Genomic DNA, 144,179 nt, shown 5'->3' on the forward strand with positions numbered 1-144,179 from the left:
CACACACACACACACACACACACACACACACACACACACACACACACACACACACTGAAATGATGAAAATTTGCTGAGTTGAATACTTATTAGCTATTTATCAAAAAGTCTACGGTCCAGAAAAACATAATTTTGTATAAATATTCTAAAATAAACTTGTTGACGGTGGGTATTATAATTAAACACTCGATTAAGATACGTACAATATTGTTATATATAACAGCTTATGAATAATGCCAACAGAAATACTCGCCTAATGAGCTGAAGTTTCTATTTTAATGCTTTGAGCAGTACTCACGCTTACTTCACTGTCTCCTATCCTGGCTAGTCAATGCAACTTTCGAGATCTGGCAGCATATCCGGTCCATTTCTGTCAAACTATTTGCTATTTACTCAAATAAATAACAGAAGACGACATTTTAGACTAACTACTTGTACTGAATAAAATATCTCGGTTGCTGTATAAGTACTTAATAACAAATTATTATCGAAAGGTAACTCGACAACTATTTAGTGGAACTATTAAGGAAAATTTACATAGTACATGAGAAATTAACGTTAAATATCCTCTTAACTGAGTTTCAGTGAAATAGGGGCACGCAAATAAGATAAGGGTTATTCTACATCTTACCGTCTGTTCGCTAGCAGGTATGGGTAACAAAATTCTATTTACTCATCAGACTAGCCAAGATTGCATATCCACTTCTTATCAGTCAGGTTAACGTACTCTTATTCATCTGAATACATTGGAAAATTTACCACAGTCTCCTATTAAAATGGGTCACTATATGTTTCCTTGATGATCTAAATTTAACGATAATATAAAAATTTCATGTTTAAGACAAAAGCCAGTAATTTAAAATAAGCCAAGTAGCTTATTAAATACATTTAATAAGAAACTTGAAATTTTCACTGAATTTTATCTGAGTAATAGCAAAAAGTTACTTAAGATGGTATCATTAGAAAAATGTAGCAATATATAAGACTTAAATTTTTTGAATGTTGAATGAGCCTTATGTATAATCATTTCGTAGATTTAAAGTTTACAGTTAAATGTACAGTTAGGATGTTCGCAAATCTTCAACTGGTGTTCACCATCTTCTAATAGAACATAGAAATTAGTTGAAGGCCCTTTCAAATTTTACAGAGTACAGCTCGTTCGTGAATTTTGCTATCCAAGAATTTTACACTTTTTACCAATAATTGATTTGTAAATTTATTATTTTTTTTGTAGCACATATATTAAGAACGAATTTATGTCTAAAATCTCATCTGCAAATTAAACCACCATTAATTAACCACTACCATTAACTAGCAGATTCTAAATATTTACAATTTATACATTAATTTAAATACCCAGTTATTTTATTTGTCTGACCGTAATTAATCGGTAAATTTTTTTTTCGCATTCTCATATCTTTTAAAAAGTCATAGGTTAAAATAATCATCTCCTAACTTCAGTTAGAAAATTTAATTTTGAAGTAATTCTGGTTGTATTTTAATTACATCTGTTTTGTAATTTCCATTTGTTTTCTTTTTGTAACTTTGTCTACATTTAATTTTTTTAACCTTTAACTTATTAAAAAGTACGCAATAAGAAAAAGTGTTAGCTTAAAAAGGAAGTTGCAAATGGTACAAAAAATCTCATTTGATTATGGTTGCACACGAATTCTAACTAATTAGGAATTTCTCGTTTCCTACAAGCAATGGAATGCTACATTTTGTTCTTTTAATCTACTGCATTTTTTGAAATTAACTTTTGTTACAGAATTATCTACTGACTACACAAGAGGTTTACAGATGGTAATTTAGAAAATAAATGTAATTTATCGTGTTATCCGTTTGCTACCATTGACCATTCATAAACAAAAAACAAACATATCGTTTACTGCTGAATACTAAATTAGTGGATGATTCCCTGAAAAATGGGAAAGTGTATGTATGTGTGTGTGTGTGTGCGCGCGCTTGAAAACTGGTTTTGACGGTTGACAATCATCTTCTCTTTCACTTTAAAACAAGAGCTTGTGAGGGATATGTGCCTGCAGCTTTCAGCTAGACTAGCGTCTTACAATTTTTTAATTTGGGGATAATTTCTGCCTCTCGCCATTGATGCGGAACATTACTCTTCTATGACTAGGGTTTCCTTAACTTTTCCCCAAGGTGGATTAATAGTTCTGGGAATATTCCGTCAGATCCCACTGCTTTGTTTGGCTTGGTTAAGGACAGAGCATCGTACAATTCTTGAATGGTAAAATCAGCTTCGAAAAGTTTCAAGGTTTTCCTATGATGACATAAACTCTTTGGATGCTTCAGAAGTCTTTTTGCTACAAATTTTCCTCCTTTACATGGCTAATATTGGCGTAATGCTTGCATAAAGCCTTAGAAAAATCTCTGGGATCACTGTGGGATTTGTAATGGTTGTTGTACTTTCCAAATATACTTTGGCCCTCTGATGCGGACAGATTAACGTTGCGTCTGAGTCTCTCTATCTGAGTTTTGAGCTGTGGTCGCGTGTGTATCTTTTGCAGTTCTGAGGCGATGGGCGATGGAGGCATCCACCCAGGTGCGGTCTTCCCCTGTAGTAGAGGCTTTTAGGAAAGCGAAGGGCAGACCTGGCAGTTCTGCCCCGCTGGCCAATGTAGTCCAAGAGGACGTGGACTACCTCTTTGACTTCTTGATGCTTCCCGGCGGAGTCAGTGCTGGGGCGAGGAAGACTATTCTTCCTCGTCTTACAAAGATGAGGGAAGCTTTTGTGGCGATCAGTGAGGGTTTCGAGGCCTTGGCCTTTAAGCCCCAAGAGGTCAAGGCGACTAAGGTGGTTGTTCAGGCCCCAGCGCAGCCCAGGCGCTACCCTGAGGTGTTGAAAACCAAGCGAGAAGCCAGCAAAGCAGCTGAGAAGCCTGCTATTTATCAACAAGGCAGAGGACTCGAAGACCACGAGTCAAGAGTTGAAGCGTGATTTCCAGGCAGCTCTTCGCGGTGACCTGAATCAGCTTAGGATTCGTGATATCAAGGAGACCAGCAAAGGTCTGGTAGTCGTTGCGGATAACAAGGAGACGGTCCAGCTCATCAAGGACTCTCCAGCTGTGCAGAAGCTTGAGGTCAAGGTTCGAGGTCGGGTGTACGAAAGGGTTGCTCGAGTGACCGCGTCTCTCAGCCGACTTACGGCAAATATTGGGGAACCCAGGCTGGGTAAATAAAAGGCTACTCATCGGTGTCCTCGAATTTATGTTGTATGGAATAGAAGTTTGGGTGGATTCCTCGAAGCAAAGGAAACGTATATATATCGGGTCCGAATGACTCGTATTTAGCGGTAAAGGACATTGCGGATAGCGAGTCTGTATCGCACTGTCCCGACTAGAAACTATGCAAGAGTGGCAGCAGAGATGGAACACTTCTATAAAAGTGCGGTGGACCAATCGGCTAACTGGAAAATTACTACCATGGCTAAACCATGTGCACGGTGAGCTTAGCGTTTACCTCATACAATTCTTGTCTGGGCACGGGTATTTTCAGTGGTACCTTAATCGCATGAGGAAGATACGGACATTCAATTGCCTGTTCTGCAAAGATGACATCGATGATTTGGAGCATACATTCTTTATCTGCAGCTAGTTAGATGTAGATCGCAGGAATCTGGAAGATGGAGTTGGTCCTATTACTCCTGATATAGCAATAAAAGTGTTGTTACAGAGTGAGTACAACTGGATAGCTGTTAGTAGATGTGTAGAATCAACGCTACGCCGCAAAAAAGCCGAGGGGTACTTGATTAATTAGGATCCAGAAAGGAAAATGAAGAGGTAGAGAAAGCTAAATGGTTTAGACAGCACGTCCCGAACTGATGTAATGCTCACGCGGTCCCGATTCGGGAAAAACGTGAGGGATGCTGTTTGTTTTTAGTGAGTTGTCAATTAACACCTTAGGCAACCCACACTATACACAATGGAGGTTGTCACCGAGCTGTGTATACTTCGCAAGAAGTTTTTCCTCTGTTTAACGTAAAATAAAAATAAAAAAATAATGAATCTGTGACATACAAAATAGTAATTCTTCGAATGGGGGCAAGATTTGTTTAATAATAAAATTCGGAATACAGTGTAATTTATTGTAGTGTATGTAAAATCTAAAGGCGGGTATCTCCTACAAGCTGCCTCTACTTGTTTCCTCTAAAACACTCCTATAACCCAGCGTGCAGAACACATGCTACTGGTTGCGATTAAAGTAAGTCCTCAAAATGAAACAAAGTTGTATTTGTTATTATTTTTATAATCGTTTATTCTACCATATTCATTTATTTTTGCTATTATATTTATTTATTTAAATTTGTCGTTTAATTATTATTTATTTCCTTTTTTATTTAATTATTGTATTGTATTTATTTGAGCTACTATATAAACTATTACGTATGAAATCATTCTATGTTTTACGTTTATAAAGTATAGTACGAATTAATGTTTAAATTAATTAATTTTACGTTTACTGTAGTACTATCCTAATATCTATGTAGTATTCATACTTTTTTTAGTATAAATTTAATAATGATTTTAATTTTATTACTTTTACTCGTGTTTCTTTAACATTTAATGTATTTTGTTTGCACAGTTTAATATTTTTATTTTATAGTTTTGTAGGCCTACAAAGCTAAAAAGAATATTAGTTATTGGTGCGTACGTGCTATTTAGAAGTAATCTTCACAAATTACTAAGCCACTTCAAAGGAAATCATAAAATTATAGCCTATAATAAATAAACAACTCATTTCATATACTTGAAATGAGTATCAATAAAAGTTGCAACAAAAGTTTGGTAAAAGTAAAAAAATAAAAGTTTCCTATAAATAAACAGTACCAATGACTAACCACATTGTTACTGCTTATCTATAGCAAAAAATATTAGTTTAACGTACTTGAAAAAAATACATATACTTTCAAGAAATAAATAAATAAATTACTTCATATACATCTTGAAAAAAATAATAGTTTTATTTGTAATAATAAATTACCGTACATATTTCGTTACTATAATAGAGACGTCATAATTAAATACGATGTAAGTCATTGCAAATTAATTGCTGTGATTTTTGGAATACACTACTTCGGCTGTTGGTGTGAGGATAAGTCGCAGAGTTATGTTAAGAGCAATGGCGGGGACGTCGTAGCGTACTATAGAGTCGCCTTTAGATATTACGTACAATATAAGAACATTTTAATGACCGGTATTATCAATACCTAATATTAATTAACAACAAGATAAGATTATAAAAGTTCTTGCAGTCAAATAATATTATTATTAAAATATTAATAATATTTGCAAATATTATTTTATAGTTTATTTTATTGATTACAATGGAACTGCTCTACACTTTATGAATGAATATAATACTGACACATTCACTACTATTAACCAATAACTGACCAAACAACTTCTTGCATTCAACCACTGTCTACACTGGAATGCTTCTGATGTACTCTTCACTCGTCGTTACCATACGCTTACTGATATCGCTTATCGATACTGATATCGTTTTCATGGAATATTAAATATGTATCTCGTTGATTAAAGGTATTTGCAAGATAAGTAGAAGAAATTTTACATTCCTTCAGACAAGGTCAGGAAACAAAGCGACGAGGATTCGTGTGAGATTTGAGAGCCGGGACTATTGATGTTGGTTGTAGGGGTAACTGTGAGGATAACAATATCGATTTACGAAGTTTACACAGAACTGCTACTATATTGGGATATTTTTCTTTGCTGAAAAACGTAATAAATTTTCCTTCACAAACATTATGGAATTAATAAATTTACAGGTAATTATAACAATGGTTTTTTGTGCTATTTTTGGTGGCCAGGTAATGTGCGATAGAAGTTATGGAATTGAAATAATTAATTTTCTCCTTAATTACATCAACAAATAATTACTTATATAAAACGACAAAATGAAGGCGACATAAAATTATACTTTCATAATCAGTAGTGGCTAGTGTGATACGTAAACGGCCAGCAGCATGTCCTTGGACATTGGTGCTTTGTAATATTATGTAACACATTTAAAGATAACGTATATAATCTGTAGCTTTAACTTACTGTATTTGAATTTTATGTAGTAAATTTTACTTAAGGAATACAAGTACGATCTTTATTTATCCCTTTATATTTTACGTTTTATTTTACGAAGTATTTTATTTCCCTTTCTCTATGAAAAATGTTTTTAAAAATTATGTTGTAAAGAGCAACCGTCGATAAGGCCAAGGGTCATAAACAGTTGTAATACCAAACAAAGAATAATTATATTATTTATAGTTCGTAGCAATTGCTGTTCTTTAATAAAGCATTAGTCTGTTTCAAAGTAATCTCTTAGATTGATGTTTATAAGTATGTCCTGAAGTTCGAATAAACGAGTTAGTCGTATTAAATTGATGTTATTTAATTAATTGCTTGTATAAAATTAATTAATATTAACTATTGAAAATTATTTAAAACTATAGCAATTATACGTTATTTTAATTTCAATTACAAGTATATTTCAAAAGGTGTAAGGGATACTCGTATAATTTCAACGTACTACAGTAGAAGTAGTAGTAGTAGTAATAATAATAATAATAATAAATAATGTTTTTTCGTATTAAATGTAAATGATATAATGAAGTCATAGGTTTTAAAACTATACACTGTCATGTTTCTAAAAATTGTATTAAGTTTCATTTTTTGCGCAATTTTACTGATATTGAATTATTGAATTCTTAAAGGCTAATAGGGTGCAATTTATTTAATGTATTTAGTAATAATCATTGCACAATAGCAAACTTGAGCGGTACACTTTATCAAATCAGTTAACAATATGACTAGAAAAAGTAGTAGAAAACCATATGTATAAACGTTTTACAATAATTACTTGTCATTAATATATTGCACGCTTAATAAATACACTAAACTATAACTAGTTAATATAATGTATAATTAAAATTAAATTATAACATTTTATGTTAAGATATTTAAATGCTGTTGAATATCTTCCATTATTAGGCCTTAGGGGAGGTTCCGTTTCTCCTACCAAGATTCTTTCCTGTTCCGTGTGTATGTAGTTTTGACTAGACTTTAACTTAGTTCGTGCTAAGAATATGGGACCTTTTGAAATATTGGATCTTAATATTTATTTATTTGCTTTGGCAGGAATGATTCTGCTCATGGACGTGGACCTAAATTGAATTTCTTGTCTCGATATAAATTTATCTATATAAATAAATTCTTATTCGGGTAAAGCCAGTTTTCATAATCCTCCTGTTTCCCAAAGCAGTGCTTTTAATTTTTCCTACCTACTTAAACCTACGTGACACACACACACACACACACACACACACACACACACACACACACAATATTTTACTTGTATCACAGCTATTTTTTTCAACGTAAAAATAGATAAAAATAATATTTTTTTAAGATAACCGTTACTTATTATTTATAATACTCTTATATAGTAAATAAATCTAAAGGCATATATCTGTAAGATTAAATTATACGTGTTTTTTTTACATAAATAAGTACAGTAAATCATGTTTTTTTTTCTTTAAATTATAAAATATAATTACACAACCACTTTTTTATTTAATTGTACAAAAATAAAGATTTAAGTGGTAGGGCACAAATTGTTTACATTTAAAGAAATTATAATTAAATTTTTATTGTAAAAACATTTTTCTTTACTTTAAATTTTGTTTTCACTTTATATCTTAAAGAATTAAATAAGAATGAATGAAAAAGATATTCTAATTTATACGTGTTAAACAATGCATATTCAATAATGTGGTATTGTAAATAATATTTACCACTGATATTTTTGTTTTGCAATTTCTAATACTCTTATACTTAATGATAGATTCTGAAGAGAAGAGTAATAACCATGTACAGCTAAACGTGATTTCTCTCACGTATTGAGAGCTGACTTACTGTATTTGTAGCTATTTATAAAGTTTAGAATTATTTTAGACTCCAACCAATATAAAATATGTCACTCTAATACTATCATCTTGCTGTTTTACATTACACTCAACCTTTTACTTTATAATTTTAGATTTCTTTAGCAATAATAATAATAATCGATAAGAAATATTGGAGGATAAAAACCTTGAAAGGCCAAAATTAGAGATAGTTTTGAATATCAATAATCAGAGTAATATGGATAATTTAACAAGAATCCAAAGAGGATATAACATTGTAATAATTTAGCATTAAAATTCATTCTTCTGTTAAGCTTAATAATTTTATTAACATATTAGAAATTTTTCTGTGGCTTCCGAATGAAGATAAATATACGAAAAATTAAATGAAAATGAAATATATGAAAAATCACAAGTACATCTAAATTATCATCATCTAATAACTCTATTTCAAATGCATAGAATTTGTATCTCCTAATCACTACTCAGAAAATTTCAGTTACCAGTCACTTTCATTTTAAAATATCTATTATATTTAGTACTATTATTGTCAATGAGAGACTAAATTATAAAATTAATTAGTATCTTTTTATACATGTTTACAGTAATTGACTACTGAGCGAATTTTAAATATAGCATATTATATATTAAAAACAACTTATTATTTTCATTTTCTTTTTTTTTATGTTGAAACTTCAAAGTTTTAATAAACTCCTTGTATTTTTCCATATATATTATTCTTCTTTGTGAATTTATCCTTCATAACCTGTAGCATGTTATTGTTTAATTGCGCTTAAAAATTTAAAAATTTTCATAACTAATATTACTAAAAGTAAAAACTAATATTTCTAAATCTATAAAACTAAATGCTGTAGCTCTCAATGGGAGGTAATTAAGGTATCTAGAGTTAAAACCTCTTGATTGCTATTAAAGAAAGGAATCTAGTTCCAAGTAAAAAATTTGATAAAAAAATACTTTTCTGAGATTCTGGGTCTAGCAGTATCTTTCTAGCAGTAAGGTTTTTTTTAATGGTAATGTCTACTCAGACATTACCATTAAAAAAAAAACGCTTTACAACTTTGACTTTCTGTAAATAATTTGAAATTATTTTTTAAAAAGACGTATACATAAACAAGTTTATGTTAAGCAATCTACATAACAGCCGAGAACATTTCCGTAAATGAGTATGGAGTAGGCTGAAACAAGTGACACGGACTCTTAAAGTTTTACCGTGTCTTTCTTTTTTCCCTATTAATACAAGACTGACAGAACCCCAGGATCGGCCTAATGGTAAAGCTCGACATCGTAAATCAGCTGATTTTGAAGTCGAAGGTTCTTAGGTTCAAATCCAGGTACGGTAGTTAGTTGCTTTTATTCGGATTTGAGTACTAGATCGTGGATATCGCTGTTCTTTGGTGGTTGGGGTTTCAATTAACCATAAGTTTCAGAAATTGTCGGGCTGAGACTGTTCATGACTACACGTTTACCGGTACAGTTACATTTCAGTCGCTAATGAGTTTAATTGTTGATGTGACTATAAATAAAATAAAAAATAAAAAAAAGAAGACTGATAGTGCTTGATCTATTTCGTTGTGTGAAAGGGAAATAAGTTTTTCAGCCCACCTACGAGACGAAGTGGTAGCGTCTTGGCTTTTAATACGGAGGTTCCGGGTTCGAATCCCGGTAGAGGAGGTATAGGCGTGCAATTTTTTTCACGCGCTACGAAAGTTCCATCTCCATCTATCACGCACAAGCTTCAAGCTTATGTTATGAGACCATCAAGAAAAAAAAAATTTCTCAAACTCCCGAACCTCCTTTAATTACCTTTACTGCGGTAAAAACTCGAACGCCAGAAAATTTTTCTTCTGTTTCAAAGGAAATTCTTTTTCATCATAGTTGAATGCAGTTCTTATTTTAAAACTTTACTTATATGAAAAATGTATTAAAAAATTGGGTATTTGTTCTCAACAAATCTTTTTATTCCTACACCATTCGTGTTTTGTCCGTTAATTAGTTAAAAAAAGATAAGCTTTAGAACAATCCATGAGTTTAGTTTTTATTCATCTCGCAAGGAAAAAAATTAAAAACAAGTTAGCGAAATTTGAAAACTGTGATAGAATTACTTTAAACCTGTTTCAGTATAGGCTTATATATCGTTAATTTTCTTATTTAAAAATAGTTCTTATTTACTCGTCAACTTAACAAAATTATATATTGTAAAAGTTGTAACAATTCTATTAATATTATAAAAATAAACATAAATGTGATTCTCATTCACGAGTAGGATGCACATCCTAATTTTACGGAAACAATTCTATGAATACGTAAATAATATAGATAAACTGACTAGTTGAACAATTTTAATTATGTAGATAACAGTTATAAACATTTTACTGACAAGACGTATTTTTTTTAACGTTGAATCATTTTAACTTTTGTCAATAAACTGTTGTGAACATAATAATTAAAAATTTTATTTTCATTTTAATTCCAGTTTATAAAAAATTATATGCACAACTATAAAATTCATAATTAATCAGTAATCACTGTTGATGGAGGAATAATCCGAAAGCGCTTTGATAGTCAATACTCACGATTGTTGGTAAGTGGATACTCTATTTTTATATAAATTTTAATTATAACAATTTTTTTTTAAAATTAATTATTTTTATAAGAAGAATAGTTGAATTAACTTTGGTCCATATTCATTGAAAATCCTTACAGTCGTTTTTTGGAAGTACTGAAAATATTCCTAACAAGTTCTAACGTAAGAAATAGAATAATAATTTTTTTTTGATTGCTCGAAAGAGAAAATTTGTATCGTTTTCAGAACGCATGATGTCATCTTAAATCTACAAAATCATACATTAACCTTGAAGTCTGGCTCAAGAAACTGACGTTTAAAAATCAACACAACTAGACCAGGACATTTAGTTGACGAAGTCAAACTTATGCGCCCTTGTACCTGTACGGCATATCTCACATTGATAGATCGAAATATATGGGACCTGCATCGAAAAGACTGACCTGGAATCAATATGTTGCTACAATAGGTTAATCCTTTGACAAAACACTAGCGTAAACGATTCGTACTTTTATTTCCAGGTCCTCATAATTTCTACTTTAGCTAAAATTTCAGTTAAATGATTTTGTTTTCTTTAAAAACGTTCATCATACCTAAAACGGAGTACTTCTATGAAATTATTCTTAAAAAAAAAAAATTAATGTACCTTTCTATATAAAAACTGAAACATAACACCAATATTTGAGTATCACATATGTGGACGAGTAAATTCTACTTATGTACTTATATTCTATAGATAAACAAATCGAACTCCATCCAACTAATTATCGACCTATATTGTTTTCAAAGCCTAGAGAAAAACATTTACTCTTTTTTCGATCAACAGAAGTGGCAGTTATGTTGTGGTATTATTTAATTACACATAAGTAAACATAATGAATCGTAAGGTGAATGGGATCATTTATTTTTTCTGTATTGTAGTGCTGATCATTTTTCATGCACGCGCTCACGCGCACGAGCGTTATTATAACCATCGGCTGACTGATTAATACGGTGAATTACTTCTTTATGAATGAAAATTAGTCGCAACTAACAGTTACAGTTACTTTTAAAAAAACTGGAACATTTAGCAGCTAATTTTACAATTACACATACTTTGGATTATTAAAATTTTTAATGGTAAACCTGCTTTTGTTAATTACAAACTGTCAAATGTGTAGCTAGTCACTATTTTATTATGAGTGATTAGCAGTTATCCTTAATCTCAATATAACAACAGTTACATAATAAATAGAATAAGCGTAGTACCAAAATAAGCCGATTTCAAAACAGATAAGTTGAAATCTAAAAAATTGTTTCTAAAAAAAATATTCTAGATTTCGAGTTTTAGAACTCGCTGTCACGTTAAAAGGAACAATTACTAGGTTATTAACCGTCTACTTGTTGTCTACGATAGAAAGTGGAATTTAAAGAAGAATTTTTACTTTTTATTTTTCGTTAGTTAAATCAGTTTTATTATTTTTTAAATTTTATATCACATTTCTAACCGTTGTTTTTATTAACAATATGGGTAGCTTGACAAAAAACTCTGCATGTAAGAATACAAGTCGGTCTCATGAAACGCTAAAGGAGAGAAACTAGCATCTTGATAAAAATAAAAACGGAAACCAGAGAAACGAAACGAACTCTTGTGGCCGTGAGCTTATTATTATTTTCTTAAAAAAGACTACGTTTTTAATAATTAGGAGTATTCAAAAATTAAGTTTTATTTTAATTTGCTTGAATTTCCGAATGAAAACAACTTGAGTATTAGAGGATCGTAAGAGTAGATATCAGTGTCTTGTAAGATTATTATCCAATACTAAGCAGTAAAGTACAAAAAGAAGAGTCATAAGATTCTGTACAAACAGAATGTATTTTTTTTTCCTTTAAAATTATCTCTACGAAGATATGTGGGAAAGATTTACAACTGAATCACTGGAAGAATTTCTTCTTCTTCAAAAAAAAAAAAATAATTAAATTGGCTACCGGTTGGATTGAGGACCGTCTATAATTATTGTAGTTTATTAGAAAACAATATTTATTTATTATTTTTTTAAAATAAGAAATTGATAAAATTATGACTAGGTAACATGAGAAATCGTAAAGAAAGGTTTTTAAAATGTAGCTCTTTGAATGCTGCCTACATTTAGTATCGTACATACAAAAACTATAATGATAAAGTCATCAGCAAAGAAAAAAACTTAAACACCAAAAAAAAAATTATTATTATCCGGAATAAAATTAATCACTCCAATAAACACATTCATTATTCCAGATAATTATCACAAAGACCTGTTACAATTCGATTTCTAACACAACCTTACACCAAGTGTAACAAAACAACTTGTAAATAATAACAAATCGTATAACATCCATCGTCGTTTATGTTAGTATTTGTGTTCCAATGTCACGCACCACAAGCGATTATAAAACCGATTTACATTTTTGCAATGATACAGAAGATGGAACGTTTAAGAATTACAATTTGTAAGATTACAAACATAAAAAAATATTGTGAAAAGAAATAGAGTTTATAGGGAAGGGATACGATTAACAGTTTTCTACAGAATAATAATGCGGATGAAAACTGGACGATAATGAAACGATAAACTAATGAAATCTTCCATATCCTCTCTGCGAATCGAACCCCCCAACTTAATTTATCATGCTACCGGCTGAGCCACTGATGGAATGAAGGAGTAAAGACTAGATACTGGTAATTAAAAAGACAGAGCAGTTAAATTCTAGCAACTGCGGCCTTAAAATGAGCGTGTTGTATAACATAGTACGATTTACTAAGCTTTGGTCATACTGTAGACTCAACCAGATCTATCAGTTAACGCTGTATGAAAACTAAACGAAGTTAGAGTAAAGATATAAGGCTTGTCTAATTAAACATGCATTTGATTAATCAAATAAATTAACTTTAATCTCATTTGTTATATTAACTTTGGCCGATCAAAACTTTCCTTAAATTGCTGATTATCAGATTCACTTATATTTTGGGTTTACAGCTTGATTATTCGGTAAAAAAATGTATAACAGATCCCTTGTAAATAGCAGTTGAAATGTTGACCCTCAAAAAATCTTACTATTAAGTAGCCGCTGTATTGGAAAACCAATTAGTTAAGAAAAATGTTTACGGTGATTTGTAATTGGTACAAATAAATGTAATGTATTTCAAGTAAATATTGACATGAAGAAATATTTTACGATATACAAAATATCCCGGGAGGAACTAGCCAAAGTACCATTACTGGCCATAAGAAACTGATTCAGGAAATTAAAAAAGTTTATGTCGTCTAATGCTCTATCTAAATTTATTTTGCTCCTGTCCACCAATATGCATTTTTACTTTCTTGTCTAGTGATATAGCAGATCTATAGCTTTAGAAGGTAAAGTACTGTAATCGGTCCAATTTGGGAATATGCGCTTTTCACCGGATCTTGACGATTTTATACCTAAGGAACCCAAAAAACCGGATGGAAATTTTCCGGATGTTCATATGTACGTGTGTGAATTCGGTGTCTCACCACCTTATATCTCCAGAACTACTGGACCGATTTTGACGAAACATGGTCAGATTACTTCTGTATATGGGATAATAATGACATCAAATTTTCAACTTTTAAGGTCAAGGGGGATAAGGCTTTAGAGCAAGGTCCCTTTAGTATAGCGGGCGGCGTATAGCTGTGCACATTGCGTGCGAGAGAGGTAGTTGGGTAGGACGAGTGGATCAGTTAGTCATTGCTTTATGAAAACATCTCGTATAGCTGCATATACTTACATAGTATTTAACACATTATCGGAGTTGTTACCACTTGTGTCTTTTATTTATTTAAAAATACTAATTATAAATACTAGTAATAAATACTTTATTTTTACGAACAACTTTGTACGTAGTCTAAACATGTCCTGATTACTTTATACATTTGAAAACAATAAAATGAGATCATCTTACGCAAGACAATTTTACGTATTAGTTAAGTTCAATCTTGACAGAGTATTCAGCACACTTGCGCAATAATTTCATGTTCTTGTTTTGTTTAAACCACATAGTAAATGTATAGGCATAGTGAATGTGTTAAATTTGGTGTCTATCGCGAGTGTTTAGTTTAAACCTGTGTATTCTTTAAAATTAAATTACGGTATTTGTTATCATCCAGTATTCATGGAGGACGTTCATTTTGTATCAAAACTTGGAGGTAAAGTGCTTCATAGTCAGAGTAGGGAAATCGTTTGGAGAGCATATAACAAGAGGCGTCAACAAATGCCCCAAAGATCCCACTAATAAAAACTCGAGATCGGGCTGCTGAAGCCACTAGCGTTTCGATCCAACTGATTACGAAAATTAAAAATGAATTCGAAAAAATGACTTTCCAATTTCGCTTCTACGAGTTCAGACAATCAAGTATTTTATAATAATTTTTTCTCAGTAAAATATTTTCCCTAACAAGCGCCGGAAAAAATCAAGGCCAATAACTGGATTGGACGATTATGACAAATCTTTTGTTCGGAGATTGGACTTTCCTATAACAGAAAATCATCTTCCGACAGCCGAGTTATTGCACGCAGCACTAAAAGACAGAACTGACTTTAACGGTATTGAAAAGAGTATTCGAATTATATTAAAAGATCTCGATTTTAAGTGGCGAAAGACCCAAGGTACTCGTTCTGTATTGGTGGCAAGGAGTGATATACGGGACAAAAGGATAAAGTATTTGCAGGCCATAAAATATTACAGAGAATCCGGCCGTAACATTGTTTACACGTACGAAACTTATAATGATGCTTCTGACAAGTCCTGGAAAGACTGCTCAGGAAACTCTTTCGACAACCGATCTCTAAGGAAGAGCGTTTGATCATTTTCCATGCCAGAGGAGAAAGAGGATTTGTTCCTAATATTCTCACTATGTGGCAGGCTGGTCACAGTTCAGGAGATTACCACAACCAAATGAACAAGACTAATTATATGAAATGGATCAGTGAAAAATTATTACCTAACCTTCCTGAAGAACTAAAAAGTGTCCTTTTTATTGGCAATCCCTCATACCACAACGTTTTAATTGAAAAGGCACCGACATCTAACAGCACTAAAAATGGAAAGATATCTTGGCTTAAACGAAAAGAAATAGGATTTGTGAGAGTTACCTTAAATCGCAATTATATAGAAATAATAAAGTCAAACAAACAGAGATTCGCGCGTTACCTTTTGGATGATATGATAGAAAAAGAAGGCCAGAATGTATTACGTCAGCTTCCAGATCATCCATATTTAAACACAATAGATATGATAAGGGCAGAAGTAGAACAATACATTCGCAATCGAAATAGGGAATTTAATATTGAAAGAGTGAAAAGTCTGTTTGAGAAACATACCAATTTAATGGGAGCAGAAAAATGGATACTGAAATGTGATCACGTGATAGACATCGAAAATGAATATCGATCGCGAGGGCCTTTAACAGACAATGCTTTAGAATCCTTTATAATTAGATATAGTGATACTGACATTTATACGTTTAGTAGTGACGAATCATTAAGCGGTTTTGAAGAAATCTGACAGATGTTTCATACATGCGAGGTAATTAGATTATTGTAACGGTAATAAGCTATTTATGTTAGTAATTATAATTAGTAATAATAATTACATTAATAAATTGCAGAAACATCAGTTATATTGTTGTTTAAATTAAAAAAAAAACAGCAAATGTTTAAAAAACAGAAATTAAGTTAGTATAAGATATTTTCAGGATAGTTAATTGCCGTATTACCGGATGGTAAGCCAGCCGTCAGCCTATGTGAACAGCAGAACGCCGACCGCTATATCTCGAGATTTCGTCTAATTAATGTCTTACTTTTCTTAGCCTCATTTAACAATCAAAAAATAATAATTGTTGCAAAAAAATTTTAACTCGCATTCCTACCCCAAAAAATGCTCTAAACTAGTAGCTAAGTGAGTATACTATGTCAGTAGTACTCCCTGTCACCACAAGGAGTACTAGTGTAGCACTGACATACAGCTGTTGTAAAAAAATATTATTTGAATAAAATGATGAATATTTTAAATTAAGGTTTGTCTGTAAGCCGTGTATCAGAAAAAAGCCGCGTGACGGGAAAGTCTTACAACTGTGTTGTCAGGTTTTTCAGTAAAAATAATTTCTTAAGGACGGATTTAGACATTTTAATGAAATCTGGTGTACATTTACATACATCTTAAAAATAACCAAGTTTGAAAATCTTTCCTTTAAAAATTCTACAGTTCATTAAATATTTTTAATCATTAATAAATGATTACATTAACACTAAATCGTAAACATTACTTACAAGTTATGTTTTATTAAGTGAAATATTACGTTTTATTTACGAACAAAATGACATCTCATTTTATGAAATCGGTTGACAAATAACTTAGACATAGTCTCAACAAAATTGTTAAAGTAGTTACAAAAATTATGCAATCTGAGTCTTGAGCCTCTTTTACTTCCTTCACTAATTTAATTAAAAATAGCTAGTAATAATTTTTACTATTAGTAATAATAGAACATTTTGAGCTTTTGGATGAAACTTCTTACGTCGATTAAATCTTTCTGCTAGTTTATAGTCTAAGTTTTAGGAAAACCTTGAATTTACTTAGGTTAATCTATAATTGTACAAGCGATAAGATATAAAATGAAGTTTTGTATCTTATCACTTGTACAAAGTAAAGAAGAGAAGGTTCTAGAAATGGGAAATGCAAGAATAAGAAAGAGAGAGAAAATGAAGATTGCAAACGACAAATAAATTAAAAAATTTTTAAATCCAGAAACGGCATCAAAGAGCAATAATGAAAAGAATCTCTGTAGTAGTGTAAAAGGTTCGTAAATAAATAGTTTGAAATCATTACGCTAGAATGACTAAGGGGATGGATCGGCTGCTGATACGTCAGAACAAACTCTAGGCCCGAGGTATAAATAGTGAAGAGGACTAGTGAGTGGGAGATAATATTCGAAAAGCGTGAGCGATAACGTTCGAAGAGAGTGTTCGATAACAGTCGGTTGTGCGAGCGAAGCGTGTAACACGAATATATTCCGTTTTGTGACAGTGTTCTGTCTTACTGTTAATTAAGAGAATCTGTGAACTGTGGAATGGATTCATTGTGAACACTGACCAAGGTTTCATTATTTACTGTTAAAAATATGAGGTAGTTTCTTTTGTAAATAGAACAAGTATATAATTTTGTTATGAAGTTTATTACAGATGTTGTAATCGTTAAATCACTATTATAATCACTTATTAATTTTGCATTAATTTTTCATTAGTTATGGTAAATTTCATAATGAAATCAGAATTATTGTTTGTGACATATAATTTAGTTATTTTTTAAACAATAATGTACTAAAAAGTAAATAAATTTAATCTATAAGAGTTTGGACGTGTGTAATCTCTCAGTATCCTTTGTGAGATCGATAACACGCGACAATATTTTTAGTGTCATTTTGCTGTTTTATGTTATTTTGAATTGCTTACCAAATTGTGTATTTTAGCTACGTTGTTCTCGAAAACGAAATTAAAAAGTTAGTTTAAATAGTGTTATCTAGTTTGAATAACTTTAGGTGATTGGATATATCAGAATACCTCTAATATCCTTAAGATAATTTTTTTCGTATTCAAAAAACAGTATATGCTGTGTACGCGATAAATAATATATATGTGAGCATGACATGAACTGTTTGAACGAGCGTGCCAGTATGTAAATATGTTTCTGAATTTTTTATTAATTGACATGTGTCTTATTAGGAGAACAGAAAAGCTTTTATTGAAAAAAAATTCTAATAATCATAACTCATTTGAAACTTATATACATGTTGAGTGGTTGTTAAAGGTTCAACATTGTTATGCAACTCTATATTTCAAAATACTTTACATAGAAAATTTTTCCGACAAATTTAAAAAAGAATGTTTAAATTAATTTACTTCAAGAAAAATCTTTATAACGTGTGTATTTCGATAAAGACTTATCACTTACACCTTATTATGGAGGTATACTGGTCAATAAATTACCCAATAAAATTAGAAATATTCAATGGATACCAACGATTAAAAAATTCCTACTGGAATTTCTTGTAGGGGAATGTTTTTATTCCGTACAAGTATCCCTACTGGCATAACTTAGAATTTTTTTATTTATTTTTATAATACAGCACATATACGAGGTATGTCAATATGTATAACTTTACACGTTTAAAACATGTATGTACATTTATTATTTTTTTTAAAGTAGTTTAAAAATCACCGCTTTATAAATTATTTCAAAATGTTTACCCCCGAAATGTGCCACCGTAAGATATTAGGAAACTAATGTCTACTTCCTTAAAAATTAGTGTTGTAGATGGCGGTATTTTAAACATAAAATTTTGGATAATACCATCTTTCTTAAATAAAAGTATTCTATCTTTATGATGTGTTTGTACAATTTTAATATTTCATATTATACTAGTACATGTTTCCTCTGCTAAGTTACAGGAGTAAATATGATGCATTGTGGAATAGAAAGGGATAAATTAATTTGTTTTTCACTATCTGTCCCAATATTTCTCGTGATTTTGACGAAAGTAAAACGCCTTAGGTATAAGAAGCGTCATTCAGAGTTAATTTTTCTGAGAGTAATGATTCTCATTATATAGCCAGGCTCTGTGGTGAAAAGAATGAAGGTGTCTCTTGGTAGCATAAACTTTACAGTAGCAGCAAGTAACATTCATACTTCTGTATAAGTAAAGTTTTTTACGTACACTTTTTTATGAATAGAATATACTCTACGTATTAGTTTTCAAAATAGATTGGTTTGTTTTGAATAATGATGCCCTTATCAAACTGATCTGTTTACATTTTTTACTATTTACATTTATCGTTCCATCAATCATTGCACTAATACGTGATATTTATTGTACAAACAATGAAGTCACCGATACGCTATTTAGTATGTATAATTTCCTAAGAACTATGGCAACTGTAAAAGTAACAGTATTACAATATGCTTGAAGGCTCTTTAAAAATTGTGGTGAATAATAAAATAAACTAAAAAATTCTGTGAAACTAACTTAATAACATCCAATTACTAATTTAAGAAGCAAAGTAAAATTAATGCACGGTAATCAGGATCTTTTATATCATTTTAGAGATATTCAATCTGCTGGTAATTGGTGAAAAATATTTTACCTTCAGTAGGGTTTCAATTGGTAACTTCTTTACACACTACCTTATCTATACAGTTTGTCAACTGATTTTTCATTTACCTATCTCATGCCATTAAAGATTGTGGGAAGCATAACAACACTTTTATCTCAATGTCAAAAAATTATTTATATGTATAGATTAGTAGTTCCAGTTGAAAATAATTAATAATATCAATAATTTTTTTTCTATTGTAGTTATTACCATCCCTTCTCAGGAATACTTTTGAACATATTTTAACGAGATCGATTAGATGGATAAAAAAAAATCGGTGGAAAAGTGTCAAGACGCTATTTAACTTTACGTTAAATATGTTCTGAACCAATGTTATAGTATATTAAGTATTGTTTTAAATTTAAATCACTTTCTTTTCTAAGTATTTTCCCCAGTATCTTCTGATCTTGGATAATATAATCAATTTTATTATCAGATAAATGAAAAATTGAAAAAATGTGTAAAATATCTAACTCTAAAATCTTTTTACATTTAGCTGTGAAATTAATTATAAAAAAATTTCTTCATTACAAAATAGTCATCGTAAGTTGGTTATTGACAACCATAAACTACCTTGAATTTTTTTTGAAAATAATAGGAAGACAATCATTTCTCTCGTTAAAAATTTCTTTAAATAATTTTTTCTGCCCTTCTGTATCAAATCTTGCAATTAATATTAGTTTCCAATATCAAATTTATCATATATGTCCATTCCGGGTGACAAAATGTAATCAATCATTACTTAAGCCAATTAATTTGTTATTATAGAAACTGATTTAATAAGTTTTAATATGAAATACGGAGTAAAAAACAAAATTAATATTTACTATATTGGAATGATGTCATTAGAATGGGGAATGATGCATATGAAAGATATGTTTAACAAACATATGATTTATATATATTTGCTTCTATATGTGTATAAAAAATATTAACACAGTTTATAAAACTAAAAAGGAATATACAAATATTTATACAAATAAGAATTTTTTTTAAACTTTTTATTTAAAATTTATGAAAAAGTAAACATTAACTTTTTTCACAGTCATCAATGTAATGTGTTCTTCTGTGACTAAAAATAAAAGCACGGTGCCCTCATCTTTATAAATGGCCTTAATCATTCAACAAAAGTTAAAGCCTTTGTCCGAAGAGCTCCTGACTCTTTTATTTTTAGTCATATTTCAACATTACTTTGATGACTTCAAAGGTTTATTTTTTACTTTCTCTCTCTTCCTGAAAATGTGTATAAAAATTAATCAATAAATTAAAAACTTTTTTAAAACGAAATATTTTGAAATATACGTTAATGTGTAGTTCGCTCAATATACAATGCACATTTCAGTGTGTTTTAACAGCGATTGCTATGAGACGTTAAATGACGTCTCAATTAGATATTCATGATTGCTATGAGACATCATTTATATCTCGATTTCACAATCGAACACCGCTGCGAGACATCATTTTATACCTTGGTGTAGTGTTATTGTTAAATGGTAATTTTCTTCTTCTTTATTAATTTTTCTACGTCTTAATATATATTGTTTTAAAGATAAAAAATCACATTTTCTGGTTGTCTATTTAGCGCAGGGAGTTTGATTTTATAATAAAAGGTTATTACGCAAAATTATAATTTTTTATATTGTCTATAAACCATTTACAAAAATGTTTCATCTTTATTTTTTTAATATTTAGTTTATTTTTTACGGCTGTTTAGTAAAGTTAGGTTGTTATTATTTTTTTTTATTGCTTGATAATTAATTAAACAATCTTTACAAAATACTATAATTACAAAAGAATTGCAACAGGTTCACGATTTATTTGATAGTAATTTTAAACCATTGATTACGTTTCTCAAGTAGCAACAAGCACAGAAAGTTCTTGAACTATACATGAAATTGGTATTTTATTGCGTAAGATTTATTTATATCGATAAAATTATAAAATTTCAAGGTTATATTTACTTCATAGAATAACATGATATTTTAGCTAAAAAAAAAAAAAAACGAAAAAATCTACTGAGTATTTTGTTATTTTACAAGCTAATTTTATGTCACTTTTATTAATTACGATTATTAATTTATTATTATGAAAGTCGAGTATTAAAAATATTTTTCCTATGATTTATCTCTTATCTGAAAATATTGTAACCAATAAAAATTATTATCATTATCATCCACAAAGAAAGAAAAGCAAATGGAGGTATTCATAAAATAATATTCATATTAAATTATCCTTTTCATTAAAAATTTCGAAAATATTTTTCATCTTTCTTATTTAATAATAATAATAATAATAATCTTTTTTTTTTTGCCGGAGGGAGGTGGAAATGCATTTACGTGCGAAGTGTCGGGCTCCTACTGATGGTATTATCCAATCACCATCAGTAGACTACCGACTAACCCCCCCCCCCAAAACGCTTTCTACCAGACTCAACTCGGAACCGTTTAACGCATTACTTCCGGCCGAGTCCTCCTATACCAGCTTGAAAATGCTACTACCTAATTTTCAGGATTATTCAGCTCATCTTTCTTGGTCCTGAGAATGCTACCGACGAATCGGGCACACTTTCGCAGCTGCTCAGGTTACGGTGCATCATTGCAACTACGTTGTGGGGGCTCAGTGCTCTGAGATCCGTCTCTAGTGTCCCTTGATCTGCCGCTCACCGAGCACACTTGAAAAAGGTGCGCTCGTCGTCGTCCCCTACACCGGGATAATAGAGACAATTTGTGGACGGCGTTTTCCCTGTGACATGGAGGTAAGCGCAGAAGTACCCGTGATCCGTTAAAAACTGGGTTATGCAGTATTCCACCTCTCCATGCCGCCGCTCTGTCCACGGTCTGAACAGAGGGATAAGCCTTGCGGTCCGTCGCCGTCTGGTCTCATGGTCCCAGGTCTCTTACCATGCGAGAAACGTGCGAGTCCGTTCCTCGTTAGCGATGGTCTCCCGGTCTTCGCTTGTCAGTCGCCTCCTGTAGGTCGCTCTTACCAAAAGAGCAATGGGGATGACATCGGCGACCACCAGTACTGCAGGTTTAGAAACTGTCCGATACGCGGAAGCAACTCGCAACGTCGCGGTGCGTTGCACTTGCGCGAGCCGCTTCCGGTTTCTTTCGGCTCTTAATGCCTTTCTTTTTTTCCTGTTTAGCTACCGGTAAGTAACTTTCAGATAATACTTCAGAGGATGAATGAGGATGATATGTATGAGTGTAAATGAAGTGTTGTCTTGTACAGTCTCAGTTAGACCATTCCTGAGATGTGTGGTTAATTGAAAAGCAACCACCAAAGAACACTGGTTCCACTATCTAGTATTCAAATCTGTGTAAAAATAACTGAATTTACTGGGATTTGAACTCTTGACTTCTAACTCAGCTGATTTGGACGACGCGTTCACCACTAGACCAACCCGGTGGGTTTCGACTCTTAATGCCTGAACGAACACTTTAGCTCCGTATAACAGTACGGAATGCACCGTGGACATAAGCAATCACCGTCTGTTGGCCTTCGGTTCCGTCATTCGCCGTAGCCGGGTGAAAGCAGTTATGGCTCTCGCAACTTTGTCAGTGGCTCTCCAAATCTGCTCCGCAATGCTGTGTTTTCGGTTAATCATCATATAGGTTCTTTGCGGCCGGCTTGATCTCGACAACCTCGACCCTAACGCGCAGAGAGAGGGTGTAATAATAATAAAAAATACTGAAGTCGATAACACATGTATTTATCTTTCATTAAAAGAATTGCATCAACCAGTACAGTACTATTGTTTATAACGACTTGCTACTATTAGTATTGCTGAATTAACGGTGTATTAGCAAATCTAATATATTGACCAAATTTAATATATTGAAACACAAATTAGAATTTTCCAACAGTCTTTCAACATCATTCCATATCTGTTTTAAATTGCTATGTTTAAAGTTGCTGTGATTTTCTTAAAAAACAAATGCTTTTCATGATAAAATAATTGTTCTAAGAGAAAAAATAACCTTTTAGCATTTTTAAAAATAAATCATGGAAATATAGGAGTGAATTAATTAATTACTCATAATGATTAGTTTTTGAGAGTACCAAGTTTAAAAAAACGCTCACATATAAAAGCAGATATAAATTGCGTTTACTGGCCCAAAAAGGGTACTCAGCCCAAACAATACTATGCTAAGTTTTATCAGAATCCTATGTTACTATCACTCAGATGGAATTTATTTACACTAATTTAGTGGAATATTTTTAATGCAGGAGAGATTATCAATTGACTTCCCGATCCACTTTTTCAAGTCATTTTAGAGTGTGGTTTTAAAGAGGTTAAATGATTAATTCTGCAAAATGAGCTTGGAAAAATCTATAATTCAGCTTAACAACTTTGCACATTATAAGAGATCTTTCATCATTTATGAATTACCACAGAAAACTTGGCATTGACCTCACTTTCCATCCGATGAGAGAATTACAGGAAAAATAAGGTTATTTATGTTCTATGTAAAGTAGTGTACCAGTTGTCATATTGATAACAGAAAAGTAGTTTACTAATAAAAAAAAAAGAATAATAATAAACTAATAATAATAATACGATCTAACATCTTTAACGTTTATTACTTCATTTTTCTGATATTTCTCACAAATAGATTTCACCTAGTTATGTTTTCTTCCCTAAAATTGATTTTGTGAGAGGATATAAATAAATGACCGTGAAAATTAGTCGACTGATTTTTAAAAGTTTTGATTTATTAGAAATAACAACATCGCACTATACAGTGATCGTTCAATCAAACGTTTGTCACGAATTGGTTACATACAAACTGACATAAATAGAGGCGAAACAAAGAAAAAAACAATGACGTCATAACTGACTTCCAACCGCATCTTTAGGAAATAGGTTATAGAGGTGAATGAGTCCAACAGCTTAAAAAATAATTGCTAAAGCAATAATTAATTTTATTGAAAAAAACTTTTTAAAAAAAATATCAAAATGAATACCATTTTGCTAGAATTTCGTCTCTTTAGAAGTGTGAAATTAACTTATGAGATACAGTTTACCATAGAAATTTCAGAGCATATACAAAAAGAAGCCCTCGCTTGATATTTTAGAAATAACCAACCGAATAAATGGATTATTGGAAATCATAGAGGTTGTGACATTTTCCCGTAACAGTAATCAAATTTCGCCTTTGGAGGAAATTGATAAAACAAATTTTGATGGAATAGATTTTTTCTATTCCATAAAAAAGAATTTCTCCAGAAACCGAAGACTCATGCTTGGACTCTTTAATAATCTGATACTCGCCAAATGAAATGATTTCTATCCTGTGCATTTTGCAGTGAGTAAATTTCTCTTTTTACGGTTCGTTATTATTTCTCATAATTCTAAAATAAAGTATAAATTTTCCATAAGTATTACGGAAATATCGGTGGTGAATCACGAATCATTAGGAATGCAGTTTTTTTGGTCACGTGATACAGTCCGCCATCTCGGAAGGTCCCATTTTCCCTGAGAAAAAAGCAAATTTCCCGCAGGGAGTTGTCAACTTAATTATTTGTTTTATACAATAAATATTTATTCGAATATTTCAAAGGTTGGTAGTGCTGAATCACCAATCTGTTGTTGTCTGTTGTGAGAGATAGAATTAAATAAATAAATAATAATAAAAGTATAAAAATGAAACTTTGTCTGGCTAGGTTTCGAACTGGGACGCCCTGGATAGTGGGAGATCGTTAGCCTTCTTGGCCAAATCGTCTCCCAGAACTTCAATGAGAAGTTTGTTTTACATAAATCTTTAAAAAATCATAAAATTTTAATATTTAATTAACAAAATTATTTTTTTTTTTAAATTAAACAATATATTTAATTTGTGTGTGTGTGTTTTATATGGATGTAAATAAAATTCAGACATATATCGAGGACAATCCTAATTATTGTGGCCGCTACACCGGGAGGCAGCGTGGTTTTAGTCGAGGCCCGTGCACCGGAATGTGGAACGACGAGAGCACCGGCAATAATTGCTGTACGAGTTTTGGTACACAACTGAATAAGAACGTGTGTGGCTAGGATGATCGACGAACGACGTACCAGGATGATCCTGGTGGTGGTGGCATCGCACCCGTAGGCGACTTGTGCGCAGATGAGGTCATCGTCATGGCTCGTGCATCGGGAGTTTGCGGAATATTGTCTCTTCGAGTACCGGTTGGCGAATGAGCGCGGGAGACGGATGTTGCAAAACTTATGACTTAATCGACTTTGTTTATTACGTTAGTTAATTAATTGTATTACGTCAACGGTTTTTGTATTCGGCACGTGGCGGTCGAAATTGGATAAATTAGATCTAAATAATAATTGCGCATGCGTACATATTACCGTGAGAGTATGAGTTTTACGATAAATCTTATTTGTATAAATTATATTTTAATAAGTGTCTGTGTGTGTGCGCGCGCGCAAATCTGACATGTCCGCCATCAGATTATATTGCAAGTTTTAGAACCTTATTTTTAGCTTTTACGCGTACCAAGTCAATTCGATATTCGATAGTAGTCTCACTGATATTCTCTTTATCGGAGACGAAGTTGACGACTTTTTTTATTTTTCCGCAGATCCCGACCCTGTAGTAGGAAACGGTTTAAGGTACAATCTCCTTCCCCCGGTCGTAATATTTTTTTCATCATGACAAGTGAATGTATATTCTTCGTCATTCTATGTCTATTTTTTCCACACTTACCACCATCACCATCGCCGAATTTCGCTTTAGCTTTCATTGCGTTCGTAACGCTAATGCGGTAGCTTTTTTCCGATTCTCATGCTGCTGCCTTTCCCCTGTTTTCAAGTGCGATCGGGTAATTCCCATTCCGCTATGGCTTGTTTGCGATATCGTTGTGTGTACCGCATGCGATGTCGTGTAGTTCGCAGGCGGCGTCCGATTTATTTTTACCGGGATCGTCTCTCTTTAGACGATTTTTCAATTTCGTACTCGCTCCGCAGTACTTATGTACCAGAATATGAAATTTGATTAGCAATAGGTCACTGCCTTTTAACACTTTACCCGCTACTTTTATGGCACCTAGATTGTTTTCTATCCAATATAAGATACTACTCTTCCAGCGATTAGACCTGTTAACTGTCCTTGTCCTTGTTCGAGTACTTTTTCCCGATATAAGCTCCTATGGTTCCGCTGGCTAAACTGGCTAAACTCAACGGCTAGTATATTTAAATACTTCATTATTTCTAGTTCACCGTGGTTCTCCCTATTGTGATTTAGTAACTCCATAAACGTTTTTCTGCCAATGATATGGTTAGTTATGACCGACTACTGAGGAAATCCCTGATAAAAGCGAAGAGATTATCTTTTATACCCAATTCATGAAGAATATTTAGCATTCCCCTCATCTATGCTGTGTCGTGCGCCTTTTGCAAATCGAAAAATACAGCAACCAGGTGTTGACGAAATAAAAAGACGTTTTGAATTGCAGCTTCCAGTAGCAACTACTATGTGATCAATAGGTGATCTACCGTGGTGAAACTGTAATTTTCTGGGGCAATTAGGGCATTTCTCTCAAGGTACCACAGTAGACGACGGTTTACCATTCGTTCCATCACTATGCATAAGGAATTGGCGAAGGAGATAGGACGATAATTTGAGGGGCATGCTTTATTTTTGCCAGATTTCAGTTTGCGGATAACCATTGTCTCTGTCCAAGAGTCTGGAAACACCTAGTAAGAGAATATTCTACTGTAAATAGACAAAAGATGTCGTAATCCACTATTCGGGAGGTCAGGTAACATAATGTATTCTTGTATCCGGCCGAGTCCGCTTTCTTAACTACCCACCACCGTGGATGACTATAAGATAACCTGAGATAATAACCTGTCTGTGATCGATTGCAAACAAGTTTTTGGAAACATGCCACGTAAGACATGGCATGTTTCCAAAAGAGAGAGTAGGGTTGCTGAACATAAGGACAGATCGATGCACGAAGATGTACCTGATGAAGATGATACAAATGTGCACGATCCATTGTTCAATACGCAGAGATCTAAATTCTGCCTCAGTCGATCAACTATAGTGGCTTGGGAAGAAAAATGAACGGTGAGCCACAAAGTTGGTGATGCGTGTTGAAATCTCCAATTATTAGGCAGATTATAGGAATTTGGCAAAACACCCTGGACCGATTATTGTTATCGTTGTTATTGATATCAGAATTTGGAGGAAAATATAAGTTGCAGATATTATTTTCAATGGCACCAATACCTTAGCTAATACTGCAGGAGTATTTGTCGATAGCGGAATACGGGCGGCTATCACGATTTCGTTCAGGTTAACAGCCACACCTTCACGTCCTCACTCCTCAGTTTGATGATCGAAATTTTTCCAGACGTATTCGGAAAAGAGCACATCATCCTGAGGACTTAGACGAGTATCCTGCTGATACATTATTAAAGGATTTTGTTCCTTTATTAGGATTTCAATATCCTCGCAGCGAGTATTTACCGTCTAGAGGAAGGATTACGGGCTGTCATTTGTACATGTAATACTGAAGTGTCTTCGAAAGTATGACCACTTCCGTTTGGGCGCATAGGATGGAGAGAAATCCAGCACTTATTCAAAATTTAAGCCCATCGCAGAGCCTTAATCGTATGTAATGATGTGTTTAAAACAACCTATTACGAGGCTACCACCGTATTGGGAAAGGCACTCCGAATCGATTTAGTGGTGAAAGTTCGGGCGGCCATGGGGAAATTGCGAAGATGTAAGAAGGCCGAGGTATTTGGAAGTCGGTTGCGAGCCGGTCCTGTACCGCAGCGGAACGGTGATCGCACCGGTTCTAAATTTCGAACAGTTGTTCATCTTCCGCCTGAGGAGGAGGCTTTACAGCCTCGCGATGGAAGCAAGGCAGCAGAAATGGCACGCCGCGACAAAGAGTAGGTCCTTTTATAGATTTGTACAGAATTGTTCTTGTAGATTTGGGGGATGGTATGCCTCTAGTTCGTTTTTAAGGGCAACGGAAGCCCAAGTGCTCTCTAACCACGCGAATTTGAACAATATTTGTTTCGGTTCCACGTGGCAGCTGAGTAGCTGTGCGTCTGCGGGGAGGTCCCGCAGAACGAGAAAGAGTTGAACATTCGAACATCACGTGTTCGTTCGACTGTTCAGCTTTTGGGGGGCCAAACTCAGGCCACCCTAGGACTTAGAGATCAAGGGGAAAATTGGCTAATCATAAGCGGCGAGTCAATGTGGCGTGACCCACATTATCGGACCGTGTGGGAGTTCCTTGATGCGGTTGCTTTGTTCAACCGGTATCACTAGTTTAAGGGATGTAAGACTCCTTCCGCATGCTGTAGGAAACTACCCTGGAGAAGTGGCTGGCCATCTGTCAAATATAGCTCTCAAGCGCTATAATATGGTGGACAGTTACTTGCTGGCATTCAGCGTCCTAGACGTGGCAGCGAATTGCTGTCCTTGACGAAATAAATTTTAATTTATTGTGAAGTCATATACTTTAGTATGTAGACGGGGTATGCCTATCCATTTTAGTAATATATGACACGTGAACGGTGGAACACGCAAGCGAATGGTGTAGGGCACCACGCTTATTCCCGCTCACGCAGTTAGGTAAGCTCTGGGAGCTAATTTGGATATTGGTCACTAAACCGTTTTGAGGCACAGTAGCCGTTTGTGGCAATTTAGGGCGTTATGCTTTAGGGCGATCGATTGGGGTGGTGGTAAGAGAAATTTCAGACAAACAAAATCCTCGCGGCGAGAACGGAGACCACAAAAATTTCATTGAATAATATTTTTAGCCATAAGTAATACTTTTTCCTGTAATACTGAAAAATTCTGCGTGCATATTACTTATCAAATGCTATCATGTGTTTCTTTTTGGATTTTATTACTTTTAAGAAGTGTTCTGCTTCTTCGGGAACTTCCTCCATCACTATGTTCTCGCAGAAATCTCGAGATGTTGGAGGGGACTTGGAAGCCTAGGAGAACGAAGATGCCTTTCCAGGCGGCGATGTTTTAATTGATCCCTTCAGAGGGATCTTGGTTGTTTGCTGCTTAATTGGTGGAGCAGGAACTTTAGTTGTCGATGTAACGGATGATGTGGATTTAGATAAACCACCATCGGTTTTTCTGGCAGAAGTTACCATTTTCCCAGTACTCAATGCTGTAATAGTAGCCGTGAGGAATTTTATTTGTTTTGAGAAAGTCTCTACCAGTTTGGTGAGCTCTTTTTATGATGCGCATTTCTTCTTGTTTTGTACGTTGTTTGAGACAGCCTGTAAAATACTAATTCAGGTTATGCAGGATTCCTCATGCTGAGTGATTTTTTGTTCAGGGTCAAAGGTCATTTTCTGCTCACTACTGATTTTCAAAATATCTTTTTCTTCTATGAATGTGTCATTCTCATGATCTTGCTGAGTTTGAGCCTTTTAAATTTGTAAATTTTTCTGCCTCAGGCATGTAATGTCATTGTGTCCAGTATAGTCACAACGGACACAAACCTGTTCCTTTATGCAACCAATTTTGGTGTAACCTAAACCTTGACACTGGAAACAGCGTCTGGGATTTTGTATATATGGTCGCACGCGGACCGAAAACCAACTTACCAACTTTTATATGGTCAGTAACGGTAGGACTAGAAAAGGTAAGAACTAGCGTAGATGTTGGCACATCAACACCAATTCTCTCTTCTCATAATCCTCTGCAGAGATGTGATCGACTGTGGTGACAATTCTTCTGTAATTTCAGGCAACTCAACGTTGGCCAAGTCCAAGTCCAAAGTCATGACAAAAGAAATGGCCCTTGCTGAAATTAAGGGTCCTATGTGGTTCCACTGACACTCCAGCCTTCTCCATACACTTAAGGGCTACGAGTTTTCTACATTATTCTTCATTATAAACTTCAATCAGGAGAGCACAATTTCTAAGTTTTTTTATAGATTTTGGAGAACCATAAACTGGGATGACGCACTTATTAATGAGAAAGGGAGAAACCTTAGCAAAGGATTTACCTTCCTCTTTATACCTCAACACCAAGAACCCGATACAGGAGAATTTAACCCCCTCAGTAACATTACTCGTTTTATTGTCTTGGCTAGGTCTTCGGCTGGCAACGTCGGTCAAAGTTTCTTCAAACTTCACGGTTGGTTGGTTTTTTCAAGTGGACCGACAACTACCGAAAGATTAATGTTTGGGATTTACGTACGGTTTCTCTTCGAGTACCGATGATTTAACGGACCACTCCAGCAGAGCGCGCCAGTACTGGTGCTAGGATTTCATACAACTGGGTTCACCCAGTTGCCCAGAGGACATCGTACAAGACTCACTACGTAGTATCCATTAATAGTTTCCACCTTGTGTTATGGTTACGTTTCGTAAGGTGCCGCAACATCGCTGAGTGTAAGTTTAAGAAGAAATAGTGTATGATGTTATTGTGTTGCTGTTAAAGGATATATGTTGCAGTTTGTGCAGTTTTTGTGGTGTAGTGTGTGTGTGTGTGTGTGTGTGTGTGTGTGTGTGTGTGTGTGTGTGTGTGTGAGTGTGTGTGTGTATGTGTGTGTGGGTGGTGTAAAAGATTCAGGAGCTCTGTGTGTAGCGGGATGAAAAGCTAGGGCCGTGTGGACGCTAACCCCTAAAGTCTTACAGTGAAGACTCGCCATCGGGGAGTTTTTGATGGGAACATTTCTTTGTACTAATTTTCGTTTCACACGTTTTGTGCGCTTTCCGTATAAATTATTTTTAATTTATTAGATTTGCCTGTTTCTTTTTATAAATAATATATTTATAATTTTATTTTTTTCGTGGGTGGTTACCACTTAACCACAAACAGAGAAGTGAACATTTTGCCCTAATTCAACCCGATAAAAATCGCATCCATTCGGTCATAGCAAAATTGATTAGGACAGAAATTGATGTAAACCTTATACGTATCGCACAATAATTCTTCACAGGTAAAAAAGCTTCGTTTCTATGAGGGCTAATTGGCCGCTGGCCGTAAAATTACTGTCCGCTATGACATTACGGTTTCTGTGACATTACGGGCTTAACTTTAGTCTACTTCGTTTGTATAGATTCGATTGCTTCCAAGATGTATCTCCATTTTTTGTCATAATTTTGCTCTTACATTCATATTACTCATATTCCTTGTAATAATATGCATCGATAACTCGGTGTAAGTTATTAATACTTGAAAAAAACAATCTTTAGTAACACGGTTTATTATCTATTTTTTTTCTATTTGATATACAGAGTGTTTTGCAAGAGGTAGCTTTTTTTATCGTAAGTTCCTCTATTATATTTTGTAATTTCTAATTTTATGTTCTGGAATATATACTATTTTTTGTTTACTTCTTCCTTTTACCACATGCACCCATTATTATATTCTTACATCTTAAAATTTACGATTAATCAGCCAACTCTTATTATTTTTTACCTATTATTATTTATGTACAATTATCACTAATAACCCTTCTTCAAAGTTGTTATTTGTATCGCTTATGCAATGTTTTTTCTTTTTTTAGGTAAAAAGGGCAAAATATTATTTTTAGACAAAATATTATTGATAAGACAGTTAAATTTAATACCTCCATTATTTTCAGAATTTAAATCTATTTTAAATTCTTACATTTTGCATATGTTTTCATTAGTTATTCTAATACCCTACTGAGAGGTAACAGTATATTTAATATAATTTTCTCTACAAAAGAGTTGATTAATTTTTTTATTTTATATTTTTTTAGATCATCTTTCTTGTGCTTATTTCGTCTGTAAAGAATCTGAAGTACAAAAAGGGCTAGTCAGAATTTATTTTTCTGATATAATTATATTCACTATACAGCATATCCTTTGGTTGAACAGCGAGTCAGTCAGTCAGTGCGACTTTTGACGTTGAATATAACCTGTATAACGTAATCAGTATTTTTTTATGTTTTCATTACCGCTAGTTTTTGTTAAGATTATAAGTAAATGTTTTTTGTTTTATGTCACTATTGCATTAATTATGAATATTTTATTATTGTACACATTTTAGTTATTTTCTAAATCTTGTGTAAAATATTCTTAAAATTTTAAAGGGGATATCGAACCAAACAGTTTTTAAAATGTTATGTTAAGTAATTTTTTGTTTGTTGAGATTGTCTTCTTACGTTCTCTACAGATAATGAAAGCGGGAGAAATGGATTACCCAAGGGTAAATCTATTTTTCATTTATAAATATACACGTATAGTAGAAAATTTCTTAAAGACCAATAATTGTAGTCATAGTTTAATATGACAATATTTCACAGAAGTTGACAATTTTTCTGTAATATTTCAGTAAAAGAACTTTTCATTGTTTCCTTTTCAGATCTTTCATTTTTATTACTGAAATCGAGATTTTTAAAAATAAGTAACGGCTGATGTTCTATGTTACAAAAAATTTTATGTGGACATCACACGACTTCCTCGTACGTCTATTAAATTACATATACACATTTTTTTTAAATGTACATAAAATTTTACTTCATTAAAACTTCTGATATTTTTTCATACTTTTTTTTATTGTTTTTATTGAATAATTATCGCAATTTTTTTTTATATCAGAGGTTAATAATTAATAATAAATCAATATATTTAAATAAAAAAAAGTTAAAAAAAAGGAGATGAAGTCTGATTCGAACTAACGTGCCTTCCCCTTGTAAGATCAATATATTAAATTAATTAAAATTTTATTTGGCTGTAGCTCTGGAATCAATGAAAATAACTACCACTTATGATATATCGCTATAAAGCTCTCAATGAGGGTTTATTATTGCAGTTAAGAAAATGTCCAAAATCCAACATTTTTTGGATTTGGGCTTTATTGGTCACTTTGGTTGAGTCGATTGCAATCAAAACGGGAGGTGCACAACTGGATGTTACAACAGTACTAAATCCAAAATTTCAACATCCTACGGCTAATCTTTTTTGAGTTATGCGAGATATACATACGCCGAAATTAATCAAAATGGATTTAGGGATGGTCAAAATGGATATTTTCGTTGAAACCTGAAAACCGAAATTTTTCGCGACCACAATACTTTCACTATATAAAAATATCGTGCAATAAAAAACAGAAGTTATAAACATTAAACAATTATTAATTCAACAATCTTACATGAAATATTAGGGTAGAGTAAAAGTCCCGTTATTACTCTTTAAATAAAGTTAAGTATTATATCTATCTAATATTACGTTTTTTAAAATATTATTTTATAACAAAATGAAAACAAAAACGAATAATCAGATGCTACATCAAATCTGATGTTGACACTACGTGACATACTTGTACGCCTATTAAATTACATATACACATCTTTTTAAAACGAAAAGGACATAAAATTTTATTTCATTAATAACTTAATATTTTTCCATATTATTTTTTTATTGTTATTATTGAATTATTATTTATTGTAAACATTTTTTACAATCAGAGGTTAATAATTAATTATTAATAAATCAATATATTTAAATTTAAAAAAAGTTAGAAAAAGAGGAGATGAAATCTGATTAGAACCAATGTGCCATCCCATTATTAGATCCATATATTTCATTAAACAAAATTTCATTTTGCTATAACTCTGGAACCAGTGAAAATAAGTACTATTTTTGATATATCGTTGAAAAGCTCTCAATGAGGGTTTATTACTGCAATTACGAAAAAGTCCAATATCCAAATCTTTTTGAATTTGGGCTTTTTGGACACTTTTAGTTCAGTTGATTGCAATCAAATAGGAAGGTGCACAACGAGATGTTACAACAGTCCTAAATCCAAAATTTCAACATACTACGGCTAATCGTTTTTGAGTTACGCAAGATAGTGTACGTACATACATACGACGTACAGACGTCACACTGAAACTGGTAAAAATGGATTGAGGGATGGTCAAAATGGATATTTCTGTTGAAACCTGAAAACCGAAATTTTTCGCAATACGTCACACATCACAATACTTCCTTTACTTTGTACAAGGAAGTAAAAATTCAGTTTTGTTCTCGGTTACTAATTTGATTCTTTTTATAGATTGAAAACTCTTACACTTGCTTTATGTAAACGAAAACCACGGAAAGAGTATGGATGTCTTGCTAATTAAAGGTTATGTCTGAATTATTACAAAACCGATTAGTTTGCAGTTTAGAAAAGGCTATAATTTTTTTATAAGTTAAATTAAATTTTTGTCAAAATTTTAAATGTTTATTCTTTAAATTTATTATAGACAAGACTGTTTAATTTTTCTTGATGGTGAATTTACATGAAGACTTTATGCTAAATTACATGTACTTAAGCGAGGGCAGATTCGCTCCCGCATAAAGTGTGTATGTGTTTTGAAATGACCGTATATCCTGATTTTTCATAATTTTAAATGTTAAATTTTTTTCTGATTGACCACCGACGTATTCGATATTTATTTTAATGTTAAATAAGACAAATCATATGTCAAATACTTATTCGTCGTACAAAAACCGTTTTGAAATTAATAATCACCTATCAAAACCGACTCATATTTAAAAAAATAAGGAGTTGAACGAGTTTTTATAAATTACAGTGTTCAGTATTTATTATTTGATTACGAAAACTTGACAGTAGCTTTAATACATAATACTAAAAACTTATAATTATCGTGATACTTATAACTTTTACCTTGTAAGCAAGGTCATCAAGTCGCCAATAAAAATTTTAATTCTTCCTCAAATATGAAAAACAAATTTATGGCTAAAAGTAAGTCTAATAAATTTAAAAAAATTACAATGGAAGGGAATGAATGATAGCATGGTGGTTATTCTTTTTCAGAAAGTTTCAGAGAATTAGAATCCAATACCGGTTGAAATACAGAAATGGTGAAATATTAAGACAATTTAGTTTTAATATTTCACCCATTATGTGTATTGTATCGAAATTTTATACAACTATATTAGGTAAAATTAACAATTTTAGGTAATCATTTTTTAATACACGTTTTCTAGGCAAAATAATAAAATCTGTAAACCGTATATGTACCGTGTTGATTACTCCATCATCTATTAAGGCATACCTACAACAATATGTTGTGTGATATTTGCAGTAATGCATTAAATACATTATTATACAGTTAAATTGGTATGTAACTGTAAAAAATTGCCAACGAATGAAAATGTCTATCACAGAACCTTTACTTATATTAAAAAATCAGTTAAGACCTTCACACTAGTACACTTTTTTGAAAATTAATTATAAAACAACTGCGATTTAGATTCCGTCATTATTTTAACTCGATCAAAAATGATGATAGAGGTAATGTTCAATTACTTAGTTAGATCAATCTAAAAAATATACGAATACTAATTGCCTAACATGGCTAGCACAAGAAAAAAATTGACAATATTGACATTTTTAATTGATTTACCCTAGAGAGAGATTTACTTTTAGCTTGCCGTGAAAAAATATGTACAATTATTACAATACAATACAATTAATTAACAAACAGTTGTTGGGGTGCTGAAAAGTAATAAACAATTTTTTCTACTATTATAAGAATATTTAAAAAGTATCAGAATATTTAAAATAAACATTAAAACTAATAATGATAAAAGTATTGCTGCTATTTCCATGTATTTACAAGTTCAGGGAGTAAAACGTTTTAGATATTACATAGCTTAATTTTCATACATAATGCAACAGCTCTTGCAGTGTTCGGCCGACACTTCAATGAGAATGGTGCTTCAAGGTCAATATGTTTAGTCTTTATTAGATGTTAAGCTAAAATATGTTATCACAAGTAAGCTACACCAACCAACACTGTTTATTTTTTTCAAAGCAGTACTTCTACGATTCATTCTACTTACGAAAATCATTTTAAAATTCCTCGTCTGTCAACAACCTTGTTTTTGGTTAAGCTATTAAATTCTCATTTATAACTGTCAATTACTATTACTACTACCCCATTTGTTTTAGGATGTTAAGTATTATTTTATATTCTATTTTTTTCAAGCATTTCGAAACAATCAGACATCCAATTCTCAAATGATTTGTGTGTTTCACGATAACATACAAATAATTAGTAAGGTATATTAGGAAGAGTAGGAAATGCGATGGAATTAGTTAAGTGGAACAATTATATAGCAAAAGTAGTCTCTAACGACAAAAACTCTGTATTTTTACTAGAAGTAATTTAAAAGGAACCCATTGTAAGCGGCAGACAATTCGTCGCCAGTGTGGTGTGATGTAGATTACAAGGTAGAGATTATGTATCATTATTTCAAAATATGAATGAGGATTGAGTAAAAACTCTAACTCTATCAAGTATTAAGGGTTGCGATGGCGGAAGAAACAGACACAAATCTAGGAGAAACAACCATGAATGCACTTTAAGGAATTTCAATATTTATTAGTCACTTAAACAGCTTTTCAACTGAATTTTTCAGTGAGGTATAGTTGCGCTACGGCTGATAAATTGTAAGATATGTGAAATATTTATCAAAAATTGAAAAAATTACAATTAAATACCAACCAGTAAAGAAGGCTGCATAAAATTAAGTAAATGACTGCGGAAGGTTAATACTAGTGTTTTAGGACGTAGCTGAAGTAGCTTTGTCTATCTCGAGTTGGTATACAGCAATTATGAAGAGTGAAATTTTCCAAGAGTAACATGTTCTAAATATTAAATAATTTCATTTACAAATGTTCAAGATTAAACACACTTTCATTAGATGAATTTAATTCTTACAGCAGATTATTGTAATTATTACTTTTCTTGTAAAATACTTTGACGCATTTTATAATTGGTTACGGAGTTTCCTGGTTGTTTCATTGTTTTAAACTATACTCAGAGCTATACTCAGTTATAAGGAGATGGACTTTTACCGATAAAGAAACTAAATTGGTAATTTGTTTAAACGTTAAATGTATTCAATCTATTTTACATAAAATTATTTCCTGTAATATGTAATAGCGTTGTAATTTTTTTATGTTTGGTCTTTGTTTCTGATTATACAATAGATAGTAGAAATTAAATAATAACAAACAGTAAAATAACATTTATTAGATGTCTGTGAAATAAAGTATCATACATAAAAATATTGAAATAACATCTAAAGTTAATTCCAATACCTTGTAATATGTTAGGATTGATATTACAAGTCATTAGTCAGTTTATCTAGCCTTCTAATTGTATTTTGGATGTGCCTCTTTTAAAGTCATTAATATCTTGGAGTAGGACTCGAAATATATTTCCTAGTCGTTTCCACGGACTTTTGAGGTGAGAATGTTAAGTACCTTGGAAAATTTTATTTCATGCTTTATTGAATAGGCTGTTTTTTCTTGAATTCCACATACTCTTTGACACGATGTTAAATCATCGTGTACTTCAAAGTAGGGCCAAAAAAGTTTACTAAAATCAGGGAATCTTCAAAAAAAGGTAAAAAAGATTTGAAAAAAGTAAATTCAACCTTATTCAGCATGCGTGTTAAATACTACTCGTATTTCAAATCTGATGTTTAGTCTAGGAGCTAGTACATATATTTGAAATTACATATTGTAACCGAATCATGAAAAAGGAAAACTAATTAAATGTTCTTGAAATGAAATCTCTGAAGTAAAGTCCGTTTTGTGTTCTTACTTTTCTACGTCACACTTTTTGCTACAAAACTTTTTTTGTTACAGAGAGAAAATTTTAACTTGAGGGTTATCGAATAATAACTGGAAAAGGTGAGTTAAATAAATCGTTCCCTAGATTGCATAAATTAGTATAAAATGCAAAATTTATAAAAATCTCACAATATTGTTGATTTTATTCAATAAACTCTATCACAGATATTAAGTGAAATGAAAGAATCTATCAACCGATGGTTACCGCGTCAGTCACTACATTACAATAATTATAAGTGTGGTAATGCTCAGCTATATCATCCTAGTTTTATTTTCAGGAATTTTAGCAGCCAATTTAGGAAAGTCAATTCAGCTGTTTAATCTGTATGTGAGAAATGAACGTCTGAAAAACATTTTAATGAAGGTGTATTTCTACGCTGGTGGAGTACAAATTAATTTACACTTATAGGATGCTTAAATTGGCAGATGCGTACATAAAATACTGCTCATCTACTTTTGCGTGTTGCAGATATCTAGAATAAACTGCATCAAAATCGGTTCTAAGTTTTGGTACGTAAGGTATTGAGACAGTGGACTGATAGGGATGATTTCTTTAAGAGTCTGCACTAACTTAAAACATCCCCGTATTTCAGCGGTACTTCAACTTTTAATCCGAGAATCACTGCAAACGTGATGTTATATATATGTGCATTTAAATGAGGGGAAATAAAATCTTATTATAAAATTATTGAAGCGTAAAATCTATCTTCTTTTTATAGAAAGTTAGATATACGCTACCATTATTAATATAGATAAACTTACTGAAAATAAATTTTAACTGGATTAATTTATTACTACAGTCCGTAAACTAGAGAGTACCAACGTTAAACATTTTTGTTTATATATTTTGTATATTTTATAATCGTAATTCGTAACTGAATTGTATTTATTTGCACGATATACCTAATAGCTGATTCTTAACTGGGGATAATTTAATTTTCAAATGATAAGTAATTTACCTTATAAAATTTTGATGAGATTTTAAAGTTAATTTTGAAATACTGAACTGAAAATTCTAATTTTTTTTACGTACTTAAGGTCCCTGTAGAGTGTACACTTCATTGATTATATAAGTTATGTTTGTAAGGTATATTACTTTATAAGGAGAAAGTTTGTTTCTCACAACATTACTAATTACTTAAATTAATATCTGAGCGTGAACTATATATATATATATATATATATATATAGTTCACTTAGTCCTAATTTATATGTACATTTTTCTTTAAATAATAAGTAAATAAGATTACATTTTCTTAATTTTGTCAATAAACGGTATTTTGCCAGATTAGTAAAAAAAAAAAAAAACTAAATTGACAACTACTGGAATGATATTAATTTGTCGAAAAGCAAATTAAAAAAAAATACACTTAAAATAAGTAATTTCAGGTAAACTTGTTTTTCAAATATTAATAGTATTAAAAGCTGATTCTAAAACTTGACGGAGTATTTTAAGAAAACAAAACAAAATTCTGAAGTATAGAATTTTGTAGACAAGGATTTTGTTTTACTCACTTATGGTTATTATTTGTTTTTTGTTTTTTTAAATTTTTTGTTAATAGTATGTACAAAATTACGTACGGTGTAATCAGTTTATAAAGAAAAAAAAACTGTTAACTGATATAAATAAGTTTAATGAAATTCATCCGATAGGACATTCTAGATTTTAGCTAAATCTGTGTAATTGCTCAAATTTTCTATGTTTATATTACCTGAAGAGCGAACTAATTTCTTGCAATAAATTATTTTAACCTTGGCCCAGTCTACGACGGTTAACTACTACTGCTCGTCCGTTCTATCAATGACATAATTAAGCAATTACACTATAACGATATGACTTCCCTCTCCTTATTGTTTATTTATTCTGTTGGAAATATAACTACTAAGAGAAATGGCGACACCTAAAAAATGTACCAATATCTTTAAAATTTTCTTATTCCCTGATTATTTAGTCCTTTAATTTGCTTGAAAACATATTTCATTGGTAACATTACATTGGGTCTTGTTATTTTACGAGTTGTATTATTTTTCTAAATAAAAGTTATAGTGATGTGTGAAGGTACATATCAACATTTCAAATTGGCGGCCATGAAAGTTCCATTTTCAAGAAATTAAATAATCAGTAAAAATATAAATACTATGGTTAACGTATAATTTTTAAATTAATTGTTACTTTGTGCCTTCAGTTAACTCTGATATCGCCTACACTCTTCTGGAGGAAGAGTTAACAAGTTCGGTAATTATTAACTTACACAACTCTTCGATAAAAAATACAATGCGCCTCAGGAGTAAAAAAACCTTGAAATTTGGGTTGTAAATTTTTAAGAACCGCTGTGTAATAAAAAGGATTAACTTTAAGATAATAGATGCGAATACATTTTTTATAATAAGTTTATTTTTCATTAAACAATTAACATTATTCTGAGCTTTAAAAATCCACCAAGGAGTTTAGTATGAATTTACTTATTACGATGGCGCTCGGTGACAGAGAAAATATATTACAATCAGTAGATACATCACTACTATTAACCTAGCTTGAGGGTTCATTTTATGTTTTAGAAATTTAAACCGATGTCAAAAATAATCTTATGTTGTATTAACAAAACCTTAATCACCGTTTCCAGGAAAATAACTGGATTGATAATTGTCGAGAAATTATTTCATCGTACTCTAATTTTTTATTTGTAATTGAAATGTATAAAGAAAATGATAAAAAGTAAGTTTTTCGAAAATTTATATATGGTTCAGTACTTAATTTAGCATTTAATATAATGATAAAGGCTCACTTCACAAACTTACGAATTTAGGTATCAGAAACAAACATTAACTTAAAGATTGAATAAAACGTAAAGAGATTTTTCTAATGCATAGCCATTCAGGAACAAACTGAAATTATGGGTGACATCAGGGGTAGGTGGTGAGGAGACTAACTTGGTAGCTTTAGGTGGAAACCTTCACTTTCCCCCGACGTGATATCATCTGATTACTTAAAAAAGAACCGCGATTTTGGAACAGAACATTTTATGGAAAGTTGTTACGAGTCGTTCCGTTTAGGAAGTAAATTTCCAGCAAAATTTCTTAAAAATCATAAAAATGTGTTTGATTGTAATTGGACAAATTTGGCAAATGGTAAAGATAGAACAAAATTACGATTCATTCAACCAACGGATAATGTAGTGTGTAATGTAGTGTTCATTCTATCAGCACGTTATCGAAATATCCAGCAGCAGCCCTTGTTCGCAAATTAATGTGAGTAATTACAGACTATTTCTAAGAACTCTTTATTTTCTTATACCTAAAAACGTACTAAATATCCCTGAAGGCTATTATAGTTTGTGTTTGTTTACCTTATACTTCCTGCGTTTTGTAAACTCGGTTTGAATTAAAATTATATTCAATTAACTCAGGCAAAAAATTAATTTTTTGAAATTCAAACTTTGATAGAACATTTTCTTAGGGGAGATATGAGGAATCCCTCTCTCTATCCGCCAACAGTTTAAAACGAATAGGAATAAATTAATAAAACTGTCAAAATCAAACACAAAATGTAAGAAATATTAAATGTTTTTTTAAAATTGGTGCCGTATTAAAAACTTCAATAAACTCTTAATCTGATGCAGACATAAAAACGTAGAAATCAAAGAAGATTATAAAAAGTTTTATATTTAATTTTACATGCCTTAAATTTTTTATTTGTTCAAAATATAGATATAACTACAAAAAACTCGTTTACTACTTGATAAAAAAAAGTAAAGGAATGCAGACAAATGTTATTAAGATTCTGATACAAAGTAAACTGTGGATTGAGGATCTATGAATTGCGGAGATATGTATTATTTTTTTACTCTGAGCTTTTCTACAGTGCCTTTAATTTTCTCCCAAAAATTCTTTGTACATCATAGTTGCATAAACGTAGTTATTACAAATTATTATAATTCAAAATTAGACAATGATGACTACAAAACTGGAAAATGAGACTTAAAAACATCTACGGGGGGATTTATTTTTCTTTAAAAAAATATCTTCCCCTTAAGTTATTCTAGAAAACGTTTGCAATGAACCACAGACATCGTTTTTTAACAGAATAAAACAGGATAATCCAAATCGATCCATTACGTCTAGCTTCTCGAACAAGTAATGTAATATCTCACAAATCGAATTGAGAACCTCCTTTCTTACGTCAGTTTCTTCACAAAAGTAATTATTTATTAGAGAAAATGTTATAGTGTCCATGTCTAACAATGTTGAATGTCAATTTTTCCTAATATTTAAGTGATTAGTTTTTAGTATCAACGAGGTAGAACGGGTGATTGAGTTTAATGAAATATTAGACATTAATTCCTTTTAGATGGATTCAATTATACACTGTATATATTACTAACTAAACTATGTAAATAATTAGTGTATTAGTATTTTAATCTTTACATACCTTTTATTAAAAAGATCTTCAGCTTGTTGTGCAGTGTGATCTAGAAGCAAAAATAAGTAGCTAATAATGTCCAGCAAAGACCTTGTTTGATGTGTTAGAACGAAATACAGTAAGTACTTAATACATTTAAAGTAATGTTCTAATGTTGAACATCTTGAACGAACTGAGAAAATAATATGTATTATTTTAGAGTATGTATATTAAGTGTAAAAATAGGTTCTGAACTAAACAAAAGAATTATGATGTTAATCAAGATAGTGTAGAGTAAATGAAGTAAGCTTATCTTGCCTTTTATTTTAATTGTTGCCATGTGGAAAGAAAGTAGAGTTTTATAAATATAAGATTTTTTATTACGCACATTAATTTATTATCAATCAATTAATGATTTTTATAACTTCTGATTAAATTAGGCTGTAATCTAAAAAAAGGTAAATTAACAACGTATTATAATCTTAGGTTATTGTGTTTAAAAATATTTTTATTAGTAAATTTTTTTTATTATTAGAAGTATTTTATTTTATAGTATTTACAATTACATATCATTGAATCTGATTAGTTTCATCAACACATTATGTTTGTTAAGTATAATCTGCTCTACAAACACACACATTCAATACAATCTCAGTTATTCAACTAATTTGCTTTTAACGTAGTACGTAACTTGAATTTTGCTAATAAATCATAATAAAATAATAGTGTTTACCATATAAAATTGTCCTTGAAATTTTTTTTTAATAAACACACTTTTTATAAATTTTTACTTTTTATATAAAAGCCACTTTTTATAAAGAAAAGTTGACTGAATCTTGCCCCAATTTTATCCTGTTTTTCAGTAGATTACTTGTAATGATTACCAAACCAGTTCATATTAATCATGAAATACCTTTGTTTTGTTACTTAATTACTCGCTTCATATTTAAGAAAATATCGAAATGATACACTTCGGTAATGATAAAGATGAAATAACTAAAATTATTACCAATACAAGAATTAATTGAAAAATTAGTCGGCTGGCCAACCAACGAATTTTCATATGCTATATTTGATGATTTTAAGCTAATTATCTACATAAATACGGGTTGTTTTAATGCAACAAAATTATGTAAAGATGGTGGGAAAGAGTTTAAAAAATAGGTTTCGTAAAGAAACAAAGGAATTAATTGATTATTATTCACAAAAATTAGTCGGGCCAAATTTGGCCTAACAAAATATCCTATATAAGTGACTTCAAAGGGTACAAATCCATTAGATTTATTAATTATTGGTACTTATTTAAGGGAAGAATTAATTTTGAATTTAGCATGTTGTATATCAAAAGATTTTTACAAAAAATGTTTTAAAAACCATAAAAGAGTATTTTATTAAAGATTTCAAGTCGTATAATATTTAAAATTAACATTTCAAACAACGATAAAGCGATTCCTCATATACGAGGAATCGCCTATATGGGAAACGATTTAGAAATTGGATTCAAAATAAAGAATCTAAAGAATTAGCCGATGGGGCAAACACTATTTATGCAGAAACTTTGGCTCCTCGGAATTCCGATGGGTCAAACACTATATATGTAGTTAATAAAAATCAATTAGATTTCGTAATTTCTGGTTAGATTTAAACTTTTCAATTAGTCGGGGCGAATGTGGCCCAACAAAATAACCTATATAACGACTGTGAATCCAAAGATAATCAATATAACGAAAGTGAATCCAAAGGGTACAAATCCATTATTTCTGGTTTGTAGATGAAAATAATGGAATATTATTACAATAATTTAAACTTTTCAATTTATAGAAAATATTAGACATTTTTGCAAATTATTTTTTAGAATTGATAGAATCATTTGGTCCCCCAAAATAATTTATATAAAATCGTTTCAAAGGGTACGAATCCACTAGTACTTAAAGAATCTAAAAAATTAATACAGTATTTTGGTCCCGCAGATTTGCGGGAGCAAAATAATTCATATAAACCCGTTTTCAAACGGTATAAAATCCATCAGATTTAATAATTTATGGTTTGTAAATGAATAATTTAAACTTTTCAATTATCGAAAATAGTAGACATTTTTGCAAATATATTTTAGAATTGGTAGAATAATTTGGTAGGCCGAATTCGGTCCCCCAAAATAATTTATATAAAATCGTTTCATAGGGTACAAATCCACTAGATTTAGTAATTTCTGGTTAGATTTAAACATTTCAATTTGACATTTTTAAAGATTTGAAGACGGTCCAAGACATGCTAGTCAAAGAATGTTTGCTGAAGTCTCTATGATGAATTAAAATGAAAATGTGTTTTTTACTAACTCGGTTAACAGTTTTGATCACTTTTAAATTAATTTTAAAAAATCGGCATCATTACTTTCAGCGAAAACGGGATGATAGGTGATGGAGGTTGTAGATTGTTTATTTTGTTTATTTTTGAGATGGTTAATGATTGTCTGGTTAATTTTGTCTTGTTTACCACCAGTTGGTCAATTTCATCGTTGTCTAGACGATCGGCGAACCGCTTTGGTAGAAAAACTCTACGTTGTTCATTATCACCCTCACGTTGAAGGGTGCACATAATACAAGCACCGAATTTAGTAGTCCATTGATTCATCTAGGTCCACTCGTTTGGGTCGTTGAGTTCGACTCTCTCATGCGATTGCGGATGCCTAGCGGCTGTCGCATCGTGGCTTATGCCGACGATGGGCTGCTGCTGGTCGAGGGCAATTCGCGTGCCGAGATCGAGCTCAGAGCGACACAAGCATGTAGGGTATTGCGGTTGTGGAGTCTTCAGCATAAGATGGTTTTCAACGCGGAGAAAACCACTATGATGTTTTTGAAGGGCCGGCTAGCCGCAACCCGCCATCCGCGGGTTGTGATGGACGGCCTTCCAATTAGGTATGTCCCGTTCAGAAGTATCTGGGTGTTATTGTTGATGAGAGGCTTCTCTTCAAGGAGCACCTCCTTGAAGACCCGCATCCCGCATCCCGATTCAACCCGCATCCCGATTGCGGGTTGAATTACCGTACCATGCGTATTCTTTACAAAGGTGTCTGTGAAGCCATTGGTGCCATTGAAGCCAAAGGTGCTGTACGTTGCGCCCGTCTGGCCTCATCGTTTGCAATTTCAGAGTTATAAGGACATTCTGTTACAAGCCTAGAGTCTTCTGTTGTTAGCTGTGTTGGCTGTTTCGCGAGAGGCAGTTTCTGTGATCGCTGGCAGGAAGCCAGTGGATATTTTAGCTACAGAGCGTAGCCAGCGGTATATTTCTAAGATGGAAGGCCTTTTTACTTCAGGGCGTATGCAAGAAATCGACGACCAAGGTTTTGACTCTTGGTAAGCTAGGTGGGCTGAATCTTCTACTGGTCGATATACGCATGGTATTTTTTCAAATGTTAGGGAATTGCGTGCTAATAGTTGGGTTTCCCCCAATCGGTATACTACTCAATTTCTGTCGAGACATGGTGCCTTTAGAGACAGTCTAGCGAGGTTTAGGTTGGTTGATTCCGGCTTGTGTGCGGAATGTAGGATCGATGATATGGTGGACCATGTCCTATAAATTTGTCCGCGGTACGAAGCTGAGCGTACCAGAGTTGTTAGGGAATTTGAGTACACTTCTTTTTGGATCTGCGAGTCAACTGGAGGACTCGCAGTGAGTGGATGATAGTGGCTGGCTTCCTAAAATTCCTCACCCAGTGCAGGGCGGCTGAAGGGATTTAGTAGAGTAGGAACCCGGATGGCTAGGTTCGGTCTGGGCAGTTGATTGACCGAAGGTAGGTGCTTCAGCAACGAGCCACGGTTAGTATAAGAGATGTCAATTTGATTTGATAAGCCGTCGGCGGAGTTACGGCCATTGCCAATGGGCATGGAATTCCTTCTCCCGGGGGATGCGGTCGCGCTTCGACGGAGGCATTTTTATAAAAATACGATACTGTCGGCGGAACCTTGACGTCACAACCAATAGGAACACAACCGCCTTAAGTACCTCGTGTCGGTTACGAGTATCCTTGAACATTTCTGAACAGTGTAATTCTAAAAAACGACTATGCGTTCTCTCACAAGTTTAATAGCGTAAGTAAACGGAAACAGTATATCAGTATATCATGTTACACAAAGTGTTTATAGTGTAATTCTAAGAAACGACATATGTTACAAATTGCATCAAATATTACCATGTCTAATAAACTTAATTTTAATTCTTCAGTGAGACCACCACCACCATTGTCGTCTTGGTCATATTTTACTCCGTAATAAGTTAGCTTCATCGAATGACGTCGTACAACGGTCATTTCGTTTTCGGTAAATTTGTTTGTATAGCTCTTTGGTAATAATAACTGAAAACAATACCATTCGTTGTCAGAATCGGTGTCGTATAAGTTGACACAAATGCGAACCTCACCGTATGATGTATATATCTTTCTCATGTCCAATAATACATAATCAATACCGATATGAAGATCGGTCAACCTCTTCAATGGTAACCGTTTGAGAAAACAATCTTCATCGTTGAAAACGTTAATAAACAATAAGGCATCCATCATCACACTGGCAGAGCTCATGTACGAATGATCGACTGCAGTGTATATACTTGTGTCATCGACCTTTCCACCACCACTACCACTCTTTTCGGTAAATATTTTACAGCGGTTTAATTTTCATCATGTGTCCAATAACTAATTCGCAGGAGCACAGGTATTCGGGGAACCCTCGACCGCAATAGTCGAATTTATAACACTTGATTGCATGACCGACATATTTGTCACCATCACAGTGTTCGACAAACATCATAAACAATGTTTACACATGTATCGTGTAACCGATTTCAATTAGTCATAACCCAACCCCATAATCCGTCCGATAATCATTACTATAAATCCAACAACCTTTTGCACAGAATCAATACGTCTTTGTAATTGTCCAATGTACGATTCGTCTTTGCGATTCTATCGTCTAACTTGTTTAACTTTTTATCCAAAAACTTATGGATATCATACTCGCTCACAACGATCCAATCTTTTTCAAAGTCTTTTAACATATCCTATCCCCACCACCACAACCAATACGATGTCTACACATACCATCAACAGTATCTATCTTCAAACTATCGAGATATTCTTGCAATCGACTGTGAATTTCATCATAGTTCGCGTTATACGTGATCACCAGTCAAACAATATTGAAACGATCTATATCAATAGTCGTACTCATAGCGTGCGGGAACGCCGCGTTCACACTTTTAATCAGATGTCGCAACGCCCGTACCCGAGGAAATGAGAAATAACGAACTAACCACACCGATGAGGCTATATCAACATCCATCTTTAAACTGTACCTATTTACCAGTTGCATTTCTACACTACCCTGGAAGTAGAAACCGCGGCGCGTTGAGATTTTTGTTTACATGAGTTAAATCTCTCCCCTAGAGGCCTACTATAAAACACTCGAACCGGTTTTTATATAGTTTTTTACTATTTTATACTTTTTTTTCTTGCGAATGATTTTATGTGATCCACGAAGCAAGCATATATAATATTCCCGGCATTAAGCCAAGATGGAAGGCTACAACTGTAATTGAGACCACCAACCAAAGATGTGGTTTCGTCAGCAGAATGAGCTCTAAAGCGACAGCCCTCTTTGAGGTACATAAACTCTACTGACAGCGAGATGTTTTCCTTGGTGCAATTCCTACATTGTGGTAAATTGTGCGTGTTAATCGGTTCGTTGCACCAACAATATCTTATGCACAAATCGTTAAAGGAATAGTAAAGACCGTTCTTGGGCTATTCTTCTTTGTTGTTTACGTTTGTATTTTCAAACGATCCGCTTCTCTGACCAGATCCAACAGCTTTTTAAACAATTTCAACCCCTCCATATAGAAAGAAACATCCGGTTTGTAACGTGCCGGTTACGGTTGGGGCATACGAGGATCACACACGAATATCTAATGTCAGGAGGAGACCCACCCCTGTGCACACGATGCAACTGCCGCATGACTGTGCACCATATTCTCGTTGACTCCGTATGTTATGCGGCGTTGCGTCGTCAATTTAATATACCCAGCAGCATTCGTGATATCTTGGGCAATGTTGGCAGCGTTTTGGAACGAATGTTTCTCGTTTTGCATAGTACTGGGTTACTACAAAGGATTTTTTAATATACTTATATATGTTTTTCTGTAAGGAGAGTTTTTAATTAATTTTAACCTTTATCTTCGATTTGATTTTTTAGTTCTATGTGTTTAATTTTACTATCCGGGGTGGGATTTTTGCACAACCCATCAGGGTTAGGTAAATTTTATACTTTCTTTATTCTATTATTTTATCTTTAATATTTTATCAACTTTGTCTGTGATATTAGTTTTGGGTTTTATTTTGCCTTCTTAGCTTGTTTTAGTAAATTTTTATTATATGATTAATATTATGTTTACAGCTTGTATAGCTTATTATTTTGGAGTTATATTACCCTTTTAATAATAACTACCGGGCGATGATGTCGCCCAAGCGTTTTTCGCCCACAAACAACCAAAAAAAAAAAAAAAGGTTTGTAACGTACATTTCCGCTTGGATATAGTTTGTGGTACGGACAGGTGCGTCCTCTTGTATCATTCGAACATTGTTATGATATCGACACAACAATTCAGATTTCTCCAACCTCTTTGTGTATAATGTAGAAAACTGTGATCAAAATTTCTTCATAACATCATCGCTGTATACAACGTCACCGTACTCCCAATCTATTTTGTGATAGTTTCTTTCTAACCAAGCGGCCATCCGCCTGTATTTCGATTTCAATTCAGCGCGCGGGTATGGTTAACGAAAATGTATGATCATGTAGCATCCGCTGTCACTGACAACAGGGAGTCCTTTAACTATAAACTCACCTTGGTTGATGAGGAAGCCGTGATACTCAATAACTCCTTCTATGACCGTTGCTCAACTGCGAATGCGAGGTCAAAGATAACTTTCTTAGTCCCCTTTATTATATCACCGTAGACGTGGTGGGGTAATCCCCTCCACCTTTTCTTTAACAAATCCATCATAGTCATCACCATCATCATCATCATTATGTACATGTAACTTTATGTCAACGTTAACGTAGTAACATCATCATCATTATGCACATGTAACGTTATGTTAACTTTAATGTTATGTTAACGTAGTAACATCATCATCATGTAAATGTAACGTTAACATAACGTTATGTTAACATAGTGACATTAGTCATTATCATTATGTACATGTAACGTTATGTTAACGTTAACATAGTAACATCATTATCATTATGTACATGTTCGAGGTCGACCAAATGTGTTGCATTGTAGGAGGGGATACGAACGCCTTGTATCTATGTTGCGCATGCGCGACCGCTTTGAAACCGACGTTGCGATTGGTCGGTAGGGTGTCAGTATGCACACACACACACACAGCTGGTACTGCGTCACTAATTTTACTGGTGTCCGCTAGGAGCGCTAGTGTCGCAGCCGCCAGCTCATGGTCATGTTCGTCAGCTGTTCTTCAGTTGCGCGTCACACCTCGCACTGTCAACAACTTGCGTCGCTACGTCAACGCACGCACGCAAACACGCTCGCAGCTGCAGCCGTAGCCGTTTCCTGATGAACGAGCCTCGTCAGGGTGCTGGAGTAGCGGGTGTCGTCTCCCGGTGCAACTGCCACAACGACCAGGATTATACTCAAGTTACGTCCATACTTAATTAATGGTGGTGGCAGCAGTAACGGTCTACGTGTTGCGCATGCGCAACCGCTTTGAATCCGGCGCTTAGATTTGTCGGAAGGGTGTGACACTTTCACTCCTACCACTGTAACGGCTGTTCAAAATAGAACGCTCAACCTTAGGCCAAGTTCTTCAGGTGTTCTTTAGTCGCGCGCCACACCACTTACTGTCAACAACTCGCCGCCGCTACGTCAACGCACGTTCGCTAACACACATGCAGCCGCATTGGCAACACTGACGGGCTACGGCGTCACTGACGTCACAATCCAAGATGGCCGTCCACCTCCATCTTGAATTCGTGACGTCAATCCAAGATGGCGGATGCCGCAATCTTGGAATCCAAGAAGGCGGACAGTCCGCCATCTTGGAGTTTGACGCTGTACTCCTATTTTCCTACTACTCAACCATAGCCTGAGATTCCAATATGATTAGGGGTTCAGCAGAAACTCACGGTTGTGTTACGCTGAGTCATTTCAGAGATAACAGACTGTATATCACAGACAATAGTGTGTCTAGAGTACATATCACTATTCGTCTGCAAGGCACTCATGGTATTTGAACTCACAAGTACGTGTCGGAATGTTGAGCTAAGTATATCACAGGCCTTCTTAATAGTATACCGCTCCGCGACTAAACACTGGCAATGCTGGGAAGGCCAAACATCTATGTTGTATTGGCCACGACAAAAGCACAAACAACAGGATTATGTGTTTGAAGCCGTATGTATAAACTATAGTTCTGGATTCATGCTATTTATATCATAAAACCTTTCCCGTAATATAACCGAATTTGTGTTCTTTTTATGATACCGCCAAAGCAGCAATTTACGAGAGAAAGCCGCCAAGTGGGTAATAACATGGAGTAACATTGAGAACTAGAAGTAATTATATATTTAAATCTAAAAAAATCCGATGAGCACTGATGGCAAGAGGATCAATACATCTTGACCGGTCCGCATGTCGATTAAGATGCCAGTTGGAAAATACCGCATCAGAAGTAGGGATGATTTGGTTGCACTTTAATGCGAGCTACGTGGGAATATATCATTTGGCTTCATCTAGTCTAAAGAGATGACACCATTGTCTACTAGTAGACTTACCACGGGGCTTGAGCGAAAAGCACCTGTAGCAACACGGATAAATGAATGATGGACTACATCGATTATCTTGGCCCGAACAGATGAATAAGCCACGCAGCCATAGTCTAAGCTTCGAACGGACTAGATCTCGGCTCTGGAACATGCATATATGATCGGGTCCCCAACGAATATTAAGTAGAACACTCAGCATGTCCAGAATTTTTAGACATTGCACCTTCAGCTCCTTCAAATGTGTTACCCACGTCAGTCGTTGGTTCAAACCATAATCTTAAAAATGTAACAGGCATGCACAGTTCAACTTGTATACAATGTAAAAACAGTTTAGGGTCAACATGTCCCTTAAATCCGAAAATGCAAATGTATTTTGTTTCTTTTGGGAAAAACGTGAATCCAGTCGTTTTACATCACGATTTTAAATGAGTTGTTGTGTAATTAGCTACATTTTTTCATGCAACGTAAATAGAAAAATCATTCACAAACAATGAACACATAACGGGTTTTCGCGTGCAGTTTGTTACTCTACTCAAGAGTACGGCAAACAAGGAACACTTTGGACACTTTCCTTTGGTATTCCATTTTCTAGCGTGAAACTTTCATATATTGTCGTTTCAATTATAACTCGAAAGGATCGCTTAATGAGGAAACCCCTCATAAATCCAAGGAGATTCCTTTTTATACCCAATTAATCCAGTGTATTAAAATTCCTCTCCTTGAAAGCGTTTCATACGCCTTCTGCAAATCGAAAAATACAGAAACCAGGCGTTGGTGAAGTAAAAAGGTGTTTTGAATAACAGATTCCGGGGCAACTACATGATCGGTAGCCGATATACTTCGGTGGAAACTGCATAGTTCGGGGGCAATTAGAACGTCTCTCTCAACCTACCACACTAGACGACAGTTTGACATTTCATTCCATCACCTTTCGCAGGATACTTGTCATGGAGATAGGTCGATAACTTGAGAAGCATGATTTATCTTTACCAGGTTTCAGCATTGCGAATCACCGATGAAGAAATTTGTCCGAGCAATGGTATTGACATAGTTCAGTCATAATTTCCATTTAGCCCACCGAAACACCCGTCGGCATACAGCTCGTGCATTGAACTGCTCGTTCATTGCATGTCCAATTTCTGTAGCTTGTGCAACAGAAATATGCAGAGCATTTCTGTTACGGTCCTTCGCTTACGATTTCATAATGCCCAGCGACGATCTCTTAATGCACTCCTGTAAGCTTTGACTTACCAAAGAACAAACGGCTGCCTTGGTTTTCCAGATGTCAATGAGATAAATTCAGTAGTACTATCGAGAATCAGATATGAAAATATGGGAAGTTGATGGATCGAGCTACCCCTTCTGCTGTATTGAACATATGAATTTTTGTATCCGTTCCAATCGGATTTTTCAACCATCCATCTGCTAAGACTCTGAGGCAAATTGCTATTTCCGACTGAGATGATAACTGGTCTTGATCACTTCCAAGTCAGTTTTTGATACGTGCCAAGTAAGACGTGGAAGTAGGAATGCTGAACACAAGGATAGATCAATGCAGAATAACATACCTGATGACAAGTCTACGACCCATAGTTCAAGTAAAGATTCAAGTTTTGCCTTAGTCGCTTAACTATAGTAACTGGAGAAGAACACAATGATGAACCCCACGATTGACGATGGGCGTTGAAATCGCCGATTATTAGCCAGGGCAAAGGAAGCTGTGAAAAAAAATTGATAAATCGCCCTCTGATATCGAAATTTGGGTGAAGGGAGAAGTGGCAGATATTAATTTTTAATGGCGATGATATCTTTACTGAGACTGCAAGACTGGGTTGTTTGTATTCAGTGGTATCCGGATGGCTAATATTATTTCCATTAGAAAAACAGCCACACCTTCACGTTTTCTTCCCACAGCTGGATGGTATCATCTTTCACAGACATATCCCAAAAAGACACCGATCCTGAGGACAGAGATGAGTCTCCTGTACACACAGTATTAAAGAATTTTCTTCCTTTGGTAGGATTTCGATATCCTCACGGCGAGATATCCTGTTCGTGATAATTTACGACCACAGCTAGAAGACCGGGCACAGGCGGCTTTGTCAACCGCAGAGGGCTGGATGGACATGCAAAATTTAAAGATTTCTGTGCCCAAGACGAAGTGTATGCTTCTCATGGGTGCAGACAAATTATCGTATAGTCGTAACTCCCATATTAAGTATAAAGGCTGTGTAATCAGCCGAGTTAGAGTTCATAAGTACCTAGGTGTTTTGTTTGATGAGAAATTACTGATTAGCAACCGCATTAGGCAAGTAGCGGTGGACGCCGTCTCTGTGATGCACAAGCTTAGGAGGATTGCTCGAAACGATTATGGGCTGTCGGGCCGTCATATGTATATGGTTTACCGAGGTGTCTTCGATAGTATGACATCTTATGCTGCGTCCGTTTGGGTGCATAGTTTGGAGAGAAATCGAGCACTTATTCAAAATTTAATTTTGACTACCTAATAATTTTGACCTAGGTGAGCCAGCAAATTGCTTTCGTGGACGAAATAAATTTTAATTTATTGACAAGTCATATATTTTGGTATGTAGACGGGGTGCGCCTACCCACTTTAGTAATATATGACAAGTGAGCGTTGGGACACGCAAGCGGGTGGTGTAGGGCACTACGCTTATTCCGCTCACTCAGTTAGGTAAGCTATAGGAGCTAATTAGGAATTGGTCGCTAAACCGTTTTTGAGGCACAGTAGCCGTTTGTCACACGGACATTCGGTCTTATGATTTAGGGCGAACGAATTGGGTGGTTGTGGGAGAAATTCCAGACAAACCAAATCCTGGAGACGGCAAACATTCCAGTGAATAATATTTTTACACGATAAAATTGGGTTTTTCCCGTTAGTAATGTTCTACGTTATACGTAGAACATTGCTAGAAAATTATGTGTCAGATATCCGGTCTTTTTTGTGTTTAAGGCTTATAGGAAGTGTTTTATTTCTTCGTGCTCTAATCACCATATCCTCGAAGAGACGTGGTGAGATGGAGATGGTGGTGGGGATTTCCGGGATGCGAGGCCGGAATACTTTACCAGACGACGACCTCTTTAGATCTCTTCACTAGGGTGTTAGTAGTTTGCCATAGAGTATGTACAGCGGGAATTTTATTTACTGTTGTACTGACTAATGTGGTTTTCGGTACTTCACTGTCGGTGTTTCCCCTGAATTATCCTTCCCTCCAATACTCAACGCGGCAATAGTAGAAGCTAGGGATTTTACCTGGTCAGACAAACTTTTACCTGTACCAGACTGTATAGATTTTTGCACGATTCAAACTCATATTCTTTTCGCACATTCTTAGAGACATTTGGACAAAACCAACACCGGGCATTACAGGATTCCTCATGTTGATGGATTTTCTATATTCCCGACAAAGGAAAGAACACTTTCTGTTCAATACAATTCTTTAATGTAGAGTGATTCTCCTTAAAAACAAGGTATTTTCGAGGTCCCGCCGAATGTGAACCCTTACATTTAACACACTTTTCAGCTTAAGTGAACGCGCTATATTAGTGTCCCGTACAGCTACAATGCGCACAAACTTGCTCCTTTGTGCAACCGATTTTTTTTTTACCAAAATCCTAACACTCAAAGTAGTGTTTCGGGTTTAGCTCATGTGTTTGCACGAGGACAGAGAAGTAGCCAATTCTTATTCTCTCAGAAACAGTTGGAGCAGAAAAGTTTAAGATAAGTAAGAATGTTGGCACATCAACACCATTCTCCTTCCTCATGATCCTGTGTATGGAAGTAACCGACGGCGGTAGTAGCTTTCTGAGGTCTTTGATAATTTTATGTCAGATAAGTTACGACAAAAAATTATTCACTTGCTGGAACTTAGTATATTATGTGGCTCCACTATTATTTCGTCCTTTCCAACGTCTTTCCCTTAAATTTTACTATACGAAATCCTACATCGGTTAACTTAGCACTCTTGTGTTACATTACTTGTCTCTTGTCACTTGATGACGTCGGTCGAAGGTTTTTCAAACCTCCATTATTATTGTTGGTTTTTTCAAGTAGACCAACAATCACCGAAGGAACATAATGGACGATATAACAATATGACGGACCACTCCAGCAGAGCGTGAAGGATTATATGTTGAAATTTGCTTAGCGTTTGTGGTGTCGTGTATGTGTATGGTGTAGAAGGTTCAGCAGCTCAGTGTGCAGTGGGAAGAAACATCGCAGAGGTTAGGGCCGTGGGGGCGCTAACCCAAAGGAATTTTAGAGTATCTCCCCGTCCGGGAATTTTAAAAAAGAATTGGGAATAAATATATTAAGACTAATTTGTTTGACAGCCCAAACCAAAGATTATTCTTTAAGTAACATAAAATAGATTGTTTTAAATCAAGTTTATTGTACTGTATAATACTTTTTCTGTTATGATACTCTTTCGCGTCCCAGACTAAGTCACGTTCTATTGGGGAATGCTATATGGTTTCTGAAATACTTTAGAAGGTAGTCTGAACTAACTCTTTTTTTCATTTACGAAAATTGGACAGTGCATTCTCGAGATTCAGCGAGTTTTTAGAAATTTTTCTTTGGGTGAAGAAAAAGTGAAATTTTATACGGAGAACTTCAAGATAAAATTCTAAATTGGTAAAAATATATTTCAAGGCATCTTTTCATTTCATATGAAACTATAGCTAAACACCATTATCTCAATTTGCACCCGTTTCCTATTAGCTCATTACATTGATTTATATTTGCTTGTCAGATTAACGCATGAATAGTAAAACCGATTTTGGTAAAAATTACAGAATAGGCTATCTTCACTCTCTTCACTTAATATTTTCAGATATAGCTAAATAAATGCGTTAAATTAAAATATTTTTCTTTGAGAAAATATTTTAATATTACATTTAACATCATTAGATGTATTATATCTTAATTAGCTTAAGAAATTTGTAATTATTATCATTCATCTTATCGTCATTGTGAATAAATTAATTTGTTTATGCTAATTACAGCTATATTATATAATGTAAACTAACACAATTTACATGATTTTCTTTGATTCCTTTTTACATTTTTGACAGCCTATTTTAACGGTCAATATGTTAATAAGTATTACGTTATATAAGCAACTGAACAATAAATTGTTTATGCAGATATTTATAAATTTAAGTATATGAAAACGATTAATTAAGCCTGATTACAACAGTACGGAATTTGCTAACAATGATATTTAATCGTATTATTACACGACTGGTATTTTCTGTCTTTACGTGAGGTGAGAATTGGCTAACGTTTTTATTTTAATTTAGAGAATATGCAATTTTTTTATACAAAAATTAGTTTAATAGTACTGGAATTAAGCCATCAGCTTGGGATGAATCCTTAATATTATCATTAAATAAATCGTTTTAAAATCTTTTTTGAAGTTAAATAATAAATATATATCTAGAACCGAAATATTATGTTTTTCAGAATTTTATATATATATATAATGGACGAGCCTCATACTCTGAACGCAGAGTAGTCAAGGATTACCGTTAAATTTCAAAAGATGTAAAAGATTTTGTCCGAATCGTACTTTCTGAAATTAAATAATTACCTTTTTCCAAAGAAAAACAGAATTGGTGATTGGTACAATGAAGAAAATAAAGACACAGTCAATGTTGTAAGTTAGGAGCGAAGAATAATAATCGGGGATATTTTCTTTATTAATCAAAATAAAAAAATAATATTAATACTGAATTTAAAACGTTAAAAAAGTTGTAGAATTTAAAATTCGAAATACGCATTAAAAATTTTTTTTCATATTCTTTTTTCACATTTCAACTATTTGAGTGTATTATATACACTTCGTTGTTTTAAATTTTGTTCACGTTATAAACTTCCGCATTTTTCATTATTTCTTTAACACGATTAGTTTTATGAACTCATAAAGTTAACAGCATTAAACTGGTTACTCATTCAGTAGCTATTTCATTAGAACATTTTATTAATATTCAGTAATTATTTATTTCTGATAACATTTTAATATACTCTACAAATGAGAAACATCACTATTATGTACTGGCAGTGAGAAATATCAATTTTTCAATCTATAACATCGTATTTTAGTTTCGTAATCCTTAATAATTATTAATAATGTTATTTTAAGAAATAGTATCTAATAGTATAGTAGTGGGTTCTTATAAATTTTACCTCCGAATATATTTTTAAACAATTATTTTGTCATTTTACACCAACAACTTTATATGTATTTGCAGTTATTATATTTGCATTTCAGTAAAACACATAATTAGCTATGCAAAATTATATATTATTTTCAACTTTATCTTAATCTACTTTCCATCACTAATGAAATAATTTTAATGGAGCGTTCCGAATAAATGCTGTTTACAACTGTAAACAGCATTTATTAAAGTAACTACTTTGACATTAAATAGGGTCATCCAGGTATGAATTACAAAGAATGTCTACAATTTTCGAAGGACCCTACTCAACTGCATTCATAGAACCGAAAATAATTAATTCTATTATTGGGGATGAATAATGACATCTACATTAAAAGTAGGCAAGTTATCAATTTTCTCTTCCCTTAAAAAAAGTTAAAAAAAAAGAAGAAAACTCAATACCATTTAAGCAGTAAATCTCACTACTTTAATTAATAATTATAACTGCTGCTATATTATTGTTAAGTTATAATATTTCTTCCTGAGGAACTCATTATATAAGCTACTGTCAAGTTCTTGACAAGAGAATTATAGATAATGTCGTTGACCGCCACCATAATAGGCACAACGTATACTTCGGAACTTTTCAGTTCCTCAGGAAGAGGAAGTATTTCGCAATCCTATTTTCGTTATTTTATTATATATTATTACCATTATTTTGGATAGATACGTCTACAACGTGAAGCACAGTAGATGCCCCTTTCTGCCATTACGTATAATCATTGTAATTATCATTAATTACGGATATTATAGGTATGTATTAAGTTTTAATTATTAGTATAGATTAATTTTTTTTAGGCTACATGTGCATTCGTACGTATGTACGAATACACAATTATATACACAATATGTAATATAGACCGTTATATAATTTTCTATAAGTATTTATACTGATTTATTAGTCAAGTAAATCAAATATATCGTCTTATGATGTTTCATTGAGTTTATTTTTAATTTAATAGGCCCTTCCATGATATTTTCTTCATTTTTTTTTTTTTTTGTCTTCAGTCATTTGACTGGTTTGATGCAGCTCTCCAAGATTCCCTATCTAGTGCTAGTCGTTTCATTTCAGTATACGCTCTACATCCTACATCCCTAACAATTTGTTTTACATATTCCAAACGTGGCCTGCCTACACAATTTTTCCCTTCTACCTGTCCTTCCAAAATTAAAGCGACTATTCCAGGATGCCTTAGTATGTGGCCTATAAGTCTGTCTCTTCTTTTAACTATATTTTTCCAAATGCTTCTTTCTTCATCTATTTGCCGCAATACCTCCTCATTTGTCACTTTATCCACCCATCTGATTTTTAACATTCTCCTATAGCACCACATTTCAAAAGCTTCTAACCTTTTCTTCTCAGATACTCCGATTGTCCAAGTTTCACTTCCATATAAAGCGACACTCCAAACATACACTTTCAAAAATCTTTTCCTGACATTTAAATTAATTTTTGATGTAAACAACTTATATTTCTTACTGAAGGCTCGTTTAGCTTGTGCTATTCGGCATTTTATATCGCTCCTGCTTCGTCCATCTTTAGTAATTCTACTTCCCAAATAACAAAATTCTTCTACCTCCATAATCTTTTCTCCTCCTATTTTCACATTCAGTGGTCCATCTTTGTTATTTCTACTACATTTCATTACTTTTGTTTTGTTCTTGTTTATTTTCATGCGATAGTTCTTGCGTAGGACTTCATCTATGCCGTTCATTGTTTCTTCTAAATCCTTTTTATTCTCGGCTAGAATTACTATATCATCAGCAAATCGTAGCATCTTTATCTTTTCACCTTGTACTGTTACTCCGAATCTAAATTGTTCTTTAACATCATTAACTGCTAGTTCCATGTAAAGATTAAAAAGTAACGGAGATAGAGAACATCCTTGTCGGACTCCCTTTCTTATTATGGCTTCTTTCTTATGTTCTTCAATTGCTACTGTTGCTGTTTGGTTCCTGTACATGTTAGCAATTGTTCTTCTATCTCTGTATTTGAACCCTAATTTTTTTAAAATAAGAACATTTTATTCCAGTCTACGTTATCGAATGCCTTTTCTAGGTCTATAAACGCCAAGTATGTTGGTTTGTTTTTCTTTAATCTTCCTTCTACTATTAATCTGAGGCCTAAAATTGCTTCCCTTGTCCGTATACTTTTCCTGAAACCAAATTGGTCTTCTCCTAACACTTCCTCCACTCTCCTCTCAAATCTTCTGTATAGAATTCTAGTTAAGATTTTTGATGCATGACTAGTTAAACTAATTGTTCTGTATTCTTCACATTTATCTGCCCCTGATTTCTTTGGTATCATTACTATAACACTTTTTTTGAAGTCTGACGGAAATTCCCCTTTTTCATAAATATTACACACCAGTTTGTATAATCTATCAATCGCCTCCTCCCCTGCACTGCGCAGTAATTCTACAGGTATTCCGTCTATTCCAGGAGCCTTTCTGCCATTTAAATCTTTTAATGCTCTCTTAAATTCAGATCTCAGTATTGTTTCTCCCATTTCATCCTCCTCAACTTCCTCTTCTTCCTCTATAAAACCATTTTCTAATTCATTTCCTCCGTATAACTCTTCAATATATTCCACCCATCTATCGACTTTACCTTTCGTATTATATATAGGTGTACCATTTTTGTTTAACACATTATTAGATTTTAATTTATGTACCCCAAAATTTTCCTTAACTTTCCTGTATGCTCCGTCTATTTTACCAATGTTCATTTCTCTTTCCACTTCTGAACACTTTTCTTTAATCCACTCTTCTTTCGCCAGTTTGCACTTCCTGTTTATAGCATTTCTTAATTGCCGATAGTTCCTTTTACTTTCTTCATCACTAGCATTCTTATATTTTCTACGTTCATCCATCAGCTGCAATATATCGTCTGAAACCCAAGGTTTTCTACCAGTTCTCTTTATTCCGCCTAAGTTCGCTTCTGCTGATTTAAGAATTTCCTTTTTAACATTCTCCCATTCTTCTTCTACATTTTCTATCTTATCTTTTTTACTCAGACCTCTAGCGATGTCCTCCTCAAAAATCTTCTTTACCTCCTCTTCCTCAAGCTTCTCTAAATTCCACCGATTCATCTGACACCTTTTCTTCAGGTTTTTAAACCCCAATCTACATTTCATTATCACCAAATTATGGTCGCTATCAATGTCTGCTCCAGGGTAAGTTTTGCAGTCCACGAGTTGATTTCTAAATCTTTGCTTAACCATGATATAATCTATCTGATACCTTGCAGTATCGCCTGGCTTTTTCCAAGTGTATATTCTTCTATTATGATTTTTAAATTGGGTGTTGGCAATTACTAAATTATACTTCGTGCAAAACTCTATAAGTCGGTCCCCTCTTTCATTCCTTTTGCCCAGCCCGTATTCACCCACTATATTTCCTTCCTTGCCTTTTCCAATGCTTGCATTCCAATCTCCAACTATTATTAAATTTTCATCTCCTTTTACGTGTTTAATTGCTTCATCAATCTCTTCGTATACACATTCTACCTCATCATCATCATGGGCGCTTGTAGGCATATAGACGCTAACAATCGTTGTCGGTTTAGGTTTTGAATTTATCCTTATTACAATGACTCTATCGCTATGCGTCTTGAAATACTCCACTCTCCTCCCTATTTTCTTGTTCATCACGAAACCTACTCCTGCCTGCCCATTATTTGACGCTGAGTTAATTACTCTAAAGTCACCCGACCAAAAGTCGCCTTCCTCTTCCCACCTCACCTCACTAATTCCTACTATATCCACGTTTACCCTATCCATTTCCCTTTTTAAATTCTCTAGCCTACCAACCTTTTTTAAGCTTCTAACATTCCACGCTCCGACTCGTAGAATGTTATTTTTTACTTTTCTGGTGACCCCTTCCTTAGTAGTCCCCACCCGGAGATCCGAACGGGGGACTATTTTACCTCCGGAATATTTTACCAAGGAAGGCGCCTCCATTATTGCTTTTGAAAATGCAGAGCCACATTTTCTTGGAAAAAAAAAAACAGCTGTAGTTTTCCATTGCTTTCAGCTGCGCAGTACTCAGAGGACTGAGTGATGTTGATACGGCCGTTTAAGTCGTCCTGACTCACGCCCCTAACAACTACTGAAAAAGCTGCTGCCCTCTTTCAGGAATCATTCCTTAGTCTGGCTCTCAACAGATACCTCTCCGATATGGTTGCACCTTCGGTCCAGCTACTCTGTATCCCTAAGCACTCAAGCCCCCTCACCAACGGCAAGGTCTCATGATTCATAGAGGAGGATTTTCTTCATAGACCTAAGTAAATCTACTATGGATGTAATTAACATATTTCATTCATTTAAGTAAAGTTTCTGAAGTTTGTCAGGTGTTATAACCAAACGGTTTCAAACATTCTGATGTCTGAGACAGAAGTCACCCCCTGAAACGGTTTAGCTGTTCTTAAGGATAACAAGCACTTTTTCAGATATATCATGTTTCAATGAAGTAGTCTCTTGTTACCTGCTTCACTATTACTATTGTTCAGTCATACCAGCCACAGCTTCATTCGGTTCACCACAATGTTTGTTTGCCTGTTTAGTAAACAGCATAGAAAATAATTCTGATTGCTGTCACTTATTTAATATCCATCCTGAAAATGGAGTTAATTAATCTTTCGAATTTTCATTTCCATAAATGTCTAAGAATAATTTCCGTAATCTGGAAATCAGTTGTAAATAAGTTCTCCTCATCCAAGTGATAAGAGTAAACCAGTTCACTCACCGCTTTTATTGCATTCCTTGCATGGGATGCTGGTGACTTGAGAATAGAAGCGATTTTCAGGTAACTTTCGTCTTATATCATATATCCTGAATTTGTATTTTTAGGCACCTGCTGATTATAAATATGGTTACAATAAAAACAAATTGTTTATCTGGTCTTTTCTAACTTATTTCATGTTCTCCATCCCTCTCATGTCTTAAACAAAAAGTTTTTTTTTTTTAAAAAGGATGTTCTCTGTAGTGCGGATAGAATGTATTCTACTATTAAAAGCATTTGAGAAAATAATTGAAGCCCATTAAAACTGCCACAATTTTTGTTTAATAAGGAGTCCTACTTCTTCATGTCGACATATCCTTACTCATGAAGGGACGTGCAAAACGTAGGGCACTCCATTGACCAGACAGACTAGATAATGGTAGTAACCAGCTGCCGACTACAATAAAAGAGTTTTATTTATTTATTTAGAAACAACACGAACATTTACTGTTTGCGATGAGCGATTCGATAAGAAATTAAACTGCAAAAGATTTCTATCAAAATGAAAAGCGGTAACAGGGTCCATTTGGAATTGTTTAATTGCTAATGAAAAGTAGCTTGTATGTCTATGTTTATTTAATTTATAATTTAGGGTAGATCCCTGTTTCATCTGCACTACTCTGTTAAAACAGTTCAAAGCAATTTTTTTTTTTAAAGAGACGGAATCCTTTATAAGAAGCAAGGCTCACTTTAAATTTTCTTAAAAACCATCCATGAGCTCAGTTCATTTAGTGAAAAATTGAAACACCCAATTTGGTCTTTCTAGGGATTCTGAACGAGAGATGCCTTGGTTCAGTAAGCTGATGTAGAAATATTAATGAAATTTCTCATGCATGCTTTATCGATTCGGAAGGCATTTGATTAAAGATAAAATCGGAAACTGTTAAATGTTACTCATGGTACTGAATCGGATGAAAAAGGTTTTGAATAATTGCACCCTACATTAAAGACTACTAGTGCTCTATTTAAGACCCTATTGCATACTAGTACATGTACGAGTAGATCATTGAAGAAGTAAGTCGGATCTTGACAGGACTGTGTCTGATTACCATTCCTGTTATCCGATCTCAATTCAAAACAACTATTCAAAGAAATCGTGATCAGTGTAAGACCATAATCACTTCCTTATACGAAGTAAAGTAAATATTGTGATCGCGAAAAATTTCGGTTTTCAAATTTCAACGGAAATAGACATTTTGACCATTCCTGAATCCATTTTTACTAATTTCGGCGTGACGTCTGTACGTACGTATGTATTTATATCGCATAACTCAAAAGCCGCAGGATGTTGAAATTTTTGATTTAGGACTTTTGTAACATCTAGTTGTGCACTTTCCCTTTTGATTGCAATTTGACTTGTCCTAAAAAGCTCAAAATCCAAAAAAATGGTTTTGGAGTTTTTCTTAACTGCAATAATAAAACCTCATTGATGGCTTTTCAACGATTATTAAGTGGTACTTACATATAATAGTTCCAGAATTATAGCCAAATGAAATTTTAATTTATGAAATATTTGGATCTTAGAAGGAGAAGGCACATCGGCTCGAATCAGACTTCTTCTCCTTTTATTTAATTTTTATTTTTAATTTAAATATATTGATTTATTAATAATTATTAACTTTTGACTGTAATAAGATTTGTACGATGAATAATAATTCAGTAGTAACAATAAAAAAATAAAAAATAAAATTTTTATGCACTTTTTATTTTAAAAAAAAATGTGTAATTTAGTAGGCGTAAAAGGAAGTTATGTGGTTCCCACATCACATTTTTATGAACCTTGTATTAACAACAAACGTTTTTCGGATGACAAGCTTCTAATGAAGGATCCATTTGATGGTCTGCAGAGAGTAAGTGTTTGTTTGGCGGAGGTAGGTGATATATGATATTAATTTGAACATTAGCAGGCCATGAATATGATTTTAAAGAAGTGTAAACTCCCTGATCTTGGATTGAGTGAATAATATCTACATGGAAGTAGTGGAGTATTTTAGTTATCTTGGATTTATTTAGACTGAGAATATTATGCGGAAATAAAATATATCACTACTAAAACTAGAGAAGCCTTTCAACGAATAAGGTTTGTGTGAGATGAAAATTCGTGTTCCATGAAGGAACACGAATTTAAGGAGTTTTAATTTAAGGATCTTAAGGAGTTTAAGTTGTGAAAACTGGCTTACAGTAAGACTAAGTAAGTGTGAGTTTTGTGATATGGCCTTTTCAGAGACATTCTGGTTTAAATTTTCAGGATCAACAACTCAGAAATATTGTGCCAATGGAGTCTGAAGTCGAGAATTCTGCAAGTTGAAAAAGATAGTATATCACCATAAATTTATAATATAGAATGTGCAATGAGAAATGAAGAAATATCACCTACTACAATTCATTTTGTAAGAAAAGCTTACAGGAAGTAAGTAAGAGCATCAGCTTAAGAACTACGAGCTTATTGTACAGCAGTGTAATATATTTTTTGGTAAGAAGAATATTTTACAGAGTTATTTTTGCAATCAATAAAACAATTTCTATTTAATGTACACTTGGTAAGAAAATATTAACCAGAAAGAGAAAAATAGGTCTTATTACCTATCTAAGAAACAGGTATATTTTTTCAACTATTATGATCGAGAAAATTATTAGTTCTAATTATACTTTCATTTTTTCGCGCAATTTTGTTAATATTTTACTGTACTTATTTTACATTTTGGTTCAGTTTAATTTCATTTTTTAAACGTCATTAGAATGAAACAGTTTAACGCTAAGTTTTAACATAGCGTTAAGGTTCTTTAGCATTTTCTTAGTAAAACCGACAACTTTCATTATTAACTTATACGCCGACAAATAATTGTTAAAAAATGAAATAAAATAGTTATATTAGTTCATATAATAAATTACTACTTATCATTTAGCCATTTCTATCATGCAGGTCATTGAGTAAATGGACCGGGACGAAGTATCGTGTTTTACCTAAATGGAATATTCCATGTATGGCGGATGTGCCTCTAGCATTTATTTCAGTACAAGCCACTCAACCGGCAAAAATCAACTTCTGGCCGAGTTGAGGTATGAAAAAAAAACATTGAAAATTTGATATGAATCTCTCTCCGATTTCATCCGTGGATGAGAATAAAGAAACCTGCTGCAAAATAATTTAATCGGTAGAGGGAGGCGGTAACAATGGTTCTGGCTGATTAATAATGGTATTTTATTAATAGCTTTTACAGATTTGGTTTATGTTTTTAATAAATCTAATTTATATAAAATGTGCTGAGAGGTTTCATTTGTTACTCACCGTCCGTGATTGGTAGTTTACCACGTATGTGCGTGATCGTGATCTCTCAGAAGCACTACATTTACTAGCTTATGACTTCATGAGTCGGTAAAACAAATATGGAAGTGCTTATAATCTAAGTGAAATAAATGTTGGAGTAATTAAATATTGTATATTTTTTTACAGAAAATTCTTTGAACGGATCGGCATTTATTTTGCTATTATTTATTTATCTTCAATTTTTAACTTTCTGTAATTAATTTAAAAAGGATTTTGTACTACATCTATATGTCAATATACGTTTTTAAGGGTATATGCTAAAGTCCAAATATGTTGTTAAAAATAACCACCAAAAACGCAGATTCAAGTTATTTGAGAAGCTATCACTTTGTCTAAATGAACTCTAGATTTTGAAAGTTTGATTATATAATTCTTGTAAATATTTATTTTAAATCATCTTTATATATTTCTTCACTTTTAATATTCGTATTTATTTATTTTAAAGAATTTCGTTTAAAATTTTGAACACAAATGACACATTTAACAATCTTTCCGCAGTACACTCTGAAATTTGTCACAAAATCTAAAAGATTCTTCTAACTTTCTGTAAGGTAAATGATACGGTTTTTATTTATCAAACCGAATTTTACATTTCCTTACAACTACGTTGTAAAGTTGTTATTTCTGAATATGGCTGCGGAATTCTTATTCATCCAGGTAAAAATTTGCACGACTATACATTCGTGTAAAACATCTGGTAAGTTCAGATTTTTTTTATTAATAATTTTATTTTCATAAGTTTTTTTATGAACTAGAATGGAAATGAAAAACTACTTTAGTATATATTGCATTTTTTAAGATTGTTAGTCGAGAAATTATTGCAGTCTTAAGATCGTGTACGTTCTTTCATTTTCCAAACTGCAGTATAACCAGATAATTATGCTTGGCATAAAGAAAAATTAGTTTAATAATAATTACAACACAACTACTTGCATATTGAATATACGATATGGAAACGGATTTACCTGCTATATGAAGCGGCCAATGTAATGTGTCTACGGTTTCTATTAGTAGTATAAAGAGGTTATGAATAAATAATAATAAATTTGGAAGGATTACAGATTAATATATTATTAGAGCATTTATAAAAACGTGTTTAAATTTCATTCATTTTTTAGGGTTATATTTATCAAACCGAATTTTACATTTCCTTACACTCAGCAAACAGCTTTCGCATGAACTTATTCCAATTTAACCGCCGAATACATATTCTTTTATAATGTTTCAACTACAACCGTACATTCTACATTAAAATAAAAAAATATTCTATTGCAAAAATTACTGTTAGAATATGTTGAAATACTTAACTAATGAGCTGCAAAAATAAAATTGAAGTATTTTTTTATACTGGCTGATTATATAGAAGGAATATTATTATATTGATAATTGATTATTTCCGTTACAAATAATAATAATTGCTGCTTTATATTTACCAGTTTTGTTCAAAAAATAGGTTTACTTCAGAGAATAAAGCTGCTATAAATTTTGCTAATTCTGATGATGTATGTAACGAGATCTATTTATTTACGATAGGCTACAATAATAGTCGGGCTACGACTGCTGAAGTGTACTTATGACCGAATAGGTTTTTTTTCTAATTAACCACCGGGTTGGTCTAGTGGTGAACGCGTCTTCCCAAATCAGCTGATCTGGAAGTCGAGAGTTCCAGTGTTCAAGTCCTAGTAAAGGCAGTTACTTTTATACGGATTTGATTAATAGACCGTGGATACCGGTGTTCTTAGGTGGTTGAGTTTCAATTAATCACATATTTCAGATATGGTCGAACTGAGACTGTACAAGTCTATACACTTCATTTACAGTCATACATATCATCCTCATTCATCCTCTGAAGTAATACCTGAATGGTAATTCCCGAAGGCTAAAAGGAAAAAGAGAAAGAGGTTTTTTATACCTATAAATGAATATTCGCAGATGTCCTGAATTATTATTAGGTATTAAAGGAAAAAATATAACAATATATTTTTCTGTGGGCAAATTATTTTAATATAATGTGTAAAAAAAAAGAACAACAATAAAACAAAATCTGTCTGACTTGAGACATAAACGTTATATTTAATAGCTAGTTCAGTTTTCTACAACGAATATTGATTATTAATTTTTTAATGTGAAAGAAAAGACACCCTTAAATTTATTTTCCTCTTTCTTTCTCTGTCGTTTTTCATTTTTGTATTGAGCGTTAAGTTGTTTGTTATATGTTTTGATAAACCATTTCAAATAGATTTAATTTCCAGACGAAAGATTTCTCTTAGGAAAAAACAAGATTAAATTTTTAATAAATAATTGTTATAATTTTTATAAAAATGATTATAGTAGTAAAATCTGCCAAAATAACTGTAAGGTACTGATTCTGAATTGATATTATAATGCACAAAATAAGTTTCACAATTTCTTTTTGGATTGTTGTTTTAAAAAATCCACCTGTTAATGTAATAAATATAATCTTATTTATTTATTTACTGTTAAAAATTTTATTACACATTTTTAATACCAAAATACTTTTTGTCCTATCGTGTCGAAGAATATCGTTAAATAAACATGCAACAACTAAAAATGAACAATGAACTATAAAAGATTTAATATTAAAGATATATTGAATGATTAACTAATAGCGTAAAAAATAACTTTATTTACTGTTCTTTTGTGAATATATCTGAAAACATATTGGTAACGAGCAAGAGGCATGACGAGGAACGAGGTAGAACAATATGAAAGAAAATGACAACCTATGAACCGTTACGTAGAAGAAAAGTTCATTAAACAAATATGCTTATGGTAGTTTATCTACAAGCGAAGTCTGAAGAGGTTTTAAAACGAAATATCTTTTTCAAGCAAAACCATATTTACATTAAATGAGAAAGGTAAATGTTAAATGAGAAACAACTGGTGATAGTCAACGAGTAACACTTTAAAGGTACCTGGTTAAACTACTCCGATTAGGTTTGATATTTTTCACGTGCTACAAATATTCATAAAAAAGATATTACTCCTAAGCAAGCATCTTACGGGTGGGATCTTAAACCCACAAGCCATCGGATAGCTCCTTAAATGGAGCCGTTTATAATAAATGCTCCATTTATTTTACTGCTTCATACCTTGTCATTTTTCAAATTAATGCGGTTTTTATAATAAAAAAAACATGGTCATTTCACCAATCTGATGGGTCTTTCCTTTTATTTTATATTCGAGTTCTAAAACACATAATAAATAAAAACATCACAATGGTTCCCGCATTCTAAATTTCACCGATCTCGTTCATAATGTTTCATCTACAGCTCGCTTTCTTATAATTGAAATTTTACCGTCGTTCCCGGTGAGTTATCTTCCTTTTTTCTTTCTTTTGACTGAAATTCATTCAAAAGTCTTGATTTTGGCGACTGATGGATTCCATCTCATTTAGAGGTCCACTCCACCGTAATTGTTTATTTTCGATACTAAATGAGGTAGAAGATTTCAATTTCAGTTTGTCATTTATATTATCTTTCTGTTTTTGTAATCGTCTTTTCAGTATTGCCTTCAGTAATTCATTCCACCATTCATTATAGAGGATTTGGGCTAACCAATCTCACCAAACATATAACACCGTTCTCTTCTCTTCTCTTTTTTGACAATTTTATAACTGTATATATCATAGCTTTCCAACTTCTGCCAGAAGTTTTCGTTGTTTGCTATCTTTCATTCGTATTCGCAACCAGCATAATCTTTAACAAATTAATGAGATAATTTGATTCCGTTCATAATAATTCATTTATTTATTCATGTGATAAAATCCTATCCATAATCACACTTAGTATTGAACATGTTTTCATCTGTAAAAAATTGCATATAAAATATTATGTACAGCAAATTATAGCTTAAAAACATGGATATCAGTGAATTCGAAAAGAATTACTAAAGTAATGAATTCATCATGTAATATTTCGTCTGTTCTTTCTTCTTCTTCCTAAGTCAGAAGAAATGGTATTTTGCACACCAAACTTCATCCTTAATTCTCTAAAGAGTACACACTTCCCTTAAAAATCTTATGATTTGTTTTCCTGTAAGAAAAGTATCACAGTCATCATATTTTGGTTTTTCTTCTCTAGAAATAAACATTTCGATTTAATATTAAAATCGCGTTACAGAAGAGGCTCTAGAAGTTACCTATTATCGTACAAGTAAAGACACATGTTGTCGTAGCTTTAATCTATCATAACTTTTCTTAAATGGGATAATTGTGTTAAATTTTGGTGATGATGTTTTTCAGTTAGTGTGCTAGTCTGCTCATAAAGGCTGAGACATCTTCATAACATCTGTTTCTCTTCTAGCAGATTCATAAGCATGTAATGAACTATAACATCAAAATGTCCTTAAACAGGTTATAAGTACATACATTACATCTGCCGCTTTCATTTAAAGCTGTTACGTTAGAAAAAATTTAACTAAACACGGGTCAGAGGCAATAAAGATTTCCAAAATAGGATGGAAATCTATCGGAAATTACTGAAATAAGTATTCTCCTTCATCCCTCTTTACAACGGAATTCTATAAGCGGAAGAACTTATAAATTAGCTTTATAGTGTTCTTTACTGATAATGGGTTTCTGCATTATCTACAAAAGCAAATCCTATTGCTACGTTGCATGTTTAACTTCGTATTAAATAGCGTTTTTAAAAGTACGGTTCATAATCTTTATAATGAATACAAATCCAAACAATCTTAGCCGATGGTATACATTTTAGCTAGGCAGTGACCGTTGATGATTAATATTAGAAAGAACCGCATTTTATGTAAATCTCAAAAGCGAAATTTCTCATTTATCTTACAACGGTAATATTTGCCCGTCTGATAAGAAATTTGTTACTGTGTTTGTTTGAAAGACATCTAAAAGATTCCTGTATAATGAGTTATTATTAATTATTTCTGAGTTTATTTATTAATGTTGATTATATGTTTATGATACAGTTTATCATCTACCTGGCGTAAACGTTTTAGGTAGTCTATTTTTGGATATAGAAAGTTATTTTATAACTACAGAAAATAATTTTATAACAACCGAAATTTTATTTCTTGTAACTTTGTGTTGATTGTAATCTACACTTAGTTTATCTTGACATTTACGTCTTGATGAAATTTATATTTTATTTATTCACATAGGTTGAATGTGATAAAAAATTATTTCTGTTGAATGTGCGTATTAAAAAAAGTATTAATAGAATACAAATTATAACTCATAAATTTTCTTACAGTAAGACTAGAGCTTTCTTTAGAATTTTGAATAGTCTCTAAATTCGCTCACAAAACATTTTTTTATAATTATCGCAGCTGAAATGGGCTTTTTTGACTTATATTTTATAAATTCATACATTTTATAGATTTACCTTTCAGTTTTCTACAGACCATTCATGGAGGAAGTGGATACAAACTTTTACAGTACTTTAACTTTTGAAGGAAATTTTTTCTTTGCGTTCCAAACAATGCTCTAGTAACGCTTGCTGAAAGAGTTTTTTGTTTTTTAATCCTCCAGGACACATTTTAACAAAAAACTAAGGGAAGAAATTAAATGTGATTTTCAAATTTTGGTTTTTCTTTAGATGAAAAAAATACTAATAGAATAATTCTTTAGTTTAAAATTTACATTAACTTGAATAATGAAATACTTATAATTAAAAATATCTGTTCTTGTCTAATTTTCTGATTTGTCGTATACCTCTCTTAATGCCTACTGATACAGTGTAATCAAATCGTAGTAATTCTCCGAGAATAGTTAAAATACTTAGTTCGTTACTCGCAAACTAAACTCCGATAATGAGTACCTTTCAATGTAATAACTGAAAAATTAATAAAATATTATATTTAGATTACATACGTATTTTAATAATAGTTTTAAGAATAAATCTGTTTCTTATCAACGAATCACTGCACCGTAGAACCGAGCGCGGAGTTACGATGAGAGTCAGCCTGCTCGAGGTCAAACTTAATTGTCGAGCTGTGACGGAGCATGCTAGTGCTGGTAGAAGCGGGAGGGTATGTGGGTGTTTCCCCTCCCTATTCACAGGCGCTGAGCGGCAGGGATGACCGTGTTGCAAGTTTAGCATTCCTCTTCCCCACCCGATATCGGATGCTGCTGCTGCTGCCGCTGGCCGGCGCAATGACTCGGCTCACGTCGACCCGACTGTCTAGCAACACGTAACAGTAGTTGCCCTTTAATTCAAAACGCTCAGCAAACACCCCACGCCCCATGTCATTAAAACCGCCCGCTATATTTTCCCATTTCAATACACGAGTTCTTGTACATTACTTTTCTCTGCGGTTTGCACTGAGGAAAACTAATATCTTATGTGTAAATCACGCTTACCTTATTTAATATGAATTATTGAAATAAAAAATTCGGCGTTAATAACTAATAAAACAAAATCTATTATATGGTAGTAATGTTCAACATGATGTTATTTCAAGATAACCGTTAAGTATTTTGAAATCTTTCATGAATAATTAAGATGACGTAACCAAATTATTTTAAAGGGCGTTGCAATATTTTTGTAACAAAAGGAAACTGTAACAAAACGAAAGCTTATTTTATTTCATTCCTTTTGTTCTTATTAACAATGTCAATTTTGAAAAAATATTGGTTGTGTATGCTTATATTCCCTAAATTTTTTTTAGGATAAATAATACCACATACACTTTCATTCAGTTATTATAATGAGACCATTAATTTACACAGTATGGGTAAAATTCTGTTATTTTATAGTAATTCATTTGTTCTTTCTTTTCGCTACTATTTAAAATAATTATCGGTGTTATTAAGCAAACTGTCATTATTTGTCGATGGTCTTAGCGTGGTTTATGAACATTTCTTTCCAGGAAAGCTTATCTTACGCACAATGACGGAAAACTGAATCCTGCTTCATGATTCAATGCTATGATATTTATATAATTATTTGTATGAGGATGTTTTTATGAGTTATGGGAATTTACAGTCGATTTGTAAAGGAGTTTTTTTATAATGGAAGACAGATATGTTTAGGTTGTCATTCTGAAGTGTAATGTTACTATTGCATAGATTTATGCAAGCAAGATGGCAGTACCTAAATATAATAAATGTTTTTCCCGTAGTGTATTTATCATAAAATAGACGATTATTTTTTTCAGTATTAACAGTTAATTAGAAGTGAAAGTGTGGTAAATTTAACTGCTGTTAAAACGACAAAATACATCTTTTAGTACGGTTTCTTGAACTAGAAAAAAGGTTGCAGATGAGTTCTGTTTTAACTTTTTGATTGAATATCAATGTATGTACTTCAAAGTTCATAGTGCTTCAAAGAATCTAAGGTAAATTCTTAGATTAGAAGAAAACAATTTTCTTCAGTTTAGACACACACTCATACACGCGCGCGCGTTTAATTTTCACTTAAACTTAAGGCAAAATTAAAAGTACAAATCTACCTTATTCATGTAGTCAATTGCGATTAAAAAGTTTATTAAATGAACTTTTTTCAGCTATATTTCTAGTTACAATAGAGTTCATTAACTTTATATTTTTCTATTTAACAGTTAAATTAAAATGACTTGTTTTCGGAATAAACAAACTAATATTTTCATTAACTGAGTTACATGTTCACTGCGCACGGTTTTTGTGCATAATATAATAGCTAATCAAAATTATTTTACTCTTTACAAAATCTGAAAAAAGAAAATTTTTTAAATAATGTACTATTTAAATTAGCATCATCATGTCCTCTACAAAAGAATCTGGCAAAACACCAAAGAAACTATATCATAGTTAGAACACTAATAGTGTCTAATAATAAAACGTTCTTGTAACAAATTGTTGCTCTATTAGCAAGTTAAGAAAATTTTCCAGTTTTTAATGGCCATGTAACTGATTTAATAAATTTAAAAAGTATGAAGCATAAATAATGAGATTATATTTTAATGATTTACCTTAGCGAAAATGAAATTTTCTAACTTATATGAAAATATCGTGATTATAGGTCTATGTAGTCTATTGGCCTAACCCACCGGGTTGGTCTAGTGGTTAATGTGTCTTCCCAAATCAGCTGATTTGGAAGTCGAGAGTTACAGCGTTCAAGTCCTAGTAAAGCCAGTTATTTTTACACGGATTTGAATACTAGATCGTGGATACCGGTGTTCTTTGGTGGTTGGGTTTCAATTAACCACACATCTCAGGAATGGTCGAACTGAGAATGTACAAGACTACACTTCATTTACACTCATACATATCATCCTCATTTATCCTCTGAAGAATTATCTAAAGGTAGTTACCGTCCGGGCTAAACAGCAAAAAGAAAGAAGTCTATTGGCCTACCGTATATCTTGATTGCGATGTGACATCACTTCAGGGCACCTATCTAATTCCATGGAAAATTAAGCGTTATTCATACATTGTATTAAGGAATTTTTGTGGCCGATGTCTTCTTCTAGTAATGATCGATAGCAATAGGGAGAACAATAGGGAGAATGCAGAGCGTAAGTAATATGATCATGGTAGGAAAGCTGTCACAATGACGAACTGATCGTAACCAGACAAAACATTTTCTACGAGATTTTCCTAAAAAAATTTCATATAGGAATAAAAGCAAATTAATTTTACCCGAAAAATTTGAATTCAGACTCATATGCGCAAAATAGCAAGTGATGGATCAATAACTAAACAAAAAGTCAGTATAGGATGCGTAATGGGTTGTAATAAAACTAAGAGAGCTTGGATGAATATCGTACCATTCTAGGATTTTCCACAACAGAAGATGAATAAAAGACATTTAAAAAAATGATAAATAACATCTCATTACTGCAGAACAATTATAAAATATCAGTAAAAAATTTGGATAGCGAGAGGTACTGTTACTTGGAAGTACATTTATTTTGCGCTTACTGATCTGTATATATATATATATAAATTCAATTACTTTCTAGTAATTTAATCAGTTTTAGTGAAAGTTTTTAAAAGATACAGATTTTGGAGATTATTAGACTTCATATCAGAAACGAATAGCTATCGAAACAGATTCTACTTTCTCGATAAAATAGGTGAAAACACGGTTTTGATTATAGATTTTTGTATGAAAAATTTTCTTAACGATTTTATTGCTGGTTATTTGGGTTTGTAAGCTCTACTGTTGAAAAAGTCAGTCAATATTTGTCGAGTACGTAGACATAACATTATAATTACATTGAAACTAGCTATGGAACTATCTAAACATATTTTCGTATTTCATTACATATAATGTTTTTAGTCGTATATTAATAAGTAGTTATTAGTTTGAATTGTGTATTAAATTTTATCGTAATTTATGGTTATGTTTCTTTATTCTGAATCAAAACCAATAATAAAATAAGAAAATGATATATCAAAACTTAACCAGTAAAATATAAAAATTATTAGTTTTTTTTTCTGTAAATTGAAAATAAAACTCAAGGTGTTCTGACACGAATTGAAGAAGAGTGGCCAACCCAAATTTTTTCAGGAATAATCTATGTTTTCTACTCAACGTTATTCAAGGGAAACATAATTTATTTTTTGAGAACTCATCTAAAAAATCAAGTCCATAACCTCTTGAATAATAATTCAACGTACTCGTTCTTTGCTATTACCTGTTCTGTTAGATTGACGCAGTTTTCTATAAATAATTTTAATTTTGTCAACGAGCAGTTTGCAAACTCTAATTTTAACCCACAAGAGTTTAATGCTTCACAAGAAAAAGAGTTTCTAATATAAAGCAAAGGATTATAACAAGAAAATTATGTAATATAATTTTTTTAATTTTTTTTTTTTTTTTTGTCTTCAGTCATTTGACTGGTTTGATGCAGCTCTCCAAGATTCCCTATCTAGTGCTAGTCGTTTCATTTCAGTATACCCTCTACATCCTACATCCCCAACAATTTGTTTTACATACTCCAAACGTGGCCTGCCTACACAATTTTTCCCTTCTACCTGTCCTTCCAATATTAAAGCGACTATTCCAGGATGCCTTAGTATGTGGCCTATAAGTCTGTTTCTTCTTTTAACTATATTTTTCCAAATGCTACTTTCTTCATCTATTTGCCGCAATACCTCTTCATTTGTCACTTTATCCACCCATCTGATTTTTAACATTCTCCTATAGCACCACATTTCAAAAGCTTCTAATCTTTTCTTCTCAGATACTCCGATTGTCCAAGTTTCACTTCCATATAAAGCGACACTCCAAACATACACTTTCAAAAATCTTTTCCTGACATTTAAATTCATTTTTGATGTAAACAAATTATATTTCTTACTGAAGGCTCGTTTAGCTTGTGCTATTCGGCATTTTATATCGCTCCTGCTTCGTCCATCTTTAGTAATTTTACTTCCCAAATAACAAAATTCTTCTACCTCCATAATCTTTTCTCCTCCTATTTTCACATTCAGTGGTCCATCTTTGTTATTTCTACTACATTTCATTACTTTTGTTTTGTTCTTGTTTATTTTCATGCAATAGTTTTTGCGTAGGACTTCATCTATGCCGTTCATTGTTTCTTCTAAATCCTTTTTACTCTCGGCTAGAATTACTATATCATCAGCAAATCGTAGCATCTTTATCTTTTCACCTTGTACTGTTACTCCGAATCTAAATTGTTCTTTAACATCATTAACTGCTAGTTCCATCTAAAGATTAAAAAGTAACGGCGATAGGGAACATCCTTGTCGGACTCCCTTTCTTATTAGGGCTTCTTTCTTATGTTCTTCAATTGTTATTGTTGCTGTTTGGTTCCTGTACATGTTAGCGATTGTTCTTCTATCTCTGAATTTGAACCCTAATTTTTTTAAAATGCTGAACATTTTATTCCAGTCTACGTTATCGAAAGCCTTTTCTAGGTCTATAAACGCCAAGTATGTTGGTTTGTTTTTCTTTAATCTTCCTTCTACTATTAATCTGAGGCCTAAAATTGCTTCCCTTGTCCCTATACTTTTCCTGAAACCAAATTGGTCTTCTCCTAACACTTCTTCCACTCTCCTCTCAATTCTTCTGTATAAAATTCTAGTTAAGATTTTTGATGCATGACTAGTTAAACTAATTGTTCTGTATTCTTCACATTTATCTGCCCCTGCTTTCTTTGGTATCATAACTATAACACTTTTTTTGAAGTCTGATGGAAATTCCCCATTTTCATAAATATTACACACCAGTTTGTATAATCTATCAATCGCTTCCTCACCTGCACTGCGCAGTAATTCTACAGGTATTCCGTCTATTCCAGGAGCCTTTCTGCCATTTAAATCTTTTAATGCTCTCTTAAATTCAGATCTCAGTATTGTTTCTCCCATTTCATCCTCCTCAACTTCCTCTTCTTCCTCTATAACACCATTTTCTAATTCATTTCCTCCGTATAACTCTTCAATATATTCCACCCATCTATCGACTTTACCTTTCGTATTATATATTGGTGTACCATCTTTGTTTAACACATTATTACATTTTAATTTATGTACCCCAAAATTTTCCTTAACTTTCCTGTATGCTCCGTCTATTTTACCAATGTTCATTTCTCTTTCCACTTCTGAACACTTTTCTTTAATCCACTCTTCTTTCGCCAGTTTGCACTTCCTATTTATAGCATTTCTTAATTGCCGATAGTTTCTTTTACTTTCTTCATCATTAGCATTCTTATATTTTCTACGTTCATCCATCAGCTGCAATATATCGTCTGAAACCCAAGGTTTTCTACCAGTTCTCTTTATTCCGCCTAAGTTTGCTTCTGCTGATTTAAGAATTTCCTTTTTAACATTCTCCCATTCTTCTTCTACATTTTCTACCTTATCTTTTTTACTCAGACCTCTTGCGATGTCCTCCTCAAAAATCTTCTTTACCTCCTCTTCCTCAAGCTTCTCTAAATTCCACCGATTCATCTGACACCTTTTCTTCAGGTTTTTAAACCCCAATCTACATTTCATTATCACCAAATTATGGTCGCTATCAATGTCTGCTCCAGGGTAAGTTTTGCAGTCCACGAGTTGATTTCTAAATCTTTGCTTAACCATGATATAATCTATCTGATACCTTGCAGTATCGCCTGGCTTTTTCCAAGTGTATATTCTTCTATTATGATTTTTAAATTGGGTGTTGGCAATTACTAAATTATACTTCGTGCAAAACTCTATAAGTCGGTCCCCTCTTTCATTCCTTTTGCCCAGCCCGTATTCACCCACTATATTTCCTTCCTTGCCTTTTCCAATGCTTGCATTCCAATCTCCAACTATTATTAAATTTTCATCTCCTTTTACGTGTTTAATTGCTTCATCAATCTCTTCGTATACACATTCTACCTCATCATCATCATGGGCGCTTGTAGGCATATAAACGTTAACAATCGTTGTCGGTTTAGGTTTTGATTTTATCCTTATTACAATGATTCTATCGCTATGCGTTTTGAAATACTCCACTCTCCTCCCTATCTTCTTGTTCATCACGAAGCCTACTCCTGCCTGCCCATTATTTGACGCTGAGTTAATTACTCTAAAATCACCTGACCAAAAGTCGCCTTCCTCTTCCCACCGAACCTCACTAATTCCTACTATATCCACATTCACCCTATCCATTTCCCTTTTTAAATTTTCTAGCCTACCAACCTTTTTTAAGCTTCTAACATTCCACGCTCCGACTCGTAGAATGTTATTTTTTAATTTTCTGGTGACCCCTTCCTTAGTAGTCCCCACCCGGAGATCCGAACGGGGGACTATTTTACCTCCGGAATATTTTACCAAGGAAGGCGCCTCCATTATTGTTATGTGAAAATGCAGAGCCACATTTTCTTGGAAAAAAAAAAGCAGCTGTAGTTTTCCATTGCTTTCAGCTGCGCAGTACTCAGAGGACTGAGTGATGTTGATACGGCCGTTTAAGTCGTCCTGACTCACGCCCCTAACAACTACTGAAAGAGCTGCTGCCCTCTTTCAGGAATCATTCCTTAGTCTGGCTCTCAACAGATACCTCTCCGATATGGTTGCACCTTCGGTCCAGCTACTCTGTATCCCTGAGCACTCAAGCCCCCTCACCAACGGCAAGGTCTCATGATTCATAGAGGAGGTTTTTTTAATTTATTTCTTTTAATTACTGTATTATTTGTTGATAATGTTTAATTTTTTGGGAAGGAGGGAAGAAAAATTCTTTTGAAATTTTAAAATTAAATCTTATTTATTTGAACTGTATCTCTCAAAACAACATGAACGTGATACATCTCTTTTTATGATTTAATCAATTTTTTTTGATTATGATATTTTTTCTACTTCTGCGATGCTTATTAATAAGCAGTTATTATTATTATTTATCCATTACGATGTAAATATAAACGCTTAGAGAGCATGTAACTTATCGATTTCAAACACATTTCAAGAAGTTCAGTACGCTTTCTTTACTAGCTCCTTTATGGAAAGTTTCCACACTTTAATTTAACGTTTATTTCGTCATTTTGTGCTCTATTCGTTACTATTTGCAACTACTTTACAATCCAAAAGGTGCGCAAACAAAATGCTGCAAAACAAATATCCACGTGTCACGTGGTTAAAGATTTTATTATGTATTCTTACAATCAGGAAACCTTTTTATTTTATTGCAAAATACTACATTTTTACTTCCTTGTACGAAGTAAAGGAAGTATTGTGATCGCGAAAAATTTCGGTTTTCAGATTTCAACGGAAATATCCATTTTGACCATTCCACATTCCATTTTGACTACTTTCGGCGTGGCGTTTTTTGTCCGTATGTATGTATGTACGTACGTATCTCGCATAACTCAAAAACGATTAGCCGTAGGATGTTGAAATTTTGGATTTAAAACTGTTGTAACATCTAGTTGTGCACCTCCCTTTTTGATTGCAGTTGACTGAACCAAAAGTAGTCCAAAAAGTCAAAAATCCCCCAAAAATTGGATTTTGGACTTTTTCTTAACTGCAGTAATAAGCCCTCATTGAGAGCTTTTCAAGATACCCATATATAGAAGATACCCATTTATAAGTAGTACTTTTTCATTGATTCCAGAGTTACAGCCAAATAACATTTTTATTAATGAAATATTTGGATCTTACAAGGGAAGGCGTACCGGTTCGAATCAGACTTCATCTCCTACTTTTTTAACTTTTTTTAAATAAAAACTTTTTTAACTTTAGATTTAAATATATTGATTTATTAATAATTATTAACCCGTGATTGTAAACAAATTTTTACAATAAATAACTTTCAATAATAATAATTAAAAAAAAGATCTGATGTGGATACCACATGACTTCTTTGTGCGCCTATTAGATTACATATATACATTTTTTGCTGCACTTCATTTAAACTTATTTCACTTGAAATTCAAATATTCATTTAACATCATAAACACACATGAACACATCATATACACATTTAACATCAAATATTTATAGAATTATTAATTCAACTTCATCTTACATGAAATATTAGGAAAGTGTAAAAGTTCCTTTATTACTCGTATTACTAGATCAGTATTATTAATATTTTCCTGAGTTGCTGATTAACAATGGTTTTAGATTTCTGGTGTGTCGTATAAATAAATGTTAATAATAAACTATTTCCTTTGGTGAACTCCTGTATACTGGTTACAAATATTATAAGAGAGGAAGATGAATATAAAAAAAAAAATTTGAGAATTAGAGAACGTGTACACAAATTAAGATCAGAAGAATTATATAAAACCAAAGAGCGATTAAATGACGCAACAAAAAAAACAAAATGAAATGATGATCGACTCCGACTTAGGGAGAATATTGTCCGGTATTATCACAGGAGTAATGAAATAAAAGATAAGAATTTTTTGCAATTTATTAATGATTCGGGCATGTACGCCTTATTGTATATGTTGTTCTTGTGAGGACCATTTTTTAGTCACTCTGTAGTTAACTTTAATGTAGATAAAATTAAACAGAAATTAAACTAGAAAATCCAAAAATAGTACGATTCTGAATTATAGTTTTCAATTAATATTAAATAATCAGACGTTTCACCAAATCTATTTATTATATATGTGCCGGCCTGCGTGGCGCAAGCGGTAGCGTCTCGGGCTTTCATTCTATGGTCTCGGGTTGGAATCCCGGTCAGGCATTTTCACACGCTACTTGTCATTCTTATCATCCTCTGAAACAATACCTAACGGTGGTGCTGGAGGTTAAAAAAAAACATATACTCATATGTTGCCTAAAATAATATTGCCTATTAAATTAAGTATACATATTTTAAAAGTTCATAAAATTTTATTTCACTAATAATTTCTGAGTTTCTCCATATTCTCTTTTTCTATTATTATTATTGTAAAAGTTTTTTTTACAATCACGGGTTAATTATTTCATGTAAGATTTATGAATTAATAATTTTATAAATACTTGATGTAATAACAACTAAAATTTCAGCAATTTTGTGACTGTCCACTTTATTAAAGAATTGGAGGATCGTATCTCACTTTCAAATGAAATAAGTTTAAATGAATTGCAGCAATAAATATGTATATGTAACTTAATAGGTGTACAAGGAAGTTATGTGGTGTCCACATTAGATTTTTAATCTTCATACTGACACGATTTTTTTAATTAAAAAAAAAAAAAAATAAATAAAATATCAATAAGTTTGGTAGCCTAATATTATTAAATATTTATTACTAGATTTAACTTTTTACATTTTATCTTTAGCGATGATTTTATGTTTATGTTTTAGCGGTTAAAAATTTAGCTTATATAAATTATCATATATTTAAAATCACAAGGTGCAATATCTTCTTTAAAACCCAAATTTTTGTATTTACAATATTAAGAATTAAATAATTTCCTTTCCTTTGAATAAAAAAAAAAAAATAATAATAAAAATTAACTTTAAACATTTAATTAATTTTTACTCAACAACATTATATCGAGTGCGATTGATAATGGGAAGTATCTGAAATAACAACAAATGATCATTTGTTCAAAGCTTAATAAAACAAAGCTTATTTGTTTATCATTTAAATTAACATAAAAATATGTAAAACCTGTATATTAGTTTTAATTTTTGAGTAGTTTTTCCACCTCTTCTATTGTTCCATTACTAGTAAATTTGAAAATATTTGAAAAACTCCACGAAACAAAGGAACTACTTTTAAATGAGCTGCAGGTATTAACTATCATTTTACAATTATTTCAAAAATAAATCTTTAAGTCAATAGGTTGTAGTTGGTTTTAGTTCCCATGTATAAATTAAATTAAAAAGAAATCTGCGCAAACAAGAATGAGTTACACATGTTATTGTTCTTGAACGAATTTCTTCTGATATTATTTTGAATCTTCCTAGCAATCCGTGCCAACTTGTATGGCATTGAGCCAACACTTCAAAAATTCTTTACACTACTAATGGTGAAACAACACTACTGAAAGAGAAAGATTTCATTGGTTATAACAGGCTACAAAAAATCCTTTATAAATTTAATTAAAAAATGGTCATATTCATGATAGGAAAAAATCTTATGCAGTTAAATTAAATCATGTGAAATCTTAGTATAAAATTTGGAAGGTAAGAAAATTATTGATATGTCAGTTACAGTTTTATGCTTTAATATCCTCGAACGACAGTATTATTGGGTTTGAAGTTTGGGTTTTTAAAGCTCATGCGTGTATAAATAGATTTATACAAACATGAATTATTACGTTTCTCTAATGCGCGCATGTATGCAAAGATAATAGAAAATTTACATGCGTTGTAGGAAGCTTGTAGAAGTTTATAAACTGCTGCTCGTATATATTCGTTGGGCTGCTTATCAACGCAAGCCTCTTTTTCAGCTATTTTCAAGCCATGCATAATCATTGTAGTTAATTCCAACGAAAGTAAACATCTTGTAACGAAAGAGACGAATAAATTTCTAAGTAATAAACGATTATTTAGGTATTTTCCATTCCTTGAACCTTTTTTATTTCAATTGTGATAAAAATTCAGCCAGAACATATACTCGTTAAAATACGTTAAAACTTATTTTGTTCTGTTAAACAAAATCATTCTAAATTTTATTTTGTAATATAGTAAAGATATAATCTGATATTTTAAGGAATTTTGATGCTTTAAATACGTTGTATTGTCAGCACGTAATCGGAGTGCTACATATTCTTTTCAGGCAAAGATTTTGTTGGAAATCAGAGTTTTCAACCTTTTGAAAGCTGCTGGCTACTTTTATAATTTATTAATTTGATTTAATTTTTAAAAATTTCATATCTCATTCGGAAATATAATTGTTTGAAGAAAAAACGAAATATATTTAAGATATATAATAATGATTTTATTTAAAAAATAATCAGGAGAAATTTAATAAAATGCTGAATTAATAATATTACAAAATAATGAAGTATTACAAAAAAGCAAGTCATAATTTTTTGACTTCAGTTTTAATTCAGCTATTTTTATTTCTTTTTATTTATTTTAAATATTTATTGTTTATTTATATATATATATATATACTTTTTGTATCCAATTTTAATCATCAGTGGCAAAAATTAGTTGACATAAATCGTAAGAAATAAAACAAACTCATAAATTAAAGGAAAGGTATCGTTATAAAGAAAAAAAATTAAAACTTACACACGCTTAAACGTCTGAAAAAGCGGACCGCATTTTCAGGAGTTGTGGGTAAAACGTGGACCACGAATTAAGGATGAGAGAACTCTTTTTCTAAAGAGAAAATATTTATTTGTATTTAATGTCACTTTTTCATAATTAAAATTCTATGTATCATTCATTGAGCAGCTAGTCTTTAAAATAAAAGTTCACAAATACTCGAAAGATTTTGAAACTACTTTTTTTAATACGATTTCAAAATCCGGAACTAAAATAAAATCGACATTTAAAATCATCTACTGTTGATAGTTATAACAAATAAATGGTTCATTATTTTTCAAGTGGATGCCTTAATAAAATTATATCAAGCTATGAGAGCAGTTGCTTTTATATTTGATCCATAGTAACGAAAACGGGATTTTATGAAATTCATACTTGTAAAAATATATTGGTTCTAAGAAGATGATATAATCTCAGTTTAAATGTATTAAATAAAATGATTACTATCGTTCTTTACATCAAATTATCGTAATGAATCTGACAAGATGACCAAATATGTTCTTGTATAAACAAAAAGTTGGAAAAAGAGGTTTTCTGGATAGAAATAACGGACAGAAAAATTTTAATTAAATAAAAATTAATAATAAAACGTTTTTATTTTCTTTACAACTTTGTATATCCTTTACAACTGATATTAACATTTAAGTAACAAATATTACTTAATTTGTCATATTCTGTTGTTTGTCATAACTCAGAATAATATTATACGTTTTGTTTTTATGATATTTTAATGAGTTATAAATTCTATAATTTTTTTATTATTTTGTTTGGATTAAATATTTTCCAGCTGTGGTTGCAAATAAAGCCACTTCTTTGTAAAACCTTCCCTCCAAGAAGTTTTATAAATTGTATTTGTCCTTGGTAGGTTAAAAATATCAGCACTTTCGTGATGGAATTTCACGATTAACATCGTTTAGTAATTGTCCATATTCATTGTCAACGTTTGTAAGTGACATTCCATTTTTGGTTGATGGCATAAATTACGTATAGTAGGGGAGGTGAATAATTAAATAATTTAAGGGAGTCGTGAAATACACTGGAACATTACGGCACAGAGCTAAATTCATTAATTTGTTTACTATAAATATATGAATCAAGAATCAACTCCGATTTTCTAAATTCATCAAAATGTATTGCAGTAACAAAGCAGAGAGCAGCTTGGAGGTACTTCTGGAATTCATCACGTTTTTATACTGTTGAATAAGTTGTGCGTGAAAGTTCTCGTCAGTGAGCTTTTATCATAAAGTGGTTTAAATTTGGACTTGACACAGTTGTAGGACTTTCCCATCACGCGGCTAAAACCCCGTTCTGGAAAAGTCTAATGATCATATGTCATTGTTTAACAGCATAATTAAAATGTACACCGATTTTACACCGCAAAAACATATCTTCTCCAACATCTAATATAGAGTGTGTAATAATAAAATGAATAGAGTATAATAGAGTGTGTAGACAGAGGAACGAAAACTGTACAAATTATATTTGATGAAGATTCGGTGTCTTCAAATGTTGAACATTGGATAATTAGTTATTAACACGGCATAAACATTCATATACGTGATAGTTTGAATAAAAGAAACAGAAAATATATAAGTACTAAATTGGAAATATTTGAACCTATTGTACGAGAAAAATATTAACATAATTTCCCATCAAGTAGAAATTCAAACAGACGCTACTAGTTGTGGAATATTTGCGATTGCTTTCATCACATGTATTTGCTTTGGTATAAAACCGGAAAATATAACATAACAGAGAGAATATGAGAAAGAATGTTTATATAATACTAAGTGACAGAAAACTTTACAAATTTAACAGTATTTAAAATTTTGACATCTTTTACTGTACGGGCTAATGGGGACAAACAATACAGTCAAGGAAATCAGTTGGCTACCGTTTTAAATCTATTTTCTTTCAAAATTTGTCAATAAAGTAAAAATTTATTTAAAAATAATCTTTGTTTTTATTTATTACAAAAATATACCCCTTCAAAACTTTTGGTGACATGTTTTGTCACGGCTATTTATAAACAAAATGTAATTAATATATTAATGACATGAAAAAAATCACAAGTTGTAATTACAAGATAATGGCTTGAGGTTAAAACCGAAAATTTCAAATCTGGCATTAATAAGCTTCTATTTCAACAACTTTAAATAGTAAAATCGTTTTTAGCGCCCTTAAAAGTGTATAAATTGATACCTCATACGACCATGTTTGTTGCTTTTTGCTCGAATCCCACAGTGGGAGTTAAGGATCAATTTTATAAAAAAATATTTTCTTAAAGCAGTCTTGACTGAAAAAAAGGGAATGAAGAAAAATGTTAAAAATATATGACTTTTGGTTGGGTCAAGCGCTTGGTGGGTTTAGGGCTCCCAATTTAGTAAAGATTAATTTATATACATAATTAGACGACAACAGAAGAGACCGCAATATAAAACAACCATCATAGCGAACACAATAAAGCTTCAAAGTTTAAAGCATTTTTTTGGGATGGGGATGCGATTTTGCAAAAGTATTTTTTGCAGATATTGTTATTTTTTAATTGTTAATAAATGTGCCTAAGAAAACTATGACCTTATTTAGACGAAATCTCCAGATAATGAGGATGACCTTGCTCTACAGCCTCATTCCATTGACCTTTTAATTTAAATTTTAATGGCATTAAAGCCCTGTAAATAAAAGTAATCTGACGAAGTTTGGTCAAAATCGGTCCCGTAGTTCTGGAGATATAAGGTGATTTACACCTGATAAGAAGGCCAACACCGAACACACATACGTACATATGAACATTAACATCCGGAAAATTTCCATCCGGTTTTTTAGGTTCCTTAGATGTCAAAACGTCGAGATGTGGTGAAAACCGCATTTGTCAAAATTGGACCGATCAGAAAACTTTCCCTTCTGGAGCTATAGCGCTATCTAGACGGGAAAGTAATATAAAAATAACTGATAAATAATTTGATATTTTAATTCATCTTTTGATTTTACTACTTCTAGGTCATTATTACCAATTTCGAAACAAGTAAATTAATGAAATCTATAAATTTATGTCCTAAATTATCCATTAGCTTGGAAGTCTGAATGCCAGCCAAACTGCAGTCAATTATTCATACAGTTCATCTGTGGATTTCGAGGTTCCCGATCGCAACTTATCGACAAAAAAAGACATGCTTACGGATTTATGTAAGACTAAGTTGTAATTTTCTCCTGATAGTCACCCTTCAGCGAGACGGTAAAATAATAATCTACTGTCAGCACACTATTTATTTAAAAAAAATATTTTACTATATACTCAAAAAGCTGCAGTAAAATAACAAAATCGTGTAACACTCCTAGGGAACAAAATGAATTGAATATAATTAAAAAGTAAAGTAAAAAAAAAAAATATGGTAATATTAATGAAACTTTTATCGTACTTAAACCATAACAGATGTTTTAAGATAATAAAGTTGTGAGGAGAAGATTGGATGATGAGGGGACTATCTGCTACAGTACATTTAAGGGATTTGGGTGGAGAAATCGTTTTTTTTTTGTAATTAATCCGATTTACAAAAATAGCATTTTCAAAAACCTTGAAGGCCATAGCCTTATAATCCTTATAATTTTGATTATTCTACTTCCAGAAAACAAAGTAAGAATTTTGCCGAGTACCAGTTTCCTCAACGTATTTTGTACGAAGAAAATAAATAATATTGAGTAATAATAGCATTTATTAAGTATACATATCAAGTAATTTTTACCATAAAAATAAACTTGTCAAACAAGTATTTTGTTTTGCAAAGAATGCATGTTTTTATTTCATTTTCTTATGAATTTCTAGTCATTCTAACCAGCCACAAAACTAGATCATAAAGCATGATAAACAGTTAAAAACCACTAACACTTACGTAAGTGTTTTCTGTTTAGAATATAAAAGTATCTGTTTAGAATACAAGCAAAAATCGTCCAGAATCTATCAAAATCTATTTGAACAATATTTACTTGTATTGTCCATTATGCTCTGTAATGCTCTAGAATTATAAAGCATCATATCTTACTAACTAGAAGCAATCATAAACATTTTTATAAAGCTTTTTACAGTAATAAGGATGTAAGAGATATTCTATAATTTTAATATTGTGCTAAAACGAGATTTTTATAGCCTCTTTTGAGAAATTGTTTCTCCTAGATATATGATAGTAGAGTCGTAAACTGATAGTACAGAGCTTAATAAACTGTCTATCTGAGTAAGTTTCATGTACTAAAGAAGAAATATATCTTTGTTTATGCGGATATTCCTTTTTTTAATAAATGCAATACAGAAAACGTTTTTCCTTGACTTATGAAGATTAATATTTTTATATAAAATTTCCGAAAGGAGATATGATTTCGATTTCAATAGATTGAATTTGAAGATAAAATCATTCTTATAAGAACAAACCTGTAATTGAACTGGATGTTTAGGAAAAATATGTGCGTTTTAAATATTTTAAAGTCCCCCGTCTTTCATTCGGGGGTCCCGGGTTTGAATCCCGGTCAGGCTTGGGATTTTTCACACGCTACAATTCTTAAATTTCCATATTCACACGTATAGGCTTCTCTGTAGTATTCTGCAGTATTCTGTAATATTCTGCAGTATTCTCTGTAGTATTCTTAATGAATAATTCATTAAGCAAAAGAAAAAAAGAAGTTTCAGCCTTTCGGTGATAAAATTCAGAACACAGTAAAAAAATTTAAAAAAAACAAAAAAAAAACAGGAAAATTAATATCCTTAAGATTGCGAAATTTGAAAGGATACCAAAATACCCTATCTAATAATATATCAGTATATACTGATATAAATAATATATCAGTAAAAGTGATTTTAATCATAATCAAAAATTGCTTCTCAATCCATACGTAGTAAATTTTACTAAATATGACTTTGATTAACTACCTGAAGGTTTGAAGTTGTCTTAGGTAATTATGAGATAGATTTATAAGACCTTTTTGAAATCATTGTTAAGCATACTGATGGGACAGAAAAGAATGTGATTAATTTATCACATTTGAAATCGATAATTAATTTATATTCTAAGCCAACCCCAGGAAGAATAAAAACAAAAATAAATTATTTTAGTGAATTTAAAAACAAAATTTTTTATTTAAATGCCGACAAAAAGTAATACTATGGTGAAGTTGAATAGTAATTATTATTACATGATTAAAAAATGGGAGAAATCGGATCACAAGTTAAAATTAATAAGAATAGTCTTCCTGGTTTTAATCGGGATACAAAACAAAGTAAATTATTAGGAGCTGGAAATAACTTGATTTCCGAGGGGAAGTGCAGAATAATTATTTTGCATCCGATCATGCCAAAACTAAATTGCATTAAAAAATATAAATATATAATATATCAAACCAATTGTTTCCAGAACAAATCCTGCATCTTACAAACAATCTGATTATAAAAATTTTATCGAATTTTGGAAATCTCTTTTTTGATTAAAAATATCTAAGATCTAATTTGTAATTTAAAAAAAAAAGTTGATTTAATTCAGCAACAAAAATTGTTTTCGGTAACAATCTAAACGATAACATTTTGATGTTATTATCAATACCTTAGCATTCTGGTTAAGGAAAAAATTGAGATTTTGAAGGATTAATTGATCACCCAATCTACCCAATTGTGTAAAATAGAAACGTACGCTAGATAAAACAAGTTTATATGTGAAACAAACGGTTTTCAATCCAATAACAATTATTTTAAACACATTGCTGAAACAGAATGTTAACCTCTGCTTAGATTTCTCTCCAACATTTTCATGGATTATTAACTAGTACTGAAAGGGAACGTGTGATTGAATATTTCCGTGAGTTCTTTTTTTTTTTTATAGATATTTGCAGTATTTGATATTTCTCATCACACTGAACATTTTGTTAAAAAATTAAACTCGATTAACAAAAAGTAAAATTTATCAGAAAAATTGAAATAGATATTAAAATTTAAAAAATAAAAATTAAACCGTAAAAATAATAAAACCTCACGTTTGATATTCACATAAAAATCAATCACACTGACAAATATAACTGTGATTCTTTTCACCCTATTCAATATTAGATGACAGCTCTTAATGCGATGTTTTACATAATAAACCGAGAGTTTTTGAACGTTTTCTTATTTCTGAAACAAAAAACAAATATTAAAAAAGAATATATAAATTTATTCTATTAAACGTTTACCATAACTCTTTTTTAGAAACATAAACTAAAAAAAAACAAAAATAAAACCGATTGCCAAAACCGTTAGTCCCATTAAAGGTAATACGTACAGTACTTATTCAGTTATTTAAACATCGTCTTTTTTAATTAGAACCCAAATCAAGGGTTGGAGAAATGTTTGTTATTTTAAAAAGTCGAAAGTAAAGAAAACTTGAATGATTATTTTTTTTAATAGAAGTATAACTACGATTCTTGTCATAATTACTGCATTCTTTGCATCAAGCACAAGCGTCCACACTACACAAACTAAACTCTCTAACTGCCAATTAGTTATTTATTGTAAAAATAGGACTTACCTTTAGTAAAATATTTAAATAATGGGCAATAGAATTGAAATTCTACTGCCCATCAAATTGTAACGTAGCTACAACTTGGATAAAAAAAGTATCATCTTACTTCAATATATCACAGTATGAAATACATAAACACACAACATTATAACAAACTAATATATTCAGTAAATAGACAGGAACTGTTCAGATTTTATATGACAATGTAAATACTGATTTTTCCAACAAAAAAAAATCGAGCTAAAATTACAGCGCAACTTAACTTAGTATGTTTCTGAATAACAACAGCAGCAGCTTTCTAGCATAACTGAAAACATTTTTGACAGTAGAAGAAGCCTTAACATAAGATTTAATTAATAATAAGTACAATTAATATCTCATTAGAACTATATATTTTTTTTTATACTACATTAATTAAAGATAGATTGAATTGCTATCGTATTTCTTATTTCATATTCAATATATTTCCAAAAATAACTTAAGAGTAATTAAGTAAGTAAGTGATAAAACAACAGTAATAAATAAAAGGTGAAAATAATAGTAGACAATTTCTTAATAATAATATAACCTTTTACAAGAATAAATTTTTATAATAACTAATTAATTTGCATTCTATTTTCGGGAGTCAACGGTTCTTAAACGATGCAAATTATATAGATAAACAATTAGTTTTTATAAGCTGTTACTAAATTAGATCATTCTTACGTTGCTTGGATATTCTTCGTGCGCTGCATTTAAACAAATTAATAACTTCCCTCATCAAATTAAAGTGTTGTTTTATTTTTATCCGACAACCACTAATCAAACAAGCTTTCTATACACTAAAGTGGCGTGAGTTGTAATTATGTAGATTACATCGGTATTATAACTACACAGATAATCATTTAATTTTATAATGCATACTCGGAGCGATGAGCGCTTTGCTGTAAGAAACATGCATGCTATGAAACGAGTGGCTTAGTCGTTGGCTTTTGAAGTATTGTGTGCGATCACCGCTATAATAAATCAATGTAAATTATACGGTGTGTAAATTTGTAAATTTATATAAAGCTATCGTTTACGTGATGAATAAATCAAAAGGTTACTTATAAATAGACTAATTACAAACGTCTTTAATTTTTGAGTAATCTATCCAATCAGGTAACGAAAAATTTAAATTAAATTTGATGGTTAACCAAATATTAGTCTAGTAAGAACCGTACTCGTAATCGTAAACCGGTTGGAAAGTTCTAAAAACATGTTCATCGACAAGTCCACATTGCTTGTGTAACTTTTCAATTCAAAACACGTAAACTTTTTTTTGACTTCAGTCATTTGACTGGTTTGATGCAGCTCTTCAAGATTCCCTATCTAGTGCCAGTCATTTCATTTCGGTATATCCTCCCCTACATCCTACATATTTGTTTAACATATTCCAAACGTTGCCAGCCTGCACAATTTTTCTCTTCTACCTATCCTTCCAATATTAAAGCGACTATTCCAGATGCCTTAATATGTGGCCTCTAAGTCTGTCTTTTCTTTTAACTATATTTTTCCAAATGCTTCTTTCTTCATTTATTTGCCGCAATACCTCTTCATTTGTCACTTTATCCACCCATCTGATTTTTAACATTCTCCGCTATATTTCAAAAGCTCCTAATCTTTTATTCTCAGGTACACCGATCGTCCAAATTTCACTTCCATATAAGGCGACGCTCCAAACATATACTTTCAAAATTCTTTGCCTGACGTTTAAATTAATTTTTGAAGTTAACAAATTATATTTTTGACTGAAGGCTCGTTTCGCCTGTGCTCTTCGGCATTTTATATCGCTCCAGCTTCTTCCTTCTTTAGTAATTCTACTTCCCAAATAAAAAATTCTTCTACCTCCGTAATCTTTTCTCTTCCTATTTTTATATTCAATGGCCCATCTACATTATTTCTTTACTTTTGTTTTGTTCATTTTCATGCGATTCTTCTCGAGTATTACTTCATCTAAAAATCATTGTTTCTTCTAAATCTTTACACTCTCAGATAGAATTACTAACCATCAGCAAATCGTAGCATCTTTATTTTTTCACCTTGTACTGTTACTCCGGATCTAAATTGTTCTTTAACATAATTAACTGCTGGTTCTGTGTAAAGATTAAAAAGTATTGGGTATAGGGAACATCCTTGTCGGACTCCCTTTCTTATTATCGGTTCTTTCTTATTTTCTTCAATTATTACTGTTGCTGTTTGGTTCCTGTAAATATTAGCAATCGTTCTTCTATATCTGGATTTGAACCCTAATCTTTTAACAATGTTGAACATTTTATTCCAGTCTACGTTATCGAATGCCTTTTCTAGGTATAAAAATGCCAAATATGTTGGTTTGTTTTTCTTTAATATTCTTTCTACTATTAATCTGGGCCCTAAAATTGCTTCCTTGTCCCTATACGTTTTCCGAAACCAAACTGGACTTTTCCTAACACTTCTTCCACTCTCCTCTCAATTCTTCTTTACATAATTTTAGTTAAGATTTTTGGTGCATGACTAGTAAGCTAATATTTCTGTATTATTCACATTCATCTACTCCTTTTTTTTTGTATCATGACTGTAACACTCTAGTTGAAGTATTCGGAATTTTTCCTTTTTCGTAAATATTACACATCAGTTTTTATAATCTATCTATCGCTTCCTCACCTGCACTGCGCAGTAATTCTGCAGATATTCCGTCTATTCCAGGAGCCTTTTTCCATTCAAATCTTTTAATGCTCTCTCTTAACACATAAACTATATTACTTTATTATCTGAGAATAATGGTTAATGAATACTATTTAAAATACTTAATTTTTTTATATAATATCAAATATTTAGAGCACAAAAACTTGTAATTTTTTTATAACTTGTTATTCATATCATTATATTAATATTACTGTTATTACTAGAAACAAAATTATAACATTAACATTTTTTTTTTTAAATTAGTAACTGTTATGAAAACGTAACCGTGGATAATTTGATAAAATAAATTTATATGATGATGTGGATATAACTTAATTTTTCATCCTCAAGAATGATGTTTCTGTTGGACATCAACTTTTCGTAACCAAAGACAGAAATAAGTCGTAACCGAGTAATAAAATATTTTATGTTCACGTAATTTTAGCTAAAATAAGTTTTCCTTTGGATACATACTAAGATATCCCCAACTGAATAAAATTTAGTGTACAATTCAATTTTTTTACAGAGTGAAGTTCATCAATTTGTTAGTTTTAAGCTATCTGTTCTACTTCTTTCTATGGCTGTGTCACATAGAACTTAACTGAAGTACTTAAGCAGTTTGAGTTTTTTCTTTGAGGATAATGACATTCTCTATAGTCAGTCAATATGATAAACAAGCTGAAATTGCCACTTTTAGTGTTAAAAATTACATCTATTTCGGTGGGCTTGGCTTACTTATATACAGTAGTATAGTTGATGTATGAAGATGTCAATAGGAAAATATGCCATTCCCCATTTTATCTAATAAGCTTGGATTCTAATATATTCATATATAATATATATATATATATATATATATATGTATACTATAAAATATAAATTCATATATATATTTTTGCTATAAAATATATTCATATTTTACTCCCAATTAAAATGTAGCACAATTTCAAATTCTACTCTCCAGTTCGTTTATTAGATAAACAAAATCATACCTTTAACCAATAATCAATTTTATATCGTTAAATTTTGATAGTTTAATTTTTCCATGATTAAACTTTCATTAATTAATATAGTTGTGAAAAAATTCAAGAAGGCATTCCTGCCAATGAATTTGTAGACATTCGTAGAATTTTACTAGGAAAGAGTAGATTATGTCTGTGAAAACAACTGGTTATGCTTTATTTCATAGAGAAAGAAATTCATGAGCAAAAATGTGTTACGTTATTATTGAAAGATCTCATTATTTTCAAAATAGTGGCAAGCAGAAAACAAAAAGAATATTAAAGAATTAGAGGAGTTTGTGAAATTATCCATTTAAGTAAAATATTGTCATAGAAATAAGGATTTTTTATTGTCGATGAAAGTAAAAAATTAGAGGTTGTACACAACAGAAAAAATAACACCACTTTCAAGGGATGTACAATTTAAAAAAAAATTCCTTTTTATTTTGGATCTCCAAACCCTTTTGTAACACTATTAAAGCTAATGAAAATTATTTAAATGAGGTGAGCGCTAAGGATGAGACGATAATTCATAAAATCATAGATCCTTATTTTTGAACTCGCATTTGAACCAAGATCAACTGAAAACCCTGAAACTACACTTAATCATAAGTGGAAAGAAGTGTAGATTTTAATATATGATTTTAATGTAACAAATGTAATTGGTTTTCAAAAAAACAGAAAATCCTGAGACACACATAAGGTAAAAAACGAAGATATAATGCAGCCAAAAATTATATAAAATGTATTTGTTTTGTGATTGTGTGTGTGTCTCTCTCTCTTTCGTGTGTGTGTGTGTGTGTGTTTGAGCGCGCGCGCGTTTGTAGATGGGTGCGTCCTTGCACGAGGGTGCATTTTATACAATGGATATACTTGTATTTTTTTCAGCAATAAATATTTCAGAAATTAATAAATAATCTTCTAAAGTTGGTAATAGTATCATCGTAGGCTACTTACGTACATAATACATATGTGCAGAAAATCTATTTCTTTTTATTGTAGTTGAATCATATTTACAAAGACGCCTCGTGTGGAAAAGTTTTTTTTACTTCACATCATAATGTATAACTCTTGTAATACGTTAGTAACAATACACATATCAGTAGAAATACCGACACGATGAATCTTCATCCCGTTTACCTGGCACCATTAAAAATTTTAGGCCCGAATCCTTTCCGTTTTTGACGAGCTTACACATGTTGCTACCTGTACTCACCCATGAGGGGATTTCCGACACCCTTTTAACCTTCAAAAATAGATTGGATTGTTAAGAAGTCGACATTTTTCAACGATCTTACCGTATTTATTATTCGTCAGTTTATTTTAAACTTCTTTTTCATAATCATTCTTTACGGAAAATAATGGCTGCGCAAAAGTGCTATTTCCTACTCATCTACGTATCTTTATTATTTGTTCTTTATATAGCTATTCACCGTCATTTTTTTCTAAAAAAAATAAAAGACAACTGTAGAATAAACCAGGCGTATTTTTTTTTAAAGAAAATTCCTATAATTAATTCTTTGTTGGAAAATCAAAAAATATCTCACCCAAACCAATATTACAACCATACTTATATCATCATATCGTCTTTAGTCTTTTATATTTTTTTTGTAATCAGATACTATATTAACTAATATTGGATTATTTATTTTTCACATAAAGGGTCATTCACCGAACCGGATGTTTTTAAAATAATCATAAATAATTGAATATTTACTTTAAAAACGTTTTATTGGTACTGAAACACTTGTTAAATCAAAGCATTTGTTACTTACTCATGAACGAAAAATTATGACCGGCAAGTGATGTCCATTTTGGGCAATACACTGTTGTAGCCTTTCACTGTAACTGGCCTCAATTTTTTGCAGCATGTCTACATCAATTTGGGTGACGTGATGACAAATTGCGATCTTTAGGTCCTCCAGTGTACGCGGTTTATTGCCGTACACACGCGATTTCAGAAACCCCCACAGAAAAAAATCACAACTATTCAAGTCGGGGGACCGAGGGGGCCAAGGAATGTCGCCGAATCTGGAAACGATCCGTCCCGGAAACAAGTTACGGAGAACAGCCATCGTTGCTCTCGCTGCGTGCGCTGTACCACCATCCTGCTGGAATAACACATTTTGAAAATCGATTCCCCGGTTTCATAACTCAGGGACGAAAAACGTATTCAACATCGCAATGTAACGATCAGCTGTTACAATTACGGCAGCGTCATTTTCTTCAAAAAAATATGGTCCAATAATAGCGACCTTTCCTATTGCACACCAGACAGTCACTTTTGAGATATGAAGTGGTCTCTCGTGAAGCTGATGTGGGTTTCTTTCTGCCCAGTACCGGCAATTCTAGTTGTTGACGAAGCCATTCAGATGAAAATGAGCTTCGTCACTCATTAACAATAACAAATTTTCAATTTCTTCAAAAATGGTAAGCATTTGTCGACAAAATTGTAATCGCTGCGTGAAATCTTGCTTGTTTAACTGCTGCACGACGGCTATCTTGTAAGGATGGAAATGCAGGTCTGTATGCAGAATTCGTCTTACCGTACTTGTGCTCATTTGAAGCGCTGCTGAATCCCTCTGAATAGAGCGGCGTGGGCTTCTGACAATGGCTTCCCTTACTCGTTCGATGTTCTCCGGAGTGCTAGCAGTTCGTCGGGGACCCGGTGGTTTTTTCTTCAATATTGAAGCACTTGTTCGAAGGTTGTTTACCCATCGCAATATTGTGTTACGAGAAAGGACATTGCATTACGATGGATATTAAACTGACGGCGGAAATCTCGCTGAACAGCAGTTACGGATTCGTCATTTCGCACAAAACTGTCATACGCGTACAGGCGTTCGTCTAGCGTCGGTACCATCTCAACGACTAAAATTTAAATTCTACGAACAAAGGAAACGTCAGACACCAGCCACGTGCCCCTCCCACCACGAACGCCCGAGTAAAACCCACTTCAAAAACATCCGGTTCCCGTGAATGACCCATTTGTTTGAAACAAAAGTGTGATATTTGCTGTTGAGTAGACATGCTTCTAAACAATTTCAATTGACGTATTTAAAAGTAACTTAATGAAATCAAACAAAAGACTGGGTTTTAACCCACTATAGATAGATGCGGTGTTTAAAAGTAAAAACTGTGACTATTTTCATTGCCAAGATTTCTGTTTTAATTAAACACCAGCAACGTTTCAATGTATGTATTTTATTTGAAATCTTTCATCGCTTTTAGAGACTTTGTCTGGCTCACCAGCCATGATTTTTCGATATTTAGTCACAATTTTCACGGTTATCCGATTTTCCTTAACATCTCTTAATTTGAATTTTTATCAAATCAATCAATTCTAATCATTATAATGTAAAAGCATAACCCAGAGATATTTATTTTGGTTACTTATCGATCATATTTCGTAAACAAAAATTGCTACAATCTGCCCAAAGACTATTAATAACAATTTTTTTATGATTTTTAATCTGTTTCATATCATTAGATTTCATTTCCACTGAAAGGCTCAGATTACTTGTGTAAATGTGCTTTTGATACCTTCTTTCCTTCATAAATTCCTTGTAATTTTAATTTTGAGACTTCTTAACTCTTATCTTAATATTAAATCATCATTATCCTTTTTTTTAAGTTAAAATATTGTCATATTCTGGAAAAACGATAATAATTATACGCATGTTCAGAAACTTATTATAGTACATATCAAGGTAAGAGGTGTAACCAGAAGGCCACTCAAGTATAAGGCCTCTCACGTATATCGTCTCGGGTTATCCCAGGATAGTCTTCTATTGATTTCTTCGGCTTTAATTTTCTTTAAGACTCTCTGAGGTCTGTCAATTTTAGATTGTAGTAAAGAATTTCCACATAAATAACTATCAACTAATATTTTTTTCTTCCCACAGCACATTCCCTTTTAACTGACCATTTAAGCATTCCTACCGTCCATTAATTCTCTTTAAGAATAATTTTCCATTTAGACATCTGATACTATAACAGATTACTGTTTCCCCGAAATTTTTCCTTATTCTCTATATGCTATATCTATTTTTGTGTAACTATATTTTTTCCCATATCTTTCACCTATATTTCAACCAGTATATCTATGTTATTTTGGATTTTCTACTAATTTCATATTTCATACGTCGATATATTTTTGTGCCTTCATCATATTTTCAACTATTTAATTTATAAATTCCTCCATCAGTTATATAAATTTTTATCTATCTAAGGCTTTCTATCAATTTTTAAACTTTTTTCTTAGGTGTTCTGTCCTGTCTGAATTTTATTTTTCGAAATTTACCATCCAATTTCTATTGAGTTTAATTTTGTAGTAAATAGAATTTAGGTTTGGTATCTAAGAAGCTTAAATTTTAACTTCATATCATTCTCTTTTAGTCGATGTTATTCTACTTCTTTGTTTTAAACGTTTTCTTTAGTTCCCCGACCTTAATCCACATTTAATCATTACTAAACTGTGATCATAATCAATGACTTTGCTTTATAGTCTAAATTTTAATGTTTTACAGTCTAAAATTTGATTTCAAATCTCTACTTAAACAATGTAATTTATTTCATACCTTTCTATACCTTCGGATTTAATGCAAGTATGTCTTGTAAAATCTCAACATGATGTTGACCATCGCTTTTTATTTGTGGTACTAAGTTCTGAATGATTAAATCCTCGCCAATTTCTTTCCCTATTCTTTATTCAGAACTGTTGTCCTTCTCGTCCTTTTCCTTACAATTTTTCTTTCAGATTTTCCTTCTGACAATCAGCGTAACAAGTGGCCGTTGAAAAATCCGTTACGAGTAGCACCAATGACGTGTGCAACACTTCCGTTACGGTCACTGTATTCTTGCTTGTTTATGACCTTTTATTAGTTCAGTTACTAATACCACACTAAGTTACAAGTAGCAGAAATTTCGTATATTATATATATGTATGTAAATAAGGAAAATTAATAAAATATTTTATATTATATTAATTTACAATATTTAAATATATATATCCAACCACTTATAAAATATCATTAAATGAATGACAAAGAATAAACAACTTAATAAATAAAAATAATTCAACTCTGGTATTTGAAACGTCGTAATTTTATTAAATTTTAATATGGCAAACAAAAATGTAAAAAAATATTAAACAGGTAGTAAAGTTAGGAGTTAAAACAATGTTACCAGAAGCAGTTGTCAATGTAATTTGTTAGATGAAAAACAAATATTTTATATACGACAAATAAAAATACAGCAAAGTTGTATTTGCTAAAAATTGCTAAATGCTAAAAATTTATCATTATTTTAAGTTTGCAATAAATTTAAATGACACTCACATTCTTGGAAAACACGTATGATAAAAAAATTATATTGAAAATACAATAAATAAATAACGGAAATTTGACACCGGTAACTAGATCAGTGTATTGTACATTTAGTTTACTGTCCTACACGGTGCCGGTTCCTTTCCAAATAACAAGTAGGTTTTGATTACCGAGAAACATTGGCTTGTGTATTTATAAATCGGAACATATATATATATATATATATATATATATATATATATATATATATATACATAAAAGCCTATTTTTATATTTGTACTTAAAAAATATACATTTATATTTGTAATTTATTTATCAATATGGAGTCATTCGTTCTCAGGATAACCGGTATTTAACTGATAAGTTAATTAGTTCACATTTTTCGTACGCGTAGAAAGGGTCTTTTTTTTGTCTTCAGTCATTTGACTGGTTTGATGCAGCTCTCCAAGATTCCCTATCTAGTGCTAGTCGTTTCATTTCAGTATACCCTCTACATCCTACATCCCTAACAATTTGTTGAAAATGCAGATAGCTACATTTTCTTGGAAAAAGAGCAGCTGTAGTTTTCCATTGCTTTCAGCTGCGCAGTACTCAGAGGATTGAGTGATGTTGATATGGCCGTTTAAGTCATTGTGACTCACGCCCCTAACAACTACTGAAAGAGCTGCTGCCCTCTTTCAGGAACCATTCCTTAGTCTGGCTCTCAACAGATACCTCTCCGATATGGTTGCACCTTCGGTCCAGCTACTCTGTATCCCTGAGCACTCAAGCCCCCTCACCAACGGCAAGGTCTCATGATTCATAGAGGAGGAGAAAGGGTCATAATTTTTAATACGAACTGACCTTGGTACTAACCCTTGGTACTTCAACCTTAACTGTTTAAATCTTCCAAAAATATAAAATTTTTAACTAATAAACACTGCTAACTTCTGTGTTAAATAGATTACAATTTAGTTTTGTGTTAAAAAGAAATTACTTTGAATAAGATTTCGTTTTAATTTTATGAAGAAAAATTGCATCTTGCAGAGTGGCAGGGAAGTCACTCTACCCCCTAAGTTAGAGCTAAAAATTCGTAATGAGTTATAAATGTAATATACGATATAACAATGAATTATTTTATTTACTCACTTCATACATAGTATTAATTTTAATGGTCCAGTGGGTCTGTGTGTTCGCTTTCATGTTGCACCCACAATTCTATACGTCGCCATGTCCTCTGTGACATGCGACGGAGCATTTCTGGGGTTACCTTAAGGAAGGCGTCCCTCATAACCTCACGCAATTCTTCATTTGTTGTGTAGCAACGTGCAGATACGTGTGCCTTGATTATTCCCCATATGAATTGTCTCGTGTGATGAGATCAGGACTTTGTGTTTGTCATAATAACGGAGCTGGTGACGCTGGAGTACCGCGGCCAATCCAATGTTCTGGAAAGTATTCATTCAGAAACGTGCGAACAGATAGAGGAAATCTGCAGGTGCTCTATCCTGTTGCAACCATATACGTTCCATGAGATCCTTCTTTTGAAGCTGTGGCATTAATCATACCTCCAACCTGTTTAAATAAGTTTGTAAATTCACTGACCCGTCAAAAAAGTAAGGACCAAAGGATCAAAAAAATGACAAGCTGACATTCCAGTCCGTATCATGATGTTCGGGAGATTTCTTTCCAATTCTGTCGTGTAATAAGGATTTTCTTTCGCCCAAAATAACACATATCTGGCACACGAACCGCGATAGTATGCACATTAATCAGTAGAAAGCACCTTTCCACTATGCAGTGCAGCGGGGAATTTCTTTAATTAATCCCGGCAAGATGCAGCGCGACGTCAACGTCTACATCTGACAGTTCATTAATGAACATCGACGAAATGGCCTCTTTCAAGTCCTATTTCGTATGGTCTTGCATTGTCGTCCGTGGTATACGAAGTTTAGCTGATCGTTTACGAGTTCATTTCATTGGAGATTGTTCAGTGAAAACTGCAACAGCAGCACATGTTTCTAACCGCGTTACCTTTCGTCCACTCCACGGGTTATCTCTAACACTGCTTAATTCAAACGCACGTTTTTACCAAGACAACATTGTTGCTTTTGGTGGTGGCGGGTTATTAAAGCGTTGCCAAAACATATTACTAATTAGCTTCGTTGTTTAATTTGTATGTAATCGTTCATGAACACGTACCCATTCCTCGACGCTGTAGCTATTCGTGTCAGCCATTTTAGCATAACTGTCTTTTACTGAGAGTGTATGACGTTGTAAAAAACTGTTGCTAACCGACCCCAACGAAAATACCGTATGTTCTAAACACATATCCTAACTCATATTATTCGTTAAATTTAGGGGTACATTTTCCCGGTCACACTAATGTCAAGAGCGCCATATTTTAGGAAGTTACTTTTATGGTAATATTTTGAGTTACTGATTAAGTCACATTTTAATAGAAATACAATATTTTCAGCGAGTTGAATTTAGGAAATAGTTTAAATGTTTGTTAGTTTTATATTCGTAGAAATTAGGATATCTATTATACTAATGTTTTTGATATATAATATTTAATATATATATTTTGGAGATTTAATAGAAAATTTACTGTTTCTTATTTTTAATAGGCCAACATTTTTATTAGTGAGTCCTGTTCATATTAATTAAATGGAAAGCTACTGATTGATGAAATTTAAGATCAATCTTGTAAATTGCAAATAATGCGTGTTTTTCATGATTTTAGATTGTCACATGAAACTGAAAATCTTTAACGCGTTAACATACATTAATTTGTGTAGGAATGTTTGTATCAAGTGCGAAAGACAAGCGAATTTAGCCAACTTTCCTGTGCCTTTAACTCTGATAGAAATTGCATCTATCGATTAGTTTTAATATATTGGCGAAAACCCTCTCCTCGTATATTTCTTGTTTAATTTCTTAGAATGTAATTAAAAATATATAAACAAAAACATTATAAACATAAAAATAAATCCTGAATAAAGGTTATTGCATGTAAGTATTATTTGAACGGGATTGATTTTTGAATATTTTTCAACCGAAAAGTTTTCTTATGATTACCATGGAGGATTTATTATAGAAAATGATCACATAAATTTAAAAAAAAGAATAAAACTATATCTTACTTATGTTGAAAAATATTTAATTTTATAGGAGACATTACCTATTTTGGTGAAAATGTTTTATTATTCACTCAGTTAAAATATTAAGCCATAAATTTCACCTATACATAAAAGTGTATCATTATTACATAAAAGTGGCCTATTCGGGGTTAAAATAAATCTCAGATAACTAGGATCCTATGTAATCAATATTTATAATATTACCCGTTCATAGATTGGTTACCAGTATAAATTTCTTTTTCCTAACAAAACTGTGTCCCAGAAAAAGACTAGGTGACAAAAATAACTAGCAGTTGTAAGTTAATACAGTGCTTCAGTTTAAGAATAAAAAGGTTTTCTTACTTTGAAGGAAATTCTTAATAATTTGTTTAATATTTAGAATTGTTTTGTCTTTTTATGTATGAGTGTGTTACCGCTTACTCATTATTAATACTAAACTTCTTTTTATTGTGAGGTGGGTACACCTCAAATTTCTGTAAACCGATGAGGGAACTGATGGAAATGTACCAACACGTTACTGAGGGATGGCGGTGTTATTCAAATGTATAACTTTATTTATTACGATTGGCATTTTATAATTTTTTAATAAGATTATTAAATAATTTCAATTAACATCAATGAAACTGTATTTGTTCATTCAAATACCTTTCAGATCTTGAATAAAGCTGCCTACAATTAAGCTAAGAACTATATACTATATACATAGCACTATAATACTAATAAGCTATATTATACTTAAGGTTATTTCATGGGTCGTAAATATTTACAGTTCTCTTAACTGATTTTTAACTCTCACACTCGATCAGTTTTTTACAATCTGAACTTTATGGATACTACTAAATTTCTCAGTAATAATGCTGGTGTTATCTCTCTTATTTTCAGAATCATTAGAGTTCCACTGTTACTCATTTTAATGTCAACGTCATCATCAGTAGATTTTTCTTCAGTGCCGGAAAATTTATTCCTATATTTTTCCTACATATTTTTATCCTTTTGGGCTATAATAAGCCTAGTAAATTTAATATTTTACACACACACACACACACACACACACACACGAGCGCGCGCGCTTTATCCAGTTAAGATTTAATACGCTTATCCAGTTTTCTATCCTTAAAAGAAGTAATTTCTATCGTTGAATAATTTCGAGAATAAATTTAATTTTTACATACGTTAATACGGATTAAATTATTATAAATTATAAATAAATATTATTATACTTTTTTCTGATTTTTGTATTTACAAAAAATAAATTGTAAGTAAAGTTTTGTTATTGACACTATTCTAGTTTTCATACTAAATTTAGTTTGATGCGGTATGTGACTTGTGTTTAAATTTAATTCTATTACTTACGTAGTGAAGTTAAAACGTGCAAAACTTACTGGAACAGACTGTACATAACACAGAAGTGAAAGTACCGTCAGTCACAACAGCTACTCCCGTTACATGGTGAACTGACCGCGGGTTGAGCCACTGCTATATTGCCCACAACTTATATTAGTGGTACGGTAGAATAACAGAAAGGTATGAATACTAGAGTACTAGAGTACAATGTACAGTCAGAGAAATACAGTAAGCGAATGATCACCTCTTTTAGTCTTTATCATCCTGATTGCTCTCCTCTGACCCTTTCCACCGTCACCTGTCGAAAACGTGACACTCTATAAGTTGGGCCGTTCCACGGTATAGATATGCTACTCTACATTTGCCAGTAATTTGTAATTGTTTTAATATCTCTACAACAATACCAACAATAACAATAGTAGGTGTGGATGTCGATGTAAACCTGTTTATAAAAACATAAAAGCTACAGCTTATAATTGTCGAGGTAAAAAAATTATTAAGCGTTGTATGATTTTCAACTTACATTTAGGCCATTAATGAAAAAAAAACTAGTATGGAATGCAAACTTATAATTAATAATTAAAAATAATAAAATAAAATACTGATGCAGATTTTAAGAAAAAAATAAAATATTTGAGCTGAATTCTGTAAATGCCCAGTTACCCTCATAAATTCTAAAATATATCCTGTAGTAACATTTGAATATTGAAAATAACTCCAAAAAATGAGCAAGATTAATAAACAGAACAGCTGTTTTCTCATTTAATTAAAATAAACGTCTAATGAGTAGACTGTACTTTTCATAGGCTTTAACTTTTAATCTAGGTAGTGAATGTTAAGTAAAGGGAACTCAAAAAAATAAGACAAAAAAATAAAAAATATATTCATGTGGTGGTTGTGTGCGCGCGGGTACGCGCATATGTATTTACACTTTTAGGGTTTTCCCTACTGCTCATTTTCCGTTACGATAAGGTAGTCTTAATGACTAATTAAATGAAATGAAATTCAGGTTCTTATATTTTATCCAAAGATGTTACTAGTTAATATTATTGTAAAAATTTGAAACAACTTATGAATTTACACACCATTAATTGAAAATTATACAAAATCTCATCTACAATGAACTGGATGATAAATAGGCCAAAAATGTCAATTAGGAATATTAATAACATATAAAAATACAATACTTTTAGAAATTTTATTGTTATTTGTCCATAGTGAATTTGATTTTTAATTTAACCAGTAATTGTTATAATCAAAAAACCTATTAAAATCAAAAAGAAAAGCCAATTAAAAAAGAACAATATTCTCACAATGTTAGAGAATCACAGTCCCACACACGTAAAAAGTTGCTTCATCATTAAAGGTGAATGATTTTACTAAACTTTTAACGTTAAAATTCTACAATATTTTGACGATACTTACTTATCAAATAGCCAAACTGCTAGTTGCAAGCTTCGGAGCCTTTAGTTTGCATTTGTAGAAGATTTCCGTGTAATGTAGTAGATTTTCCGTTTACTCTTTCCATTTCTTTTCACAGTCTTTTCCTTTGGAATCGGACGTCAGGGCTGATAAAAGGTACAAAGGAAGCCTTCATGTCAAGAGGAAGCCAAACCACTTATAACTATATCAGTTCGAAATACACTTGTAGACAGCATTATCCTTCTGAATTTCCGCTCGAAGTCGTATTATTATCATTATTATATATTAATGTTTTAATTAGTTGCATGGTAGTTTTGTTGCAACGAATTTTCTTGACGTTTTTCTTTATCTTAAAAAAAATTAATTTATTCTTTCAAACAGGAGTATGAACTCCCCTTGGGGGAAAAAAACTAAAAAATTGAAATGAAAAGTTCACATCGTTCATATCTTCTTTATAAGATTAAACCATCGATGAAAAAATTATGTGTATAAAAAAACATTATTCTATCGAAAATATTGTCCAAAATTTCGAATAACAGATTCCCAAATGGTGATTTTGCCATTTAGTCACTAGCATTGTTAAAGGTACGAAGATATCTTGTTTACTATACACTTAACATTATCATAAACGCTAACTACTTTTATATAAAGTTAACTCATTTTGGATAGAATGGATACATTTGTTCTTGAAATTTCATACCAAAGACTCATGCTTATATTAACAGGAATAGATAAATGTATACTAGTCGCGTTTTATCTTTACATCCAGGGTATGGAGGTTCATAAACAAGATCATCAAAATGAAGTCGCATCATCATAACTGAAAAAATCCGTCATAGTCTTCGTTTTATCTTAACAATTTTGTCTTAAATAAATTTCAATTCATTTTGAATCTTTTTACTAAAAAAATAAAGGAGTGGCAAAAATGATTTGTTAATGAATTTTAATAATGATTATGACTTTTTTTTTATTAATGATTATATCGGAAAAGTGATTAAAAAAAAACAGAAAACAGAGATGAATTACCCTTTTACCCTTTACTGTAAATATTAATATTTACAATCATATTTATATTCGAATATTAATATTCTGAAGTCGAGAGTTCTCAGGTTCAAATCCTAGTGAAGATTGCTTTTATTCGGATTTAAATACCGTAGATACCGTGCTGTAGATCGGAATACCGGTGATCTTTGGTAGTTGCGTTTCAATTAACCACACGTCTTAGGAATGGTCGGCCTGTGATTGTTGAAGGCTACACTTTACCGGTACATTTACATTGCACTGATAAGTCGCTAATGGCTTTAATTGTTGATGCGACTATATATAAAAATATTTTAAAACATTCGAATAAGTCGATTTACTGTAAACATTAACTTCTGTTTAAATGGTAATCGATACATGATGATTACATTGTCGTTATAACAAAATGAATGCTGTTGAAATGTCCAACAGAAATTCACCAACAGTTGAGCTATCGGCTCTCTCCTTCTTCATTTTCATAAAATTTTTATTTGTGTTTAGTATTACTTATAGATCTTTAAAATAAAATAAAAAATATTTATTGTAAAACTCAGCGAATGGATCTTATCTTATCTTATTGATCTTAATTATCTCGTTAACTGGATCAGTTAATGAGATAATTAATTAAACATTTTTTGTATGGTTATGAATCAGTTTTGTGACAGTAATCATTATTATAAAAAAATAAGTTTTCTTCTTAGTAATAATTAATAATTTGTAAGAAAATTTAAGATATGACAAAAATTGTGTAATTAAAACGGAAAAATTTCTTCTAATGTAGTACGTCGATTAAAATTTCTAGATCTTGCTAATTATTTCTAGGAAGGTTCATCTTTTATCATCTTAGATGAAATTCTATTCTACGGAATTAGGATGTGAATGTAAAACAATATTCTATAATAATGTAATAGCAAAGAAATTGCAGTATTAATTTGTTCAATAAGTGTGTAAAAAAGAAAACAATCTCTAATGTATAATAGTAAGAATTCATTAGAGAAATTTAAACAATAAGTTGTGCAAAGTTCTGCTAAACATTTAACCGATTGTTATTCTGCTAACGAAGTAAATGAGAATCTGGGTATAGTTAATAATAAAAAAAAGAAAAAAAGCAACAGTTAAAATTTTGTTAAGTGTTAATTATTGCATAAATAAGTTCTACAAAAGTAGTTTATATGAGTTTTTAATCTGATTTGTTATTAAATTAAGTCCTGGGTTATTTTAAAAGTAATTTTAATTTATACTTTTTCTGTGATTTAATTTCGTTGATCTAAGCAGTGTGTTCGGCTATTTTAAGACCGTACACTTTGGGTACTTTCAAACGATTTGAAGCAGGTTTGTGAGAGAGAAAAGCGATCTTGCGTGTGCGAGTGCGTATACGTGTCTATGAGATAGCCGCGCGCGCATGGCTCGGTAAAGCAAGGGATGAGAGTGATTCGGAGCAGCAGTGTAGATGGAGGTTTTACGGGGGGTGGCAGAGCCATCTTGCACCCGAAAGCAGTCTATCACTCTCCCCTCTACTACTTCCACTCACTATTCCACCACAAAGTTCCTGTTCTCCTCTTTATCCCGTCTTCCAGCTCCCGACACCCTCTTTCCTCTTCTCTTACTGTCTTCTCTCTCACTGTTTATCATATCATTCATCACGGAACAAACTTCACTTCCTTCATTAGGTGCGCTGTTAAAGCTGTATTTTTTCTACCGTACTCTACCAGCTTCTCATTCTCTTGAACAATGAAAGTGTTCAAAGCTTTCTACGTTCACTGCAAATCTAAAATAACTGAACAATGGTGATTTCTTTCCGGATTAAATTCTTTTTTAAAAAAAAAAAACTTAATATCTATTCTAAAGTTTTTACGTTCATAAAAAAATACAGCTTTCTTCGATAAACGCAGCCCATAGCAGTACTAAAATATACGAGTATACAGATACTTTTGAAAAAGTAATACGCTAAATAACTTGTTTTCTCAGATGACAGTCTTATAATAATTGAGATGTGACTATTAAAACTGAAAATTAAATCCAAATTTTAACGGTATAAACTAGGCCTATATTGATTTTTTATTAATCGATACGTATTTTATGCCGCTAAGTATGTGATAATTTGCTATCGAACCCGGAAAATCAGATGGTAGTTTCTGGTATGATACGGAATCTGCCTAGATCATGAGTATACCCTTAAACTATACCCAGTAAATATAAACTCTCATTTGATGATGAGTTTAGCAAAATTACTCTAGGTTTGCACCTATTAGATGAATATCGGGTCTGTATTTTTCAATGGTACGTTAATAAAAACTCATGTACAATTAAATTTATTTTACGATTTTTTACCGCTATAAAAATATAAAAATGAATAAGTTACTATTAGTTAGATCTTTGAAAAAAAATTATCTTATATTCTATCAAATTAATGTTTAACTACATACTGTTACTGATACAAAAAATTTTGATCTTATTTGAAGATAAAATTTAATTTGCATAATAATTTAGTAAAATTAGAATATAAAAATTTGTAATTGATTTCCTTCGGAAAAATTTGTATACTTTTTGTTATAAACGGATGATATCATACTAAACAACATTAAAGATGATATTTGATACTCGTCTACATAATAATAAATATACTAATTTTTTTTTAAAAACTTACTAAACACCTCCTCTGAGCACACTACTACTTAAGCTAACAAACCACAGAATTAATTGGAATTATTAATGGTTTATTTTTTGTAATAGAATTTAATGTTTACACGTTTTTAATTTGCTTTAAAGTAAGCAATAATAAAACACAGAGAAATTATGTACTGTAATAATTTGGCATTTATCTCATCACAATAATTTATTTTGTTTTAACTTAAAATTCACTTCTGTTTTACTAATAAGAGAGACGTAAAACTTTTTACTATTTAATTAAGAAGAGAAATTTTAAATACATATATATTTTCAGTCGCATCAACAATTAAAGTCATTAGCGACTCATTAGACTCATCAAGATCTGTGTGAATTTACTGATAAATTTCTAGTCTTGAACAGACTCAGTATGACCATTCCTGTGATTAGTGGATAATTGAAACCCAACCAACAAAAAACACCGGTATCCACAATCTTGCATTCAAATCCGAATAAAAGCTACTATCTTTAGTAGGATTTGAACTTCAGATTTCTCGACTACGAAATCAGTTTATGTACGACGACGAATTTACCCCTAGACCGACCCGGTAGAGTAAAAATTTATCACAGAAAATTTATTAAAAATCAATATTTTGTTTATCTTAAAAGCAGACGATGAAATAAAAATAATGTTTACCGAAATTAGCGTAATTCTTACGCTAGTTGATCTTTCTATTAGTCGCCTTTTTTAAATTTTATCATAACTACATGATATTTTGTAAAAGGTTCTTGAAGATTTAATTCTCATAAAACGAAAACGACTAATGAAAAATGATATATGATAATGATTTTATAAAATTAAGATAAAAAACTATACTGGTATTAACGAGTGTATTTTAAAATTTTACGTTTGAGTTTTACTTAAATTAATACCTAAAATATTTGGTTTGTATATCATGTTAATTTCTCAAACAAACGTTCGCACATGTTTTAATAGCCTTTATTCACAATATATGCCAAAATTTTATTTTTTGCATGAGAAGGGAGGTGGAAATATTATTCAGTTTCAGTTGCTCCATCACTAATTATTTTAAAGAAATTTAAGTAAATAAGGGATTATAATACCGTTATACTAAACCTTCAGCGTTAACAATTTGTTTAGAGATTTCCAAACAAATTTTCAGAGCTCCTTTTTTTAAAAGGAAATTACGTCCGTATGGTAACCTCTACGTCAGCTGGTTGTGAAAAAATATATCTATGAAATCAGTTGAATCTTATCTTATATTAGAGAAAAAAATAATTGCAATTGCACCAACTGCATTTATTGAACAGACATCAATACTAATTTTTAACAAATTTTATTTCCTTTATTAAAAATAAAATACACGAAAATGAGCGTTTATAAGATTAAGCTTTTATTTCGTTTACTGTAATACTCAGCAATTTTACATCATTCAGAATGCACGTTTCAAAATGGTTGGGAGGAAAACAACTGAAAACTTACATTTAAGTTATATAGATGATATAAATCTAAAATTGGGTACTTCCGGTGTTAGGCAGATTGGTGTTTGCTTGAATGCATTGATTCCATCCTTAAAAGTATATTTTAATATAATTGGTATTACGTATAAGGCGGATAATGACGGTGGATAAACGCGATAAAAATATTCCTTAAAGTAAAACGTAAACGTAAAAGTAAAGATTAATTAATTCAAGTTTAATAGATCTGGTGACGTTATAAAATATTTTTAAAGATAGTTTTAGAACATTTTAAAAGCATTTAGATGATAATCCATGATTCTTGTTATTTGGACTTCTTGTTATCGCTTTCATTGAATATGATGAAAATTTAAATTGCTTTTTCGTGAATTATGCTAGGTTTAAATGCAGTCATTTTATAAAACTGATTTAAAATGATCTTGTTTTCCTGTCTAGTTAGTAGAAATAAAATTAAAGAGATCTTTATTTTATATATTAAAGACAAAGAAAATATAGAGATCATCTCTTTATTTTCTTCGTCTTTAATCCCGCACTACATATTGAAAATCCCGCACTACATTTTGTTGGTTACTGGAGAAAAAAACTAAGTTTAAAAAAAGTTTTTCAAATATTTGACTAAGTAATGTAAACGGAAGTATTGAACCCGGTTACTTTTGATAAAATTCAATGACAGTATTACCTTTTTCTTCTTTTAGGAACTGGAATTTTTTTCTGACTGTCATTAAGTCTATGTGGTCATCGGTAAAATATGTAAGGGCAAAATTATTAATTAAATTATAACATAGCTTAACAATAAGAGAGTAAATTCCATAAGATCAACACTATCGTCCTTAATAACTCTTATGAACTACGCACAAATATAAGTGACCTTCTCTTTCTTAGATTCCCAGTTACTAGCTAATGGGGTTAACAAAAATTAGAATTGACAATTTATCAAAAAGATCATTTTTTTATATTTTGCCTATTAATCTACAAAATCACTCTACTGAGCAATTAATGCATATGCATGATCACTTTCAATTATATTTTTTAATAAATATTTTATTTTATTTGTATATAAAATGAGTGAGACAAGTAATAAGCGTTTTTTTTTCTGGGGATTCCGAAAAACACTTATAGTTTCACGTACAAATACTTTTCTTGTTAATAATACCGGCTTAACTCCCTACATAATATCGCCTTTGGTTTTACATTGCTAACCCTACAAATAACAATTAAACATAAAAGAATTTTTATGTTAATTAAAGATTTTTTAAAATAAAAAAAATTAAATTTAGAAAAGTAGATTCTACAAAGTTCACAATAAACATTAAGTAAGTTATTAACTTATACGTTTTCTTTTTAGCTCAAGTTTAGTGGTTAATATCTCAAATAGTTGTATACAAAATTTATTTACATGGTTACTGAAGACACTTAAAATTACTTCTCTAGAAAATTTAGTTGCGTCCCTTCTTAGGTTATTATTTTTCCATGCTCGATATCAGTGTTAGCCCTTAAGGTTAAAGCAATGTATGTTATCATCATTCGTAAATTCATGGTCGACAGTCACATGTTCATAAGAATTCATTATGGAAGAAAAAAATTTAGTTTTATTAAAAGTCAACTGAATTACTCTGGCGGAATATAAAACATTCACTTCATTCGTTGTTCTAAACAATGAAACTTCCTTTTACAAAGAGAAATGATCACAAAAAATAAGTTACTCACATGATTAAGAACGATGTTGCTATTACTTGTTTTCAGATCTATGTTCATTAAATTCAGTGACCTCTTTATTCGATTATTTTTGTGGTTCTACTTTCCTGTATAACTAAATTATTTCGTCTGATTGGTAGCCTTTTATTACAAAAAAAAATTCAAGTTTTCCAATTTAATTTCCTATCTCTTACGTTGTCGTAAATAATTTTCATTGCTAATATTCCCAAGATTGCGTTTACATTTCCTAAATTCCAGGTGAGGTAGAGGACATTTCCCCCAAACATACTTGTAAAAGCAGGAAAAAAAAATGGTAGGAGATTAGGAAATTAAAAATTTCGATCTCAATCCTCTTTCAGAAGCAGAATTTACTTTTCAAGGTCAATGGATCTATTTCTATAGTTGAATTTTACTGTTTGGGAAGTCCTTAATTTTGTTTTATTAAAAATAATATTTTTTAATTTGGTTAATGTATATTCATAAATAACAAGATCTTATACATCATTCACGAAGATATGTAGAGACGATAACAGAAAATGGAACAAATAAAAATAAGTAAAAAATTCAAAACGCCTGAATCAGAAGAGGTGAATTATTATCCGAATCCGTAGTAAAAGACTATGAGTTCTAAGTTTCAGGGTCTCAACGACTAAGATATTCAAATCAGAAAACGAGGAAAAGAGGAAATTCTTATGCCTGTTCGCCATTTCCAGAAGAATATTTTAATACGGTTTTATTAAAATAGAATATTTTATAGAAAATAGCGTATTTTATTTTTCAAAAAAAATCTAGAATTACAATAAATTAAGCATTATCTGGAGTCTTGTTTTAACATATTCAAGATGTATTATTTAAAGAGAATGAGATGAAGCTAAGGTGAACGTTTACCGGATCTAATACGAAAAACTTTGTACAGTTTGTTGTATGCATAATTATTTTTTGAGGGAAGGGGGAATTTTGTAATAAGCTTATTAAAAAATTCATTTTCTTATGAGTCCCTTACGTGCAGTGAAAACGAACCTTTTTCTGGACTTCTAAAAGGTAAAAAAAGTAGTATTGCTGTTGTGTATGGCAAGAAAGATCAAAACTTTCATCTATCTTACACATTTGTTGAAGACTGAGTTTTTGTCATAAATTCATGACAAGAAATTTTCTTTTAGTTTGGTATATGGTGGGTACCAATCTATCTCTCTCTGGAACTTCTTCCATTGGATACACTATTGGAAAGGATCAAATTAAGATTTTAGTGAATCACGATTATGGGACTATGGCTTTCATGTATATTAAATGAATTAAGTATGTTCTTGTGTTTCTACATCACTATCATGTTTCTCCGCGACACAGACATCACATTTTTTGTATATGTTACGGCAACTCCATTACCTATTAAAAAATTCTCGTCCTTGTAGAATACAGAACACTATCCAACAAAATCAATTACGGTCAGCTAATTTCATCTATTCCAAAAGGTATCTCATTAAAAAAAAGAGATTAATAATGAGATATCTCACGTGAAAGAAGTAAGATTTCTCTGCAGTGCTATACTGCAGAAAAATGCAATGTAATACTACAAATAAAATAAAAATACATTATTTTTATTGTTTTACCTATAATTTTACGAGTTTTTATTTACATTTTTAAATACACATTATAAAAAATTTGAGATTTCAGGTTTTGGGTAAATAAATACATAAGCAAATTCCCAGAATGTCCACTATTATTGCAAGTAATCTGGTAAACCGGATTTCAGGTCCTTCTTTATTTAGAATTTTTTCATCTGTAGCAAATTAATATAAATATACAGCAGAGTGTACTCGTGCAAAAGAATCATTCCATAAATCTACCAGAAATTTCAGCATGATTGTGTAGTTATTTCCTGGTTTGTCCTGGAACACAAGAGCGATTGAGAACTAATTAGAAAAACAAGTAATTACAGGTAAAATATTACTTCTCGTTAAATGTAATGTATGTAAAATATGTATCATAAGTTATTTTTGCGACACTTTTACAAGTATTAGTTCGCATTTTATATATTACTGTGTATTGAATATTTTTCTCTATTGCTCATAGAGAAACAGATGAACAGAAAAGTACAAGGTTTTCACAACATTTTTGCAAAGCAACTGCTTATACATCCAATAAACAGTCTAGATTACATTAATTTTAATGGAAGTAGGATTTTCCTAGAAAACTTATTTTCCATTTCGTTAATTATAAGGTAATAATATTGTTAAAACACGTAATAAAGTTTAAAACAATTTCACCTTTACTCCAAGCTGATCATTAAAAACATTTAAAAAATACTTAATCGGCAGATAAATTTCTCTATTTAAATATATTTTAACATTAATTTGTAATACATATTATTAACGAAATTATGAGACTTGGAAATTGAACTAAGAGAAAATAGTGGGAAAACGAGGTAATTTTTATTTATAATTCATACAGATTTTCTTATATTTAAAGTTTCAGAAATAAAGCAGAAAAGAACAAGGTTTAATATAATGCGAAACAGTTTAGTCTCCAAAACTCAGAATTTTAGAAAAATAAACTGATTTTATGAAGTATAAAATTGTTTTGTTCATCAGGTTATTGATTCATAATGTGTACTGTAGTAACATCATCATCACCATTGCAAAAGGTTGAAATTTAAAAGTTGGTTTCCTTATTCTACCGAAAAACTATTGTTGTCATTATAAGGAATGCACCACTCCATCAGTAATTCCTAAATTACTATTCCACAACGACACTAAAAAGTTCACGTTTCGTGGCTTTACTTTTTCGTTCTTTCTGTACTTTCTAGTAATAGAAACCTTTTTACAAAATGATGATCAGAAAACGACTGACGATGGCTATTAATCTTACGGGTTGCTCCTTATACGGGAAACTATTACTTTCTACTACAGAGTCAAAAAAGAGGAAAAATTCCAAACATTGGCGTCGAAATGGGGAAGAAATATTCACGCATAATTTTCAAATTCTGCTTGAAGATCTGAAGTCGAAGTAAATAGGATGATACTGTATATTGAACATTTACATACGGAAACATCGGACTCTCAATTTTGAACACATATAGAATATTTTTCTGATGGACCAGTGACGGCTTGCGTTTAAGTACTGTGGAACTGCAGCACCTCCTATTTCCACTTGATATTGTCGATGACATTTAATAATGAGTCCTTTTTTCTTTAATTCTTTCTTTATACTTGTACAATATATAATCCTTAAGCTTAATGTTAATCGCCATCCCCCAGTTTATGAAAAAGATACAAAACGTTTTGTGTGGAACTGTGGGCTTCACAGTTCCAGCGGCGTGGTGTTTGGTTGTTGTGCGCATGCGCACATAGGAAGCTGCACGCAAGGCTGCGCGGGACAGAGAGTACTATCGCTGAAGCAGTGCCGACCCTGGCGTGCTGGTGGAAGGTAGTTTTCTTTTACTTCACGTGTGTATGGGAAGTTCCTTGTTCGTTCCCTTTTTTAGTTTAGTCGGTGGAAGAAATGTGAAAGTGGTTTAGCTGTTTTTTCAGTAGTGATCAGAATATGGAAAAAAGCAAGGGCTCTTTGATTGCCAAATCTGTCCAAAAACACGCTGGAAGGGTGAAAGAGAAGGTAATTAGAAAAAAAATTATGTATTTCTTTCTGTGTACATAGCAATTTAAATTAAGTACCGTTGGACTATAGTTTTTTTAAGCGGATATTTTATTAAGTTGTTATCTAATAAGACTAAAACATATTATCTGTATTGACATTTTATTATTTATTCGGTTAAACCGCGTATCAATATCTTGAATGTGATAAAGTGTAGCATTAGATTATTATCCTGCTTTCAACTATTCTATTTGATTAATTTTTTCGATTCTTTTATTTTAAAGAAAACTTTAACCTTGGCCTTGAAAAGACCCAGGAAAAAACTCTCTGGAGCAGCACCCTACTAATTATAGCTACGAGCCGCCACTGTGATAGGCAGTTAAATTTCTAAATTTTTCGCGGACTTTACAATTCTATATTAAATTTTTTTTTTTTTAAACATTTAAATTTTGTTTAAATGAAAAATCATAACTACCTTTAAAATACGGGTACAATCATCAACAATCATCGAGTTAAATTGTCTGCTAGTCAGAATTAAATGTTCATAAAATAGGACTGTTTTTTTATGTTTGAAATAATTTTCGTTCAAGAGTTTAAACGCTTTCAAAAGTAAAATATATTAAATTTATTAATTATGTCAATTTGTTGACATGAAATCTTCTATCGCAACCAGTATTATATATCTTTGTTTTTGTATTCAAACTGTAGTTTACGTCAATAGACGGTCAACCAGTGATGGTGTAATAAGCCGGCAGGAAGGCAGCGTTCGGGCGAATCATTATGAGAAAGTAAATCAAGGGACAAACAGTCAGCGGCAACGTGAGGGCGGTGGCATCACCAGATTTCTTGTTCGTCCTTTCTTCCTTCTCTTTCTCTTAATCGGTGTGGGTATGTATTGCTTGTTTACGAGTGGATGTGTGTAATGTGGCGTTGTGGCTCTGGGTGATGTGTGTGGGCGATTAGACTTGTCCGAGAGCAGTGAAGAGTGCACAGGCACAAACACATTTATACACACAGTTAGTGTGCGTCGCTATTAATAACTCGTCTACTGTATAAATAGGCTTGCCGCTGTCTCAACAACCCCGTCATCACTTGAATGCTTTCCAATCTACAACGTTATCATTTCACTTAGCCTAAATTAAACAGAAAGAGAAAAGTAAAATTGGTGTTTTAGTGCAGTAATACCGACTATTATTGTGAGCAATAAGGAAATATTAAAACTTTAATATTAGCAAGCTGGTATTAATGATTAAAAATCAATTTTCCTTACTTACAACGTAGGGAGTATGGGACCTTTTGGTTATCGAGTTACACTAATCGAGACGATTATCATTTAATACTTAAATGGTTGTGGGGTTAATTGTATGCTGATACTTATAATAATATATTAAAAAAAAAAAAAAACAATAATTGTGGTGTTATAACGTCCAGTGAGGAAGATTAATTTATATCTATTTTAGATCGGTTTATCAATCTGTACTGTTCGCGTTATACCTTTGTCGATGAATTAATATTTTTATTTCTTGCTTCATAATAACGATAAAAAATCGAAGTAGTTAACATTATTTCCGAGTCGCATTTTCCTTAATTTCGACATTTAAACATATTTAGATTTTTCTTTTAAAATCTAAAAAAACGAATAAAGAAAAATATAAAATATACCCTATTTATAAGACTTATTAATCCAACTTGAATACACTAGTCTAAAAAATGCAAAGATAAATTCTAAAAGTACGTTCGGAGAACTGACTAATGTCATTATTGAAAAGAAAAGAGGTTTTTGAATCAATGATTTCACGGTTAACAGCCTTTTTATGTAATAAATTTTTTTATAATGCTTGGTTAAAATAGTGAAAAAGTATAAATTATTCTTCATACATGAGAAAGAATAAGATTTTTTTCTCATTTCATGTATTACTTCCTTGTACGAAGTAAAGTATTGTGATCGCGAAAAATTTCGGTTTTCAGACTTCAATGGAAATATCCGTTTTGACCATCCTTGAATCTATTTTGACTAGTTTCAGAGTGACATCTGTACGTACGTATGTATCTCGCATAACTCAAAAACGATTAGCTGTAGTATGTTGAAATTTTGGATATAGGACTGTCGTAACATCTACTTGTGCACCTCTCCTTTTGATTGCAATCTACTGAACGAAAAGTGTCCAAAAAAGCCCAAAATCCAAAATAATTAAATTTTGGACTTATACCTAACTGCAATAATAAGACCTCATTGAGTGTTTTTCGACGATATATCATAAGTGGTAATTACTTTCATTGGTTCCAGTGTTATAGCCAAATAAAATTTTAATTAATGAAATATTTGGGTCTTACAAGGGAACGTACATCGGTCGAATCAGACTTCATCTCCTTTTCTTTTTTTAAACTTTTTTAATTTAAATATATTGATTTAATAATTATTAACCCGTGAATGTAAAAAAATTATAATAAATAATAATTAATAATAAAAAAATGAAAAAAATTCATAAGTTATTAGTGAAATAAAGTTTTACGCACTTTTAAAAATGGGTGTATATATAATTTAATAGGCATTATTACATATGTGTATATGTAATAAATATGATGAAACATCTAATTACTTAATATTAATTGAAAATTATAATTTAGAATCGCATCATTCTTGGATTTTGTAGTTAATTTTATTTCATTATTCTGGAATTTCTGTTACTAACTACAGAGTGACTGAAAAATAGACCCTCACAAGAACAACATACACACTAAGGCATACAAGCCCGATCTTTAATAAATTGCAAAAAATTCTTATATTTTAGTTCGTTACTCCTCTGAAATTGTCAGACAATATTCTCCCCAAGTCGAAATTGATCAGAATTTTGTTTATTTTTTTTGTTGCCAATCATTTAATCGCTCTTTTTTATATAATTCTTCTGATCATAGTTTGTGTACACGTTCTCTAGTTATCAAATTTTCTCTTTTTATATTTATCATCCTCTCTTTTATCTTAATTTTATTTCTTCCTTGCTATTAACGTTTTTTCCCTCTTTTTATTTAACATCTCTTAATTTCTTTATTCTTCCCTTGTTCTTAACATTTTTTCCTCTTCATATTCATCTTCTTGTTGTTTTTTTGAGATATACTTCTGTACGTTCTCTTTATTTTTCTTGTATGATTGTTTCTTTTTCACATTTGGTTATTCACCAAATAATTCAATAATAAAAACTGAATATTTTCCACCATAAGGTCAAAATTAAGATTTGTAACCAGTATACAGGAATTCACTAAAGGGAATGGTTTATTATTAACTTTTATTACACGACACACCAGAAATCTAAATCTTTTGTTAATCAGCAACTCACGAAAATATTTTAATAATACTGATGTAGTAATACGAGTAATAAAGGGACTTTTACACTTTCCTAATATTTCATGTAAGATTGTCGAATTAATAATTGAATAAATATTTGATGTTAATAAAAACTAATATTTTAGCAATTACTGTCCACTATATTAAAGATTTGGAGGATCGTATCTCACTTTCAAATGAAATAAGTTTAAATGAAGTGTACCAAAAGATGTGTATATGTAATTTAATAGGCGTACAGGGGAGTTATGTGGTATACATATCAGATTTTTTTTTTTAATTTTAAGAACAATATTATAAACTGTACACGAAGAAGTTTTTTACTGTTATGCTATAACATATTTTCCAACAATTAATCTGATTTTAACTTTTTCCGTTAAAGTTCTAATTGATTCTGAGAGGGAGCATGGATTAAGTTGTACAATGCACTACCCGGATAAATACACGAAAAAGATAGGCTGTAATTTAAATACGATTGTATAAATAAAAAACGAATAAAATTACTGATTTATTTTCTTTAATCTTTTAAATCGACTTTCGACAGCACTCGTACTCAGTAAAAAGCAACTGGACGCATAACTATTCTAAAGTGTCACGATGAAATAAACAAAATCCTTGAAAACAATAAAATTATTCTACTTTGATCCGAATTTTGTTAGATATGCTGTCCACTTTAGCAGTTTCCGAAACAGAAGAAACAATTTATTTACTTCAATACCAAAATGTTTTAATAAAATATTTTCGAGGAAATATTTTACGAGGAATATCTTCTCTTGTATTCGAGGAAATATGACGAAGAGGAAAAAGGAATTGTCCTTTGCTCATTAGTAATCATCTAATTCCTTATTTTAATGAAAGAACTTAAAAAAAACTTTTTTTTTTTTTAGTAATTCGGTGGCAAAACAATAATATTTCTTGAATGTGAACTTATTTAAAACTTGACTGGACTAAGATGAATCATAAAATTCAATTTCAGCAAATATTAATAATTTTCAATCGTTTTTTCTCTTAATAAAATAAAAAAGTGTATGGCCTGAGTGAGTAATCATTTCTTGCATATATGTAATCAATTAAACTACTTTTTGTACTATTTTTAGTAAATTTCTATAATAAATTACTCGTACATTTTAGTAAAATACAGAAAAAATTCATGAAAGCAAAATATATGGTGGCAATTTGATTGAGTGTTTTGAAGATTAAATTTATATCTGAATTTTACATTGTACATGATATACATAAATTAAAATCGAATAGTACAATAAATGGTGCTTAATTATAATTTACAAATACAATTTAGTCTGGACATTTTTCTTTGAATTAATGATTTCATGAAGAGAATAAGATTATTTGCTAAGACCTATTACAGCCACTAAATTTTTATACATCTTAATGTTCACACTAGAATTAATTCGATTTCCATTATAAGTTATCCAAAAGTATCATTTATCATTTATATTCAGCCATTAAATAGATTAAAAAATATATATATTATTAATTTATGCAACGGAAATTTCTTCTGGTTTCTTCTTATTTCTACGACCAGTATCAATTTACATGTGATTTTTTAATTATTGTGTCAGGTGACGTAATATGAGTAAGTCCTGAATTTTAGAACATTCGGATATCCTTTTAGCTTTCCAAAAGCATTTATGTAATGTTTCAGCTAATTTAGTTTGAGGTATTATTGAAAAATAAATAAAAAAATTTTACAGAATTTTGTTATTTAGGGAATATAATTAAAAAGTTGCAGTATGAAAAAACATAACACAGAAAAACAATACAAGCCTGGCTTTAGTGTAACTTTTTGTGGTATCAAAAAAGATACAATAAAAAACCAGAAAAAATAAAGCTTTTAAGGCTTATAGTTACAGGAGAATTTTGAAAATTAGGTTGATTGATAGAATATTCAATGAAAATGTTTTAAGAGGAATTGAAAAATAGTGAAGTTTTGAAAGAATTTTATTAAAGTTTGGAGAATTGTGATACGTGAATTGTGTTTTATAAAAGAAAATGTGGAGGAGAGTAAGCCGCAGTACTAATGAAGACAAAGATTGTAATATGAAAGACATATTAATTGGAGATGTAGAGTCTAGAATACATGACGTGACAAGTGGGGTGCAGAATGAAAAGAACTGGAAAAGTATCTAACCCAGTGAACAAATGAAAAAAAATTATAATATAATCATCAGCTTATAAATAAATAATAAAATATATGAAAATATATTTAAAAATATATTAATATATATATATATATATATATATATATATATATATATATATGAAAATATATAATTGCAGGACACGAATAATACTTTATAATATACATTACTTAATAGCTCACTTTTATTTAATTCTAAACACTACAAATCTAAATTCGTAATACAGTATTTAATTATTTGTATAGTTACTTAAAATACTATAATTTATGTACTCAGCCTACAACCCGACTGATTTCTTTAATTCTCTTGAACTGATCACAACTAAAAACACACACAACACAAAAAGAAGAGGAATGAAGCAATAATAAAATATACGAGTGAATGGGTCAAAGTCCTCAGAAACAAGGAAATGTTAAATCACTTACAGATAATTGCAGAACATCGGTTCATTTACATATACTGTAAATTTAAAATGCTTAATATCACCATTAAGGTACAAGTAAACATGTAGAAAAAAAGTACTTTTGTTTTAATAATTCTAACTACTTAAATTAAGAGTTTTTACAGCAAAGAAAAATTTTTTACATCAAATATTTAAAGAGAAGAAATATGGAAAACAAGAAGTGTACTTTATTACGTGAACTGCTATTATATTACCGCTACGGGACCTGAAGTATGTAATGAGCGGCTTAACTCTTCCAAACTGTGGTGTGCAGCTGTAACAAAAAGGAATTTCACCAATATGCGGGGTAATCTTATAATAACAGCACCTGATTTTTCACAGTCTGTAATAACGACGAGGACTCTGATATCACAAGATTTGCCAGGGTTATGCCTATCAGTCCAGGACATGATATACTTATCATGAAATATCCAGCGTCCCTTTTTGAAGTGGAATGTCCTTCAGTACTAGATGACTTTGTGCATACCGAGTTCGGAGGCTTACAAACGATGAAGAATTTATTAAAAATAGTGACACTTTGTTGTGTTGATTATTATTGTAAAAACTCCAGAAAGTCCAACTGAAAAGAACTACATAGAAAAGACTGGATACAGTTTGACTATAACATTTAATTTATCCTTCATTAGTAATAGTCATAATGTGCATTAATTTATCTAATCGAAAAAAGTTTTAAAAGAGAGGAAAATAATGTCGACGTAAAAAATTTATATATATATATAAAGAAATAAATGAAAGAATAATACAGAAATTATAATAAATATTAATTAAAATATAAACATTTACAAAGTAATGCAAAACGAGTACTTCTAAAAATGTTCGTAGAATAAAAGTAAAATGAAAAATTTGAATTTAAAAGTACGAAAAACTGTCGCCGCCGCCATTTAGTCTATTAAAAGCGTAAAGTCTTTGAAACACTTGCTTTTACCATCAACATCACCTCTCACATTGCCCGCACGACCGAATTTATGCCCAATTTTATATGGTTGGATAAGATAAAACTTTAGACTAGTTAGACAATATATCCTTTTATGAATAAAATTTAAGGATGGAGATGACAAATTTAACTTTCTTATGATAGAAAAGGTTCGATAGAAAAAAACGATTTTTATGTATTTAAAAATCTAATAGGCTTTTAGATCTCGATATCAAATCATTATAAAAGAATAAAATCTCTGCATCGGTTTTGGTATTGTAGTAAGTTTCCCAAGCATCTAATTCCGGTTATTACGGACATCGTTAAAAAATCTCATAATAAATTCATTCTGTGACCATTTCCCAAGCAATACAGAGTTTTTGCTGATTTCTCTGGGCTTAAATATTCATAGCAGCCAATAATCATTTATTCTAGTCTCAGTATTTCTTTTAATTAGCCATACATATCCAAATCGAAAGCTTTGTCTTTACAAATCAATTCTCAAATGCAATTTTTTAGTCGAACTTAGTTTTATCACTCGTGTTTTCAATAGCAGAGGCCAGTTCTATCTATGTAGTCACGATTATTTTATAGTTGTGCGATTATTTTATATTGCATAAAGTACAACGAATAACTGAGAAGGTAGTAATAATTTTAGAATGTCTGTTAATCCGGATGAGAATATTTGTATAGATGACAGCATGATCTCATTCTTGGGCCGCATTTTTCTCTCTCAGTATTTAAAGGGAAAACGGCACAAGTATGAGATAAAAGTGTTCAAATTATGCGAAAAAAATTTCTACACGTTATCTTTTCGAGTTTATATTGGTAAAGTAGACAAAGCATGTTTTCGGGGACCGATTTTTACACAAATTGTGATGGAATTAGCAGAACTATATTTGGGCAATGGAAGAACGTTATATTGTGATACACGAATTTGGGTTTGGCTGTCACATTACTTAAGAGTAAATGAACACACATTTAGTTGGCACTCTTAGAAAGAATAGAAAATTAAATCCTAAAACTGTAACCAACGCTAAATTCCAGGTAGATGAGCTGATCGCAAAAAAAAAAATTGTGGGAATGTAGTTGTTTTAAAGTGGAAAGATCAGAGAGATCTGCTAATGCTTTCCACTACATACTGACGAAACATATACTGTGATTAGAGGAGGTAAGGAAATTAGGAAACCAGCCGTGGTTGTGGATTATAACAAAGGGAAATCGTTAATCGATTTGTCCGACCAAATGGGATCATATAGCTCACCGCTGCGCAGATCACTAAAGTGGTACCGAAAAGTCATATTTCAGATTCTGCTTAATACTGCTATAAATGTGGCGGAATGAATATAACCATAACCGAATTTAGTGAGGAGTTGGTGAAAGAAATGTTTATTGGCAGGAAAATACTTATTGATAACCCACAGATGAAACACATTATTATAAAAACTTACAAACTAGCTAGATGTAAGATTTGTTACAAAAAATATGTGACACCAATAGGGAAATTAATAGCACAGCGCAAGACCAGGTAAGTCAAAACAAGATGTGAAACATGTGAATGATATGTTTTGCACAGAGTCATGTATCTAAGCCCAAAAGTGTATTGTAAAGACTTTATTTTGTATTTGTATAATATTTGTTTGAATATTTAGTACTTTATTTAACGTTAGTCAGCTGAAATAATAATAATAATATTTGTAAAAAAACTTCTTAGTGGTAAACTGAAATGTGAAGTTAAAACAAAATATTACTGTTAATAAAATCTGAAACAATGAAGTGAATAAAAAGGAACATTCTTAGTGTTAACAACTCGAAAAATGATAGACAACCTGAATATTTATGAAAAGCAATATTACTTTGTTGTAGTATGCCATCAAATTCGTTTATAATACTGATAATTTATTGCATGTTTTAGACTTTAGGTGTTGCTTGAGGTAAGAAAGAGAACGTTCTTTCATAGCAAAAGTGATCCCCAGAGCTACGAGAAAGATATATATCTTTCAGTGATTTGTAGGCCAAAAAAATTTTAATTTATTTTTCAATTTTTCAGTAAATAACTACTTAATATCTCAATAAAAAAAAGTCTAAAAATTATTTTGACACTTTGTGTATTTTAGCGGCTGATTTTTTAAGGATAATTAGGGTGAGAGATAAAAGTAGCTCTCATGGAAATTAACCTGTAAGAACCTGTAAGATAATACCTTTGTATAGGTAATTTTATGGAATAAATGACATATAAGCTTCCATACTTAACAGCCATCTCATGTAATCTACTGCAATAACAAGCTCCTGTTAGTTACCTTAAAGGAGTAAATTAGTGATTTAAGTAGTTAAATAAACAATATGTAATATAATAAATAAAACATATTTATATATTTTTACATAAAAAGTAGCCTGGTATGTAGCTTGTACATTACCCAATTAAACACGATGTGCCCAGTGGATTGTAGTACCAGTTGAATTCGTTGTAAGCAAGCAAGGTAATGAAACAGTTCCACACGATGATACTGCAGGTATTAATGTATGCACTAAGAAACGTAAGTCATAGTAAATGAAACATGCATTTCTATATCACGCAAAGCGTTTAACAGTTTATGGAAACAGATTTATCGAAGTGATGACAGGTACCTTTAATACAACCTACAAAATTTGTCGGTTATTATTGCTGTAATGGTACACATATTATCCTGCGTATGCTTTTTAAAATATGCGATTTTTATTTGTAGAATAGTACCTCGTTCAAAAATAGGTATTCCTATCAGTGTAATCTTAATGCAGATGCTACTGTTATTTCTTATTTTGTCAAATCTACCAACATGATTCAAATTTTACCTTTTTTAACCTTATTTTGTTTCACCTACTTTTACAACTTTCCTTGAGACAGGAAGTCTTGTTTAAAATTTTATTAAAACTTTCTGCTCCTGATTGGTCTATAAAGTAAAAACAATAGTAATTCCTTAGCTGTACAGTATCCTTCTGTTCCTTGTTGTACTTTCACGAATCGAAGTTAAAAAAAGTTTACCTACCTATATGATGAAGTACTCATTCTACGTCCTGTAGCCGCACGTATCTGTACATGCATATTGCAAATATGCATGTACATATGTACTTGCAGGATGAATGTACTGGTCTGTCATGGTAAAGGTACTATGAAAATAAACCAAATTTGAGATACTTATGATGAGCACCATAAGATACAGATTTCTTGAAATCTTAGTTTTCAACCAAAAGAAATTTCATGAAATTACAGTGAAACATATTAAAAGAGAAACAAAAGTTTAAAAAAAATAACATGTTTGTAATAAATTTTGTCTGTATTATTTATCAGGATTGGCTCACCCGTCTGTCACTGATACTTTTTTTTTAATCATATTACCGGAATTAATTTTTGAAAATTGGAAATATGGGAAACTAAGTGAATAAAAGCTTAAATAAGTTCCTTTATCTACATCAAATCTAGTTGATCCATACTCACAAAAGTGATAGAACTATGAATGTTTGAATTAAATGTTAGATTCTTCGATTCTACTTAAACTATATTTTTCAGTTTACACCTTATTAAAAAAAAAAATTATTTCTCTTATAATGATATTATTCAATAACTCAAACGTGCTTGGAGCTATTACTGATCTATAGCTTTCTTCTCGGGCAAAAAAATCGGTGGATAATTAAGTAAAACGATATAAAAAATGAAACTAACATTAAAAGAATGATCAGCGATCTTTCTAACAAAAAAAAAAAAAAAAAAAAAAACTAAAAAATAAAAGAATAAAATTATTACTTAAAAAAATAAATTATTAGTAAAAGGTGGAAATAATTGTAAGGTATTGTTTTATTTTCACGGAATAATAATGCGAAAAAAAATTTTTATTTGATAAAAATTTCCTTTGGAAGCATATTAATTATTTAAGTTGAATAATTTGATATGAGCACTACATGACTTCCTTGAAGGCCTATTAAATTACATATACACATTTTTTTCTGCTCTTCATTTAAACGTATTTCATTTGTAAGTGGATACGATCCTCCACTTCTTTAATAAAGTGGACGGTTACACAATTGCATTATGGTGGACCCCACATTGCATCACATTTTTTGTGGTCTCAGTATCAGCAGTCATGTTAGTTGTTATATATTAATTTTGTTTCACGGCTCTTAAGTCGTTACGTGGTGTAAGTGAGATAGTGTCACATCCGTAACAGTGGTCACATCGGTTTGAATCCGACTTCATATACATATATTTTTTTTTTACTTTTTTTTTTTTTTTTTTTAATTTAAATATATTGATTTATTAATAATTATTAAACTCTGATTTTAAAAATGTTTTTACAATAAATAATAATGCAATAATAATAGTAAAAAAAATATACATGAAAAAAATCAGAAGTTCTAAGTAAAATAAAATTTTATGTACTTTTCATTTTAATTAAAAAATCTTTAAAGACCTTAATTAAGTTATTAATAAATCAATATATGGAAATTAAAAAAAAAAAAAAAGTTAAAAAATATATAGTATATGATGAAGTCGGATTCGAACCGATGTGTGTGTGGTTACGGATCCGACACCTTCTCACTTACACCACATAACTACTTGAACGACGTAAAACAAAATTAATATATAAACTAATATAAAATGCTGATATAGACACCACAAAAAATGTGATGCAATGTGGTGTCTACCAAAATGCAATTGTGTAACTGTCCACTTTATTAAAGAATTGGAGTATTCGTATTTCACTTTCAAATGAAATACGTTTAAATGAAGTGCAGCAAAAAATGTGTACTCATTTGTTGTCCACAGCAGATTTTTTCATTAATGAGTAATAGGTAATAATTTAAATTACGACGCTGGTTGAACTCCTTACGCAGTTCTTTCTACCTGGGCTACTACCGCAATAGTGAAAGAGAGAACCAAACTTGATTTATCTTTTGGTTATAAAAGTAGTGAAGGTAAATGAAAGTATCGGCGTAAGAATTGCTTAAAGACTTAGCCAATGTGAATACATATAATGTACTTATCGACTTATTAAATGACCAACACTTATAATTCTTCTAGTATATGTAAGCCTACAATTTTTAAAAATCTGCTCAGAGTTTTCTTGTACGATCAATTTCAGATTCCTTAGGTCTCATGTTGATATCAGGAAAATAAACCTTCTTTCCAGTTTCTTTTATATATACTTATTCTACATTAGCAAACTGCCAGCTCTGACTCTTATTTGTTAGAAAAGATACCGATCAATCCATATTTTAAAAGCCAATACCGTTTATAAAACGTCAAAATTCCTCATGATCTTTCTTTAATGAAAAACTTATTACGTGATCATTAGCGGCGGTCTTTAAAGGTACATTTATTTACGAGTTCTATGTTTGTAAATTATTAAAATACACAATGATTTATAAATTTAAATATACTTTTCAAAAGTTGTGAATACTGGAACGGGAAGAAGAAGATGAATCTATGTACAAAAATAGAAATTTGAGATTTCAGCTGTTCAAAAAAAAATTCCCTGATACTGATTTGCGTATTTATTTATTTTTTTAATTCTGAAACTGATCTAGTTCATTATTTCACATAATTGAAAGTTAAAAACTAAAATCACTCGTCTCAATGTTACATATTAAAGTGGAAAATAAAATAATTTTAATTTCAGTATTTAAATCTTTTATTTATTGTAAAAATGTATTTTGATCCGGAATATAGAATTTATGTTCTGGTTTTTTTAATTTGTTTATTTCAATGATGTGAAACATTCGACGCAATCCATTCTCGGCAATCCAATTTCTTTTCTAGGAAAAAAGATAAAAAAATAATAACAGAAGCCCGTAGATTATTCTGAACTTAAACTCAGTACAATATTAAATTACAGAAATTTGATTTTATAAGTTACTTATTATTACTGATAATTTTTTATGTTGGGAGAAATTTTATGGATTATTTTATAGTAATCTATTAATCAGTGTGTAAGATAAACAAAATGAATTTTGCAATTGAGATATAAATAATACATGATAAAAAATTAATAACAATGTAAATGTAAAATAGTGATTGATGGGGAAAACACATGATTCAGCTATTTTGATAACTAAGGAAGATGTAGATATAGCATCTACAATAATACTAATTACTTTTGTTTAATTAGAACGACGATGAAACACGAGTACAAATTACCTATTTTATTGTAAACACCCAATTGATGCTTATGCGCATTCTTTCTGTGGGGGTATTCACTAGATTCATTCCCTAATGCCATATATTAAATACATTACCTAGTAAATTATTATCTATGCTTTTTATGTTTACTAAACAGTTCCTCTTATTTTCAGTTACTGATTAATATTCTTAAACTACAGCAAATAGCCTTCAAATATCTATTTAAAGTTGGAAGCAGATAAACCTTTTAAGAAGCGTGCTTTGAGCAATAGAAGACATAAATAACGCAGCAGGGTAAAATTACTAGGTATTTTATTACTTTTGTTTTAATTTAAAAAAAAATCTAAGTCAATTTAAATCTTCCCTAAATTTATGGCCAAGTATATAAATGAATTTAACAGATCCTAATTAATAAGTAAACAAAATGTGCTCGTGTATGCACATTTTGTAAAATGTATATGTGTGTGTGTTTTGTGAACGTTAGGAGTTAACATGTGTTAACACACACACACACACACACACACACACACACACACACACACACACACACACACACACACACACACACACACACACACACACACACACACACACACAAACTCAATAAACTAATACAGATTAAAAATATTGAACTCGAAATGTATATAAAATAAAAAATATAACCTTCTAATTTTCCAGTTCTAATTTCAATAACTATCGTTTGATACCAAGTAGGTAATAGTAGATTAAATGTAAGATTGCAAGTCTTTCAAGATAAGTTTCTAAAAGTCAAAATAAAATTTCAAAATAATAAATTAATACAATTTCAAATTTGTTTAACCTTTCTAATTTACATTATCATAATTAATTACGTGCCATAAGTAAATTAACTTCATAATTGGTATAAAACATTATGATTGCTTCGTTATAGATCTTTAGCCACTGCATAAACAAATTAATAATAACATTCAAAATAATAATAATACTATAAATTGAATAGGAACCTTTTTCTATGTTATGGGTACTTCATTACTAATTTTATTTTGTTCCGTTTATTTAACTCTAAGTAAAAATGATAATAAATTGATTTAAAAAGAGCAAAGGAGTACCGTAATCATATAATTCAAATTAATAAATAGATTTCCATAACAAAAGAAGTATTATTTATTGTAGCAAAGTTCAGTTTTATCTGAAAGACGTTTCTAAATCGACTTTAATTTACCCAGAAAAGAAAAAATCATGTTGTTTAACATAACTGTAGTACAGACATAAACTGATGTCATCCTTTGATACAGAATTATTTAGAGATGAAATCCAGTAATGATTTCTTATTTATTTTGTAAAGAGTTCTGTAGATCTACAATTTCTAATGATTCTTTCTCTGATAATTAACGAACATATTGTTCTTTATATCTTTATTCTTAAAAGATTGACCAAACGAGTAACTCATTTTTAAAAGCATCCAAAAGTTAACTATCTAAAGTTTTAGATCTGAAGCAATGTTTCAGATCTTTACTAGTAAGAATTTACATGGTGCTCGGATTTTAAAATATTAAAATAACATGTTTTTCAATTTAAATAAATTACAGGTATCTTGTTTACTTCATTATTTACGAACCCGTCGTTTCTGTACGATTCATTAGCTAAGGAGATAAAATGTATGGCAAATAACTGTATAAGACTGTCATCCATGAAATTTGGACTTCCAGTGATGTCAATTAAAATTATTAAAAAAAATATACGTGTATATATATATATATATGTTATTTTACCTTAAGTTCGAAGAGATTTTCACTCAAAATCCTGGAGACTGATAATTGATATATAAGATAAAATTAGCCCGTGCAGGTTTTGATACTCTGCTTTTTAACAGTTTTTTTTTTTTGATTGTGTAAAGCAAATATATCAAGCATCTAACGTAAATATATCCTTTACCATATACAACAATGTAAGTACTACGTGTTTTTCAACGGAAGCGATGTATTAATTTGTTACCTTACCCATATTTTCTTAGATCAGTAATTTATGTAAATAATCAGATGTTCAAGAGACACCAGTCAGGTTTGCTTTCTCTGAGAGTAATAATATCTAATACACATCCAATCAAAACGCTTAACAGAGTGAAGACTTCAAGCGTAAATATGAACATCTCCATTTTGTTGAATCGGGCATGACGATGTGCATCAGAATGTTTGTGACGATATGTTTCACTTCCCTGTTTCCTTAGTAAGCCTGGTGTGGGATTCTTGTTATCTTAGCTAAGCCAATTGCATGAATGATTTACATCTTACGTCAGTCGCGTAAAACCATCTTGATATCATTCCACATGTTGTAAAAATATAATATCAAAAATTTTGTTGCAACAGTATTCATTGACTGCAATGGAATTTACAAAGCTACAAAGAGAAAATAATAAATTAGTTCACTTAATTTCCCCAATAAATTATTCCATTTTCTTAAATAACCATTCTTCTATTTATAATTAAAAGATTACATAGATCAAGGTGTAGCTTATGTTTATACGTATATAAAAATAAATTATAATATATTTTTTAGAAAAATCTTTTAAAATTACAGCAAAAATATTTTAGATAAGAAATAATAAATATTTTTGCAGTAAAATTTTCGTAGATTGTTAATGAGGTTTTCTTTCTTTTTGTTAACAGAATGAGTAATAATTTATACAGTCAGGAATTGGTCAACAACCAAATAATGTTACCAAAGAGTTGATTAATTTAAGTAAAAGTATAGTAATTCAAATTAACAAAATAAGCTTTATGTTACCGAATTAAAAGAAAAAATAAGACAGTTTATACATTTTTAAAGTTGAGAGATTGACAGTCCTTTCATTGAGGAATTTGCTGATTGATTTAAATTTTAAAATGCTTCTGGTTTAAATCCTTAATTTTGAAATCTACTAATCACCAATTTTGTATATTATTTTGCTTTATTGCTTTAAATAATGCCCATAAAAAATTGCTTTTATGTCACTCATGCACTGCTCAAAATTTCTTAATAATTAATATCCCTTAATCAGATTGTATAATATTGTAACAAGACCGGTAAAACGAAACCTAAGTAACGGTTTCTTACCAATTAAGTACGAAGTAGTAAAAAATAGTGGGAAGAAAGGGGCTTAAAAAACCCTTTTAGTAAAGGTAACAAGTCCATTTAACAACCGTATTTTGTAATACTGCATACTGACTCATCTAAACAGATGTTCTTCCATGAGAAGAGTTACCGGGCACAGGTTAGGACTGCATGGGAACGAAAGGACTCGGTCGGTGGTTGTTACGCTCAACTGGGGACTGGTCTGGCAGGTAGAGAAAGTAGGACTATAAATACTCTGAAGAAGTCCAGTTGAAATTATTTCTGCGAGACTTGTCTAAGCGAGACGTTATGACGTCAGTCTGTGAAATGGGAGTTCTGCGAGATAGCCTGCAAGGAGATTCTGCGAGATGGCATTCTGCTTGGAGGTCAGTGCGTACACGTTAGACGCGATTAAGGCGACGTCACAAGTAATTCCAGTATCTGAAAACAAGAAATGGTTTGGTGAGTTACTTGATACACGAGACTTCAAGTGAAAGAAATAATCTACTAAATTTCATTCATAAACTGCTAGGGTAGTTTTATTTGTGAACAGCAGCATGACTAGCGGTCATGCTAATGTCTTTTGACAATGGAACTAATTCTGGTTTTCATTTTTTCTCTACCAGCGAATAAATACAGACGATTATTTTTAATTCTGTTTTGTATGTAATCATTGTTTATTATTATTGAAAACTATTATTATTATTTTTATTGTTGTTGTTATAGTTGTGATTACTATGATTAATATTTGTTTATTACAAACATTTATTATTATTATTATTATTCTGATTATAATTATGGTTGTAATCACTAGTTTTATTATTGTCATGATTATAATTATTGATTTGCTTTTTTATTTATGTTTTTAAACTAATAAATTGTAATTATATAAACATTTTCAATTGTCATTCTCTCATATCTTGATCGAGCTGCGAACACGCGACAATACCTTAAAAAAATAACAATAGTTATTGCAACACCCACATCCAGTACGTGAAGGCGTTTAAGTCACCGATATTCTCACTATTCTCTAGGATATTCAACGCTAGGTATTCGAATGGTTACCAACTCTGGCTGGGACAATATCTGTTATGTGATGAGTATCTTTTTTATGCCTTGATGGGAGCCTAATTTCCTTTCATAATGCAATTATTTTACTTCTTTCTTTTTCTTGTTTTGTACTATTATTATTTGAGTTTTTGTTAGTTTTACGGACCTTTGTACTTTTTATGGGGTGAATCTGTGCAAGTGGTATACATATGGTATTATCTTACGTACTTCTATTTTATTGAGGGGATTCATTGCAAACACCTCATTTCAAGTGCTTAATGTAATTCTATTTAATTATGGTTCCTTATTGGAAGCGATTGTAAATATACGAATTTGTTGCAAAAAAAAAGATGTACCTTGTAATTGAAATTTTAGCTATTTTACCCTAGTTTCATCATTGGTTTCTCTTTTTCAACATTTTTTTTATTTAACTTTCTTATTTTATATTATTGCTTAAAACAGGCTATTTACGAGTAATGTATTGTATTAATAATATAAGTATGTTATTCTTTTGTTGTTTTGATCACTTATTGAATAGCTGTAGGGACGACATAAAAACGTGCAGTAAAATTTCCATATTTATATTTCATTTTTATTTTTTTACTTTCTATAGCATTACTTTTAAGGGATATTGTGAATCGAACGGGAAGAGAGGAATCTTTTAATTTAGGTTGCACCAAAACGAAATTAGTGTATTTAACTAAATAACCATTCTTGTCAACTCCGGTGAAGATGGTACTCGATTTGTGACTATTTTATTAACAGTAAAAACGTAGTATTGCAGCTTCAGAATCTTTGGCTCAGACGTATGAAATAAAGCTATAGTCTTTACTATACTTTAAATTAGTTTTGATTATTAGCAGTACTCTATCCAAGAAAATAAATTAGAACCTGTATTAATACTTATATTTGTATGAAGTAAATCTTGTAAATTATCGTTACAGCTTATGCGCACCTATTGTTAGTTATAAAATAAGCTATTATATTTCTCAAGTCTGCAAAAGATTAATATGATTCATTTATGGTGAATAAACTGTATGTTGACCTAATGATAATCTTGAGTTAATTTTGTACGAAAGGAGAGAAAATTATCTAACATCTAAATGTTGTGTACTCCACAATACGTTCCATTTTGAAAATTAAAGTAAGGCAATCAGTCATTTTGTTTATAATTATTTTCATTATATTTTCGTGTAGGTAGAGGATTCCATCAAAAGAGGTGTTTAAATGTTTACAAACCCTGCTAGTAAAATAAAATGAGAAGTAAAAAATGAGAAGGGATAAATTGTATATCTACTGCTATTTAAAAAATATATATATTTATGTACTTGAAATTTGGAGTTTGGTTCTCAGAAAGAGCATTTCACTCATTATCTTATAATCACAAGATAGTGTTATAATTGATCATATAATTGTAATAATTCGAGTCACAACTCATCTGGTGTTTTTCTTTTTCTTTTGGGTTGATAATTTATCGCTTACTATTGATCAGCGCTACTGTTTATGGAGGACCCTGACCTATCGAGCTACATTCTTCCGACCCTCAGTAACCCTCCTTCCATCTCTTCATCTCATCTACCTAAAATCATCATCCAAGCATCCCTCTTTCTCCCTCATTCTCTCTCTCTCTCTAGATTTTCTTTTATGTCTTCTTTCATCCGATTTTCTAGCAAATACTTTTCTAACTGGTTTAAGTGGAAATTCCAACCTCTCTAATTCTTCTTTCTAAATCTAATTTATCATTAATACTGAATAAAAATACAACACATACCAATAATAAAGTAAAACATAACCAACAATAAAACAAAACCAACAATAAAATACCACCTACTAAGCAATCCAACCAAAAAAGCTATACACGTTTATAAAATTTTGAAATATTTGCGAACAGATTTTTAGTAGCTATATAAAAATTAATTTAAAAGTTTCAAATTTATCTTATTGGAAAGTATATATGAACGTTATTTCATCTTAACAACTGTATATATGAACGTTAGCAACCTGAAAAAATCCTTTTCATTTTTTCTATAATAATTAATTATGCTTATATGCTACTTTTCTTATTTGTGCCTGGATTCAACTAATGTCGTCGATTCTGGATACAATTTAGATATCAGCTTTTTTCTTGATATATACAATCAAACGGTTTTCATTGTGGAGTAAAAAAATTAACCGAATTGTAATTTTATGAAGGGTGCATGATTGGTTATTTAAAAAAATCATTTTCTTTTCATATTTACTCCTTTACGATCCGTGCTTTTGCTTGCCCTATCTTACCCTATCTTTTGCCCTATCTTTACCCTATCTTAAGAAATACAAATTTTCTTACTATTTTCGAAGTCTGAGACTCATTACCGGTCATCCTAATTCTCATGTTCTTGCTTTCTGAATGGAGTTCTATTCAAAACGTCCCTTAATCTTGCAGTGTTTTCATAAATTCAGCGTTGAAGGAGTAAATCATCATCAATTTTTTAAAACGTGTTTTATTTCCCTAAACTCTATACATCATTTTACTTCTCACAACTCTAAATCTTTAACACATCATAAATTAATTTTTGAAATGATAGCTAGTTAAACAGAGTTACGCTGATGCTTATGTAGAGTCCATTTAACTTCCAGCAACAACTTTTGTAACTTCAATCATTATTCTTGCGTGGTTTTCTATCAAAACGCTGTTAATTCTAATATGAAAGTAGCAATTAAAAAAAGGAAACAAAATAAATTTTGTTATTATATGAATTTTATCTAGGTGATAAAAATTATATTTGAAACCGTAAAAATTGATGTAAAATGTGATAATTTTACATCAATTCTCAAAGAAAATAAATTATTTATTTATTTTAATATTATTCTTTGAGAAATAAGGTGAACATTAATATATTTCTCATTAAGTACTCTATCTTTTTTTTTTTAATGTTCTATACTTGAAATAGTGAAAACAAATTCAGTTATTATCGTTCTAAACTAAGTTGCCTTTTTTAGAAATGAATAATTCACTTCAAGATTGATGATTTATACTTTTTTCCTATTCTTAATATTATTTTATTTCTTTTTCGACTGGACCATCTAAAGATCACGTTGCGCAGCTTTAGACTTCTTTTTCCTTTTCCAAAATTGTTTCATTCTATGCCTTTAATTTCTACCCTATCTTTTCCATTGACAATTTTAGAGCCGTGATTTTTCTAATATTAAGAAAAATTAAATTATCCTGCTTTCTTAATATTCACATTTTATCTAAACATGAATAACTGTTTAAAAAATAACCTTTTAAATTACTTCCAGCTAGCTTAAAAAAAATAGAAAAGTACTAGTGTATCCAGAAATTTTTTAAATCAAGTAGAACATACTTAGGTAAAATAAATACAATTTACAGTATTTCACTAACTTGATTTATTAATTTCTTTATATGTAATATTCGCAAAAAGTGATTTTATCAAGCGGTTAGAAAAATGTCCATTTTTTATAATTTTTTCAAGAGATAAAATTTAACTACCATTGAAGCAATGAAAAACTAGAAAAAAGCCATAAAAACGAATAACATCCCTTATTTCCTTGAAAATTAATGTAACTAACACATAATCACTTAAGTTTGCATTATTGAATTTTTTACAATATTCTATGTTGTTTTAACGCCTTAAAACCGATTTCCCCGTTACAGCGTGGGAATTTATTTTAAATTTTAATTCTATTTAGAATGACAGAATTTTGTATTTTTTCTCTATCGGACTGCAGACGAGTGGTCAAAAATAAGATATATGGACAGGAACGCTAGTATATATATATATATATATACTACATTGTGTAACTATGCTACGTTTAGTGTTACATAATTTGATTTTTTATATCAGAATTCTGTGCGAAATCTTTCACTAGCAGTTACTCGAAAAAAAAAAAATTTCCAGATTCATGTATGTAAGAAGGATTTTTCACTACTTTTTGAAAGGAAAATGCCTCTAAGGATGCCATAAACTACTTTAAACAGCCGGTACTGTATTTTTCCTATATATACGTAAAATATTTTAATACTTTTAGTTTAAAAATGTAAATTACCTATGAACTGCCAAAAACGTATTCATTCCATTTTCTTTAACCTGGTTTTAATTTTTAGTTATGAGTTGTCTTTATGACTAATAACTTACTCGAAATTATTTGCTATTCTAATAACATTTTATAGTTTTTTGAAAGCAATAAATAGTATTGCTCATCCAAAATCAATGAAAAATAACCACAGAACAAGAAGAGTTTTCTTGATTTTAAATGAATGGTCGGTCGGAAATATACCAGTAGCCGTAAAATCTATCAATTTTTGCTGGAATCAAGCTGGACCTCACTAATAAAAATGAGTACTTTAATCTCAATATTTTAAAATGTTTTGTACTAATCTATCTAAAACAATTCAAAAAACTAGTTACCTAATAACAGTTTGAACATTCTCTGTGTCGAAGTCTGTTACAGAATTTTGTCTTTTTAAGCAGAAAAAGACTCTTTAAAATCCCAAAAGAAGATAAAAAACGGTGAATGTTACATTGTATTTCATAAAAATTAAAAAAAAAATACTTCAGTAAATTCTACTATTTTTAATAAAAAAGTCCATTATTATATAGATACAATTAACTTAAGAATAAATCAAAAGTAAGAATTCAACGTGTAAATTAAACGAAATATTTACAGTTTACTTTGTAAAGATTGTTTACTTTATAAACATCCTATTCGGGAGGGATCGGCTTCCAAGCTGTTTTGTAAGCAGCTATGAAACCTGGCGCCATTATTTTGAATGTCGCATTTGAACATTAATAATTGTTAATCAATTTTCGAATCAGGTTAAATGGGTTAAAAAGGGAAACTATTTTTTTCCGCATTATCTGTTATAATTCATATTTTTCTTAGTATTTGTTAAATTAAGAAATCTTATCTTTGTTTTCAGTGTTTAACTAGGAAAAATAAATCAATATCGAACCAAAAGAAAAATTTTCTATATCGAAAACAGAAGTGGAGTGATGCAGATCAAGCTGTTTAGGGGTGGGAATGGAAACGTAGAAGAAGGATAATGTCTAACCAATATAAAAGGGCTATCGGGTACACGGTCAATACTCCGCCATCTCATGCAAACAAAAATCAAAACTATTACAAATTTATTGCTATTATTTATCCATTTTATTATGTACAAGTTAAAACAGTAACGTAGAGGGTTTGTTAATTTTAGAAGAATAAGTTACGAGTACCATGTCAGTGGATTAAAATAATTCAAGTTAAAATCAATACCTAATTCAAGTAAAATTGGCAAGTCATTCTAAACATACTGATGACTGATAGTTCGGGAGGTGGCGATAAAAAAGCGTCAGTGATTTGGTTAATCTTGGAACGAAGTAATTTCTCTTGTTTTAATAGTATTATTAATGAAACGCAAAGTCTGGCTAGAATGACTCGCTAGAATCGACATTGCGGCGTCTTTTCCTAAAGATTGTAGTGTCGAAAGTATCAGCTAAACATTTTAATAATTATTTTTTCTGATAAAAAAAGATTTCATTACAGTTTGGCATACGATTTTTACTGGAAAATATATCTGGCCTCTTCCTGAAGTTGTTGTAAAAAGACGATTTAAGGAACGATTTGCTTGGATCTGTGACTCGTCAAGATGATAGTAAAAATAAATAAATTATACAAAATTAATCTGACTGCTATTACCGGCTGCAAATTTGGATTGACAGTCCTAATGTCCTCTGAGGAGCGAGCCGACCGACAGCCCACTGCTCAAGAGAGGCTTTTGCTTTTTGGTATTAACATAACAGTTTTTTTTGTCCTCAATCATTTGACTGGTTTGATGCAGTTCTCCAAGATTCACTATCTATTGCTAGTCGTTTCATTTCGGTGTACCCCTACATCCTACTTCCCTAACAATTTGTTTTGCATATTCCAAACATTGCCTGTCTGCACAATTTTTCCCATCTACCTGTCCCTCCAATATAAAAAAAACTATTCCAGAATGCCTTAAGATGTAGCGTATAAGTTTGCTTCTTCTTTTAGCTATACTCTTTCAAATGCTTCTTTCTTCATCAATTTGCCACAACACCTCTTCATTTGACACTTTATCCACCCATCTGATTTTTAACATTCTCCTGCAGCACCACATTTCAAAAGCTTCTAATCTTTTCTTCTCAGGTACTGCGATCGTCCAAGTTTCACTTCGATATAAAGCTGCGCATGAAACATATATTTTCAAAAAAATGTTATCCTGACGTTTAATCTAATTGTTTATGTAAGGAAATTATATTTCTGACTGCAAGCTCGTTGCGCTTGTGCTATTCGGCATTTTATATCTCTCCTGCTTCATCCATCTTCAGTAATTCTACTTCCAAAAAAACAAAATTCTTCTACGTCCATAATATTTTATCGTCCGATTTTTATATTCAGTGGTCCATCTACTTTATTTCTACTACATTTCATTACTTTTGTTTTGTTCTTGTTTATATTCACGCCGTCGTTTTTGCGTAGGACTTCATCCGTGCCATTCATTGTTTCTTCTAAATTGTTTTTACTCTCGGCTGGAATTACTATATCATCAGCAAATTGTAGCATCTTTATCTTTTCACCTTGTACTATTACTCCGAATCTAAATTGTTCTTTAACATCATTAACTGCTAGTTCTATGTAAAGATTAAAAAGTAACGGGGATAGGGAACATCCTTGTCGGACTCCCTTTCTTATTACGGCTTCTTTTATTTCCTATGTTCTTCAATTATTACTATTGCTGTTTGGTAGCTGTAAATGTTAGCAATTGTTCTTCTATCTCTGTATTTCAACCCTAATTTTTTTTAAATGCTGAACATATTATTCCAGTCTACGTTATCGAATGTCTTTTCTAGGTCTATAAATGCCAATTATGTTGGTTTGCTTTTCTTTAATCTTCCTGCTACTCTTAATCTAAGGCTTAAAATTGCTTCCCTTGTCCCTATACTTTTCCTGAAACCAAATTGGTCTTCTCCTAACACTTCTTCTACTCTCCTTTCAATTCTTCTGTACAGAATTCTAGTTAATATTTTTGGTGCATGACTAGTTAACCTAATTGTTCTGTATTCTTCACATTTATCTGCTCCTGCTTTCGATGGTATAATGACTATAACACTTTTTTTGAAGTCTGACGGAACTTCTCCTTTTTCATAAATATTACACACCAGTTTGTATAATCTATCAATCGCTTCCTCACCTGCACTGCGAAGTAATTCTACAGATATTCCGTCTATTCCAGTAGCCTTTTATAACAGTTTATAAATTAAAAATTAATTCATTAGTACTGAAATTTGTAATGATAATAGGGTACGTATACAAGATATTAAAAAAAAATCTATTGTTGCTGGTATTAATCGAAAAATCTGTCTTGATTGCAATATCATTCATGTATATCTGAGCACATCAGTATCGCGCCCCCCGCTTATTATTTAAGGCTTTATTAAAAAAAAAAAAACGAAAAAAACAGATATGATTAGAGCTAAAATGTAATAAGTTAGAAGTTTTAAGGTATAGTATTGTAAATACAATATTGTAACTGTTTGGAAGTGTGACCAATCGGAAAATCAGTGTGGAAGTCTTGTTGAAATGTCTACCTGATTATACTGGTTGCTTAACCAAAATCTTTACTTTTACTTTCTCTGTCTTTTTCTCTCACTCGCTCATTCTCTCTCGCTCACTTTCCCTACTGTCTCTAATTCTAACTACCTGAAGAAGGGTCCTCTACAGTTCTGAATATTATTAACGGTTGGCATATAGTGAAATATATTATGTGGTATACATTTTCTTACTTTATATTAATACTGAAGGATAAAATTTGAATTGGATGCATTAATTCTTGAAATTGAAGAAGGATAACCTTAAGAAAAATAAGGTTTCTTGTATCAAAAATTCATTAAAAATAAAATGTAAGTAATCTTAAAACTATTAAAAAATTAAAATAATTATTTATGTGCTAAGTTAAAAGGATTTTGTAAAAGGAAGTTTAATGAGATGCATACACCATAAAACAAAAGATTTAATAGCGAAATCGAATTTGATGTACCTTAGTTAATTTTTAAGCATTCATCGTTACTATGAAAAAATTTATTTTATTTTAATAAAATATTTAATTTTTTAAAAATCGATTTAAAAATGTTTAAAAATTAGTTATATTTTTATTAAATATTTATTAACATATTTATAATATATTATTTATAGTATTTATTATATTATATTTTTATTTTTATTTTATTATATTTTCATTTGTCCTCATAAATGAAAATCATAAATGTTGTGTTTTCTCTATAGACATTTTTTTTTTACTTTATTGAATGAGCTAATTCATGTATATGATTTAAAAGATGATTGCCACAAGAGAAATAATGTATTAAGTTAAATTTTGGTGAGACCTAAGTTGTAGGTTGTACACCCGTAACAATAAATAGTGACATTAATTGACATATGTTAATATTATTAATCATCTCTGTCATTTTGGATTGGTAATATTTTGTAGAGAACATCTAATAATAAAATATGAATAATTTATTGTGTTCTAAGTTTTTAGTGTGTGTATATATATATATATATATATATATATATATATATATATATATATATATATATATATATATATATATGTGTGTGTGTGTGTGTGTGTGTGTGTGTGTGTGTGTGTGTGTGTGTGTGTGTGTGTGTTTGTGCATACAGGATTGTGACGTGCGTTGGAGAAGAAAGGATCAATTTGAAGGTGTACATGGTATCTGAGAAAGAGAGCGACGCATAGTGGGATTGATGTAGTGATCGTGTTTGAGAAAAGAAGAGACTATGATGAAGAGAAGAAGGGAATGTAAAGGTAAGGTTGGGAACACAAGAAATGAGAGAGATAGAAGGACGGAGACATCGTTCATGGAGCGAAGAATGCAAGAAACAAAGAGAGGATTGGTCGATAACCCGTTCCACGTGCGTCTGTATTGTAACATGGGGTCGTGGACTGAACTGTGAGTGAGATTCACCGCCTTAGTTTAGTTGTGTTCTCACAGACTACTCAGATATATATATATATATATATATATATATATATATATATATATATATATACATATATATGTATATATATATATATATATATATACATATATATGTATGTGTGTGTGTATAAAGTGTATACATACACTACATAAACACTAAATATAGCCTCTCACACGGGTGCAGGGTGCACATACTGCAGCTATCTTGGGATGGCCCGATGCCTGGCGTGGGAAGGGTGTGTACCCCTCTTCCCTGTCGTCCTTATTAGCCAGCCCTTCTACTCACTCGTACTCCCCAATAAGTCGAGTTTACCTTCTGGTGACAACTAATGGAAAGTTCCCGCCACCGCAGAGTAGTGAACAGAGAATGCCATCATCCTTCTCTTCCCTTTGAGGGGACAAGTTAATAGAATGCAATCAATTACTGTAGCCTGGTAACACATCCCATTAATTCAAGGGGAAGTGTTTCAATGTTGAAACGCAGCTTAATACAACATTGAATAAAATAATATTATAAGATGTGTTAAAACAAGTTAGATAAAAGTAATCATGAAAGAAAAAGTAGTGAACTCTTATGTCAGCTTGTATATATATAATCGAGATTATATTATTAGATATAGTGTATAAATATAAGTAGATTTTTATGTTACATATATATATATATATATATATATTTATAGAAATAGTGTGTTGTTTTGCAGTTGATAATGATCTGCTGAATAAAAAAAGTACAAAATCCAATATGATCCAAAAAATTAGTAAAGTAGATAATAAGCACCAAAGCAGCAAGGCAATAGGGAAAACAATATTGAAGTTAATAATTTTTATTTGTAAATATTGTTGGGATGACTTCAGTAGAAAGAAAATAGTAAGCGGATAGTAAAGAAAGTTAACACACTTTGACAATTAAAGTAATGAATAAAAAAAAAGAAGAGAAATTACATGTTAGTAAAATCTGTTGTTTAATACCAACAACAGAAAAGCATACCAATATTAAAAAAATTCTGTTGTCACGTATATTGAATGTTTACTAACACCACAAAATATTGACAATGATACCAGTCGCTAAGAAAATATTCTTGTTTTCAAAACATTCCATTCAGATGGAAAAGGCGTGCAAAAAAAAGCCATTTGCAATAAAGATCCAGTAATGAGGAAAGGGAATCTGTAGCAAAGAAATTTTATTCATTTGATAAATTATCACCGATTGCGTGATAGCGTTTGATTCCATGGCTTGTGGCAGAGATTTAATGAAGTGTAAATAACTCAGCTTATTCTGAGCTTAAGAGTTGAAAAACTAGAAAATTGCTATCTGAAACTCAGGTAGACAGTTTTATAAGATGATTCAATCACGAAGACATCATATAAATCATCATGTTGATGATTTAGTATAGAATGGGTTATTTCGAAGCAGGTTTTAAATGAATATTTATTTTAATCTATATGACTTTTCTACAAACTTCTGATAAATAAGGATTGAAAGATCATCCATCTCCTCTGTATAAACGGTATCTATCAAATTCACAAAACAACTTGTAAACCCTTTTCTCACATTACAGAAGGTCATTAATGTTGCGCGTTATAATTTGTTATACTAAACTGAAAGTTCTATGAAGAAAAAAAAATTATAGTAATAACAATAATAGACACCAGAAGTTACTGTAACCTGACTGCAAGTTGTATATTCTCTTCAACGGTTGCGTTGAAGCAGAGCAACACAAAAATATGAAGAGGTAACTTAATGAAGTAGCAAAAGGCTCTCCACTATTCTTAAAATTAATTAAACTAACATAACTGCTAATCCTTTGATTCATAAAATTTGCAATGCAACCAATTTCAGTAGTTGTTCACAAAAGTGTCACTAAAAGAAAACGTAATCTTCGAAATGTGTATTCCATCTTCATTTTATAGAGAATGGGTGGGTGCTGGTTGGAAAGTAGGCGAAAGGCTAGCATTTATAGTTAATTTTGCTATAAAAACATAAGTATTAATACTATGAAAACTTAAAAAAAATCTTTGTAGTAGAACAGAAAATAGATATAAAGATATAATAAGAAAAAACAATCGAATGAGAATTACATCCTATCTATTTTTCTAGTTATGAAAAAGTACGGAATATACTTAAAATAGAAAAAAAAAATGGATTAGGAAAGGTAATGAATGGTCGGATAAAGACATCAAAAGTATGGTTATTTTAAGGCTACAAATTGGGACATGGCTCTAACATCTAGTCACTGTTCAGTAACAAGAAGATAGATAGATGTACATATATATATATATGAAACTATAATTGTTATATACTCCTACAGGTTACAAAGAAGCGTACTTCAGCCGAAATTAAAGGATTCGTGACTAGCTATATTAGTAGCTGCACGAGACTAATAATATCAACCAAAACCTGAAATCACAATTTCAAATATGCCGTTATTAAAAAACAATCCATTAAGCCTAAAAGAGAATTTAGACTACTACTTAAATCAAGGTTGATTTATAAAAAAAAAAAAAACTAAAATAACGCAGCTTACATTATGACAGATACTGTTCAGAAATTACCTGAGTACAAGTTAAACCAAGAAATATAAATTAAAGGATATTTTTACACCGAAAAAAATAAGTAGCCTGAATACAAAGC

The 144,179-nt window shown here is 31.3% G+C and overlaps 1 long non-coding RNA gene across 1 annotated transcript; it reads left to right on the forward strand.

The window, feature by feature from the left end:
- Positions 1 to 10,507: 10,507 nt before the first annotated feature.
- Positions 10,508 to 64,900, forward strand: LOC142318317 (uncharacterized). Its single transcript, XR_012754874.1, has 3 exons — positions 10,508 to 10,538; positions 38,342 to 38,386; positions 64,832 to 64,900. It is a non-coding gene; the product is annotated as an uncharacterized LOC142318317 (long non-coding RNA).
- Positions 64,901 to 144,179: the final 79,279 nt, after the last annotated feature.

The sequence above is a fragment of the Lycorma delicatula genome, chromosome 1, assembly GCF_047948215.1.
Source record: "Lycorma delicatula isolate Av1 chromosome 1, ASM4794821v1, whole genome shotgun sequence".
NCBI classification, from domain to species: Eukaryota; Metazoa; Arthropoda; class Insecta; order Hemiptera; family Fulgoridae; genus Lycorma; species Lycorma delicatula.